This window comes from Ctenopharyngodon idella, chromosome 5, assembly GCF_019924925.1.
Source record: "Ctenopharyngodon idella isolate HZGC_01 chromosome 5, HZGC01, whole genome shotgun sequence".
Lineage (NCBI taxonomy): Eukaryota > Metazoa > Chordata > Actinopteri > Cypriniformes > Xenocyprididae > Ctenopharyngodon > Ctenopharyngodon idella.
The window spans coordinates 27,006,533-27,129,152 of NC_067224.1; the positions used below are offsets into that span (position 1 = coordinate 27,006,533).

At 36.7% G+C, this 122,620-nt stretch overlaps 7 protein-coding genes across 9 annotated transcripts; 2 read left to right on the plus strand and 5 right to left on the minus strand.

Moving 5' to 3' along the window:
• Window positions 1–25,764: 25,764 nt before the first annotated feature.
• mfsd3 (major facilitator superfamily domain containing 3) lies at window positions 25,765–51,832 on the minus strand. 2 transcript variants are annotated; one of them, XM_051893468.1, is made up of 6 exons: window positions 51,663–51,832; window positions 50,533–51,265; window positions 43,850–43,997; window positions 36,485–36,585; window positions 32,835–32,944; window positions 25,765–28,896 (listed from the first exon to the last, which is right to left on the minus strand). In XM_051893468.1, exons 2-6 carry the CDS (start codon window positions 51,221–51,223, stop codon window positions 28,693–28,695), a joined length of 1,254 nt encoding a protein of 417 aa, XP_051749428.1. In that variant the 5' UTR covers window positions 51,224–51,265; window positions 51,663–51,832; the 3' UTR covers window positions 25,765–28,692. The 2 variants fall into 2 exon arrangements, with proteins under 2 accessions (XP_051749428.1, XP_051749427.1); XM_051893467.1 differs by having other exon boundaries at window positions 51,654–51,823.
• A 629-nt stretch (window positions 51,833–52,461) lies between these two features.
• Window positions 52,462–56,092, minus strand: anxa1a (annexin A1a). The gene is made up of 13 exons (XM_051893469.1): window positions 55,851–56,092; window positions 55,311–55,413; window positions 54,989–55,073; window positions 54,807–54,901; window positions 54,608–54,721; window positions 54,347–54,437; window positions 53,967–54,046; window positions 53,716–53,772; window positions 53,546–53,639; window positions 53,342–53,437; window positions 53,018–53,076; window positions 52,782–52,904; window positions 52,462–52,628 (listed from the first exon to the last, which is right to left on the minus strand). The coding sequence occupies exons 2-13, from the start codon at window positions 55,383–55,385 to the stop codon at window positions 52,575–52,577; spliced, it is 1,023 nt and encodes a 340-aa protein (XP_051749429.1). The 5' UTR covers window positions 55,386–55,413; window positions 55,851–56,092; the 3' UTR covers window positions 52,462–52,574.
• A 3,785-nt stretch (window positions 56,093–59,877) lies between these two features.
• On the plus strand, window positions 59,878–70,582 carry si:dkey-96l17.6 (uncharacterized). The gene is made up of 23 exons (XM_051893465.1): window positions 59,878–60,054; window positions 60,503–60,649; window positions 60,989–61,174; window positions 62,117–62,227; window positions 62,308–62,417; window positions 63,121–63,213; window positions 63,299–63,421; window positions 63,642–63,734; window positions 64,448–64,508; window positions 64,608–64,711; window positions 64,875–65,051; window positions 65,218–65,381; window positions 65,480–65,586; window positions 65,675–65,724; window positions 65,843–65,932; window positions 66,070–66,169; window positions 66,904–67,096; window positions 67,508–67,688; window positions 67,762–67,972; window positions 68,354–68,514; window positions 69,102–69,304; window positions 70,152–70,230; window positions 70,317–70,582. Exons 2-23 carry the CDS (start codon window positions 60,553–60,555, stop codon window positions 70,362–70,364), a joined length of 2,742 nt encoding a protein of 913 aa, XP_051749425.1. The 5' UTR covers window positions 59,878–60,054; window positions 60,503–60,552; the 3' UTR covers window positions 70,365–70,582.
• A 1,592-nt stretch (window positions 70,583–72,174) lies between these two features.
• Window positions 72,175–79,376, minus strand: LOC127512503 (cytochrome P450 1A1). Its single transcript, XM_051893470.1, has 7 exons — window positions 78,990–79,376; window positions 76,342–77,180; window positions 75,256–75,379; window positions 74,717–74,806; window positions 73,825–73,948; window positions 73,621–73,707; window positions 72,175–73,522 (listed from the first exon to the last, which is right to left on the minus strand). The coding sequence occupies exons 2-7, from the start codon at window positions 77,170–77,172 to the stop codon at window positions 73,240–73,242; spliced, it is 1,539 nt and encodes a 512-aa protein (XP_051749430.1). The 5' UTR covers window positions 77,173–77,180; window positions 78,990–79,376; the 3' UTR covers window positions 72,175–73,239.
• A 635-nt stretch (window positions 79,377–80,011) lies between these two features.
• tmc2b (transmembrane channel-like 2b) lies at window positions 80,012–92,923 on the minus strand. The gene is made up of 20 exons (XM_051893473.1): window positions 90,753–92,923; window positions 90,328–90,369; window positions 89,674–90,094; window positions 88,878–89,027; window positions 87,187–87,277; window positions 87,025–87,106; window positions 86,803–86,909; window positions 86,038–86,136; window positions 85,813–85,955; window positions 85,531–85,678; window positions 85,223–85,417; window positions 84,960–85,139; window positions 84,670–84,831; window positions 82,804–82,932; window positions 82,223–82,290; window positions 81,905–82,144; window positions 80,973–81,098; window positions 80,803–80,881; window positions 80,593–80,713; window positions 80,012–80,419 (listed from the first exon to the last, which is right to left on the minus strand). The coding sequence occupies exons 1-20, from the start codon at window positions 90,793–90,795 to the stop codon at window positions 80,181–80,183; spliced, it is 2,865 nt and encodes a 954-aa protein (XP_051749433.1). The 5' UTR covers window positions 90,796–92,923; the 3' UTR covers window positions 80,012–80,180.
• A 212-nt stretch (window positions 92,924–93,135) lies between these two features.
• On the minus strand, window positions 93,136–102,680 carry tmc1 (transmembrane channel-like 1). Of its 2 annotated transcripts, XM_051893472.1 has the most exons (20): window positions 102,363–102,680; window positions 101,687–101,707; window positions 101,123–101,603; window positions 100,468–100,671; window positions 100,307–100,397; window positions 100,114–100,195; window positions 99,910–100,016; window positions 99,684–99,782; window positions 99,077–99,219; window positions 98,775–98,919; window positions 97,737–97,931; window positions 97,473–97,652; window positions 97,148–97,300; window positions 95,626–95,754; window positions 95,479–95,546; window positions 95,139–95,378; window positions 94,557–94,682; window positions 94,379–94,457; window positions 93,946–94,051; window positions 93,136–93,731 (listed from the first exon to the last, which is right to left on the minus strand). In XM_051893472.1, exons 1-20 carry the CDS (start codon window positions 102,397–102,399, stop codon window positions 93,499–93,501), a joined length of 2,919 nt encoding a protein of 972 aa, XP_051749432.1. In that variant the 5' UTR covers window positions 102,400–102,680; the 3' UTR covers window positions 93,136–93,498. The 2 variants fall into 2 exon arrangements, with proteins under 2 accessions (XP_051749432.1, XP_051749431.1); XM_051893471.1 differs by lacking the exon at window positions 102,363–102,680 and having other exon boundaries at window positions 101,687–101,825.
• A 7,018-nt stretch (window positions 102,681–109,698) lies between these two features.
• On the plus strand, window positions 109,699–116,498 carry zfand5a (zinc finger, AN1-type domain 5a). Its single transcript, XM_051893983.1, has 6 exons — window positions 109,699–109,906; window positions 111,967–112,125; window positions 112,529–112,628; window positions 112,768–112,871; window positions 114,858–114,989; window positions 115,077–116,498. The coding sequence occupies exons 2-6, from the start codon at window positions 111,969–111,971 to the stop codon at window positions 115,223–115,225; spliced, it is 642 nt and encodes a 213-aa protein (XP_051749943.1). The 5' UTR covers window positions 109,699–109,906; window positions 111,967–111,968; the 3' UTR covers window positions 115,226–116,498.
• The last annotated feature ends 6,122 nt before the right edge of the window (window positions 116,499–122,620 follow it).

Consider the following 122,620-nt stretch of genomic DNA (forward strand, 5'->3'; position numbering starts at 1 on the left):
TGCGCATGTAACATGTTAATGAAAAGGAAATATTCATATTAGGGGAAAACAAACTATTGAGAAAGTGCTCATTAGACCTTATTAATAAATGCAAGTGCTGGTAATTAGCGAAAGGACCTTGGAGCCTCTGTTTCTTCTTTTCTTTTTTCTGCTTCTTTTTGTGTTTGTTTATTTGTTTTTTCCTTGTTGTTTTTTGAAGTTGGTTCCACGCCGTTCCCTCGCTTTGAGTGCTGACCTGATCTCTCCGCCCCTCTACTTCCTCTATGGACGCAGCCCCATCCTTTCATCAACACACTTCCCTAATCCCAGTGCCCAGAGGAGGGCTGTTAGTCCAGTCGCTCTCCCGCTGCAGAGAGTCCTGGCTCTGGCTCTCTTGCTGTTCTTCTACCAGAGCATCTCTCCATCCACCCTTCTCAATCAAAGGCCCAAAGGCTTAGACCCACTTCCTACTAAACTTGCGCCTTCAGTGTGTAGTTGACTTACTCCATATGCCCTGAAACTTCTGCAGGCTTATAGAGCTTCATAAACAATTCATGTTTGGCAAGATGATATAATTTGTGCTTTGTAAACAAATTGAGATTTTCTATTTTTTTTATGTTTTGTTTTGTTTTTTGTTTTTCAGTGAAATAATGTTTCAGGAAATTGGATAATACAATTTTGAAGAAATAATGAAGTGCTGTTATTATAAAACATTTAATTATAAATTATGTTGTTTTTTATCAATTATTAAATGAAGAGTAAAAACTATTAATAATAATAATAATTTAATACATTTTTTTTATAATAAAAAAATGGATTTTGATATAAATTGCTGACTAATTTATAATCAGGCTTCTGACTATAATTCTGATGTTCACAATTACAACTGACTCATTCATCTGATTTCTATGCTTTAAACTATATTTATCTGTTTATTTTTGTTATGCTGGGCTCCTTTAAAGGGACAGTTCACCCAAAAATGAAAATTCTGTCATCATTTACTTCCCCTCAAATTGTTCCAAACTTGTATACATTTCTTTGTTCTGCTGTACAACCAAGCAGATCTCGCCCCCCATTGACTGCCATATTTTTTTTTTCCTACTGTTGTAGTCAATGGGGGGGCGAGATCTGCTTGGTTACAAACATTCTTCCAAATATCTTCCTTTGTGTTCAGCAGAACAAATACATTTATACAGGTTTGGAACAACTTGAGGGGGAGTAAATGATGACAGAATTTTAATTTTTGGGTGAACTATCCCTTTAAAGTGTCCCCTTCTGCATATCTTCTTAAAGTAATGATTCACTTTCCTCAGGTGATTAGGTTACAAGTGATAAACGATCAACATAAACACTGCTGGCTGAATCAAAACAAAAACAAATATTAATCCAACCCAGAATATGCCTATGATTATTTCAGTGCTGCAAAATACCCTCCGGTTGACCAATTAAGATAAACAACAAATAAAATGAATTTATGATCCCTGGTTTATGTCCACAAATAGGAATTTACTGGCACAAACTTCACTTGTATTTCTTCCTTACATCTCTGGCCATTTAATTATTCACTATATGCCTGAATAAATGAACATGAAAAACACTCTCAGATGACTTTAAAAAAGTATTAGCTAATTGCAGCTTAAAGAAAGTTTTTTTTCCTCTTCCTTTCTACTTTTTTGCATTGTACCATCTGACTTGTTCTGCTTTCATGTCACTTCATTACATTTAATTTATTAATGTCCAATACTTAATGTGCCAAAAATGTCAGATTCAAAGCTGTGAAAATGGGGCACTTTTTTCTGTTGATAAGGAGAGGCTCAAGCTGTTTGGAGCCTGTTGTTTTGGCTCATGGGGCTGAGAGAGAGAAGAGAGGGGAACAGAGGAGGGTGCAGTATCTGTCACACACACACACACACACATACACACACACATAAAGACGAACCCATCATGCCAAAGGACACAACTTTATACCAACTCACTTAAAAACGCAGCACATCTCTGGCTCCAGATGCTCAACCAAAAGTTGGTTGGTTTCAGAGTGACCAGACTAGGACTTCGCCAATCACTCGTCAGTCACTTTGTACTGAGAATAGCACAATGTTTTCAATGTATAAACATAAATCAAGCAAAAAACAATCATCTAACTGAACTGTGAAGAAGGGTTGGGTACATTTCCACTAACACACATTCAACTGCAGTCATTATGCAATAAATCAACACTAACAAATACCCTCCATGGAACCCAGCTGAAACTCCCCCTCATTAATCGATTGGCTCTCAGGGTTTGTCCTTGACATCTGTCCATCTCTCATCGCCACTAATTGATCTTCTATCGATTATCTTTTGTTACTAACACATCACAAAATGAGAGTTTCTCCACTACAGCTGAGATAATAACAGGCAAGGGCTTCAATATTGCAGCTCTTTTCAGGTATTGTAAAAAATATCTTTTTTTGTTGTTGTTGTTGTTGTTGCTTGGTTGACTCATGGAGTAGTTAATTAAAGGCCTGCTTTACATCCCTTTGATGCTGTCCTCTAAAACCCATTTATGCACATCAACAGCCATCAGATGAGAAGAACTCCACTGTATAAATGAACATTATCTGATTCATTTAACATGCTCAGAGACAGAGAGCACATAAAACTTGTGTTTTTGTTTTCTTGTACAGTTCAATCCATTTCTTTACATGTGCTTTGAGCCTAGTGTTATGTCATTAAAATTAATTAAAATACAAATTAATGTGTGCTAGCAATAGGAAGTGAAGAGGCTATAATCAATGTTAATTGCAGGGCAAAGAGCTCTCTCAGGGACATTGAAAACACAACGTTCAGCTCTCAGCTCCAGATATTAAGCATTTCAGGTAATAAAGAAGTGTGTTTGTATGAATGAGAAAGAGAGAGAGAGAGAGATCATGTGTGTGTGTGAGAATGTCAAATTTTCAACTAGATATAGCATATGCTATATAACAGTAAAATAGCCCTATATTCTGGTGTGAACTCTGTAATGCATTTGTATAATCTGTTAAATTTTGCTTCACTTGTTCTGTTAATTACTTTTGTAGAGGGTCATTTAACAAACTATTTTATAATCCAAAATTAGCTTTCAATAACACTTCAAAGTGGAATCATATTACCTCTTACTTCAATTACAGCAATGATGTTATTATGAATGTAGTACTAAAATCCACTAAAAAAAGCCTCAAATTTAACCATAAATGAACCAAAACTCTTTGTCAAAATTACAGATTTGGAAGCATTAGTAAAAATGCATTGGAAATACAAAACGGTAATGTTTTGCATTGTATGTCCATCGCTTTCCAGAAAATGTGAATTTAAAATGATACTATCTCTCTGTCTCACACACACACAGAAGCATAAAGACAAATCCATCACGTCAAAGGACACAACTTTACACCAACTCACTTAAAAACACAACACATCTCTGGCTCCAGAGGCTCGTCCAAAAGTTTGTTGAAATTCCAAAATTTTTCAGAAATATCTTCTTTTGTGTTCATCAGAACGAAGAAAGTCATACAGATTTAGAACAACTTGAGGTTGAGCAAATTATGACAATTTTTATTTTTGGGTGAACTAACCATTAATGAAATATAAATATTTTAGCATATATAAGAATACATTGCAAAAAAAAATGTTCTTTTGTGGAAGAGCAAGTAAAATCAGAAGCACCAATTGGACAAGTAGAAAAAGTCATTTTTGTTAAGCTGATACTGTTATCTCCTACTATGTAAATCCTGCAAAACATCAACACTAGTTTGAAATTATATAATATCTATAATGTTTTTGTACATTTGCTGAGAGTATGACCTATAAAATTCTGAACTAATTATGACAGCGAGACAACAGCTGGGCCCAGAATTCATACCAGCTGAATAAATCAAAATAAAGATTCTTTGCTAAAGTTTTTCTGGTTTCATATTTTCCTTCTTTTCCCCAAGTTATCCACTAGAGTTGTCTGTCTTTGTAAAGACAAATACTTATAAAAACAGAGTCACTCAGCCGTCTCTAACATCTCATGCACACGGACACACACAAAAAATATCGTTTCTATAGTAACGTCAGTGAAGCACTGAATGTTCAAGAGCCAATTTTTCGTACCATTTGCCCATTTCATTAATTATATCTTTGTGCAGGAGAGTACAGAACAGCCCCCCTAAACAGACACACACTCACTCAAACAACCACTCCCCTTCACCCCCAACACTCCCCCTTTTCCTCTGACCAAATCCTAAACTATGGATGTAAGGTTGTCCTGTCTCGGACAAACAGTAGCATTGTTTGGGGCAGCCGGTCCCAGCCTAGCCCCTCCCTTCAGCAGAGTCCCAGGGCGCTGGCGGACAGAGAAACAAAATGAGCGTCTTCTCTAATGAGCTGCTGCCTGTCAGCTACAGTTAGGCACTCAGAACAGAAACAGAGAGAGAGAGAGAGGCGGGTAAGGCCTCTTGTTGGGGGATGTTACACTGGCACACGTGTTGATACGTAGACATGCTTTCTCATGAATTTTGCATCAGCCTATTTGGAGACACTCACACATACTCAGGGTCCAAAATTAACTTTTTGTTACACCAGCCAATGGTGAATGTACCAGTCATGAAACTGTCTATGTAAATGCAAACAATTTCATCATTACAGACAGTCACTCTAGTAGAGCACTTGTACGCAATAAAGAATACTACAGTTCTTGCAATTAAACTTACCAGCAAAATTCCCAAAAGTGGATCAAATCAACTGTATTTACACCAAACTGTACTCACATTTGGTACTTGAACCCCGCACGCGCTGCTGATGGAGGCCTTGGTAAAGGCTGGAATTCAGTACACGACTTATAAAATATGAACAGATTTTAAAAGTCTAGGCATCATACACATGCCGACTTTGTAAAAGGTTACAGAAATAAAACTGCATTATAAACTAAACAACTATATCAGACGCTACCAGACTTTTAAGTCATTCCGAACACAACAAATTAAGGCAGAAACATGTGCCTAGTTGCTAGAAGACGCTTGACAAATGAAAACAATGTGTTCTAAAATCAGCTCAAAATACATGTTTGATATCCTCCGACCATGCCTCCGACTGGATGGAATCATTGTCTGAAACTAAAAAAATCAGATGTGTCCATCATACACTTCATGATTTTCTCTGAAAGCTGCCAACTCTGACTGCCCATTATCTGAAGACTGGCTCTAACTTTTGGCAACTAGCATCGACTCGTCCAGACTGAAAAAAAAAATCTGGTCAAAATTTGTGTAGTGTATTCCAGCCTTAAGTTACAACCACAAGACCTTTCGTCTTCAGGCTGATCCCACGTAGAAGGCAACATTCTCAGGACCTTGCGCAACGTTCCCTAAAAGTTCTCTAAAGGTGAAGAAAATTCTGAAACTTTACAAGACATTCGGGATATTCCTAAAACATCTTCTTTTGGTAATGAAAGTGCTGCAGTTTAAGGTTCCTTATATGACTTTAGGGGAATGTTCCATTTTGGTTATTTTATGGTCAAAAAAGAATGTTACAAAGAGGACATTTGGGACATTAACAGAACGTTCCCACATGGTCCTCTGTTGGTCATTTAATAACGTTCCCGATACGAGTTTAAGGGGACGTTCTATTTTGGTTATTTTATGGTCGCGCGAGAACATTACAAAGAGGACATTTGGGAAGTTACCAGAACGTCCTATAGTAATAGTCCCCTAAACATTCCCAGAACGTCCTAAATGTTCCCTGAAGGTCCACCAAATAACGTCCCCTAACCCTTAAAAGAACTCCACATTGTGACCGTCTCTGAACGTTCTGGGAGCGTTACCAGGTGACAGATTACCCCGCTAGAAATTTTACGTTCCCAGAACATTCTCAGAATGTCCCCACTGGTGTTAAGGAAGTTTTCTAGTAATGTTTGTTTAGGGGACTATTATTATAGGACGTTCTGTTAACTTCCCAAATGTCCTCTTTGTAACGCTCTTGCGCGACCATAAATAACCAAAATAGAACGTCCCCCTAAACTCATATCAGGAACGTCATTAAATGACCAACAGAGGACCATGTGGGAACGTTCAGTTTATGTCCCAAATATCCTCTTTGTAATGTTCTTATGTGACCATTAAATGAACAAAAATAAAGTCATATAAAGAACCTTGAACTGCAGCACTTTCACTACCAAAAGAGGAAGTTTTAGGAATGTCCCTAATGTTCTGTAAAGGTTTATAATTTTCGGCACCTTTAGAGAACTTTTAGGGAACGTTGCGCAAGGTCACGAGAATGTCGCCTTCTACGTGGGTGTTTTATAGAAAATAATAAAGTTTGAAGTCACCGTTATGGAGGTGAGCGTTTGCTTTAGATGGGCTCTTAACTCTTGATATTTTAACAGTAGATTTTCTCTGTCTGTTTTAACTGTTTCCAAAACATGCTTGTTATAGCAAAAGTTGCAGGAGAAATTCTGATCAGGTGAATCTGGTTATTTAATGATGGTGACTCAATCATCATGGAGCGTTTTGATTCACTGATCATCTCCAAAGTCTAAACTCTGAGTGTGTTAACAGTTTTTTTTTTTGGATTCATTATACAGAGAGTTTTGAGCGTTGTCTTTTAGACTCGCACAGACATCATAAATCAGCATACGAACCTCAGCAATGGTGACAATAAACAAAAATCTTTTTTGTGACTTTAGTAGCTTGTTTTGTGATGCTCAGAGTTAATCTGTTTATCTGAAAATTTTGTCACCATTGTTGAGGTTCATAGGCAGAATCTTGATGTCTGTGTAAATCTACATTATCCTGTCTGAATAATTTCTGCACAATGATAAAAACTTTCAAAAGCTGAGATTTAGAGCGATCTGTTAGTGTTTAATGTTATGTTTCTGTCATTTGAGTTTTGTGAGGTTACCATCGTGCTGGAGAGTAGAGCCTGTGCTTCAGTCAGTGATGATCCAGAAACACTGATGTTATGCTGCATGTTACTTTATTTTAAGGCAGTAACCGTGTAGATGTTGATGCAGTGATACAATAGTTCTGCATTCTGCATTCTAAAGGAAAGGTTTCATAATAATAACCCAGAAAATACCTGCAAAGAGCTTTTTTTTTTTTTTTTAAGACATTTAAGAAAAATTTGTTTTTGTTTGAACAGCCACTTTTGTTAGTCAATTTAGCTCTAATTTTCAATTAAATTTTTTGACAAGGGCAGCAGGGACGTTCTGAGAACATTTCCAAATAAAATATGGTTCCCTAAATGTTCAGAGAACGCCCTGAACGTTACTTGAAACCTTAAAAGAACTCCACATTGTCTCTGAACGTACTGGGAACGTTACTAGGCAACGTCCTTAATATCAGTGAGGACGTTCTGAGAATGTTCTGGGAACGTAAAATTTGTAGCGGGGATACTGTAAATTCAATGTTGGGGAAGGCACTTTTAAACTGTCGCTTGTCAAGCTACAAGCTATTCATAAGTAGTCAAACTATTGTCAAGCTGAAAAACTAGCAGGTTGTAATTTGTGTACTGACACATTTACCTTTAAATGTAATAAATTATAATGAAATTGAATTAAAGCTCTACAGTATGTATTGAGAAATTTGCACCCTACACTATACTAGCCAAAATAGCCATAATACCATAATGCACCCTACATTACACATAGCACAATAGCCGAAGCATACCAACAAACAACAGCATTTAATAAAATAATTTACTATTAAATGAAATGCAATGCAGGGCTGTGATTTTTTTTTTTTTAATTTTTAATTTCATAAACCATCCAAAACAAACCATTTCACAATGAATCGAATTTCCAACATGATAGAGTAAAAAGTATGTGGTTTAGAAAAAAGCAATAAAACTAGCTTGTTACTTGTAAAAATGAAAACAAATAAACTGTTGTACAGTCAAGTTAGCAGCATCACTACTTCTAGTATAATTACTCCTCAACGCTGTATCCTTACCTATATAGTATTTAACATTGCATTGTTGGACCTCAACTATGTGAAACATTGCAAAATTGTTGCATCAGTAACTGTTGCATGACTGAAGTTCATGTGCTTTCAGTGGCAAAACTATAAAAGATATCAGATGCTGACATACAACCTGCTTCTTCATTCACAAGCGAGTAGACGTTGTAATCCTAGGGGAGCATTTAACTGAGGCACTATAGGCTTCATAAATATCTTATGAAGGAAACTTTAATGCCATCAAGAACAATAGCTCAAGGTACTGTAGGAGAAAATCAGTTTCAGTGTCACAGTCTGAAGAACTAACGAATACAAAATGTGCCTGAAATAAAAGCTGTAGCTTTCATCATCAGTGTCTGCAAATGTTCATGTTCTACAGCTTCTCAGAAAATGAGATGTGCAGATCAAGGCTGTGCCGGTCTTTATATATTCAATCACAGGAATATGCTCTATCAAAAGACTAGGTGATTAATGTTGGGTTAAAAATATCATCTACTGAATCTGAATCCAAACACGTTCTCTTGTCTCAGGAGGCCGTCTAATTTGTTGAGCATGTGTACGTTGAGTGTGTATCCTCACACGTGTGTGTGTGCTGGGGGTTCAGATGTATGGACATTACTTACAGTGGCTGCGTCCTGCTGGGCAGTGCATATGTTTGTTACGTTTCATTCCCGCCATTATGAGAATGTGCAAAACGGCGCTCACACAATGACAGCCATCTGTCTGTCTTTGCTCTCGGATGACAAGAGATGGTCAGTCACTGAAACAATCCATCTCTAAACCGATCAATATTTCAATATCATGATAAATAAGCTCATAAAGCATGCCTTGACCAATCATCTCTCCAACTGATAACTTTCACATTTACTGCTGAAACAGACAGAATAATCTTAAATATCTGGTGCGGCTGAAAGGCTGGAAAAGCCCTGATCATACAACCTTTAGGGTGTTAAAGGTGACCTGCCATTGTTCAGTAATTGTGTTAAATAATTCTGAGGCCAGACGATAAATATGAGAAATATAAAGACATATGAGCACAGATGTTTCATTAAAAAAGGCTGCCAGTCATACTGTATCTCTCGTACACTCATCATCCGCAATGCATACACAGAAATACATCTAAACCTTCTGTTCACATTCTGGAGGTTAGACATTACATTTTGAAGAAGACCTGCATAAATAGGGGAGACCAGGGATGGTTGTAACATGGTGTGAGCTGTAACTTTCCAACCACTTAGAACTAACGAAAAACTAATAATTTAGACAAAAAAAAATTTACTTCTGGGTTGTAATATGATGACCAAATAGATAGATAGACTTTTTCAGTAATGATTTCGGAAGCATTAGTAAAAATGTGTTGGAAACTACAAAACCAATCAGTAATGTTTTTCATTGTATGTCCATCGCTTTCCAGAAAAAGTGTTTATATATTAGAAATGATAGCTGTATCACTTACAGATAATTGTTTGGAAATGTGTTTTTTTTTTTTTTTTTGTGTAAAGAATTTTGTAAAGTATACCTAAAGGATTAGTTCACTTTCAAATGAAAATTACCCCAAGCTTTACTCACCCTCAAGCCATCTTAGGTGTATATGACTTTCTTCTTTCTGATGAACACAATCAGAGATGCATTAATAAATATCCTGACGCATCCAAGCTAATGGCAGTGAACGGGTCCAACGAGTTTGAAGCTGAAGAAAGTGCTTCCCTCTACATCCATCCATCATAAACGTGTACTCTATATGGCTCCGGGGAGTTAATCAAGGCCTTCTGAAGCGAAGTGATGCATTTGTGTAAAAAATATCCATATTTAACAAGTTATGAAGTAAAATATCTAGCTTCCACCAGACTGCCTTCCGTATTCAACTTACAAAGAAAGTGTAAAACTCTTGCAGTTCAAAACGCTTACGCTACGTCCTACGCCTTTCCTATTCAACTTACGGAAAAAGCTTAACTGATGGAAGGCAGTCATTATAAAGCTCGGATGCATTAGGATATTTATTAATATAACTCTGATTGTGTTCATCTGAAAGAAGAAAGTCACATACACCTAGGATGGCTTGAGGGTGAGTAAAGCTTGGGGTCATTTTCATTTGAAAGTGAACTAATCCTTTAATGAAAAACATAAATAGGTAAATAATAAATATTCTAGCAAATATAAAAATACATTTCTAAAAAAAAATGTACACTGTAAAAAAAAAAAAAATCCTAATTATACAGAAAATAACTGATTTTTTTTACGGTCGTTTTCTTTTATTTTAAATTATACTCAAAACTCTGTAAAATTACAATGTATAAATGAACAACTCGGCTGTTATTTTATGTATTATGACATTAATGAAAAAATACAGTAATTCCAATATTTTTTACAGAAAATTTACTGTATTTTTTATACAGTATTTTTTCTGTTTTCTTAAATTACAAACAAATGTATGTAAAATTACAAAAATAATCAGTAATTAAACAGTAACAAAACAGTTAAATGATAAAACGGTCAAATGAATGGAAGCCAAAAAACCCTGTAGAATTAAAGTAAAATATTCTAATTTAAATAAACCAAAAAACACTGTTATTTTACAGGTATTTCCTAAATTATTACGATCAAATACCTTCACTTTAAAAAAAATCGTAAAAAAAAAACGGTCAATGACTGGCAGCAGCGGCTGCCAAACAAAGGCCGTAAAATTAAAATATCCTAATTTAAAAAAAAAAAAAGAAAAACATTGTAATAATTCAGGAAATACCTGTAAAATAACAATCAAATATCTTCACTTTAAAAAAATCGTAAAAAAACAGTCAATGACTGGCAGCAGCGGCTGCCAAACAAAGGCCGTAAAATTAAAGTAAAATATCCTAATTTAAATAAACCGAAAAACACTGTTATTTTACAAGTATTTCCTGAATTATTATGATCAAATACCTTCACAGTAAAAAAATCCTAAAAAAATGGTCAATGACTGGCAGCTATGGCTCCCAAACAAAGACCATAAAATTAAAGTAAAATATCCTAATTTAAATAAGCCGAAAAACACTGTTATTTTACAGGTATTTCCTGAATTATTACCTTCACTTAAAAAAAAAAAATCCTAAAAAAAAATGGTCAATGACTGGCAGCTACGGCTGCCAAACAAAAACCATAAAATTAAAGTAAAATATTCTAATTTAAATAAAGTCCAAAAAACTTTAACAAAAATTTTCTTTAAATGTTAAAAAATACTTTTATTTTACAGGTATTTCCTGATTTGATTCAAATGACTGACAGCACCAGAACATTAAACACTAACAGATCTCTCAAGATCTCAGCATCTTCACTTATTACAGACTTTATTTATTTTATACAAAGGTTTTTATTGAGAATTAACAGAGGTTTAGATGTTGATGTTTTATTGAAAAATTTTTTTTGATGTCACCATTAGTTTTTCTTTGGTTGTTTTAACTGTGTGTTTCTAATGCGTGTTTGTTATAGCAAAAAGTGCAGGAGAAACGCTGATCAGATGATTTTGGCTGCTTATTAATGATGTAGTTATTATTAAGTGGCCTGATTTGCTGCTATCATTTAGTGTCAAATTTCTGAGTACACTACCTGTTAATTTCATACGATTTACTGTGATATTGTGGAATCATATTATGATAACCTGGTATTCTGATTTTTAAAGCATTATGCAGAAAATGTTTTCAGCCATTTTTTTTTTTTTTTTTTTTTTTTTTTTTTTTGGGGAGACATCAATAATCAACATATGAATCTCAACAATGGTGACAATCAACAAAGCTTTTTTGTGACTTTAGCAGCTTGTTTTGTGATGTTGTGAGTTGATCTGAATTTTTTTTTTTTTTTTTTTGTCACCATTGTTGAGATTCATACGCTGATTCTTGACATCTGTGTGAGTCTGCATGACCTTGACAATACATTTTCTGCATAATGATTAAATAAAAATTTGTATAATATTATAGCATTGCAGTAGAATTGCCATGTGAAATTACAACTAACATTAAACAATTTAGTCAGAGACCAGACTCTGGTATCAGTGAATCAGACTACTTTCTGATGACTATACCATCACTTAAAAAGTGACCAACATCATCTGATCTGAGTTTTTCTTGCTTTTTTCTTTTCCTATAATAAACATGTATCAGAAACACACAGTTAAAGCAGTCAGAGAAACACTAATGTCAAAGAGTAAAGGGTCAAGACCCCAACTAAAGCAAGCACTGACCACCAGAACGGTGACTTCAAACTTTATTATTTTATTCAATAAAACATCAACATCTAAACCTCTGTTAATTCTCAATAAGAACTTTAATATGAAATAAAGTCTGGATTGTAATGAGTGAAGATGCTGAGATCTTGAGAGATCTGTTAGTGTTTAATGTTCTGTTGGGATTTAAAGGGTTTCTGTATCGTCTGTTTTGTGGGTCACCATTGTGCTGGAGAGTAGAGCCTGTGCTTCAGTCCAGGATGAGCCAGAAAACATTGGTGTTATGCTGCATGTTGCTTTATTTCAGAGGCAGTAATGTACAGTTACATTCATTCATTCATTCATTCATGCGTGTGCTTTTCCTGGTTAAATACAAGAGATTCACATTTTACAATGAATGTGTTTTGTTAGTAACAATTTTATACATATAAAACGAGCGTTTTTTTCTGTAAGTGTTTTGCACTTTATTTAAAATAGGATATTTTACATTTATTTTACAGACTTTGATTGGCAGCTGTTGCTAAAAGTCATCTGACCCTTTTTTTTTTTTTTTTTTTTTTTTTTTAAGATTGTTTTGCAGTGAAGGTGTTTTATTGTAATAATTCAGGGAATACCTGTAAAATAATGGTGTTTTTCTGTAGAAAAATTTTAATGAAAATTTCTGTTAAAGTTTTTTACACTATATTTAAATTAGAATATTTTACTTTAATTTTAAGGTTTTTGTTTGGCAGCCGTAGCTGACAGTCATTGACCATTTTTTTTTACAATTTATTTTTTTTTACAGTGTATTAAACATGTATTTTTATTTTTATCGTTCTTTTGTGAGTGGGCAAGTAAATCCGGAAGCACTTGGCCCAATTGGACAAGTAGAAAAACCTTCCTAATATTGTTGGTCCCCATTTGCTGCCAAAACAACCCTGACCCGTCGAGGCATGGACTCCACCAGACCCCTGAAGGTGTGCTGTGGTATCTGGCACCAAGATGTTAGCAGCAGATCCTTTAAAGGGTTAGTTCACCCAAAAATGACAATTCTGTCATTTATTACTCACCCTCATGTCATTCCACACCCGTAAGACCTTCGTTAATCTTCGGAACACAAATTAAGATATTTTTGTTTAAATCCGATGGCTCAGTGAGGCCTCCATAGCCAGCAATGACATTTCCTCTCTTAAGATCCATTAATGCACTAAAAACATATTTAAATCAGTTCATGTGAGTACAGTGGTTCAATATTAATATTATAAAGCGATGAGAATATTTTTGGTGTACCAAAAAAAAAACAAAATAACGACTTATATAGTGATGGCCGTTTTTAAAATACTGCTTCAGGAAGCTTCGGAGCATTATGAATCAGCGTATCGAATCAAGATTCAGATCGCGTGTCAAACCGCCAAACTGCTGAAATCACGTGACTTTGGCGCTCCGAACCGCTGATTCGACATGCTGATTCATAATGCTCCGAAGCTTCAAAAACTCACTCAAATCCTTACGCTTGCACATTTTTACTGCTTCTAACACATCAACTTTGAGGACAAAATGTTCACTTGCTGCCTAATATATCCCACCCACTAACAGGTGCCGTGATGAAGAGATAATCAGTGGTATTCACTTCACCTGTCAGTGGTCATAATGTTATCTATATACTCCGATCAGGCATGAGTTCAACATTAAATCTGTGAGTTTGTAAATATCACAAAAAAAAAACTGAGTGACAGACTTAAAAAGTACTATAACCATCCTCTGTTTCCCCTAGTAATGAGCTGCTATAACGTGTGTGAGTTAATGAAGCGTCTGAGTGACAAGGAGGATTTGGACAGGAACATACATCTTAATCCCGACCCTTAACATTTCACAACCCCCTCATCAACAACAGACAGCTCAGTAAACAAGAGCTGCTGATGGCTCAGTTTGAGATCATTTCAGTCATGATCAGTGCTGAATCAGAGTAGATTATTTATCATGAGTTATTAGAAGTAAAAAAGCACCTATACCTGAAGTGAAAGCTGTCTGTGTGAAAAGCTCCATCAAAAGAAACAGAGGCAGATGATGGACAGACATATAGACTCTAATGGCTTGAGGATCAGTGTAGAGTACAAAGAAACAATATAGTGAAACCTGAGAGTGATAGACAGCTTGCCAAAGAAAGACCAGATGAGGCTGTCACATCCTCCACTCGCATTTGAGGGATATGCAGTAATAGTTGTCACAGTGACAGACTGAAAAATAGAAAGGGCAAAGTTCAGAGCAATTAAAAAGAGGATGCTGTTATTATTTTGACTAATAGACTTACCAGTTTAGGCATCATGGGTAATCTACAGAATGTGTGTGGATCGAAACAAATTCATCCTAATGGTTTTTCAGGAGAAATAGCAAGCTGAAAATTGCTGCGTAATATTCACGATTGCCATAACTGAACATTTAAAATCATAAACAAGTTTGTATGCAGTTTGTTTGCGTGCCTTCAGAAAACACGCTAGCAAACAAAGGTTTATTAACATTCATTTGCATTTTGTCTAGACGCGACATCACATTTATCCTTTTGTTTTACATAAACAATGTATTGACCTAGTACCAGCAGGGGTAACATCCCCAACTACAGTGCAAGAACATGAAACACTCTTTTGTCTTCGGGAAAACGACACACGTGGGAATTCTGAAAACTGCTTCCTGAGTCTTTCACGTTTGCAACCACAAAAATGTACAGTAAATGCTTGTTGTCGGAAGGATGCTGTTTGCTATGACTGCTGCACTGACCAGAGAAGTCAACAGGCTAATGATGTCAATGAGGGGGAGTGGCCAAATAAATTCATTCTGACTGTTAATTAACAAACAACACTGCATTATTAGTGACACAACAGAATTGTATCCACTTCAACTGCAAATTAAAAAATGAGGAATCTACTTATTTGGTAACAATTTGCAATACTTTTTTTTATTGTTCTTGAAATAAGCATCGTATGCTCAACAAGGCTACATTTATTTGATCAAAAATACAGTAAAACAGTAATACTGTAAAATATTATTGCAATTTAAAATAACTGTTTTCTATTTTAATATATATAATAAAATGTAATTTATTCCTGTGATGGCAAAGCTAAATTTTCAGCATCATTACTCCAGTCTTCAGTGTCACATGATCCTTCAGAAATCATTTTAATATACTGATTTAGTGCTGGAGAAACATTTATTATTATCAATGATGAAAACAGTTCTGCTCAACATTTTTGTGGAAACTTTGATACATTTTTCAAGATTCTTTGATGAATAGAAAGTTTTTTTTTTTTAAATAGAAATTTTTATAACAATGTAAAAAATATTTACTGCCACAACTAATCAGTTTACTGCATCTTTGGTGAATAAATGTATTAATATATATATATTATATATCTTACTGACCCCAAACTTTTAAGTGGTAGTGTATTATGAACTGACATGAATAAAGAAACTGTGAACATTTTATTGTATAACTTAACATAGATTAATAAATACTGTAAAAATGTCCGTTGTTAGATCATCATGCACAAATTGAAACTTTGTAAACATTGTAAAATATCATATTTTCTTTCAATTAATTATTTTCAATGAATCCAAATGGACAAGGCGATCAGTCCAAGTGCTACGGTTAGAGCTCTTTAAACTCAACACTTTACAGAAACACAGAGCAATTAGGGCCCTAATGAGAGTGGGTAGATGGGGGAGGGGACTGTTGGCGCTGGGATGGAGGTGAGAGGAGGACAGAGAGAGACAGAAATCTGTAGATACACTTTCTCTCTCATTACCAGACAAAAAGGCTGCCTTATTCAACACCAATAGCCTGTTGCGTCATAACGATGCTCACATCGCGAGTCACCGTAATCTCGATAAAATGCTTTACGGTGCGCTAATGTGCTTTTGCTTTTCTCACCAGTTACCTGGATTGGAGTGAAAGAGCTTTCTTATCTAATGACTAGGCCCAGATGGCATCAATGCTGAATTTAGGGAAAAAATCTGTGGAATAGATTCAAAAGTGATAAAATATACCGAGATTAAATTATTATTGGTATCTAAAGGAAAAAATAGCCAAAATATTTAATAAATGAACAAGTACAGGGAGGGGCACATGTAAAACATTAAATTGTGAATGAAATGTTGCTTTCCACCTTATTATTATATTTTTGCTTTCATTTTTTTCTGTAATGAGATTGCAACAAATAGTAAATGCATTGTAGGAAAGTTACACTGATGTTATCGGCTGCAATCAAAGCTTTTCTTTTCAAATGAAGCTTTTCTATTCAAAAGTTTGGGGTCGGTAAGAATTTAAGAATTTTTAAAAAGACATAATGTTAAAAGATTTCTATTGCAAATTGAACTTTTGATTCATCAAAGAATCCTTAAAAATATATGTGACCATGGACCACAAAACCAGTCATAAGGGTCAATTTTTTGAAATTGAGATTTATACATCATCTGAAAGCTGAATAAATAAGCTTTCCATTGATGTATTGATATATTTGTTAGGATAGGACAATATTTGGCCGAGATACAACTATTTGAAAATCTGGAATCTGAGGGTGCAAAAAAAAACAAAATACTGAGAAAATCGTCTTTAAAGTTGTCCAAATGAAGTCCTTAGCAATGCATATCCACTCACAAAAATACATTTTTGATATATTTACAAAATATCTTCATTGAACATGATCTTTACTTAATATCCTAATTATTTTTGGCATAAAAGTAAAATCGATAATTTTGACCCATACAATGTATTGTTGGCTATTGCTACAAATATACCCGTGCTACTTATGACTGGTTTTGTGGTCCAGGGTCACATATCACAAAAACATTAAGCAGCACAACTGTTTTCAACATTGATAACAATAAGAAAGCTTTGCCTTCACAGGAATGTTATAATTTTTTTAATTTATTAAAACAGAAACGTTATTTGAAATTCTAATATTTCCAACAGTAGTGTAATTAAACAATTTCTTTAAAGAAAAACAGCTGATAAAAATGCTTTGTCACAGTTTATTCCAGTCAATGTGAGAGTATCATCAAATCAATTTTTACCACTTTATGAGCACATTAAAAAAAATCCCCTATTAGGAGCTTAGTGGAGGCTCAGTTCTGTGGAAATCTGCAGGCAACGATTCCATGTGGGCCTGCTGACAACCCATAACACCACCCAAACCTGTGACACTTTCTCAAATGGAGAAATGACACAGATGACAAAAGACTGACCACACAGTCTAATGTTTGAATTTCACGACTGGCCTTTTCTCATGGGCTCCTGTTGGGTCCAGTGATGCAGTTGAGTGATTCATGTTTATAGTTTTGGCAGGCTATTTACTGGCATTAAGAGCAGGAAGACACCCTCTCTTAACGAGCAGGTCCCTGAAAACCCTCTGATTAGCCCAATTAAGGCTCCTTCCCATCACTGAGGAGTGCCACTGTCCAAATCAGTTTGTTTAAGCAGCACATCTCTTCAGTACCAGCCCCCTATACAGCTATATCATACTTAACAGGGTCATTAAATTAATAATATGGTCAAATAATTGTTTTCTTTTACTTGGCTTTGCTCATCTGGAACTTCTCACAGTACAAATTATTCCATATAAAGCACTAGAAAACAAAAGAAACCGCAAACATCTCAGAAACGTATTGAACGCAAATAGAGAGACAAATGTTTCTCTCATCTTCTGGGTGAGTGGACATGGTTTGTCGTTTCGCGCAGACCTCCACTCCTCACACCTCCAGTCACAGTGAGACAGTTCTCTGTGTTCTTGCAGCCTGACCGTATCAGTGAGACAGCTCACTGCCAGAGCTCTGAGCCTCTTCACAAGTTAAGCCACGTTTGCCCAATAATGTTATGATTTGAGGAAACAAAGGCCTGTGTAAGCCTGGTCTTAACCTGTACTGGTTCATCCTAACACAGTTATACAAAAAAATTCACTTAATCTTAAATGTTGTTAATTGCTACACTTTTTAAAGATCAGCAGTGAAAAAAAACAGACAAAGCAGAGGGAGCTTTTTAGTGCGTTTTGCAAAACATTTTAAAATTATTAATGAATTAAAAATAAATTATATAAATAATAAAAAAAAGAAAAATAAATAAATAAAAACCATATACTCTAAATACATGTAAGACACTGGGCCCTATCATACACCCGGTGCAATGCAAGAGTTTTTTGCTAGTTTCAGCTCAACGCATTTATTATTTTCACGTCCTGCGCCACGTTGTTTAAATAGCAAATGCATTTGTGCCTACTTGTGCGCCCATGGGCGTGCTGGTCTGAAAACGAGGTGCGTTCAGGCACATTGTTGGCGCGTTACTATTTTGAGGCAACTGAAATAGACTGCGCCACTGGCCAACTGAAACCTGGCCTAAAGTCAATGGAGTAATATTTGTTTTGTTATTTAAAGAGCGCGTTAGTAATATGTGCCTATATGCGGGTGCACAACGCGCGTGTATTCTGCTTATTACACACACAGGGACACAAACATGCCAAATATAAAAAAATAAAAGGATTACAATGTAAAAGATTATTATTGTGTGCATAAAGATAAAAATGCTTTGGTGGAATCCGGCTTGTCCCGTAGATGGTCTGCTCATACACTTTAACCTCACGCACGAGCAGATCCGTTTCCTCGCTAGAGAATCGTTTAGTTTTTCCGCTTGCAAATTCCCCCATGTAAATAGCGAATCCGCCATGGTGCGAACACAACTGGCTTTTAAAGGGAATGGGAGACGAGACTCTGATTGGTTTATTTCATGTTACACCCAAAACACACCCATTACTCATTAAGAGAATAGGGACAACCCTTTTAGACCATGTGCCGGGCACGCCGGCCATTTTTCCCGTCGTTAAACAAGCAAAAGTGGATTTGGACACACCCTAAGTGCACTTGCGTCGTGCGCTTTAGACCATGTGCTTAGATCGTTAAAATAGGGCCCTAAAATTTAATTCTCTAAATTCATTAAAAATCTTGTTGGCATGATCACAAGTTCATGAGAGAAGAATCAAGGATGGAGGATATAAGGCTTGGAATATAGTGCATAAGTATGGACTAGTAGGCTATAATATTTTATGCTGATTGTGCATCCTTTTTGAAGCTTGAAAGCTCCCCATTATTTGTAATTATATGGAAAAAAAGAAAGAGTTGCATTATTCAAAATGTATCCTTTTGTGCTCCACAGAAGAAAATCATAGGGGTTTGGAACAAAATGACAGGACTTTTATTTTTGGGTGAACTGTCCCTTTAAGGCTCAACTTAATTGTCAGTGTCTCTCTTGACCCTCATATTTTTATTTACAATCATACATTTTTAAGCATGGAACAAAATTAAATTCATAAATTCAGCAATGAAGGATAAGCATAAGTCATGCAGCACTGTTTTGATTTATCATTGCCTTTTGACTTTGGAAGGAATTATGCCAATGAAATAAAACCAGCGACTTTGGCAAGGCCATCCTATAATCACTGAGACACAGCTCATGATTCCTCCATCTCATCATCCAAACACGTCTGTGGATCAGTATCCAATTAAATCCCAGGATACACCTCCACATTCACTGGTACGTCCTTTGGGTCATCACTTTAGAAAGTCAAGCACTGCATTCCTCTCACATACCCACAATCTGGCTGTTAAAGAAACAGACAATGAGGTCCATTTATGTCTTCAGAAAAGGACATTGTAGCAGGATAAAATGTTTTGTGCTGTTAGAAAGGTCAATCCCTTTAAAGAAGTTGTAAACAATTTTGGAATACTAATTCAAAACTGCAGTAATCTATACACAGTGTTTTATGACAGGAGATAAAATTCAGGCCATTCACTGATTCGGTACGCAATAATGGAGGTTTAAATGACACATTATTGTGACTAATTGAGCTGTATTGTTAAACGGGTAATACCTAACCTTTTCTACAGATGTTATTAGAAGATTAGAAGAAACCTGAGCAGCTTTAGCCCACTAGCACAGCAATCCCTATGGCCCAGTGAAAAAACACATTCTCTCAGTGTCACAAGATTCTGCTCATTTAATGACACTGAATATGACAACAGATTACATTGCTTCAAAGGATAGCTCAACCAGTAATGAAAATTCATCATTTACTCAATATAACGTTGTTCAAAAGAATGATTTGTCCTCAAATTGGACATCACTACGTTTTTGCACTCTTTATAAACTTCACTCCATATTTACTGTATTTACTGGAAAATAAGAAAGAACAATAAAATAAAATATATAATCTTTCAACATTACAAATTTACTTTAAAATGAACAATAATTACATTTCTGTGAAATGTCACATCTAGTTTGCAGCAGTTACATTTAATGAACACGCCATTGAAAAGCATTTCCCGAGCCGGACTCGCCACAATGGCCGGCCCGACGAAGCGAACAGAAATAGTATTTTGAATCACGCTGCTGTGGTCCGATGAACATCCCGCTCCACACTCTGAGCAAAGAATGTGCAGTGATGTCACCGGGAGGCAGGGGTAAGTGAGAAACGCTGTGATTTAGGGACAGGACATGGCGGAGGGAGGGAGGAAGGGGATGAACAGTGGGAGCAGTGAGGGGGAAAGAGAGGGGGATGAGATGGGGATGAGAGAGGTCTGCGGGCTTCTGCTGCCACCGCCGTAATGGCCCAAACGAGGTGGAGGGGAGAGCAGTGGAGTGAAGCCAGGGGTGAGGCGGTGGTGACTCTGCTTCAACGCCATATGAGCTGGCAGCTTGTCACAACTCAACCCATCAGACAAAGGCAGACACAGACACATTCCTATTATCCTACACATCAGATCGGACCTGCTTCCACAGCCCCTACACGTTACCAGCACAAGTGTGATAAACACATCAGAATCAACCAGCATTCCTTGTCCACACCAAGTGCCATCATCAGGCCAAAGATAATCAGTTACACGTTCTCTAAAATGCTTGTTACAGCAATATTCATCATCATCATCATCATCCTGACATCTCTTACAATCACAGAAGCTTCCAGAAATATCCAAGTGTCTTGCAGTCCATCCAACCATCCATCTATCCATCTATCATCTGCTGTAACCTTCCACCCTCCCATCCATCCATCCATCTACTGTATCCTTCCACCTATCATCCACCCATCTATCTACTGTACCCATCCATCCATCCATCCATCCGGATCTAACCATCTATCTATCTATCCATCCATCCACTGTATCCATCCATCCATCCATCCAACCAACCATCCATCCACCCATCCACTGTATCTATCTATCATCTATCCACTGTATCCATCCATCCATCCATCCATCCATCCATCCATCCAACCAACCAACCACCCATCCATCCACCCATCCACTCTATCTATCTATCTATCTATCTATCTATCTATCTACTGTGTCCATCCATCTATCCATACACTCTATCCATCTATCTATCTATCTATCTATCTATCTATCTACTGTATCCATCCATCCATCATCCATCCATCGTATCTATATCCATCTATCTACTGTGTCCATCCATCCATCCATCCATCCACCCATCTATCTACTGTATCCATCCATCCATCCACCGTATCTATCTATCATCTACTGTATCCATCCATCCTCTGCATCCATCCATCCATCATATCTATATCCATCTATCTACTGTATCCATCCATCTATCTATCTATCTATCTATCTATCTATCTATCTATCTATCTATCTATCTATCTATCCTGTACCCATCCATCCATACATACACTATCTATCTATCTATCTATCTATCTATCTATCTACCTATCTATCTACCTATCTATCTATCTATCTATCTATCTATCTATCTATCTATCTACTGTATCCATCCATCCATCCATCCATCGTATCTATCCATCTATCTACTGTATACATCCATCCTCTGTATCCATCCATCCATCATCCATCCATCCATCGTATCTATATCCATCCATCTACTGTGTCCATCCATCCATCCATCTATCTACTGTATCCATCCATCCATCCATCCATCCATCCATCCACCATATCTATCTATCATCTACTGTATCCATCCATCCTCTGCATCCATCCATCCATCATATCTATATCCATCTATCTACTGTATCCATCCATCCATCCATCCATCCATCCACCGTATCTATCTATCATCTACTGTATCCATCCATCCTCTGCATCCATCCATCCATCATCCATCCATCATATCTATATCCATCTATCTACTGTATCCATCCATCTATCTATCTATCTATCTATCTATCTATCTATCTATCTATCTATCTATCTATCTATCCATCTACTGTATCCATCCATCCTCTGTATCCATCCATCCATCATCCATCCATCGTATCTATATCCATCTATCTACTGTGTCCATCCATCCCTCCATCCACCCATCTATCTACTGTATCCATCCATCCATCCATCCATCCATCCATCCATCCATCCATCCATCCACCGTATCTATCTATCATCTACTGTATCCATCCATCCTCTGCATCCATCCATCCATCATCCATCCATCATATCTATATCCATCTATCTACTGTATCCATCCATCCATCCATCCATCCACCCATCTATCTACTGTATCCATCCATCCATCCATCCACTGTATCTATCTATCATCTACTGTATCCATCCATCCTCTGCATCCATCCATCCATCATCCATCCATCATATCTATATCCATCTATCTACTGTATCCATCCATCCTCTGCATCTATCTATCTATCTATCTATCTATCTATCTATCTATCTATCTATCTATCTATCCATCCACCCATCTATCTACTGTATCCATCCATCCATCCATCCATCTATCTACTGTATCCATCCATCCATCCTTCCATCCATCCATCCATCCATCCATCCATCCATCCATCTACTGTACCCATCCATCCATCCAGCTTATAAACCTTAAACATTCATAGTTGGTCTGGACCAACTTTTCTATTTAAGACTACAGTTATATTTCTATTCATTTTAATATTTTCTTACATTAAAATTCATATTGCATTTCTACATCTTGTTTGCTGTCACAATTCAAATTCAGAGTTGAATGGAATGGAATGGAATTGAAATGGAATCAAAAATGTTAATTCTGAATGGCGGTTGACAGACTAAGCCTTTACTCATGTATTTCCCTTGTCTTCCCTATTAATATTTATGCAGATTAAAGTCAGGTTGGTAAAAATAGCTGAATATGATTATTGTGTGGGCACATAGTTAAAGAAGGAACAAAATTATCTCCATTTACTATGGAAATAAGATGAGTCTGAAGTGATTATTCATCTTTTTAAGCACATACATATTTAAAGTACAGGATGATTTGAAATATCGGATATATACAAATATTACTCTATTTCAAGAAAACAACAATTTGAAATGGTAAAATGGTTGTGATGGGTGTACAAAACCAATCTAAGACATTATAGCTTTTTCTTGTAAAAGGACCGAGCTATAGAAAACAGATTGCAATCAATTAGCGGAGATTTTCAAACCCCAGCTGTACTGTATAGTTCAGTTAGCAGTGAGAAAATATTTTAGGAATCAAAATATTGATCTCAAAACTGCTATTGTTCAACATATTGACTGTCCCATGTGCTGAAGAGTGGCAACATGACCTTTAGGTCATCTCAAGCTTACCCATCTCCCTTCATCACAAACAAACAACAACACCTTTTCTTTGATGTTGGCACACAAATGCAAGTGTTATACCTCCTCAATAATAGACCGCATTATGTAAATGATATATGAACAGTTCTGAGAGGGTTATCAAATTCACTCAGAAATATTCAAGAACAGGCACACAGACTTTTGACAGTGCATGAAGAGTTTGCAAAGGCAGAGGAGAAAGAGGAGGAGAAGAGGAGGAGGATGATGAATAAAAAACTAAACAAAGAGAGGGGCAACGTGTGGAAAGCAGATCTGATCTGGCGACATGTATATATTTCGCATTCGGCAAACAAACAAAAGGCCGGTAAATAGCAGGAGAGGAAATGCGTGGTTATCCGATGCCGCCGCTCCGCACTCAGCCCGCACCTCCCGGCTAGGGTTTCCCTGGCAGACAAAGAGCCACCAGCGCATTCTGCCGGCCTGCCCACAGAAAGCTGCACTGAAAAAGCCAACACCTCTTCCCTTCGGGGACTCCACAAAACACTTTTGTTAGTCGATATTAAAACATGTTGCAATATCAGCCCTTGTCTCACAAAGGAAACTTAATCACGCACATGATGAGGAAGCTAGCCGGCTGGTTTTTTATACGGGGACTAGGCACATCATCGGGGAGAGGGTTAGTCAATTTATGATAGTAGGGTTAGTTTAAAGTTAACTTGGAAGAAGCGGAGCTGTAATGGGACTGTTAAGGGATAGTTCACCCAAAAATGAAAATTCTGTCATCATTTACTCACCCTCATGGCATTCCAAACCTGTACAACTTTCTTTCTTAATTTCATTGAATGGACAAAAATCCTTGGAGATTAAAAAAAAAAAAAAGAATTAAAAAAAAAAAAAATAAAAGTCATACAGATATGAAACAATATAAGGTAATATGAGTAAATGATCAAAGCATTTTCATTTTTGGATGAACTATCCATTTGACACAAAACAGTGCATCCTTTAATAATGGAACACAAAGAAATATTAAATTACTGATAAGAGGTTTTTAGTCACAACCATTATAGTTTACTAAAACAATAAAAATATTTTTGTTACTTGGATTAAAATAAACATAAACATTAACTGAAATGAAATAAAATATAAAAGACCTTTTTATTTTTATTTATTTATTTAGCATACACTTTCAAAAGCAACTTACAAATGAGGAATACAACAAGCGAATCATCTATTTTTTTTTTTTTTTTTTTTTGCAGCTAGTTGCCAAGAAAACATGTCTCATTTTCATTTAGTTTAACTTGATATACTAATATAACTAAAAATTAATAAAAACTATACAGACTTATTATATACTTAAAAACTATGCAGACTAAATTACTAAAACTAACTAAAATGAAAATGAAAACAAAATATAAAAATAAAAACTAATTCAAAATATTAATTAAAACTATAATAGTATCTCAAAGATACTAAAATTCTACTGCTCACAAGATGCACATTTAGGGACTCAGTTTAAGTTAAAAATATTGTGTAAGGTTTGATTGAGACATGCAAAGACAGGCTGAAACAGAAAGTTGCAGAATGGGATTTGGTGACTGTACAGTTTCTGGACTCACTCACTCAGCTGGACAACTCCTCCCAATTTCTCGGACCCAGTCGGGGGTCTGTCTCCAATCGACACCACGAGACAAACTGTCCCTTTACTTCTCACTCTACACAGTGTCCTTTCTTCTCTTCTCAGCTTATTTCCCAAAGACCTGAGGCTCTAATGCTTCTTTCTGCTCCCAGAAAATGGAAACTCAATGCCTGGGAAAAGCACAAGAAACAACTTGAGGTCTGTTTCATGTCATACCTATTGTTTGTTGCTATTAGGTAAGACAAGTCAATTTACAACAGCTTTGCTACCTTAAAAACAGTTGGTGGTCACGTTCAGCTGTCTTTAAATGGGAATCCAGGAGACATTTAATGCCCTGCGCTAATTGGAGGTTAACTGGAGAAAACAGCATAAAAAAACAAAACAACAACCCTGTATATGGCTACCAATTTAAGAAATTGTAGACAGAATTCTTTAAAATAATCAATACTTTTTATTTTCGTACCAACAGAAAATCTTACCACAACACCATAACAGGCAGAGATAGATTCAGCAGACTTTTAAACATTTTTTTACAAGTATGTGTTGATTTTGAAGAGGAAAAAAAATCAGCAGAATGCACCCTTCACATTTCTGGGGTTCTCAAGATGCAGAAAATGTAAAAATGAAAATAAAAAAATAGATTTATGATGTTAAAAAACATCACAGACTGAGTTGGATTTACTGTATACATTTTGAAAACATGCTAAACAGTTGAGAATACTATACTTTTTCATAACTGAAAGCATGGACAATTTAATAACATGACACGTGAGTGACATACATTCCAATCTTGCTAAAACATGTGGACCCAGATTTAACATCTTCCACCGCAATGTGCTTTAAAGCAAACAACATCTGTATCTTGCTAAGAACTGAAGAAACTATACACTACATCCTGTGAAATAATGAATAGTTAATCTATATTTCTGAATATACTTTTGACGACGATGCAAAAACCTGCTGTGGCTCAATCATAACTGCGCATGTAAACACACACTCTCTGTTTGACCAGTTCTTGGTCTCTTGTGCTTTTGCGAAGGTGAAGTGTGAAGAAGACGCTGCCTTCCTTTCTTCCCTGTCCTTTCTTTCTGTCTAAACCACCCAGGAAATAATGTCTCAGTGAAAAGGTGAAGAGCGGTCTATTTATGAATTGCGTAAGGACTCCTAATCCCTTTGACAGCTCAGGAAGAATCACCTCTGTCATGATGAGGGAGAGTATAGAATGTCACGGTAAAAGCTGGGGATATGGTTCAGTCCCATCAACAACATACGGTTCTACAGTTATTACGTCATCTCATAGGAAAACGTCTCCAGGCTCCATCAGGGGAAATACTTGAGTTGTTAGCGTTTCACTGTGCTTTATATCTTTAGAGCAGTGTATAAACCACAAATGTGCACAACACAATATTGGATTTTCTAAAGACTAAGGTTAAGTGGTATGGCCAAGCTCTCTTAATAACACAGACGAATGGCTTTTAATTCTTGTCTGATAAGCTCATAAAAGCACAGGCACATTCTGGATTCAGTAATAGCTTTTATTTTTGAGTCACCTACATGTATAGTTAGGGCTAATATCCCCCAAAAAATGGTTCTTTTTTGGAAAGGCCTTTGCTTATCAGAGGATTTAATGATAACCATTAATTGGCCATACCTTATAGTGTATTATATATATTTAAATATTTTTTCTGCAGAATGGAAAACATATACATGTATAGCTGCATTTCCATTTTCTGCTTCTTTTTTTTTGCAATTGAAATTCCCCTCAAAAATTTGTATAAATAATTATAGTACATTATAGGTTCAAGGTATCTTAAACACATTAGTTATGGCAAAACCCACACGTATGCCTATGTAGGCTCAACAATATCTCCACATGTTTTGGCTCTGCAATAAATTATATTAAAAAGTAAGGCAATTCAAACATATTCAAAAATAAAAGGTAGTGACTCAGAGAATTACCCAGTCCTTCATAAGAACTTCAGGATTAATATTTGTATATCAATTAATGATGATAGTCTATATTTCACTAACTCGAGAACCTCAAAAAGAAAAAAAAATTTTTTTTTTTTTTTTTTTTAGGTACCATGAGAAGCAAAGTTGTATTGAACAATCATGAATAATTTGTGTTATTGCATAGGAAATGCAGACAACTCATTATACAAAAAATAATCATTTTAAACAATATAGTACTGGCTCAAAAAATGAGCTTGATGAGTTTCAATGTACAGTATTTAACAGACATTAAAGGGGTCATATCATACTTTTTTAAAATATTTTTTTCCCTGAGGTCCACTTACAACGTTAGTCAAGTTTTCTGCATCAAAACTAATTTAGTTTGTCATGACTGCTTTCCACCCTCTCTCTGACTTGCTGAATGAAACAGCAAATCTAGGTAAGTAAAATGAGAAACAGTTTGGTCACTTTGCTGCAGGGCTACTCTTTCCTTACATTTCCTAACAATCCAAGCAGATGTCTCAGGTGCTATGCACAACCAGGAGCAGCACAAGGTTTTTAACTCATTTAACTCTCATTATTAATTCTTGAGGAGTTAGGTAATATGTTTTGGCCGAGTTGCTGAACTACAAATATGAATCAATGTATAACATTGTCAAAAGGTACAGTGTAGTACATTGTGTACACTGAACTTTTATTTTCCCATGATATGACCCCTTTAATAAAAGTATTGCATTGAGAATACAAAAGCACTCCACTAACCATAGAACCATAATTCAATGTTTATACTGCTTATAAATTTGCATGACTCTAAAGTCAAGCGGTTCTTAAAATGCAGCATGTTGCTGAATGGTCATTAAGCTGAATTTGCTGCAAGTGTTTCCAAAGGTGTCAGAGAGCATCCGGTTAAAAACTAAAGGCATTTCTAAGGTGAATACATGCTGCATATAAGGAAATGTGTAAATGACTAGGGTGTGTATAACTACAGTAATCCAAACTAGACCCTTAAACAAGCTGTTAACCTTTTATAACCAGTAAAATTCTGTTGAATTATACATTTGGCATTGTCCATTATAGCAAACATAATGGATTAACCATATTTTGTTTTTTTAATGATTGACTGTTGTCCTTCAGGCAGACTAGATAATATGTTCACAGTGTTGCCATAGCTCAGTCTGCTTGCCATTGTTGTATAAAAGCAAGTACCTTTAAATCTAGTTGACTATATGTAGCTGTTAAACATTTGCAGTGTTTTTCAGAGAGGTACTGGCTTTCAGTGCGAGTGCTCATGTGGCTCTTGTCACGGAAAATGCTGGTTGTGTCACAAATAAATACAAATAAAAACAACATATTTGCATCTCTGGTTACTTGGTCACCAGACATAAACACACGGCTCTCACTGGTCACTTTGGCTGCTCTTTAAGCTGCTCCTTCAGTACGCCAGTCTCTGTGGCTCTCCACACGTGCAGGGCACTGCTGGAGGTGAGGAAAAGGAAGAGGATGAAGGCTATGGGAAAGCCCACAGTGTCCACCATACCTCCAGCCAAAGCACTGAAACTCAGTTTCCCCAGGACCTCCAGAGTGGCCAGAAAACTGTAGTGGGTAGCCTAAAGATAGACAGAGAAAGAGAGAAATATAGAAAGCATTAACTTTTGACAATTTTTGGGATTTACTCAATAGTGAAAAAGGGACAGTAAATTATAAAGGGGAATGCGTTTTGCTGTTAGGCATGCCATGTGTGCAACATGCCATTCACTCACTGATCTCTACTTTTTAAAAATGTTTTTACTTCCTGCAAAGGTCCTGCACTTAATTACACAAGTGATCTTTACATTAAGGATGCACCGATTTTTTAAAAATTGGCCAACAGCCCAATGGCCGAAAACCAATAAATTACTTATATAACAATTCTACACTATATTGCCTTAATAACTTAAAAAGAAAACACTAACTAGAATCTTGCATGTTAAATAATAAGTGCATTTAGACATCACAACATGTAATGTTTATCACAACATGGGATCATTTTCAGTTTTGTTGTTGTTTACTAAACTGAAACTAAAACTATAAAGAAAAGTTTCCGTTGACTGAAATAAAGCTGTAATAAAAAATATATATATATATAAATATTAGATGAAAAACTGAAACAAAAATAAAAATGTTGCCTTAGCAACTAAAAATAAAATAAGTTGAAGTACTAAAATTACTAAGATTAACACTATAATGTACATATGAAAATGGATATTTAATTTGAGATTATTCATGTATTAGTATTTTTAAAGAAACTTTAAGTAGATGATGGCAAAGGTAATCTAAATGTAAAAATAGGTGAAATGAGCAGGCACAATTGAATATGCATAATTAAATATACAATATCACAATGAAATATACAATATTACAACAAATTAAAAATAACTCCAATTTCGTATGATAACTAATATACTTTGTGCTTCGTTAATTTAAATATCATGGCCCTAATTGTCTTCATAGGACAGGACAGTCCGAGATAGTACAGGAAACATCAGGGAGATGAGGCAAAGATGGCATTTAGAGAAAAAAAGAAAAAAAACTGAGCCGGATTCAAACTCAGGTCGGCGCCATAAGTGCCAAAGCGTAACACTCCAGATTACGTGCACAACAGAAATGCTTTTTGCTTTTGACCTTTCTGACGTGTGATATTCTTCAAAATAACTTATGACTTTTTAACTTGATTCTTCTTTATCAATTTTTTACTTTGCCTCACATCAAAACAATTCCAATATGAGGATCAAAGAGCAGTCTGAATCAGTCTGAATCCATCTCCTCTGTCTGTCTACATACTCTAGTCCTTCGAGTTAGCACACAGAATGGGAAAGCAAAGCCAAGTCCATTCCTTCACATGGCCCCGCCACTAAAGTTAAGTGAAGTACCTTTATTCCTACAAACTTGTTTAAGGTGTTCAGTTTCTCCCTCCAGGGCCTTTTCACAAACATTCACAGTATCAGTTTTCGGTCATCTAAAACCACCTTAAAACAAACACACACAAACACACACAAGCTGCTCTCGCTACAGTATGTAAGTCATAAGAACATTTCGAATTAACCTACAGTTTACAATCCTCCTCCTGGTTATGTTCTTCCGAATGTGAATCTGATGTTTTTAATTGCTTAGAGACTGAGGGAAAACATACCAACACTTGTTTAAGCTTATTGTTTAATGAGTTTCGTTAGTGCCATTAATTCAGCACATACTAAGTTGATGGAGTGACAAATAGCTGAGAGAGCAGTGAAAGATCACATGCAAGCAGCGCAGGCCCATTTAAACAGGACAATACAGTCATGTCAAAGATGAACAAGGGGACGAAACGAGAGAACATGGGAGGGGAGAGATATCTATGAACAGTGAGAACTACCGTTTATCATCTAGGGGACACATAAATAAACAAATAGAGAGAATGAACAACTGAACTAACAAAGAGAGAAATTAGACAACACAAGTTTAGTGGGACATAATAGGGAGCTGATGAACAGAGCTGGTATAGATGGACTGTTTTTCGATAGACATGTAAGCTGTCTTTACACTGTAAAAGTGACACAGAAGCAGTATCTGAAGAAAAATACAATGACATGGTGCATTAGGTGTGTTTTACAAACTAAAAAAAAACTATTTGTTAGCTCTATCTGCCACCTATTCATCTTATGCACATATTCAGAACAAAACGTGCACTGATTGTCACAAGAGCAAACTTTTGCACTGTATGCCATCTGTTTATACTGTAGATTTACAGAATGGATTTCCTAAACATCACAACTATATAAACAGCAACTTTTTACTGTAAATACTAAACTTTAATTTTTGAAGAACAAATTAATATATTATCTCACATTAATGGGTTAGTTCACACAAAAATGAAAATTATGTTATTAATTACTCACCCTCATGTCGTTCCAAACCCGTGAGACTTTTGTTCATCTTCGGAATGCAAATGAAGATCTTTTTGATGAAATCTGAGAGCTTTCTGTCACTCCACAGACAGCAACACAACTTTGACGCTTCAAAAAGTTCATAACCTGAATGACGCACGAGAACAAACCTCTACCGGAAGCTCAAACATGCTGCATAACCAATGAGGTTCATTCTCGTGTGTTATGCAGCACATTTGAGCTTCCCGAAGAGGTTTGTTCTTGTGCGTCATTCAGGTTTGGTTGAGCTTCTGTTCGTTTTCTGATCAGTGTTTATATGCGAGTAAAAGCCTAAATTAGATGTTCATCATAAAAAGTGATCGAGTCTCTTCATTAAATTTGGACTAAACCACTCAATTCATATGGATTAGTTTTACGATCTCTTTATGAACATTTTGAAGAGTCAAAGTTTCAATTGTGTAGGCTGTCTATGGAGGGACAGAAAGCTCTCAGATTTCATCAAAAAGATCTTCATTTGCATTTCGAAGATGAACGAAAGTCTTATGGGTTTGGAACGACATGAGGGTGAGTAATTAATGACAATTTTCATTTTTGGGTGAACTGACCCTTTAATAGAAAAAAATGCATAATTGTTGGCAGAACAAGTACAACTACAAGACCACAGCATCTTATAAACCAAAGTACAAAAATCTGCTCCTGCAATGAAACCCTATAATCACTCCTGCAATTAATATTCCTGGAATAAAAAAGGCTTCATTCATTTACAGCCATACTACACTACCATATAAAAGTTTGGAGTTTCTGAAGGATCATGTGACACTGAAGACTGGCGCAATGATGCTGGAGATTTAGCTTTGCCATCACAGGAATAAATTATATTATTTACTGAACTTTCTATCAAATAAATGCAGGCTTGGCGAGCATAAGCGTATCTGACACCATAAAATCTGAAATCAAACTTTTGAACGGTTGTATATATACAAATTGCAAGTGCAAGATGTGACTTTTGAGACCTTTGCTAGGAAGAAAGTTTTGAAACCGTAGAGAAGATTGGGGAACAGAGACTGGAAATAACTCAAATCAATCTTAAACTTGCATTGCTCGCATAAGCACTAAGGTTCAATGTTAAGAGCATGCAAACTAACCACTGGGCTACTGCTACCAAAGATATAATCTTGACAAATTAAAAATAAATAAATAAATCAAAATGTCAAGTCTGTGAATGTGAATATACTTTCTGATGAGTATGCTTTGTAGGTGATTGATGAGTTGAAATGGGTTGACGTGCAGAGCTAAAGAGAGTGTTAAAACTGCTCAGTTCTCTGAGTGGAGATATTGACTGACAGATAAATAAGCTTTTGACTGCTGTGATGTGCTCACACATGTGGCAGACAGGAAACACTCTCAGGCGTTCTGCAGCTCACGACCTGTTGTGAGACTCTACCTGTCAACAACTATCAAAAACTGTAAGATGCGTGTTTTGTTGTCTTCAGAGCTTGGCGGCTGAAACTTAAGAGAAAACACAACAGATTTGTCCTGCTGTTGACCTCAGGTGAACACATGTGATGCCTTTAAGCAGTCTGTTCTGATCCGTCAGGGAACATGAAGAGCTGCGGTCAGTTGAAGAGGCTGGCGTGTGATACCTGTATGCTTTCCTCGGCTCTCTGTGTGCAGTTCATCATTGTGGTGAAAGTGAGAGTAGTGATGAGACCCGCTATGAAATGCTGCAAACTCAGACTCAGCACTGCCATACCTGAGGAAGAACGGACGCAATAAACATTAATACAACATACTTTTTAAGTCTGCAACAATAGCCTCAGATCATAGGAAACTCACAGCATGTGTCAGTCACAGACACACCTCAAGTTTGAATGTGACTTTGAATTTTCATATAAATATATACATATATTTCATTTAAACAAAATGGTGTTTCTGATGTCATGTCTTGTAACCAATCATGTCAACGTGCCGGCAGGCTTTAGCATTATCATTAACCATGACCGCTCTGAAGCAGGAAAGTCTCTAGAGAATATATCCCGATATACGTTTTTCTGTTGATATAAATATTTGGGTATATTTGGCAATATAGCGGGTGTATGATATATATAGCGATGTTATGATGAACTATATGCCTTTCTCCATTGTCGTTCTAAAGTGTTCAAAGCATTTAGCAACACATTAGTAGCTGTTTGATAACGTAGTTAAGCAAACGGCTAATCAAAATCATTACTGTTATGTGTCTGGCGTTGTAAAGAGCGATACTATAGTGCAGCGTTTACCTCATTAAGTTCACCGTGTGGATCTCTTGAGCTCGTGAGTGAGTGGAGGCGGGGCTAATTAGCATATTCATATATTCGCGTATAATAAATTAGGCAAGGGTGTAGAGTTACATTCAAGCTATTTTAAGGCATGAAGAATTTTTTTTTCACCAGAAAATATTTTTAAATTTGTCATTTTGGTGATCAAAAATGAGTTTTAAGGGATACAATTATTGACTACAGGAGGACTTCAACAACCTCATAGCTGACAGTAGGTCTGTCTTTAAATTTTTATAAGTTATTGTTAAAAATCAATTTCCCTATGGAGAAACTGAAAGTTTTTACTTTTGGAACCTGGCTGTTACACTCTATAGGTGTATTGCTTGTTTGCAGAGGTTACCAGAAAAACGCCACCTACTGGAACCCGACTGCTGCACTCTACAGGTGCAGCGCTGCTTTGTTTACAGAGGTTACCGAGAAAACAAAATCGGACTGAATTTTTGTTGTAAATTTTAACTGGTAGATGGAAAATAAGCTAATGTGCATTCTAAAAAACCTCAACCACAATTTAGATAATAAGGTAGCCTATTTAGAAATGTTCATGGAGCATATGAAATACCGATAATTTATCATTTTGACATCCTTTTCATAAAAATAATTAAAGGCTGAAATGTGAGGTTTATCTTTTTTTTTTTTTTTTTTTTGCCAAAACTTTATTTAAACATTAACGTATTTTTATGCAAATGAAAAGTGCATAGTGCTGCTACTTTTATTTTTTGTTTGTTGGTTTTCGACATAAAACTCGTCAGCATATTTTAACAATACCACTAAAATATTGATAATCATGATCATTTTGGTTAATATGCCATGATATGAAACTTATACCATTTCATCTCTACTCAGACTCAACATTGTCATGCCTGTGTTAGCAGGAACAGTACTGTACATGCTTGTTATAACACTGAGCTCTCCCAGACTATCATTCATGCAGACAGAACCATGTCAAACTACTAGCAGTTTAACTTGAGACACTCAAAATCTGACTCTATATGTTGCCCTGACGCTTAGAAATTGGTGTCTTTTTGGCCTTTTTGAAGTTGATTAGTTAAATCACCTGAGTAACATCCACCCAGAGCATGAGACAGACCATCTACCATTAAAGCCTCTAAAAATCATGAATCTCAAATCAATCATTACCAGAAGCCCATTTGCCAAAAAAAAAAAAAAAAAAAAAAAAATCATGAAGCTTTCACATCCAGCTCCATCTGAATTATTCACTGGAAATGTTTAGTTCTGCCTAACAAGACTTCTCCATTACTTATCCAGGAACCACAGGAAGGAAAATCAGCTCTTCTGAGGCATCCAGTCTCATACAATATTGAAAAATATTTTCTGCAGAACTTTATCATTCTTTTTTCTTTTTTTTTTCTTTTTGGAGGGGGGTTAGACGGGGTGCAGAGTTACTTTGTTCCGTTTCGTTTGGGAGAGTGGAAAAAAAAGAGACAGAGAGAAAGAATAAGAAAGACAGAGAGATGAGGGAGTTGTCAAACAGAAGCTCGCTGACAAAAACATCTTGACTAAAAAGCATCGACATCCTGGGGAAGAAGTAATACAGTGGCAAAAAATACAGAGTAAAACAGCTAAAACGAAAGAGTTTCCCCATTTCCTTTTTTTCATTGTCATTAAATAAACATTCAAAGCACCTGTGAGAGAAAGAGACAGCACAAGAAGAAAAGAGGAACAGGCAGAGGGTATGAATATGGGTTTATTCATTTATCAAAGTGAGCCGTGAGAATACTCAAGGTAAAATAGCGTTAGCTTCCGCAGACAGAAACAGAAACGCAAATCCACTTAAGCAAGTTGAACCGGGAGAGAGTATGTTTGACATAACTTCTGTATGATCACTTCTATACAGTTCATGCATAAAATTTTGCTTGCATTATGCTGAATCCAAGCACTAGGACTATGAAGATGGTTATCAGAACAGGTCTACAGGAGTCTTACAGAAGATTTATGGAACAAAAGTTCAATATAATTTCTCAGAAAAGAGAGCACACTGATCTAAGGTTGGATCAATACTGAAAGTTTGGCTTCGGTAAGATATCAGCCTCTGGTACTTCAGTTTTTAATATTAAAACAGATACCTAAGGCAACAAATAAACAAAACTGAGCAAGTGATGAAATGAAACCAAGTCTGTGAACAGACTCAATAACTGTCAATTCGGGATTAATCTGAAAAAGTGTATTTTTCTTTTGTAATTCTCCAGACGTCACTTAAGCACCAAAGAAGTTTTTGCCGTTATCATGTGATGGTCGTATTAATGTTTGCAAAATAACATTTTTCATACATGTTGAACTTTGATGATATTTAAAATCTGCCATATAAAGAGTGCAAATATCTTCATTATCCTAAAATAAATACTAAATGAAACCATTTTAAAACAACACAATATTTTTAATCACACACGTCAACTTTTGATTTTAACTTTTCTATTCTGATCTCACCATACAGCAAGATGAACTCTATGCTGGTCTGTATGACATTCATGTTAATACTCTCCCTTTTTTTAATCAGATGATGTTTAATGCAGCGTTGAGAGCTTTATTCAGACACACTCTGCCTGAACACCTGTTTACTCTGTGCAAGGTGCTGAAATGGACACTTTAGCCTGTCAGTGGAAAACGTGGGAAACCGGAGATGGCCCTATGGATTCTTAAATGCAGGGGAACAGTAGAAAGCTCAGCGGAGAACAGGTCAATTTCACTTCTATATATACACATACGTACAGGTAAGCTATTTGGCTCTTAAGAACAAACTGTATCCACAAAATGTACATGGCAGTAATAAACATGTTTTGAATGCATTGAAAAACTTAAAGAACAGAGAAAAACTCAGTACACTGTAACTTATAAAGCAGTGTACTATTGAAAATAAAATAAAATAAAATAAAATAAAATAAAATAAAATAAAATAAAATAAAATAAAATGGTCCTATAGAATGTTCATGTATTGAGTGTGTATGTGAAATTCTCACCTTTCATCAAGGGAGAGGGCTCCAGCACTACGAGAAGTGAGCTCTGGAAGACCATGCTGATAGTCCGTATCATAAACACACGTCTCATCAGCAGGCCAATACTAAAGACATAAAAGAGAAAAAGTTCAGTTCATATCATCTCATACTCCACAAATATGTATAATATAATATACTGTACATTACAGTTAAAAATATTTAAAGAAATTAATTTAATTTGTCAAGGGCACAATCAATTGATTTTGACAAGTGACAGTAAAGACATTTATTATGTTACAAAAAAAATGTAATTTTCAAATAAATGCTGCTCTTTCAAACTTTCTATTTATTATCACAGGTACAGGGTCCATAAAAATATTGAGCAGAACAGTGTTTCTTAAGCGCTAAAACAACATATTAGAATGATTTCTGAAGGATCATGTGACACTGAAGAACAGATATTTTCAACTGTAATAATATTTCACAATATTATTACTGTTTTTGGTAACACTTTATTTCAGGGTCCAATTTTCACTATTAACTAGTTAGCATGCATATTACTAGGATATTGACTGTTTATTAGTACTTATAAAGGCACATATTAAAAGGTTAGTTCATGAAAATTCTGTCATTAATTACTCACCCTCACCCTCATAGGATTAAGGGATGTAGAATATGGTCATGCAGAATAAGGCATTATAGTGTTAGTTCACCCAAAAATGAAAATTCTGTCATTTATTCTGTCACCCTCATGCCGTTCCACACCCGTAAGACCTTCGTTAATCTTCGGAACACAAATTAAGATATTTTTGTTGAAATCCGATGGCTCAGTGAGGCCTCTATAGCCAGCAATGACATTTCCTCTCTCAAGATCCAATAATGTACTAAAAACATATTTAAATCAGTTCATGTGAGTACAGTGGTTCAATATTAATATTATAAAGCGACGAGAATATTTTTGGTGCGCCAAAAAAACAAAATAACGACTTATATAGTGATGGCCGATTTCAAAACACTGCTTCAGGAAGCTTCGGAGCATTATGAATCAGCGTGTTGAATCAGCGGTTCAGAGCGCCAAAGTCATGTGATTTCAGCAGTTTGGCGGTTTGACATGCGATCCAAATCATGATTTGACACGCTGATTCATAACGCTCCGAAGCTTCCTGAAGCAGTGTTTTGAAATCAGCCATCACTAAATAAGTCGTTATTTTGTTTTTTTGGCGCACCAAAAATATTCTCGTCACTTTATAATATTAATATTGAACCACTGTACTCACATGAACTGATTTAAATATGTTTTTAGAACATTAATGGATCTTGAGAGAGGAAATGTCATTGCTGGCTATGGAGGCCTCACTGAGCCATTGGATTTCAACAAAAATATCTTAATTTGTGTTCCGAAGATTAACGAAGGTCTTACGGGTGTGGAACGGCATGAGGGTGACAGAATAAATGACAGAATTTTCATTTTTGGGTGAACTAACACTATAATGCCTTATTCTGCATGACCATATTCTACATCCCTTAATCCTACCCAACTTAACAACTACCTTACTAACTATTAATAAGCAGTAGTTAGGAGTCTATTGAGGCAAAAGTCGTAGTTAATAGTTAGTTAATAGTGAGAATTGGACCCTAATCCAAGAAGTGTGACCCTGTTTTTAATCAAATAAATGAAGTCTTGTTAAGCAAAAGAAAAAAAAAAAAACTCTAAACTTTTGAATGGTAGTGCAATATAATACAACATTAAAAAGACAAAAAATAAACAAAATACATACCACAACAAACTAAAGGCTAATTTTTACAGATCAGTCATTGTAGGTAGGGATGCACCAATACCGATACCAGTATCGGTATCGGGCCCTGCCTGGGGTGAATTAAGGTCTACACAGGCTCCTAGGCTCAGGGAGCTCTAGAAAGTTTGTAGTTTGGTCAGTTTACTTATGTGAATGTAAACACATGGGAAATAAAACGTATGTGTAACAATATTGGATCCGTGCATTCGGTCTTAAAGGGACAGCAGCTTAATAAACCGGCTGCTGTGTTTGTAGTGTTAATCAAACGACAAAGGACAAAGAAAGCCCTGCTGAAGTAGCTCTAAATATGTGCTGTGCTATTAAAAGAAAAACAAAATATGATAGAGCAATAGAATGAACAGTGAAAGTAACAGAAGCTTGTATTTTTTGCTAATATTCTTTTGGTTTCTCTACCTAATATATTCTAAAATTACAAATGCAGTAAAAATACATGTATCTGTATCGGTATTGGTGAGTACCAAAAATGAAAGTATCGGTATCGGCCTCGTTCTGGAAAAAGTGATATCAGTGCATCTCTAATTGTAGGACATTAATGAGAGTCAACCACACATTTACTGCCACAATGAAACAGAGAAGCACTCCTGTATATATGCTTACATGCATTGTGCTTGCACACTCAAATTGATTCTCTATTAGCAGTTAAGAATCCCCCTGGGTGAACTTCCTTAACGACATAATCAATAACGCGACAAGATCCATAGACACGGGCTGATTAACCCCCCGCTAATTAGTGACCATCACACACCTCAATTTCTACCAGCTCCAATCAGAACACCCGTCGGGCCCTGTCAATCACACACAGGGTCTGGAGTCATGGCTTCTACAGTGTTAATATTTCCAATTATCAGTACAGTTAACATAATTTTACATCATGTTCTCTAAAATGAACACATGCATTAATGCTTAAAGAGGTCAGGCAGAATGATTAAGAACCAGGCTTGAGTTAAGCTCTGGTGACAGCATCTGTTGCATGAAAATTAGTTTGACTAGTCCCTATGGTTATAAAAAGAAGTATAAAATTGCATCATCAATTAAATGTCCTTTCCATGTGAATAAACTCTGTCTGAGGCCTCTGACAGAGAAAGCAAGATGAGAAAGAGAGAAGGAGATGTGGGTAAAGGTCAACTGAACTTTAAGAGAAGAGTAAGGAATCGTCTGTCATCTTAAACCAGCCTTTTAGATCTAGATGAACCCAGTCAACAACAGCAGCCGGTCAGACAGAAAGCCAATCTGCCATCATTCTCATGCAAACACCCTCCCTGCATCCACTCAATAACACTCTTTCATATTTCACTCCGATGAGAGGAGAGAGAGAGAGAGAGAAAGAGCTGTAAGAAAGACAGAGAAAGTCTTAAAGAGGAAAACAAGCAAGTTAGAGAGAGAGAGAGAGAGAGAAGGGTGCGAGAGATCGAAAGCAAGTCTAAAACAGGCGTATCACACGAGCAGTTAGGCCCGATAAGATTCGTACTCTCAGATTGCTGATGGCGATCAGTGTATGGGGGTCAGTTTTTGGCCACTCAAGCGTTTCAGATGGGGCCGGGATAAGTGTCCAAATTAGCTTTTAGTGGCCCTGAACAGACAACGACAGAAACCCAATCTGTGGGAAGCAAGGCCTGAATGCACGACTGTGTCGAATGAACAAGCCCCCTGCGTGTGAAACTTTACATTCCTCTCCATTCACTAACACTGCCTTTAGCATAGAGACGGAGAGAGAGACCAAAAGAGAGAAAGGAAGGGAGAAAGGTAAAACAGAAAAAAAGACAAAGGGACCAAGAGAAATGGAGAGGTTAGAGAGAAAGAGAGAGAAGGAAAGGTAAGAAAATTAGAGAGAATAGATATTTAACTCGTACATTTTTTCGCATATTTTGGGACTGCACATCTGTTCCACTCACCTGGGGCCTGGCATATAAACATTGCACAAAATGGGCATTGAAATATGTGTACACAATTTTCCACACACATATCAGGATTTATAAAAAAATAAACTTGCCGTAAATACACGCACAGCATCTGTACAGACCACGCATATGCACTTGTTAACTTGTGTGAGCAAAATAATGAAGTAAATTATTTTAAACTCGTTTTTCCATTTAATATACAAATTTATATGAAATATGCCATCCTCATTAATCGAGTTAAGCACTTAAATTACATTAAATCATTATCCAGAAGTTAAAGAGTTATTTATCAATTTAAATATGAATATTTGTAATGGATGTGCTGCTTTTTACCAATTTTTCTGTGGAATGCTACATTTTAATGTTTTAACGACAGTGAGAGAATTGCTTGATGTATGATAATTCTGTGATAAATCTCTTTAAATTGTATTCTAAATAGCAGAAATATTTTCACACGAATAATGATCATTGATGCACACTTGACTCTGACGGTATAATGACAGACACTCATAGACTCTTTGGGTGGTCAAACGGTCCATAGGTCTGATGACACAATACTGTACAACTGCTGCCACATCACACACAGGTGTGCTGTTTATCCTGTGCAGACAGACAGCAGCCTAATGATAACACCTTACGCAGTCTTCCAAGCATCATGAAAATGCCTATTTGAAGTAAACATGATTTATTTGATTACATGATTTATTTTTAAAATGTTTTGTGAAGCACTGATGTGTGTATATATATATATATATATTTATTTATTTATTTATTTATTTATTTTTTTCTGATGTCAGAAAATTGTTACACTGAAAAATGAGTATCTGTTCATTTTCCAATAAAAATTATCTAAACATTTTAAAATATATGTTTATTTTATGCGTAAAACTGCACAAATTAGTTTTGTTTAAAACAATTGAAATTTGTCTGTTTTGCCAAGAGGAATGAATGAGAATAATTCTTCTCTGAAAAGTATTTTATAGCTACAATTTTGGTGTTTTTTTTTTTTTTTTTTTTTTTTTACTGCATATTTTATTTGAATATTTTTATTTCAAACAAGACAAGGATACTGAATGATTTTTAGCAATGTAATGTGATGGCAGAAACAGCATTTACAGTCCGCCTATCTCATATTGTCCTAGTGTCTTGTACCTTTAAAAGCAGTAGTAGGCTATTACATGGATGGAAAAATACATATAGAAATGATTTGCAGGTGAGGATATGCATAGTAAAACTAGGCATTGTAAGCTTTTTAAATGGTTATTTTGGCTAGGGGTGGGGATGCATGCACACACAATCTTTCACTGATTAGGATTTCTAAAGGGAATTTTGTGCAGGTTCTGGCATACATATGGTTTTACAAATCTAAAAAGTTTTGTGCCTTTTTTTGTGTACGCACACTTTTTAGGATGAAATCTATTCAAAGTTTTATACATGAGGCCCCTGGTATTTTGAAGGCATGTTCATTTACAGTATCCATCTATAATTACATTTCTTAGAGACCACATCATCTCAAAGCCCCTGAAATTTATTTTCCCCATAATCACTCTTGCAAATAATATTACACTGAAATGCACATTTAATTTCATATCCATACAACATATTGGCTGGTTACCCAGTACAAGTTATGATTGTTTGGATAGGGAAGGGAATTTAGAGACTGGACCTACTGAAGTGTTAATTAAATACTAGGCTAGTGACTATTTACAATAAATATACACTACTGTTCAAACATTTGGGGTCAGTAAGATTTTTTTTTTTAAAGAAAGAAAGAAAGAAATGCTTTAATTCAGGAAGGATGCATTTAAGGTAGGGTAGGCAATTTGGGAAAGGCTAGCAATAGCAAGCTAGCTTTGAAAACACAAGATCCCACCATCCCTTCAGAGCGCTCCCCAAAGCTATGCCTCCTTCAAAACACATGAACACACACAGCCAGAGCACAGTCTGCAAACAGTCAAGAGAGAAGGTGTTAAATTACTTCAAGTCTCAAAGCACAAAACTTTACAATAATAATGAATGTACACAATTTAGAGAGCTCCGACTTGTACCACCTGACTGCTGCAGGTTCATTTTGCCATTGACACAGTGACTGTGTGTCTACAACTCACAGCATCATGTAACTCGCTGATGATGTGTGATGTCTGGGCACGCAGGGTACACGAAGATATGCAAATACAGGAAGGTAAGACATCCCATCATTACATTCAGACCGAAGGCAATGATTGGACGAACATTTTTTGGTCCCGAGACATCCACAGAAGTTATATGTACATTTTTTAGTATTTAAAACACTTCTATTAACGATTGCTATCAGGATGTGAAGAGGTTCAACCAGTATAACAAAACATGTTTATGAAAAACATTGGCTACCATACCTTGAAATTGCTCAAACATGACAGTGAAAAATGCTTATTATGATAAAAAATTCTATTTTTTAAATAAATGCTGTTCTTTGAACTTTGTATTTATTAAAAATCCTGAAAAATTTATCAATTTCCACAAAGATTTTAAGCAGCACAACTACTGTTAACATTGATAATAATAAGAAATGTTTCCATATTAACAGGTGTGTTTTAACAGATAAATGCAGCCATGGTGAGAGACTTCTTTCAACAACATCTTACTGACTTTAAACGTTATGGTCTGGATTTTGGTGACCTCTGATCTAGCCAATGTTTGCATCACCTCAGTGACTAATACCTGTTTAGATGGTTAGGGAATTGCAGCTCCCAGAGACAGTAGACTAAGGGTGATGTTACTCTCAGGCTATTAATAGACCAACATTACATCATTTTAACTAAAGTACACACCAACAGTCAAGTGCAGAAGATAATGTAATGCATTCCAGGGGTGTGTAAAACTGCATTAAAATGTTTCTTGATGCCATAATGTAAAGCAAATCAGCCTGGAAAAAAATGGCACATGTCCAGTATGAAGAGTATCATTTCACTTTAAACTCTGATACATGACTGGATGTCTGCCCTCAAGTCTGGAAGGAACAAAATAAACACAGAACCACAGAACCTGTGTTTCTCCAAAATCCTCTTCCTCATGCCTTTCTCTGAGCACACTAACAGGTGTGTGGGCTTATGAGTCAATATCGCTTGAGGAAGATAAGCGACTTCAGCTGCTCTTGGAACGGTTTAGGCAACCAAACTCATATCTTAACTTTTGCAAGACATAACTGGCAAAAACCGGTCTCAGTTCAGTAGACAAGGGCAACGTATCAGCAACAAGTATATCTCTATTCACGCAGTCCAACCTTATGCATCCTGGAGGCCTTTCAGCTCACACCTGAGCCTTCTTTACTCTCAGCTCCCACAAAAGGCTGTGTTTACTTCCATTACTATCACTCCTTCTATCTCTCACACACACTCTCTATCTCTTTCTCTCTCCTTCTTTCACGCCTGGGGCTGAGATGGGTGGAGAGATATAGTGAGAAAACACTGAGAAAAAGAAAAGGGCCATGTTTCTTTCACAGAGAGATGGTGGGCTACAGAAACCGATAAAGCAAGAGGGGGCTTAGAAAAACATGTAAGGTGAAATCAAAAAGAACAAAGTCTTCCAACACCATTCCTGCAACATTAATAGCAAAGCGTGACTTGGCTGAAAGGGTGTTGCAGCTAGAATTGAGTCAGTTTCACCATCGTTTTATTACAAAACACACTCCCTACCTGTACTGAGAGAGCAAGAAGCCCCCGATTGATGAGCCGCAGATGGAAAACGCCATGGCAACCACACCGTTCCACACCCCCAGTTCTCTGGCCGTCATGTGGTGGTCCAGCAGGAAGAGAGGAAACATGGTGATAGCACCCTGTTCACCTGTACAGAAAACATAGGATTACATCAGCACACACACACACACACACACACACACACACATAGTTCAATGATTGTAAATGCTCTTTTCTTGGAAAACTCTGGACTTTAGATAGAGAGAACGAAAAGACCAAGATAATTGACATGATTACTGAAAATGTGCTGGATTCTTAACATTGCATCAGACTTTTCTCAAACCTGGTGTTAAACTCATGATATTAACTGCATATTACAGCACAAACTTAGTCAAAATAAAACACTTATCTGAGAATGGAAAAAAGTGATAACCTGAGCAGAGGCCATGGTTTTGTTTCTTTACTCCTCAAAGGATCAGTGCCTGGATTGCCTTCCAGTCAGAGTTTGTCACTTAAACTCAGACAAATGTGACAAAAACAAAAGCTGCCAGTGAAAGCGTTGCCGTTACATTGCGCTGAGTCCTGCCTCGCTGCATGATAGTGGGTGCGCAGAGGCCTTGGTAACCCGCCGCCGTGTATTATTTAACGCCATTGTCATTATTTATGGAGTCTGCCTTCAGTTTGACAGCGAGACAGCCCGCTGACTGACAGCTCTGAGACCGCCGTCAAACAGAAACTGCGCTTCCGGGGACCCCGGGATGAAACCGGTGAGAAACAAAAACAGAAAATCAAATCAAAAATCAGACGCTTCTGCCTGAGTTCTGCTACGGTCGCTGACAGCGCCACGTGAGTGCTTTGACATCGCTTTCTTTGTGGGGGATTGAGTCTGACAGTAGAACTAAATTTGTAAAGGATGTTGTAAAGTTTGTAATGTGGTGGCAACAATGAACAATGGGACTCATTTTTCACATTCAGCACATCTTTTTTCATATAAGGCAGCTATGCCACCCAGGTCCAATGCGTTCAAGGAATAAGGATGCAATTTTACATAAGGATGAGCACATTCAAGCCAGTCACATTCACTTTGCACACAGGGCATTGCGTGTTACTTTGCTTATATTGTGTGTTGACTAATGTCAAAATACTCATTTATCACCTAACCCTTGAAACTCTAGCACAGATCCTGCATTTGCATAACCATAATTTACTTGTTTTAGAGTATAGTAACCACAGATAGCACTACGGAGGCCATTACCATTGTCAAAACCACAGTAAAAATGTCTTTGCAAGTCGGACTTGTAACCCGAAGGTCACGGGTTCAAGTCTCAGTACCAGCAGGAAATGTAGGTGGGGAAAGTAAATGAAGAGCTCTCTCTTCCACTCTCATTACCCACAACTGAGGTGCCTTTGAGCAAGGCACCAACCCCCCAATCGCTCCCCGGGTGCCGCAGAAAAAAAATGGCTGCCCACTGCTCCGGGTGTGTGTTCACTAAAATATTACAATTAATATAGTTGAAAATTTATCTAGGGAACACTGTAAAACAAACAGTGATCAGTGTCAACATGGTAATGTAAATGTATACAAAATGCCAATTAATTGTATCTTTTAAACCCCTCTTAAAAACTCTCTGGCTTTTTTTGTCTAACCCAACTTTATGATATGTTAGTAGCTTGTTGTTTTTATGTGAGTAGTTAGATGTATATGTTCTATAATATTAGTGTATTATGTGTGTTTGCTCTTTGTATATGTTTACAAATTGTACAGCACATTGGTCAACTAAAAGTTGTTTTTAAAAGTGCTTTATAAATAAATTGCAAAAAAAAGATGATGATTGAACAGTTCAGATGCTGTAAATCATCTCATATGTGAAGTCTGGACATGCGTTCAGCGTTCTGTCTCAGTCTTTTTTTTTCTCCTACGCTGCTTCAAACTAATTATTTCTTAAGCAGGGATTGAAAACAAACAACAAGGCTGCTTATTTATGTCTATAAATAATCTCAGAGCAACAATTGTCCATTTCACATGGGATTTCATTAGACATCCACAAAAACACAGCGAAGGAAAGCAGAAGAGGGGAGGCACTGGGAGGAGAAAGGGGGGAGTTAGAGAGAGAGTGGGGAGAGATGCTTTATCAGTTCACCTCAGTTAACAACGATAGATAATGGGGAACAGATGAAGACAAAAACGGCCAACAGATTCAGGATGAGACTGAACAATTATGACAGCAAATAGGTAAAGAACTGTACTACAATTGCATGATACTGATACATCTGACTGAAACTTGATGAAAGATCTAAAGCTCCTTTTTAAAGGTTTTCTGCCACTGCATTTCATAAAAAAGAAAATCTGTTAAAGGATTACAATTAAAGCGATAGTTCAAGCTAAAAAGAAAATTATCATCTTTTACTCACCCTCATAGTGGTCCAAACTTAAAGGTGCAATGTGTAAAAGGGCATTTAGTGGTGAGGTTGCGAACTGCAACTAACAGCGCACACCCCTCCCTTTCGGAGAAGCTATGGTGGCCGTCTGGCCGACACGACAAAGATGTCATCGTCTGAGACAGCAGAGAGTACATTAAAGCAATAATTTTTCTTCTTACTTCTAACAAAGAATGGTCTCTGCTTCTAATAAACCAGACGACGACTACTACTACTACTACTTTGTGCATATTCAACGTAGTGACGATGCAAGCTGCCTCTGAACATAGTGACGAAACGTGATCTGTAGAGCAGGTTTGTCCGTTTAGAGTTACTGTAGAAACATGCCGGTGCATAATGGTGACTTGACATGGAGGGGGGACCCGTGGTGTACGAGACAGAAATGGCTCATTCTAAGTATTAAATACACAGCGGTTCATTGTGTAAGGTCTTTATGCACCACTGAAAACATAGTTATGTATATTATATTGCATTTCTGTCAATATATCCTCCCACATTTTACACACTGCACTTTTAATTTCTTCAATGGAACCAAAACGAGATATTTTAAGGATATACTGGTTAATTACACGCAATTAAAATGAATAAGGACTGGAGCTTTCAAGTCTCAGACAGGACACAAAAGCACCATAAAGTATCAATATTTTGCATGATTTACAGCTTTGTGTAATGAAAAGACTGAAATGTATTTGATTATTAACAGAGATCTTCCCATCCAGTGCCTTGTTAACTGATACAATCAGATCGAGCCAGCGAGTTGAATTTGACAAACAAATCAGTCTGATTCATGAACAAATCACTGAGACAGGTTTTGTGAATTGGATCACCTGATTCATTGGAAATTTCACTCAAAACCAAAAATATATCAGATATCTCTATTTTCATGACATACCAAACTGCAATACAGATGTAAGGAATCTCAGTGAATAATGATTTACATTTTAGTTTGTTCCTCACACAAGGCTATCATGTCTTCAGAAGACTTGAAATATAGTGGATAAATCATTTTAATCATGTTAAACTTGATAGCTCCAGTCCTCTGTTATTTTTATTGCACAGAAAAGAAAGGCCAGGATATTTTTCAAGTATTCACCTTTTGTGTTCCACAGAATATAGAAAGCCATACAGGTTTGGAGCAACATGAGCATGCATTTCAATGAAATGCCATCATAGTCAACTAGATGCTGACTAAAACCAGCTCTATGATTTAAAGTCCCCATAGTCTTCAGCATGGGAACAGCCTGAGGAACCTGGGTCCCTCCCAGTTCATGTAGGTCACTGTGCCGTGTGTATCTGCATCTGTGTGTACTTGAGCAGGTCACACAACTCCATTATAAATGCTCCTCAACCAACAACAAGCTCCGTACCAAGTCTCTACGGACCTCTGAGGTTAGAATACGCAAAGGTCTAGGTTATTCCCTTTACATTCTGGGACACAATGACATAATTGTTTGGCTGAAACAAAAGCATAGAGAACTATCACTTGCACCGTTAGCTATGTGAATGTGAGCGAAGATACTTGGTATGGATAGGGAACGGAGACGCATCCTATTCAAAATGTTATGTAAGCTCACATATCTAAACAGAATGCTTTTTAATGTTCACACCCGAGTTACACAATGGTCCAGACAATGGGAAAACAATGTAGGTCAACTTAAAGACATCACATACTTTACTCATCTTCTTCCTTGGAATTCTGTCTTTTCTCCATCAGCCTCCACTCGCACGCTTTCTCACCATAAGAAATGCCCCCTGCACCCCACCATCTCTCTTGCTCTCTCACTCTCTCTCATAGCTGACCATGTGGTGGGTGTTCATTAATTCATCCCCCCTGCAGTCCTCCGCGTTCCCTCTAGAAAATATTTGCCTCCTGTTCGCGTCACCCCTCCATCCCCCCTGCGAGCCCCTCCTTTCCCTAGCCCCTGCTGTGCGGGACAGAGGGAGGGCAGCATCAGGCGATATACATGCAATGTACGTGTGTATGAGTGTGTGTTATGTGTATATAGTTAGAGAAAGAGAGTGAAAGACAGACAGACACAGAGCAAAAGTGGCTTTTTACTCCCATACAGAGTCCGAAATTAACCCCCCACAAGTACACTCCCACCTCCAGCCGGACACTTCCCAGGGAAGCATGTCTGGCCTGATCCCAGCCCCCTCCATCCCATCACTGTCCCTCCATCACCCTTTATCAACGCTTGGGATGAACACATTTTAGTAACAACCTGTGATGCAATTGAGGCGCTAGATGACAAGCAACGCCGTAAAGCGTGATTGATTTGTAATCTTAGTAAGACACATTATTCTACAATCCAATAAACATCTTATTAAATCCTGAAGTATATAACAGAGAACTTTAGTTTGTGAATTCCTATGTACTGTAATATATGATCATATAAAGCTTTTGAGAAATAAGCAATAATTAATTGCAAATGACCATTTAATGCATGGTGGATTCTAAGACTTTGCATCTTCACTCACCATCAATATGCGTTAATAGTTTTAATGTGATTTCTAATGTCTTTTAGTGATTTTTTAGGGATAAACAATGCAAAACAATTTTCTTAATCAAAAATTGTCTTGTTTTCTAAAAAAAAATCCATACTAACGTTTATACAATCTTAAAAATAAATAATTGAGATGCAAAACTCCATGTTTTCAGAGAATTAAGTTGAATTTTTCTTATCCCGCTGGCAGATTTGTTTGTTGTTGTTTGCTTTAAACACAAACTGCACAAAATTGGACAATTTGTGCTAAAAAAAACCTAATTAGTAAGATTTTCTATTAAAAAATAAAAAAATTGTCAATGGAAAACAAAAAATAAACTTAATTCATGACATATTCTCTAAAACAAATCTTATCTTATGCTAATTTGTTTCAAGTAAATGCATATTATTTTATAGACATATTTACTGAAAAATAAGACAATAAAAATAATGTTCTGCAGTGTACTTGGCTAGCACACTTGTAAACAAAAGATGTTATTGAATTAGTAAAGTAGTTTGTGTCATCTGAAGTGCTGTTTAATAATGATTATGATGATGATCAGGGGGAGAAACCTTATAAGACGGATTAACAGGGGGGTTGCCGCTTGTCCTGTCTGATTTTGTCTGCTGGAGCTCATCTGATTACAATGCCACCTCTCTCTCTTTGCCAGAGACACATATCCATATACTGTACATACACAAGCCACACAAAGCTTGGTTTTCTGATTAAATTGCTCAAATTTTACAAAAAATATTGCACTCAAATGAAGCGACATAAACAAAACACATTCATATAAACATATTCAGTTTTCAATGAAAATACCACAGACACAAAGAGACTCTAATCTGGACATAATCCCCTTCTGGTGCCAAACACCACATTCAGCTCATTGAAAGTGATTCATTAGCTGCTATTTATACCTATATTCTTGATTTAAATCATGACACAGGAGTTAGGCTTGTGGTGAAATGCTAGCTTAAAGTTAAACGAAAGATTTCAATATCAGTTTCAGTACAGACATTCTGAACAACTGGATGGCTCAACTGTGTATGGTTTCCTGATGTTTAGCGGCTTCAAAGCCATGGAGAATAATGTGACAGTAAGAATGGAAAAGGGCAAGGCTGCCATCTTGTGGCAAAACAACACATTACCATGACTGTCCATGAACTAAAAAATATATATTTTTGTATATATTCTGCTCAGTTTTAAGTTTGTGATCAGTCACAGTAAAGCGTTGTTGTTGTTTTTGATTTATAACTTATATAACTTATAACTATAATTTTCACTCCGTCCCACCATTCTGACATAAATTAGTCACTTTCCTGCTAAATAACTTAAGAAATCGCTTACTTATAGCTGTATAGTTATCACAGCACATAAATAATATTTAACATTTACAAATAATTCTATTAAAATGTGTATGTATGTATATATATATATATATATATATATTATATATATTATATACACACACACACACAAATATATATTTTTAAAATAATAATACATTTCAATAAAATTATTTGTAAATGTTAAACGTGAAAATGACTAGTAAATCTATAGAATGTGAGAATAGTGGGGCAGAAGGGAAAGTTATAAATGTTTGGAAAACCTGCAATTTTTTTTCTGGTGATGTAGAAATTACACACCTTTACATATTAAACTGTCTGAATACAATTTTTTCAGTACAATAGGTGTGTGTCACCTTATTCAACAAATGTAAATGATGTAAATGATGTTGAATTTAACAAATATCTTACCTAGCTTGTAAGTGAGGACGTAGAACATCGTCCATGGCGTTCCTGGCACAGACAAGAGCTTCCTCCACACCTTCCATGGCTGCATCACATCCTTTGGCCCTCTTCGTCCTTCTCCCTGTCCCCGCGCTGACTCTCCATCCAACACCGGGGCGCCCCACACGAACAGAGCAACACCACCGTACACGCAGGCCAGCAGTGTGAACATCCAGCCCCAGCCTGCAACATCAATCACAGCCAGGAGCCCCCCTCCAGCAAACACAGACCCAGCTTTATACCCCACCACCTGTACAGTGTTCCCCAGACCCAGCTCCCCCTGCCCCCTGAGCAGTCGCACAGCCGCCCCATCTGCCGCAATGTCCTGCACGGATACCAGCATGTTCATGGCGAGCAGGGAGCCCGCTACACTCATGTACTGAACATCAGGTGAAATAGTAGCGCTCACCAAACAGGTAAGGGCCAGTCCAGCCACAGTGCCCACCAACCAGCAGCGCTTGGTAGCTGTCCGGTCCACCAGAGGGGCCCAAAGTACCTTGAGCACCCAGGGGAAGTAGAGGATTTTGGTGAGGCTGATGCGGGTGAGGGAGTGACCGGCACCGCGCAGGTACACTGGGAGCAGGGATGACTGCAGGCCATATGGAATCCCCTGGATGAAGTAAAGGAGACCCAGGAACACCAGCTTGTCGTTTATCATTGAGAAAGGTGGGTTTGGGGAGCCTCAGCTCATGGCTGTATTCTGTAACGAACAGAAGTAGAGTGTTTGACATGGACTTGTCAAGTCAACTTATTGGTTTAATGCATTTTTCTATTTAAAAACACAAACCAGCATTGCAAAGAGTGCTGAGCGGTTCATTCATTCATTCAACGACACTAACATAACATCATACCTTGATATAAATGATAGAACATTTGCAAGTGTCATTAGATATCTTTTTATAAACATTCTGCAAACTGCTTTACACTAAAATTAAATATTTGAGCATAAGAACGATTCATTCACAGTCATAAACAGTCCATTACTGTCCACATTTGCTCTACTTGAAGGAGACTTTCAATTAGGACCACGAACATTATACATATATCAATTTACAAATAACACAATTTAAGTAAAGCAAATGTCTTACTGTATTTACAGGTAAATGTCTTCTTCAACTGCTGTGCTCGATGCTGCATAACCTCTATTTTCCAATCCTTGTTACTTCCGCGCGAGCGCGTGACGTAACACACTAATTCAACCAATCAACATATAGCACTCGACAGAGCCTCTGTCTCACAGCCAATAATCCAACAGCGCCACCCGGTACTGCAGCGTAGGGCAGGAATCACAGCAAGATTTGGCGTGTGCTGACACCGATGACATTATAAAGTACTGTATTGTTTCTTTTAAAGACATCACGCCCTTTCTCTTAGTCAATATTTATCCATTTCCCACCACTCCCATTGTTCCAGCCAAACATGTTTCTCACACAGTCTAGTCTTTGTCATCCTCAATCTTTTGTGGTAACAGTTTTCTATACAGCAGGTTAATTTATAAAACCTCTTGAAAAGAAATTTCATTTATTTTTAAATAATGTAGCTATTATTGCAACAGATTTTCTTGATAAATATAAAGATCTAAAAGAAATATGTGAGTTTTACTTGTATCAAATTATTTATAAGCAAATCTATTCATTATAAGTCAGCAAATGGAGGACTGTTTACTAAAAACCTAAGAACTTTTAGGCACATTTTCCCCTCTTTAAATAGTAGGCACTTTGTTTTTATGACAGAGACTCCACAGACTAAAAAGATTTTAATCTTTAATCTTAATTTCTTTGACCATTGAGTCATAAAACCGCCATCATGTGCAGGTTTTTTTTTTTTTTTTTTGTCAACATGACTTTAAATTCAGACACAAACCACATCTGATGTGTACACACACACACAGACAAGTTTTTATTTATCAAAATTGTTTTTAATCCAATATGGCTGTTTATATGGAGTGTATAATTCATATATTGATACATAGTGGGTCTTCATTTGTATACATTTATTGTTGGCATCAATTAATTGCCACACAAGGCTAGCAGGATCGTCTCATAGTCTCCTTTGGTGTCATCCTAAAACAAACAAAACACACAATCTTTAACAATTGAATCTTTACGGGACCACAGTATAAACACTCACTATTTTGTGTTTATGTATTGAAGAGTATAATAATGACAACACAAAATAATGATATTTTTTATAATTTGCTACTGAGATTTATTTACCTGGATGTCCTGGTAGAGACTCTTGCCAAACTTACTCTGATACTCTTGCTTGATTTTGGCCAAGTCAATTTCAGAGCGGCTCACCAATATTCTGGTCAAGATTTTGCCTTTGTAACCAGAGCCCTGTGAAAACACAAAGTCACACTGATGGTTCTTGCTGCAGTTTAAGTTTATTTATTCCAACACATTTAGAAAAGTAGTGATATAAAAAGGTATAAATTATTTGTTACACTTGCCTTCATTGCTAGATTTAGTTTCTCAGCAAAGAATGCAGATTTGTTTCCAGCACATTTCACTGTTGAAAAGATGACAAGTCACAGTGTTATGAAAACATGATTTTTTTTTTTTTCCCGGAAATATCATGCAAAGGCCAGCTTTGGTTTCATTGCTCCAAGCTTGTCAAATTCTTGTCATACTGTAAGAATGCAATTCAAGTCTTGAAAGGTATGGTTCATCTAAGACTGTCTATGGCCATTCAAAGAAAAGTTTGCAGTGACATTGCATGTCATACCATTTTAAAATGCAATATGTAATGCTATAGACAGTCATGAAGGTCTCACCAACAGCAGTCAAGCAGTTCTCAATATCACCCTTCAGCTCCAGATCAATGGCTTTTGCAACATCCACTTTACTGTACTTGGAGTACTGCTGAAAAACTAAAATGTAAAGAAAAAAATATGACATTATTATCATCACCAAAGTGGATTAGAAGACAATTGCTCTACTTATTTTGAAAACAGGGTGGTGGAGGAGGTCAGCCATACCTTTCCTCAGGTGAGGAGCGTTCCGTGTAGTGAGGATGTCAATGAACACGGCACAGTCGGTGCCTTTTCTTTTCTCTCCTGCCTCATACAAGGCCTACAGGTAGAACGAGAGGTCAAGAAACACGCACATACAACACCCCACCCCATGTATACAATACACACTTAATTACCCTGGCATCTTTGTCAGCCAGGTCATCTTGCACAATCTTGTCTTCACTTCTTGTAGCCTGTGAATTCAAATAAAAAGAAAGTTTATTGACAAACCAATTCAAGTCACGAATCACTCTCCTAATGAACTGAGGTGCAGAATCAGATGTTTTCGATCAGACAGACATCCAAGTAATGCGGTACTGGGAGGGGCAGAATTGAAAAACAATACTAGAAAATGTAAGGCGGATCATCTATGTAAAAAAAAGCCAACCTTGCAGAGAGCAAGTAGGGCATTCCTGAAGTCGCCACTCGTCTCAGACTTGATTTCCGCCTCTAGTTCCTTTTTATAATCTATAAATGTAAGCCATACATTAATTTACATGTAATGAACTCAGATGCCATAAATCAGGGGTGTCCAATCCTGCTCCTGGAGGGCCACTATCTTGCGGAGTTTAGCTCTAATTCTAATTAACACACCTGAACAAACCAGCTAAGCAAGATCTTAAGGATAACTAGAAACTTCCAGACAGGTGTGTTGGAGCAGGTTGGGGCCAAACTCAGCAGGACGTTGGCCCTACAGGAGTAAGATTGGACACCCCTGCCATACACGTATTCAAAAGATAACTGGCTGATAATTAGCATTAATGTTACCTTGTTTGAAAACCTGTTTAATTTCTCGGATCTCTTTATTGGTCCTAGAGGCCAGAATCTCAATAAGTGTATCTTCATCTGTGCCCAAACCCTGGAGAGAAAAAGACTTTGAGTTATACAACAACCCATGTCAAATCTTGTGTGTGGGGTTGTGAAATTGAGAAGATATACAAGTCCAGGGGCTGTCTAATTAAAATATTCACCATATTCAGGGTAAAAATGTGAAGTTTATCTATATCTACAGCCCTGAAATAATGTTACCTTCATGGCATTTTTGAGCAGAGAGGCATCATACTGAGCAGGAGTCATCAACAGGCTCAGAACCACATCTTCCAGCTCACCTTTAAGGGCAGCTTTCAGGGCTACATCCAGAGGCTGCACAGAGGAGAAGAGATAATTTAGGTGAGGGAGGATCCAGAGAGTAAGAATGTGTTCACTTCAGGTCTAGTGAATGTAATACCTTGCCAGTGGCTTGCTGGTAAGCAGCCTTAATTTGCTGGCGCTGGGCATTGCTCCTGTGGACCAGTGTATTGATGATTGTGGGCTCATCCACACCTGTGAACAAACATTTGTGTCAATAGAGCAAACAGATGCACAATGCACTGACATACATGGGTTTTATAAATCTTCACATAAACCAACCTTTTGCCTTGATAGCTTTGTCCAAGACTCCTGCATCTGCAGCTGCATTAAACTGAGCAAAGGGCTTCACTGTCCCCTGCCCCTCCTAAAGACATGAGAGACACTTAATAATAGCCTACACATGATAGCAAACTGACTAATAGCATATCAATGTAAGAAGCAAAATTCAAGAAGCAAATTTTAGGAAGGAAAGCAGAAACACTGAAGCTCTTGCCCTTTAACAGGATGGCCATGACTAAAATGGGGAGTGGAGTACATTCCTATTGCTGACTCATTCAGTCTGGAGCTGCTCAAATTTTCCAGAAAGTTAAAGCAAACTTACTGTGATGTCTTGTACTGTGCTGTCTTGCATGCCTTGATAGGCAAGCTGCTCGAGAAAAGCACTGACGAATGACATGTTGACACTTGGAACTGAACAGCCAAACCTACATGTTGGAATATGTTAAAATACATATATCAAAAAGTAGAATCCTTAACAAATTCATCATAGTTTTAAGGAACTAATCATATATTTTAATATACGTTTTCTAGCAGTTTTAATCTTACAGGAACCACATGATTCACCAACAGAACAGAACATTAAAGACTGAGAATGCCAAAACATTTCACAAAACCAGGATGTGGAATTTTAGAGCTCAAAGTGTGCCAAGTTTTTTTTATAGCTACTTTAAGCAACTACACTGCATAACTTTGTTGCATAATTTTCATTAGCATTTTTTTTCTCATTTGCAATTTATCTTTCAGTAAACAAAAACAACGCTGTCATAAATATGCAACAATTGTATCTTTTAAAAAAACTGAAAACACTCTCCGGAGTTAGACGACATATAAGAAATAAAGAAAATCCCAGTTCCCCACTTACCAAGACCAAAAACACAGCAAGCGAGTAGGAGAAGAGTTTCAGCTGTATTTATACTCACAGAGCCACACCTAGTAACATCAGTTTTAACTCTTGCGCTACAGTTGGGCGTTGCCTCTGCAAGTCTACTTTCCTCCTTCCTTGCCTCCTTCCCGTATTAAACACCCGGGGAACGTTCAAGCTCAAACCGGTGCGCAACGTTTTGTTACGGTTTCCGGGTTGAACGACATGTTTCCTGGAAACGGTGTGCAACGGGTCTGAGATACGTTTTCTCTTGTTTGGTGGGTATGTCAAAAAATGTCAGCCCAATCAGTATCAACATGCATATAAACCACGCAGTATTAAAGAAACTGCTCTTAAATGTAATTAACATCAAAGTAAATTCACAAGAGCAAGTATATTGTTTGCACGTTTATTTACATTTATGGCAAAATAAATTAAATAGAGAGCACAAGTATAGATCTGGAACTTCTTTAAGTCTGTCTAAATATCATTTAGTAATTGCAATGTCTTCTGGTCCATATCCTTTCCTTAGGAAGGTGTGCTAGACACTGATTAATGTAACATAAAAATACTATACTTATATATTTTGCTATTGTATTGTGGCGTGATACTTTCATAAACTTAAAGGCAAATGTTGGATCACAATAATTAGGAACCACAGTTTCCACAAATCCCTTCACTCGATTGGGATGTTCTCTTTTATTCTGGACGGCAAGGGGAGTGACTGTAACATCGAGCGTATTTTGCAGTATTAAACATGTATTTATACCGATTTCATCAGGCTCCGAAAATTCTTCAAAAAGAACATATAGAATGGCCTTCTCAGCTGCCATAGTTGCAACTCTTGCGTCATCAGAACGGGGTGTTCCACGCACCACCGTTTTCGTTTAAAAGACGTTTCGCAACGTTCTGTGGTGCGCAAAAATAAAATATGTGGGAAGCATAGTTTTTTATTATTATCATAATTTTTTTAAAAGGTACATTCATTAATTTATTTCCTGATTTTAAAAAATGCACATAAAGAATAGTAGAAAAACTAAAATCAGTTTTAAATTAAATACACTGACATGTCATATCAGTAGCAGTTAAAAAGCTGTTTTATTTTACATGGATTGAGTCGCATCATAGAGACAGAGCGCAACGCGTCATAATCTGAAAACCACGCCCACCGGGGGGGGGCAATCCAACAGTCTCCATTGACTTTGTATTGCGCGAGGCTGCCTCCTTGTCATTTCTGACTTATAACAAAAAACAGAACAATGTCTAAAAGCTGCTATGTGACAAGGTGTACAGAAAACAAGCTAAAAAAAAAACAGAACCAAAAACCCATCAGTGTCTATAAGCTGTCGACCCAAAAAACGAGCGTTTAAGGACTAAAAAGTGGATACAGGCGACTGAGACAAAGCGCGACAGGTCATATGAGAACTACGCCCACTGGAGGGTAACGTAATCAGCGACAGGAAATATAATATATAAAACTGACATTTGTATATTTGACTTAACAGTGACAAAATGTTTACTGCACACGTAGGCTTACTGAGGCATAGGCCTACTGAGTGTCAGGATCCCAAAATTTACCCATTCTTCCTGCTGATGCTTCACGTCTTATGGCCTGTATCCAATTTTGTCTCTTAAAAGGCTGGCTTTTACGGTTCGGTAGCTTATAAAAACTTAGTTCTGGGTTTTTTAGCTTGTTTGCTGTACGCCTTGTCACACAGCAGCTTTAAGGCATTGTTCTGTTTTTTTTTTTTTTTTGTTATAAGTCAGAAATGCCAAGGAGGCAGCCTCAAGCAACACAAAGTCAATGGAGACGGTTGGATTGTTCCCCCCCCCGGTGTGGGCGTGGCTTAAATGCGCTCTGTCTCTATGTGGTAGACATGTGCTGCGTTCGTAATTACCGTAATTACCGAGTTCTACTCGGAGCTGTTCACGTCTTTGGACCGGGAAATATGCAGGCCAGATGGTACAGCGGTCACGTGGAACAAGTCAGAACGCTCAAAAAGTTCCCTGTGTGCAAGTTGTAATATTGTTATTTAGACAGGTTATGATCACATGGGCCAACTCACTTCATATTACTAATTATTTAAGCAACCCAGCAGGCATATTCCTAACTGTATACTGTATTTTCCATTGTCATGGTAGCCAGAATGAGTCGTAAAAATAGCCAGCCATTGTCTTCTTACTTAATGCAACACTTGAACCTGACATTATGGTGCATTGTTGTTGTTGTTGTTGGGAGAGACCAGCAAATTCAAGGCATGTCTGGTGAATTTATTTTCACCAAAGTTATTTCAGAGAACAAATCATTTTACATAGCCTACAGACAGTACTTGGATGAACATGTTTTTAAGTGCTTCCATACTTAGTAGGCTACTTTTCATTTCACATTTTATCGCACTAGGTCAGGTTATTTAAAAAATAGTGCAACATCGTGTAAAACTTTCTATGCGCAGACATGTACGCCTACGCGATACAAAAAAAAAAAAAAAAAATGCTGTCGCTGTTCTAGAGTCAGCTTTTAAATCTCCTAGCACCTTGGTTAAAAAAATAAACAACAACAACAACTGATAATGACCAGCAGTCATGGACAGCTTTATCCTAGACATAGAGCATCAGAAACAGCAATTAAAAAATAAATGGAATAAAAATAACATTTTAAAAATTCTAAAAATCTAAATTCTAAAAATAAAAAAATAATAATAAAGAAATAAAAAAGTAATAATAAAAAAATAATTTCAGGATTCAGATTCAATTTATTTATAAAGGCATTTAGCCCATTCCTTTATTTTCCTTTTATTTTTCATTTCTGCAGGTTTGGGCCTCCATATTAAACACTCTGCGCAGGAATGTACTTGTTCTTAGGAGGAGTACAACTGGAAATGCTGTTGCGAAAAGTATGCAATGTTAATACTCTGGCTACACGCCATCAAACATACAAGATGGAGGCAGTTTGTGCAATTCTTGCAAGCAATTTATGTGAAGGTTTTTACATTTATTTACTGTGTTGCGCAAATGTTTTTTAACCATGGTTCAGTGGCTATAATAACATGTTATGATCACCTTGAACAACTGGTTAATTAACTGAATTTGTGAGAAAAGGGCATTGGTAACAAACAGAGACGAGCAATGCTGTTGAGGTTCTAGTTCTCCTGCATTCCTCAATACACACCAACCAACTGATCGAAATGAGCTATTTTACCTATCTATTCACAAAGGTACAGCCAGTAATTGTTGTTTTGTGAATGCAGACCTGTCGACACACGCATTTATGAACAGGACTGACCACTGCCCAGACAGACTGTGACATGTTCTCATTTTTTCAGTGTTTCCTCACACCTTTTACTTTACCGTGTAAACCTCTAGTGCTCTATACTCTTTTGACATGTATACATGCATCCACTATGGAATTTGTGGTGTTCAAACATTTCTGCCTAACATTCACTAGCACAGCCGGGTGATGTTGATTTACTAGTTGCTAAATGTGATCTCCATAAGATTTGCAACACTTGCACAACTCAGCAAGATCAGCTGGGTTTATTCCAAAAAGTGTAACTCAATTAACAACTCTTGGCAGCTATTTTTTTCCCACTCCACTGAGTAAGCATATTAAATCCCTGTAATATTTGACAGAGGGAAGATAAACTATACTGTATTATATTTTAAATGGAACAGATGACTGCATACACACTGTATAAAATGTTAAACCAAAAAATAATGGGAAAATGCTACAATAAAGAACAAGTAATTGATTAACTGTAGGTTACCTGTCCATAGAGACAGTCTGTATTGTTATACACACACAAACACACAATGGAAGTGCATTATGACAGAAGAACATGATGTCCAATCATATGGTTCTCAGTTCATGAAAAAATATTTAACCCATTATTAAGGGAAGATAGTAATTCACAAAACTGACAGATGACCACAATGCAGGTTTTCCATTAGCACTGTACCAAAGATAGAGACCAGTGTAGATCTAATTACAATCTCTATCTCACACATTGGAAACCTGATGCAGCTTGTGTCGGCCATTCAAGCAAACTAATCCCACCTGAAACCTCATCCACTGAGGTTAATATTTAACAAGTGTTGAGAGTTTGGTTCCTCACAAAAACAAGCATCTTTCCAATTTTCTCTATCATGTTCGCCAGTCAGGTCTTCCTACAGCTTTAACCGCAGTCAAGCATCATCTTGAATTCAGGTAATCCCTCTGATTTAATGATTCATTCATTTCTTTAATCTGATTCGTAAAGTGGATAGTGATGGTTTCACTGATTATGTCAATGTTTATCTCTCAGATTCAACAAAAGCTTTTAAATGCAAGTCTATCTGTCTCTTATAGCCAGAGGTAGCTTTTGTTTATATAACCTGTACTTTCATTAGATGACAAGGTCATTCACACCCTTACTGCTTAATCCTGGTTAACCAGTGGTATAGTAAAATGCTATGAAAGTTTACAATTTTTGACATCAAAGATACACTGGGGGATGCTTTTACTGTTGTATTGAATATACAGTATATTCAAACAGATAGTTCTTAAAAATATATGTTTTGCTCAGTTTGCATGTTTGTGAAGGAATCAGGCTGGTACAGTCAATTCAAACAGTAACAAGCAAACAGTGTAGTGATTTAATGTTTCATTGTGACAGGTTCTTTGTACCATTTCTAAACAAAACAGAGATACGAGCGCTCTGGCATCATGTATGTCAATTCTGGAGCAGAAAATGTGTCCATGTCTTTGAACTTCATGGGCAGGAAGTTACGTAATCACACTGTTGCCCCAGCAGCCAAACAACGTAAGTAAATATCACATTCACACAAGTGCCCACTCCTTCCTTTCATCTAAATACATCATGCGAGTCTTGTGTAATCAGACTTGAGTGTTTATTCTGTGCAATAAAGGGTTTTCCTAAACGACTCAGTAGTCTTTAATAATGTTCTGTTGTTCCTGTTAATGGAGTGATTTTAGAAGAAAATTGGTTCTGCATATTATTGCATGAGAGGATTCATTTCCATACTACAACCTGCTGGCTTTTCATATACCAATAGTCACCTTTTTAAGTATCAAAATATTATACACTTTGTTGAAGAACATGTCTGAGGACAGGCTAAGTGTTTTCTTTAACTATCTCTAGGTGCCTGGGAGACCACTGACCTTTCTCGATATCAGGATGATCCGGTGGTCTCCACCCGAGTGGTACTTTCACATCCCGTGTCATCAGAGGAACTGCCAGGCAGTGTGCCTGATCTGAGAGAAGAGGTTCAGTGGCGTAGACCGTGTAACATCCATAATACGCTCATAGACCAGGATAAAGATAGAGGTGAGTTGAGTGTCCCTGTAACCTCCCAGAATCAAAAAAATCTAACATTTGCATAACATTTAAACTAACACCTAATTAATCCTAACATAATAATCTCAATAATACCTGACTAAAATAACTTGATCTGACTCATTTAGAATTTAAACCTAATTTTAAAACATTAAAACTGACATTCAACCATCTTCTTCAAAAAAGTTTAATTTATTTACATAGTTTTTTTTTTTGTTTGTTTGTTTTTTTCTTTTGTCTTTTAAGCAAGCACATCTGGAACACACGTTTCAACATGATGTTTATGCCACTGAAAATGTTAGAAGAAGAAACTACTTGCATAAAAAATAAGTGAAAGTAATCTGAAAGTAATCTCAATGTATAAATATGGATAATGTGTTGTACAGACATGTTTAAGTAATTTAAAAGGTTTATTCAGTGCTATTGTGGAAATATTATGATAAACAATGAAGTAATAAAGTACATTACAGTAATAACTTTGTGCTCAGCTCTCACTTAATTGCATATTTAATTAAACACCTTAAATCTAATGTAAATTTAAATAAAGGAATAAATAAAGAAAAACTAAAATGAATGTGTTTGTAAAACTGTAACTTTAAGAAATAAATCATAAATTGAATGATAAAATGAATGATAAATTGAATGATAAAATGTATAAATTAAAGATTTAATACATTTGTTTACTTGAATGGTATTGTTTATTCAGATGCATCTGACTATATAAGACGAATACCTTGATGACCTGTTTAGCTGATTTACCTTGTTACATTTACTGCACCCATGTTTGGCATACATCAATACTAGTCAAAAGACTATCACTGATCTAACCCACATCTAGAGGAAGTGCTCTTCAAGGTGTAAAAAAAATCTCCAGACTCCCCAACTGAGTCCAGTGAGTGAAGTGTCGCTGTAACTGCATGTTAATATTTGAAGGTGCAGCTAAATGTGAGTTCTCATGGCTGAGGAAAGGTAGACTCAAATGGAACACATTCAGGCGCTGGATCGGCACAGACCGGCACCGTGATCCAAAGCGAGGTAGCAAAGGTAGGTTCTGCCAGTGGAGATTGGGCATACTTAAGTACCGATAGAAGTTCTTTCATTTTCATTGCATTTTCAAAACACAGCACCCAATGTGTCTTCTATGAGTGCAAGCGTAAGACATCCTGAAGATGAGACTCCAATGGATGTCAAGATGTTTATCCCATACGACTCTGCCAAGCTATGCATAACCCAAGTATGTAGTTATCATCCCTTATGCTTTCCTATATGGACTATTGTGTACTCTGTATTGTTTTCTTTATTCATCAGATGTAACCTAAGCCAAAATATTTTGGTCAAGAAATTGGAACAAGATGTTTTTCAAGAATTTTGGTTTGCTTCTTGCATTAGTCACATGTCTGTCACTCCCTCTGTTGCTCTGAGCCATGGGGTGGGGATGAAACATCTCATCTGATGTCATGTGTTTTAGGTTCTACTGAGAGCAAGGCCCTTTCATAACTACACATTAAACAACTCAAACCCCATAATTCATATAGATTCTCAAAAGGTTCCAGTACATACCTCATGTTATTTTTGTTTAGTTTTGCCAAAAGCATTATGCCATCATATACTGTACCTTATTAAGAAATGTTGTATGCAGACAACTATAATAATGGTTCCCAACCTTGTCATATAGGCTTCAAGTACCAAGAAATATGTTAGTTTCAATTAATGATGATGATATAATTCAGTACTAATTCAGTTTATTAAAGTGCTCACAATTATTCAAGTTTACACAAAAAATAATTGATATTGTGGGTTAAAAAGATTGACCAAGTGGCTTCTTTGAGAGCTTTAATGGTGAACTATTTATATTTTAACAGTTCTGGGGACGGTCATGTAGAATCTTTTTTATTGCCACTATGTATTTTAGTATATGACTGTTACCATACCAACAGATAACAGATGATATGATCGCAATGAAGAGCAGACATCAGGAGATGATTCAAGAACTGGAGGAGAACTTTCTCATTGCATCACGAGAGAATCAGGTGATGAGCTTGTTTACTGATCATTCATTCATTCAAACAAAGTATGTGGTGATTGTATTGATGCTTAATATGTATGTGTGTGTAGGAAAAAACAGCCCTCAAAATAAAAAGGTATTACCAAAATAAACTTAACACCCTGAAGAGAATCCTAGATATTTACCAGCAAAAGGTGGCCAGAAAAAACGCATACTGGGAAGAGAAGGTCAAGGTGAGTCACAAGCATCATCAAATTTGTTTTTACTTCCTCAATTTTCCCAAATTCTCATTGGCTTGATCACAGCACATGTAATTCCCAATTCAGGCCTAAACCTAAACACATTATGTAATGCTATATGATTTGTATTATATGGTTTATTGTCTTAAAGGTTGTGTCACTGCTGTCATCTGTCTATTTTTAACTATGTAATATTTCATTTTCCTGGGATCAGACTCTGGAGGATCTAAATGAAATACTTCAGGGGCAACACAAACTGCTTCAGGAGAAGAACCAAAAAGACTTGGCTTCATGGGATAAAGAAAAGGTATCAAATTTTGGTAAATTATGGTAATATATATATATATATAGTACTGTGCAAAAGTCTTAGGCCACCATTAGATGTTGTTTTAGCAATGATATAATGACAATATTATTTCTCAGTCTCTTTATTAGAATATAAACAGAAAATACAGTAAAATTGTATGCAGTATTAAAAAAAACAGAAAGAAAAACAAAACAGCTTTTATAGGCTAAAGTGGCAAGTATTTAGTGACCTACCCTTACACTTGAGCAATAGCAGGAACCTGGCTCTCTTAAACATAAATGGAATGGAAAAGGACTGGAAGGCCAAGAAAACTTTCAAAATCTGATGAGAAGTTTCTCAGAGTTTCATTTTTGAGAAAATGGAAGAAGTCCAGGAGGTCACACTAAATAGTGATTTTTGCTTAAAGAAACAATTTTGTTCCGATTTTTTTTTTTTTTTTTTTTTTTTACATTTTGTGTACATATTTCCTGTATTTTCTGTTTCGTAATAAAGACTGAAAAACTGAAAAATAAATATGGATGGTCATTAAAACATTGCTAAAACAACAAAGCTGGTGGTGGCCTAAGGCTTTTGCACAGTACTGTATATAATATATATATATATATATATATATATATATATATATATATATATATACATTGTATGTCTCTCTTATATGAGAGACTATATTGAAGATTTTAATAGACTAAAGGCATCAATGGAAACTTTTACAGAACAAGATGATGGAATTGTTCTCCTCCCGATTGGACCTCCTTCACAACCACCAGGCGTCAAGTAAGAGTTGTATAGGTTAATATTGTATGCTTTTTACAAGGTTAAAAAGACATATGTCAAGATGTGACATCTTAGCATATGTCTCCGTCTCTTTAACAGCACTGCAGGAGCTGCATTTGGCCAGGGCAGAGATGGGGAAAGTCCAGGAGATGCTTGAGGCCTTTCAGGAGAAGAAAGAACCAGAAAATACATCTGAAGAACAGGTAGAAAATCAATAAAAAAGTCACTTCCAGCTTTGAAGGCCATTTTCATTCTAAAAGATTCCCTGCAAAGAGTTAGAGAGAAAGACGTGTTGTGGTATTTACCATTCAAGTGGTGTTGTGATGTAACTTGCTTTAACTGTGCTGTACACACCTTTGCCATCAGGACAGTAGTAACTCAGATGCTCCACTAGATGGAGCACAAGCACGTCTGGAGATTTTGAAGGATAATCTGCTGAAGAGGGAGAGAGAGATCTCAATGCTCATGGAAGAACAAGAGCGTGTGACTGATACTGTCAAACAGTCAGAATATTCTCGCCTTCTCAGTGCTGTTATACAACAGGTCATTTTATTTTATTATATAGTTTTCAGTTTATGAGTAAAATAAAATCCTATAAAAAAGTACTATGTGCACTAAAACTGAACATGAATTGCTAACAAAATGCTACTTTGTGCCTTCAAATTGATCATGACTGAACAAAACGACTTTCCTGCATTGTGTATTCCAGGCTCATCATGTTTATGCTGAGCTGACAGAAGCTAAACAGCAGTTTGATCAAATGGCAGAAGACAACCTAAAAATTCTGGCAGAGATTAAAGAAAGTCTTGGCCAAACAGTGGAAGAGTCCAGCCAGAAGAGTCATGAGGAACTAGAGGATGCCCAGCAGAAAATGTAGGATCATGGCATGGTTTCTAAAGTCAGAATATAGCTTAAAACTATCAAACTCAGAACATAAGCATCTGCTAACTGAATAACACATATTAACTCAGTGCAGAGCCACAGGTGGCTGATGAATCACAGGCCAGTTTACTCCATCATCAGGTCATACAGGTGGCATTGGAGTGCATCAGAGCAGGGGCTAAACCCAATGTCATTGGTAAATACGGTAAATTGGTAACTGTGTAAATGATTAATGTCTCTTTTTGGATGGATGTCTACATAAGTTCATTCTGTGTTATTTTTAGAGACTGACATGAATGAGACTTGGGAGGCAGAGCTGGATGAAAGAGTCAGAGTATGGCACAAACTCTCTCTCTCTCACACACACACACACACACACACACACACACACACACACACACACTAAATTTACTCATTCTCACTCCATACAGACATTTCCCCTCTCATTTTAGAAATTTGAGGAGGATTTCCAAAACACTGGATTCTTAAACTCTGAAACTGCTAAAAGTGTGGGGCAGCAGTTGTTATTACTTCAAGCTGAGGTGACCACAGCCAAGAAATATAATTATCTTTCAATGTATAATCTAAACTAATATTAGACTCTCTAAAATGTCATAGTGACATAGTGAGTTTTTTGTTTTGCCATTTATGGCCTTATATTTCTTGTCTGTCTATCTAGTTGAAGCAAATCAAAGATGAAAACAAGAAGATTATTGAAAACTACTCAGCTGAAAGAACCTTGAGGAAGAAGTACTACAACATGGTGGAGGACATGAAAGGCATGCAGAACCTGATTTCACAGAGAGCAACATGTTCCTGGATCAGCATCTTTGCTGATCCTGGAACAACCTTCCAATAAACCAATCAGATTTGTGGGACAAGTTTACAGTTTATGTCAAGTTTAGGCTTACAACCAGGGTTAGGTGCTTCTACATCAGTGTTATTCACCTATCTTTTCCCTCTGATTTTAAGGATATCTTATGCATAGGGTTAGGTTTAGGGGTAGGGATATGGTTAGGATAAAATTTTCGGACAGGAATGCTGTTTCAGGATCAACAAAATATGTTGACCCAGGAATGCGTCTAACTCTGCAAAATCAGGACGTGCTGAAAGGCATAGTATATCACAGTCTTACAGTTTGGCTTAAGAAATGAGTTTATATAGGAACTGTTGCCAACATGGACTGGAAAATCCCTTTTTTGGATATACAATTTCATATCACAAAGACCCTTGACTGGTTTCCCAGACATACTTTTTTCCCCCTATTTTAATCAGTTGTATTCAAATCCAATAGTATTACAGATGAATGCCAAACAAAATTATTTATTATTTTCTTAAAAAAAAAAAAATCTTACTGGCCCCAAATTTTTCAAAGGTACAATGAAGAAAAGTTGTGATGTGAAATTAATAAAACACATGTAAGATAAATACATATTAAAAGTTTCTGCACTACTACCAGGTCACTAATCGAATAAGTAAGGCTGTCTCTGACTTTATGTCTGGTCTTGTACAGGTAAGATCAGAGTATTCTGTCGAATAAGGCCACTGACTCTTGCAGAGCAGGCAAGAAGAGGTCAGACCATTGTTGCTTGTCTTGATGACTACTCTGTGATCCTGGAGACCCCTCGAGGACCTCGTGAGTTTCAGTTTGACAAGATCTTCAACTCAGAGTGTACGCAAGAGGAGGTCTTCATAGAGTCCAGTGGGTAAATGTGATACTGGGACATACTTCTTCCTGAAAATAACGTGCTAAGTTAAAGGAATAGCTCATCCAAAAATGAAAATCCTGTCATCATTTACTCAACCTCATGTCACTCGAAAACTTTTTTTTCTTCTGTTGAACACAAAAGATGAATTTGAGGAAAATCCTGGGTGTTTTATTCAATATAATGAAAATTAATCTTGACTGTGGCTGTCAAGCTGCAAAAATGACAAAAAAGGACTATAAAAATATAATAATGTGTGATGTGTGTGCTATATTCTGAGTTTCATTTGGAATGACATGAGAGTAAGTAAATAATGAATTTTTTTGTGAAATATTCCTTTAAGATATAAGATATGTGACATTTGTGCAGATTTCCTCAAGATGAAGATGCTAAAATGCAAATTTTTCCTAGGCTAATCCAGTGTGCAATTGATGGATTTAACGTATGCATTTTTGCATACGGTCATACGGGTTCAGGGAAAACCTTCACAATGGTTGGAGACAGAGATCGGAGGAGCCCAGGAATCATTCCCAGAACATTCACCAAGATCTTTGAGATCATCCAGGATAATGAGTCTAAATTTGAGTTTAAGGTATGAATTTAGGTACAGTACGTGTTTCTTGAGCTGAGCTGATGTTAAACTTCTTTCTTTTGTCCATTCTCAGGTTTCAGCCTACATGCTGGAGCTGTACAACGACCGCCTACAGGATCTCTTTGTGAGCCCCACTGAAGCTTTCAGCAAGCGAATCGAAATTAAGAGGGACAGAAAGGGGCTTGTGTTTGCCCAGGGAGCAGAGACAAAGGAGGCAGCCAGTGCTGGCGAACTCTTTGCATTATTTGAGCAGGGCTGTGCAAATCGCCACATTGCGGCCACAAGTATGTGCTTAATGAAACTTCAAAAGGCTCTGGTTAAATGGTTTGGATTAATTGCTTTAGATACACTCAGTATGAATTCATGGTAAGAACATAATGACCTGGCACTGATGCCAAACTTCATAACAAAGGAGGAGGTCCTTGAGTTTAACCATGTGATGTATCTGAGAACATCCCTAAATGAGTGATTTAGAGTTATAAAGAGCATTAACATTATATAAGAGAGACAAGTGTGTCTGTCTTGAACAAACACAGATTTAATACAGTCTTTGTGCATCAACTATGAATGCATCCATTCATCAATCTATCCATTACTGTTAATGAGTAATATTTGGTGTCAAATTAATTTTGAAACATTTTCTTTTTTATTATGCCTTCTTGTAGAGATGAACGTAGAGAGTTCCCGCTCTCACCTGATCGTTGGCATCATGATTGAGAGCCGGAATCTGACCAATGGAAGTGTGAGTTTTGGGAAGCTCAGTCTGGTGGACCTTGCAGGGAGTGAACGAGCAGCAAAAACTGGAGCAAAAGATGACCAGCTGAAGGTTTTTTAAAAAAAAAACTGATTTACAGTGGCTCCAGAAAGTATTTGGACACTTCATGTTAGTATTTATGTGCGCCTGAGAAACTTGGACAGTCGTTATTATGACTTGTCACATTTAATTCATAGCTAAACCAAAACAAATGAAAAATAAATAAGAGCAAAACTACTTTTATTTCTGCTGTTCCACTGAATATGTCAAGTCAAGTCACCTTTATTTATATAGTGGTTTATACAATATAATGTTTCAAAGCAGCTTTACAGTGATAAACAGAAAATTAACAGAATTAATAACCAAATTAATGATGCAAACAGAATTCAATTCTGCTGTAAAGCAGCTCTAAAAAAAGACAATAGTGTCATTATTCAGCTGAAGTCAATAACAATGTCAATGTTGCAAAATTCGTCCATATATCCTTTATAAATCCTTTATAAAGCAGCTCTGCTGAAAACAGTGGTGTCATTATCCAGCTTAAGTCAGTGTCAACTTAGAAAAACACAAAGTTTGACAACCCCAAAGTGTCCAAATGCCCCCCCCCCCCCCACCTCTCACGACAACATTTGTCCCACATTGTGTGTGTTTCTTCCCAGGAGGCAAACTCTATTAACAAATCTCTGAGTGCTCTTGGAGATGTAATTTCAGCTTTATCAATGGAGCAGCCTCACGTACCCTACCGTAACAACAAGCTGACCCAGCTCATGCAGGACTCACTGGGGGGCAATGCCAAGACCCTCATGTTCCTCAACATCTCTCCCTCTGACTGCAACCTGGACGAGACTCTCACCTCGCTCATGTGAGAACCAAATACCTTGCATGCACCTTACATGCTCAATCACCTAAATTAATAGCAGCACAAGGCTGCTCCTTGCCATTGTCACATTTGGCTTGCTCAGTTGGGGTTTAAAACAAAATTAATATTTAGTAATATTACCGATTCATCAACTGCAAAATTTAAACTGAATTGAGCTGGATAATGACACTAACTTTGCAGCATTGACACTGTTATTAAACAGAATTGAACTGAATAATTAAATAATGACAATGTTGCCTTCTGTAGAGCTGCGTTTCATATTAATGAACTTTTCAACATCAACACTGTTATTGAACTAAATTGACCTGAATAATGGCACTATTATCTTCTGTAGAGCTGCTTTACAGCTGAAATTGAATTTGTTTCATAATTGATGCATTTCACATCAATAACACTAATATTTTTCTGTTTATTAATCTGAAGCTGCTTTGAAACAATCTATAAATAAATGTCACTTAATGTGAAGTGAGATCTTCTGTGTCCTAAAGTCTTTTGGATATTCTTGCACACCTGAGAAGTCAAAAATTCTCTGGGTTTTTTTCCCCCAGGTTTAAATAAAAATCTTTTTAAAGATTTTTGGACCTCACTTCATATCACTGTAAACTCTATATAGTTAGCAGAACTAAAAAATGAGGTAATCACTTACATACGTTAATAAACTCCAAGATTAATTTGTAACTTTAGATTTTGTACCACACTAGCAAGTTTTCTGCTCTCAACTTGAAGTCTTGAGTAGGCTAATCATACAATTTTATATGCAGTAGTAGCTGTCAGCTGTTATTCAAGAAATATAGTAATATACATTTTAAAATTGGTTTATGTCTTCCAGCTATGCAACTCGAGTGAAAGCCATCACCAACAATGCTCAAAGGAACATAGACAGCAAAGAAATAGCTCAACTGAAAGAGGTATGTACATTATTTATCAAAATCACACCTTTTTATTCTGTGAGCACACATTTATGTCTCATTTACACTATTTGTTTACTTCACAGGTGATTTTAAAATTGAAGTCAGGTCAGCCTGTGGAAGAAGACATCTAAACTATCATATTGTCCTGGAGATATGGCTGTTTTAAATTAGGCCTGTTTGCATTAATGCATGTTATATACCTTTCTAACCATTTCTCATGAACACTGGAAATGTACATGTACATTTAATTAAAAAAAAAAATCAACATAAATTATCAAACCTATCTTTCATTTCAATATACATTTCAGTAATTGCAGCTCCAGTCATGGCCATTTTTGTGTGTAATGTGTTCTTTGTTTGTATAATATATTTCTTTCTGTGAAAAGGAATTTGTACCCAGTGTGTCCCTTTTCACCCCTTATCTAAATGTGCGTGTCAGGCTAATGATGAAGGCAAAGGTCAGCCAGGCCATCGCATGCAACCCAATAAGGCACATATGGTGCCCAGCGGAGGGATCAGAGGAACCACCGCCAATTATGAAGTCACTTGGCCAACTTATGCTGCTAATGTGTGAAAAGGAAATGAGCGTGAATGAAGCCTCACTTGGCAAATACAGGAGGCAAATGAGAGAGAGAGAGAGTTGTGCTGATTGACGCTGTCATGCAGTCAGATCTCAATGCAAAACACAGGGTGGCCCATGAAAGGCCCATGTGATGGTTTGAGGACAATGGCAATCTCCTTAAATTTAGAGTCCAGTTTTACAGCCTGTAAATAGGAAATATAAAGCTACAAGTACACAAAGTGCAAGAGAAACTGAAGAAGATTATACGTGAGCTGTAAGGTATAAAATTTTATCTTAGAGTGAAATGTATTTCAGTTGATCTAAATGCGCATGCACTACCATGGGGTCCATAAGATTTTTTAATGTTTCTAAAAGAAGTCCCTTATGTTTATTAAGGCTGCATTTATTTGATCAAAAATACAAAAAAACAGTAATATTGTGAAGTATTTTTATAATATAAAAGGACCCCCTTTTGCCTTCAGAATTTCCTTTTTTAGATACAACAAGGAGCTGGAAATATTCCGCATAGATTTTTTGGCTGCACATCTATGATGCAAATCTCTTGTTCCACCACATCCCAAAGGTGGTCTATTGGATTGAGATCTGGTGACTGTGGAGGCCATTTGAGTATAGTGAACTCATGTTCAAGAGATGATTGGACAACAATGCTCAATTGGTACTAAATGTCCCAAAGTGTGCCAAGAAAAATATCTCCCACACCATTACACCACCAGCAGCAGCCTGAGCCTTTGAAACAAGGCAGGATGGATCCATGAATTCATATTATGCCAAATTCTGACCCTACCATCTGAATGTCGCAGCAGAAATTGAGACTGAGACAATCTTCTATTGTCCAATTTTGGTGAGCCTGTGCGAATTGTAGACTCAGTTTCCTGTTCTTAGCTGAACAGAGCGGCACCCGGTGTGGTCTTCTGCTGCTGTAGCCCATCTGCTTCAAGGTTTAACATGTTTTGCATTCAGAGATGCTCTTCTGCAGACCTCTGTTCTAACAAGTTGTTATTTGAGTTACTGTTGCCTTTCTATCAATTTGAACCAGTCTGGCCATTCTCCTCTGACCTCTGGCATCAACAAGGCATTTTCGCCCACAGAACTGCCACTCATTGGATATTTTCTCTTTTTTAGATCATTCTTTGTAAGCTGTAGGGATGGTTGTGTGTAATAATCCCAGCAGATCAGCAGTTTCTGAAATACTCAGACTAGCCCATCTGGCACCAACAACCATGCCATGTTCAAAGTCTTTCTTTTCCATTCTGTTTGAACCTTAGCAGATTCTCTTGACCATGTCTACATGCCTAAATGTATTAAGTTGCTGCCATGTGATTGGCTAATTAGTTAGTTGTGTTAACGAGCACCTAATAAAGTGGCCAGTGAGTGTATATTTTAAAATGTAATTTATTCTTGTGATGGCAAAGCTGAATTTTCAGCATCATTACTTTAGTCTTCAGTGTCACATGATCCTTCAGAAATCATTCTAATATGCTGATTTGATGCTCAAGTCACATTTCTTATTATCAGTGTTAAAAAAATATATTCTTTCAGGATTCTTTGATGAATAGAAAGTTCAAAAGAACAGCATTTATTTATAATAGTTTTTTGTAACAATGTAAAAGTCTTAATTTAATACATCCTTGCTAAAAAATGAAAAAAAAAACAAAACAACTTACTGTCCCCAAACTTTTGAACAGTAGCGTACATTAATACAAGCTCATGCTATATTCTGAGACACAAACGGATCTGAATTAGTCATCTCTCTTCACAAACTTTGAAAAAAAAAAGAAAAAAAAAGCAGCAAATGCACATTTTAGGGGTTTTAACTGTCCTTTATTCTATTGAGTTCTGTGATGGTTAACATAGTTTAGTGATTTGATAGAGACTTGACAACTTTAAAGTATTATAAATATATAATTTTGTATAGTCAATATATTATATTAACCTTGATTACATTTTATTAATTATTAACAATATTTGTTCATTAATGCAAAATCATCAGTAAAATAAATTCTGATTCTCTCTCACTGGTTCAATTTATATAACACAAAGCACATTTTCAACAAACAGATCTGTTCAAACCTTCAATGCCACTGAAATACACCTTGTGGTTATCTTTAATGTTTCAGATATCTGCAAAAAACAGTAACCAGACCACTTACAAGCTTAAAACTTCATGCATTAATCACAAATACTGATAATCTCAGAGTACAAAAGTAATCATTCAAGTAACAGTTGAGCTGAATACTCTACTAAAACATTTAAAACAGAGGTAGAGAAAAGACCACATGATAGTTAGTGACGAATTAGCTTAGCAGTCCAGTGATGGCCAGCATTAGCTTTGTGCTGTGACTCCAGCAATGATTCTGAGGTGCATTGTACGTCCATTTGGTGTGCATAAAACATAACATCTGGAACACTGAGAGCATAATAGTTTAGTTACGAGGTGAGATTTTTATTCGGAAGGGCCTGGGCTTCATGGTGAGGCCAAATGTAGAGCTCAGGTCAAGCTCCTGCCCTGGAATATTCTCAATGTGCAGACGGTGCAGCAGGGTGGTTAAGAACACAAACATCTCCAGACGGGCAAAGCTGTCACCGAGACAACGCCGTATTCCCATGCCAAATATCATTACCTTCTCAGTGACATTTTTATTTAGATGGCCGGACAGGGTGAGGAATCGTTCGGGTCGGAAAGCCTCAGGATCACCCCAAATATCCCTTTTTGGCAAATAATGACAAAAATACTATTTATTAAAGTTTGTTAAAGTCTAAGGAAACTAATTATAAAAAGAATGTGGCAGGAATGTGATACTTACATGTCATGATTGACTTGATATTGGTTGATGAACACACATGTGTCTTTGGGGATGAAGTATCCATTCAGTGTAATATTTTCAGTTGTGCTAGATAACATGACGGAGGAAAATATGAGTACATGTTTATGAATGCAGACCTATGATTATAGTATGATACTATAATGCTATGATACTATAAACAAACAGAAAGAAAAATGGACTCACCAGTGAGGTATAGTGAAAGGCATGTAGGACGCATGACGAAACACTTCAAATATAAAAGCTTCTGTGTACGGCATGTTTGGCTTGTCTTTAAACTGTGGAAACCTGTTCATGCCAACGTGGTTATCTAGGAAAGCACATATAGCAAATAATAAACACACAGAACAGAAGATGAAGAAATACTTCATGAATTTTAAACTGAATTATTTTGGACCTCAATAGTCGTTTTAGCACTGGAAGATTTCTTTAAAAGAAAAAAGAAAAACTATAATAAAATGCAGGACGCTTTCATGACAGAACTCATTCGTTTTTTTAGATCAATTCCAGAGGGAATCTGGCGTCAACAGATTACTATGAACAGTTGTGTGAGACCCAAGTGGGCTAAACTCTGAGCCCATTGAGGAAATATGAGCTCATTGTGCTGAGTTGACCCCTGCAATTTAGTGGCAAGATAACACCCACAGACTGCAAAAGAGACTGAATTGTGGGATAAAAAAGTACACAAGCTTCTAAACTTTAGCTTGCAAATTGCAAATTTGATCTAATATACTTTATTACAGAGTTCATCTTTATGAGTTCAACAGATCATACTAAATTGTTTTCAGATGTTTTTGTTTGCAGTTACTTCTGAATAACCCTGTAGATAAAATCAAAATAATTTCCTGTTTATGTTTACATCTTTTAAGCTCCACTTTCAAAATTGTGTATCGAATTGTCTATAATTTTTGGTTTCCTGTGTCTGTCTCAAAACAAACCACAAATCCCAGCTAATGCAGATCCAGTTTCCCCAGGATGCCGCAGCACAACTGAAGAAAGTGACATGCATGATAGAAAATTGTTTTGTTTTTTTCCAGTAAACACAATGTTGTTTTGATCGCCCCTTTCTAGTCTTCACCTATCTCCTGGAGGATTTTAGCCTGGATGTCTGGAAACTTGATCAGGTATAAAAGGCTCCACTGCAAACCGGTGATGATAGTGTCAAAACCTACAAGGAAAAAAGGCATTGGTTATGATAATAATCTGTAAACAGCCTCAAGACACAAGTCACAATTAGCATATGGGCAACCAAATCGGTAGAAGACATGCTGTGGGTTGAAGACCCACAACGTTCTCAGGCTAAAAGAATGCAAATGAGTGGTTTACGCTCCTCATGGGGGTTTGTTAAATACTATTAAATGAACTAGAACTACCAAGATGCATAAACTGAAACAGGAATGAACAGCATGAGCCAAGAGCAGATGAAAAACATACATCTAAAGCAAATTCTCAGAAAAACTCAAGGTCTGTTTCTAGATCAGTCTGCAGTGCCTCCCCTGTGGCAACAAAGAGCCAGGAAAAACATCTGGTTCTGGATGTACATTTTTCTGTTATATTTCTAAAAGTACAATGCTGTTGACATTAGCACATTTAATCTCTTGACTCCTGGTCTCTCACCGGCTCCGAAGATGTCAATGACACTGTGGACAATCTGTGAGTTGCTGAGCATGGCCGTTTCCTCGTCCTCCTGCCTGTCCTCACACATTGCTATTAGAGCATCAGTGATGTCCCGGATACAGTTCTGTACAAAAAAAACATAGAGAATCAGATTGGCAAAATGTTCAAAATGCAGAAAAATAAACTGTGAATGTATATTCTCTTTTATATGACATTTACATCCATCTTGTTCCTGGCAATGTATGCAGGTGCCTTCTCTACTCATGCATACATTGTTTATACCAAATTCCACTGTGCATGTGAATATTTTAGTTCGTATAAACAGAAACATCACTTCACAGGAGCTCTGAAAGAGAAATCTCATATTTTTGGAGTATAGATCGGATCAAATGGTTACTGAGTTACTGACCACAACGTATAAAAAAATACCATTATACCATACTGTTCAAAGTTTGAGGTCAGTAAGATTTTTTTTTTCAGCAAGAATGAATTAAATTGATCAGAAGTAACAGTAAAGACAGTTATTTTCAAAATTGCTAACAATAAGAAATGTTTAGCACTAAATCAGCTTATTAGAATGATTTCTGAAGGATCATGGGACTGAAGACTGGAGTAATGATGCTGAAAATTCAGCGTTGCCATCACAGGAATAAACTACATTTTATATTAAAACAGAAAAAACATTATTTAAAATGTATTCACATTTCACAATGTTACTGTTTTATTGAATTTACTGAATTGTATTTTGATTAAATAAATGTAGCCTTTGTGAGCATAAGAGACTTCTTCCAAAAACTTTAAAAAATCATTCCAACCCTAAACTAATACAAACCTCTGTAAATGCAAGCATGCTGACATTGATTTTTACATGCTAATGAAGCATGTACGTATGTATGAAGTATATTCATAACAGGTCCAGGTCCTGATAACCTCTGTCCGTTCACTCATCTGATCTCATTCTCATCTCAGGAGAAGAGATGTAATTTGAGGCTTCTGAGACTAACAATCTGCCACTTATCTCTGAGATAAAATAATCATGTTCCTGTAGGAATATTTTGTCTTCTCATTTGTTTATTTCAACATTACCCTATCAAAGGAGATGAGATGTTCCCTGATGTTGCGCTCCATGAAGCTGTTCATTCTGCCAATGTACTGGACCATCTTTCGCAGAGACTGACTGGGCAGGTAACGGAAGATAGGAAAAAAATCTGCCAGATTCCCTGCAGCAAAGAGGCGCAGCACTTCATTATTGATGTGGACGATGGTGAGGAACTCTTTATCGTTATGGGCATACCGCTTGCCAAAACACAGAGTGCAAACCACATTGGCAACTGAGGTCACTAGCAACTTAACTGGGTCGAGCCCTGAATCTCCAACCTTATCTCCTTGTTCCTTCAGAGCCTCCACCATCTCCATGGCCTCTGTGCAGATACGTTCCTCCAAAAGACAAGAGGCGTTTGAGTCTCTGGGCTCAGCTTGGGAGAAGGTCCTCAGGGCATTTCTGCAGATCTTTTTGTGAAGCACCCAAGCTTCGCCATACTTCTCACTAAATGTCATACTGGTGCCATTAGCAACTGCAGAGAATGTAAAAAGGTCAGGACGTCCAGCAAATGCCTCTCCTTGCCGTACCAGAGCCTCCTTGATTGTAGAATAGCCGCTCAAAACAACTACCACAAGAGAACCCATTTGCATCTGGAACACATCTCCATACTGAACCCTCAGGTTTGTTAATGACAAATGGATTTGTTCCCCTATCTGGAAAAGGTTGCCCACTAACGGCCAAGGTCTGGGACCTGGGGGAAAGGAGCAGCCTGGTCTTCTCCGTCGACCACGGAGAGCCAGCAAGAGCAGAGCGAAAGCACAGAGCAACAGGGTCACTCCAGATGTAGTTGTGCGGGATATCTCCTCAAGACACATGGCATACACTGCAAAAGAAAAAATAGAAAAAGACTGTGATATACTGAAATAATTGTTATTTAAAAATAGGGCTGTGACGCATAAAGCATAATACACCATTCTATTATATATATATATATATATATATATATACAGGGGTTAAATTGGGATTTGTTATGTGGGGGGCTCTGTGGTTTCAGGCTTTTGAAGTGTGCACATGTGTATGCAAAGCCTACAAAATCTTATCAATTGACAAACTGTAAAATATAAGTCGACAGAGCCCTCTGCTATGAACACTAAAATGCAGATCAAAATCATTCTAGATGCTAGCAGTGTGCAAAGCTACATCTGATGACAAAATATTTCTGTAGGCCTAAAGAAGAGCATATCAATACAAAATACAAGGCTCGACATTAAGCCTTGTCAATAATAATAATAATAATAAAATAAAAATAAAAAAAATTAATGAATTAATTAATCGACATAGACCTCATGTTTAACATGATAGTTTCGTCCTTACATCTGTTAATCCCGAGAGCATTTACATTAGTCAATAAATATGTGGATCCGCAACTTAGATCAGATTGTCCTGGTGGGCGGGGGGTAGAATTTTTTGTTCAGTATGCCAGAGGTTCTGGGTTCTAATCCGCCCTCGTGTAATTTATTTTTTTTTTTTTTTTCTCATTAAAACAAAAGATATTCATCAGTGATTGTACATCAAGAGCATGGACACGTTTATGTGTATTTTGTTTTGTGATTTCACTGGAAAGAATAGAGTCTCCGGCCGCAACAGCGTTAGCGATGGATTGAAGCGCTCGTCCGAGTGAAGACTGCATGCGCAGTGTGCACGAGCGCCAAGAGCACACTGTTGCGCCACTGATAACAACAGCGGCAACGAGCACTCAACATGATTTCAAAAACAACACATCCCAGCGACAGATCGCCTATTATTTAACACAAACGAATGAATTGCTAATCATCTAGAGATGTTTCTTTTGTATATACATCCGTGCCGCGAGATGTTTCAAAAAGTGGTGGAGACAATATCGACCCTGGCAAAAAGTGGTGGGGACATGTCCCACCTGCAAATTACGCCTATGCTGTCAGCACATTATTATACATTATATATTATTATCAATCGCCACTTACACTAAATTTAATAAAATCATGCTTGCTTTTGGTGATTCCCTAGCTATTTTTGTTATTGATGTTTTAAGCAGGACAAGTAAAACTCTCTTTCTCTTGCCCCTTCACTAGTGGGAGCAGGACATTATATTTCATTTATGTAAGTGAGTATAGCAAAATAAAGTAAACTGTGACATATTATACCCAAAAATTATTCATACAGTAGACTACCAGTAAAAATGATAAAGTTTGGAACCAAAAATTATTCAGACACTTTGACCTGACCATGTTTTGCTTAAGTGTTATCTGACATAATTAAGATGATTTTTTTCTGACACAGTTTAACTCTGAGATCTTGTCATATTTTATTACCATTTGTTCAAACTATGGTGAATAAACTGTATTAATGAATGAAATGTTCAAGGTGTCTGAATACATTTTGGTTTGACTTCTATATATATATATATATATATATATATATATATAAAGTATATATGCATTATATAGAAGAAACTTTAGGGAAATTAAAACTTTATAATAGCTGTTATTGTATGAATGTATATTTACGTCATGTATATAGACTACATGTACATTTACGTGAATGTATATTTATGTATATTTCAAATAAAGTCATCCTGAAGATAGAAGCGAAAAACCGACAGAACCAGAAAGGACAAATAGGTAAACTAAATTAAGTAATTTGCATATCATACCTTTGAAACCGCTCCTTGCAGATCCAGCGTTTGCAATCAAATACTTCCAAAGTTACACCAGCTGAAAAATGGCTGCGCACGAGGACTTAAGAGCGCGTCTCCATGACTGCACAAGCCACAGACTAGAAGCAGAGGAGAACACTAGAGGGGCGTCGAGATTATCAGTGTAGAAGGATGAAAGAAAGCCAATGAGATAAAAATGTAGCCTATTGATGAACGGAAGAAAATGTTATTTAAAAAAAAAAAAAATACAGTGCGTGTTTCCACACGATGGCAGTGTTTTAAAACCCACACTTCTAAAAGCTTTATTACAAATCGAGGAGGAAAGAGAAAGCAGACTCGATTAGAATGATCAGAAAATTGCACTCTTGTCAGTGAAAGTACACGAGACTTTTGTAAATAAAGAAGCCTACTGGACCACATATTATGAAACAAAGAAATAATGACTGGACTCTGGGTCAGCTATTCAACATACTGGATTCCCAATGCTTTTCACTGCACATATAATAATTTGATGTATCTTTATACAAAATATCTTTATGAGTGTTTTGTTCTGTGAAACTGAAAGTATCCAAGCATAAAGGCACAGAAAGGGAGATCATAAAAAGGGATTTTTATTTATGAAAACATGTTGGTAACACTTTACAATAAGGTTCATTAGTTAAACATTACTTAATGTATTATGAACTAACCATGAGCAATACATTTGTTACTGTATTTACTAATCTTCGTTAACGTTAGTTAATGAAAATACAGTTGTTCATTGTTTGTTCATGTTAGTTCACAGTGCATTAACTAATGTTAACAAGATTTTAATAATTAGTAAATGTTGAAATTAACAAAAAACAAAGATTAATAAATGCTGTATAAGTGCAGTTCATTATTAGTTTATGTTAACTAATGTTGTTAACTAATGAACCTTATTGTAAAGTGTTACCAACATGTTTATTTCATCCTAGAATCCTGATCTGTTTGCAATAATAATGGAAAGTATTTGATGAATAAACCACCACAGACATGTATATCAATAAACCTTTTATTGCACTTATTTAAATAGCATACAAATTCATTTTACACAAAAAAAAAATATTTACAACTACAGAACCTCCTCACTGTAATAGTATTACAATTTTATTTGGACCCATATTTAGTATGACTGTAAAGTGTGTGTCTATATACATTCTTCAAGCACTATCTTCGTGGTGGTGGTCCACCTCTCCCTCTTCCCCTCCCTTGACCTGGTGGAGGTCCACGGGCATTACCTGGGAGAGGCCCGGGTGGCCTGGGACCTGGAGGGCGAGTTACTGGTGCCCGAGGATTTGCCGCAGCCAAAGACACATCCCTCTGGACGTGTACCCCTTTCCCAGAGGCTGCAGCGCCTGGTTTGCCTGTCACTTTTGGGGACTTGCTGAGATGGTCAGTTGGTTTCTCTGTAATAAAAATGGCAAGTTTTCACAGAAACAGAAACTCTGTGAAATGAAGACTATTCCACACTCAAGTTTTACGATTTTTGAAGTAACTCCTACAATGTCTACACCAGTAGTAGAAACTCGGTAAAAGAAACATGTCATGACTAGTTTAATGAGTTGTTTAGCCCACTGACCAGCCTCTTCAGCAGATGGAGGGGGAATCAGGGACTTGTTGGGCAGAAGATCCTCCAGGTCTTTCATCACCTGGTTGGTGCTGTCCTTGTTGTTCCTCCTGTTCTTCTCCTCATCTCTTTGCTAAATGATGGAGCAGAAAATATGAACCAATAGCTGACACTGCTGATGTCAGACAGTTTTACCATCATTTACAAAAAATGTTTACCAACCATTTGCATTTTGCGTTTTAAGTCCATGTTAGCGTTCTGATATGCTTTGGACACAGCATTCAGGTAATAAATAGCCAACCTGTCAGAGACAACACAGACAGATACTTTTATTAAATGCAAGTAAATCATTTAACATTGACCCTTATACTTGACATTAGGTGACTACTCACACCATGAGCAAGACTGCAGACATTATGAGGCCTGGGTTGGATGCATAACTGAAGATGTCGGCCATAAATGGTGGCAAGTCCTTCTCTATAGTCTCCATGATCACATCATACATCTTATCTTTACCACTGTGGAGAGATGTGGATTTATTTTATTTAATATTTTATATTTTATTTTATTTTTGCTGGTCTAAAAATGTATGACAATTAAAAAAAATATATTATTTTTATTCCATATTAATGGACCAACATGAATCAATCTTGTTATATCTGTTACCAGATGTTTTTGTAACATTTTAAGATATACTTGTTCAAAATTTCCTGCAAATAAATCACATAATCACTGCTTATTTAATCACAGTTTATAACCTCTTAGCTAAGTATTTTATAAGATCTCCAGTAATAATTTGACTAATTATGGAAGCCCATTTCCACCAATTTAAGAAAAAAAATCATGCATAGCTGAGATTAAAAAGAGATTAAAAATTTAAGTAATTATGGGATTAAATATCTTAATTCTTAAATAAAAAGCCAAAATTATGGTATAAAAAGTCAATATGATGACATATTAAATTTTAATATTTTAATATTTTAATTTTAATATTAAAGTAAATTTTTGTCATAATTATGACTAAGTATGTCATAATTTCGACTTTAAATCTCATGACTTAGCATCATAATTTCTGCTTATGCCATAAGTATGACTTAGTACTTTTCGTGTCATAATCATGATTTACTAAAGCATGATTTTCTTTTCTTATGTGGTGTAAATTGTCTTCCATATTTAACAATTAAATAGGGATAACAAATCTATTCCTACAGGAATAATTTGTTGCAGTTCAGGCATCCTGTACTTTTCCCCTTTTTGGCCTTTTTGAACACAGCAAGTCTTTTCAAGGATAATTACATAAATCTTGTTAAGGTTTAAAAGCTACCTGAAGGGTCCACAGTCAAAAGACGGTGGCAGGGTCATAATGGAGTAGATCACAGGCATGAGACTGAGGAAGAGGACGAGGAGAAGCAGTCCCATGTAGAAGTTATTAGAACGCGAGGCTTTAAACACTCTCTCATGGGGAACATTACAGGCCATCACTGCCCAGCACTGGTAATACATGGAGCTCAGCAGACGCAACACGTTTATTCCCACCAGCCCAGGGGCGTAAAATGCACCCATCCTGAAACACACGCATTATGTAAGTCATCACACTGTCCATCACAGAGATGCTGTGTTTTCACTTGCATGATCGACTTACCAGATCATTCCCTGGTTGAATATGAGCCCAAGTACATTACCACTGATGTCAAACTCTGCATAAGATGGCTGCAGAAACACAAACACACACACATATATGCATTAATATCTGTATGCACAACAAGAAATAGAAAGAGATGTCACAGTAAAAGATACCTCTCTCTCTCTCTCTTTCTCTCTCTCTCTGTAATTAAGTGCCCTGAATGGTGTAGTGTGTCTCTCTGTGACTCTGGTTGTAAAGCAGCCCTATCACCTATCCTGCCACCTTCTCATGGTGTTCAGTTGACCTCGGATGAGTGAGTAGTATGTTACCTGTATCGAGTGACAGGAAAATGAGGGTGACATGGCAAAGCCATATAGAGCAGTCATTTCTGAGCACAAAAACTTGACATAATCACCGTCAGTCAGGTTTCTACCATCTGCCCTGCTCTTGATGGGAACGTTCTATCATCGCTAAAATGCTAAGAACTAAACTTAACAACTAAAATGTGCATCCGACAGAGGTCATCCAACTGATGTAGTTTGTTTACACAGTGTTACGTGAGTAACTTGAATAACAGCAGGGTGTGAGGTTGGACTTACAAAGCCAGCTTCGAGATCCCAACACCAGCAATAGTTGAGGAATCTCACAATCACGGCTCGTAGGAAGTCCCCAATCAGAATGGTCAGATATGTCACCTGGATGTCGGACATGGTGAGCTTCACAAACTCCTGTAAGGAATTTAACCATATAATTATTTGATACATTCATTTTTAAGACCTTTAAATTATCAGCATGATCAAAATTGTGCTAAAAAACCTGTTGCACACAATCTACTAGTTGTGGTACATGGTACACTTTTTGCTGTGAAATCCTTAATGAATTTTATAAAGTAAATGTAAGAATAACTTTTATATTGTTAGTAATAGGGATGCACCGATACCAATTTTTAAGGACCGAGTACGAGTACCGATACTTTTTTCTAGTACTCGCCGATACCGATGCCTATACATTTATTAATTTCTCTCTTTTTGGTGATGTTGCAGTTTTCCAAGCACAACACAGTGAGACTAATGAATGTAGGACAGCTTCTTCATTATTACTCTAATGAAAAAAGTAATAATTTTTATTCTACAAAGCATTTTAAAATATAATCTTACTGAGACACATTATTTAGAGAGAGTAACATCTGGTATTTATATGCATTTTATGTGAGTAGTGTATATAAAAAAATCTGTTATAAAAAATCTTATAAAAATCTGATGTTTCTAGCATTGCTAGCTATCAGAATTTCATCTTACTTTTTGGCCATATAAATAACAATATCTGCACCAAATTGTATATTTATGCTTAGTTTGGGCCTCTGAATAAAACTGATGTTTTTTTCCATTAGTGTGAACTTCATATTCTCCCTTCCTGCAGACTTCAGTTACAACCCTGCCTCAACACACCTACCTGTCATTTTCAAGTAACCCTGAACACCTTGGCTGTGTCCAAAAACAGGCAATGACTTTGCAGGCAGCGTAACGGTTTAATGATAGATTATATGGAATAATAGAGCGAGCTTTGGTGAGAACTAAGTGAATATTTAATAACCACAATAATAATTTCACACCAGAAATGACATCAGAAGTGGAAAATGTTGGTAAAAATGTATGTTTACACACAAACTGACCACCAAATGCACCTTTCAGATACCAACTTTATTATAGGTCAACTGGCACAGGATTGTGGGATATCAAAGGCAGCAAAGGACACATCTATGCTGCCTTCAAAAATCAATCAGATGAAGGTATCTCAGGAGACAGGAAGTGAAGCTAACATAGGATTCGGACGTGCCTTGATGACTTCCTACCTTGGAATGCGTCCTCCGAAGGCAGCATTTTTAAGCTTTCAGACGCAGGCCTTGATGAGCTGGTTCAGGTGTGTTTGATTGGGGTTGGAGCTGAACTCTGCAGGACAGCAGCCCTCTATGAGCCATAAAAACCTGATCTATCAAATATTATATGCAAACTTTTTTTTTAGATTACTTTTATATTTTAGGGTTAAACTGTTCAAAAAAACATTGATTTTTTTTGTGACTAATATTTTGTCAGGCTCTACAGGGTCAGTGTTGCCAACTTAGCGAGATGCTAGACTTTTTCTCAAAAAAGCAGCTTGCAACACACCTAGTGACATTTTGCACTGCTTGTTAACATGCAGTCACTATATTATACTTGTTCCGTTTTCTGACAGAAAATATATAAATGAGAAAAGCTTTATTGGACATTTGGTCATATTAAAATACAGTTTGTGAGCATTGATTAAGAGAGAAAACACGTAAAGTGCTGACAACTGCCGCATGTCATGTAGTGACTTTTCGAGCAGGCTTTAGCTACTTTCCATTGAAAATAGTAGGCAAAATTGTGCAGGATTAAACACTGACTGTTACTGACAAGTTTGGCGATGTTGGTGCTGACGGTACTTACAATGCCAACTTCTGTCTCCCAGCATGGCCCCCTGATGACATCAGCTGGGGAGATGTTTGGAGGGGGAATGTTTTCTGTGACGTTGTGATGTAAGGTGTAGTTGGCATAGTACTCTTTAAGAGCCCAGACGGTTTCATTTTTTATCTGTTTCTCGTTTTCAAGCTGTGAACACACAATACCAAAGAAATGGTTCACATAAAATGTAACAGGTATATGTATAAGAGCTCATCCCAAAACTCTTAAGCACAGTAATATCCCCTTTTCATTATGTTTATGATTACTAGCCATACCTTTGCATTGACTTCATCAAACAGCGCAAACAGGAAAGTGTACAGGTTGCCCAGAAAGAGGGCGAAGATTCTGGCCAGCTGCCATTTTAGGGCGATTCGAGGGTGATAGTCTTCCAGCTCCGCTATAACCTCAAACAGAGGTGGACACACCAAGCCCAACAGTGACATCACAATTTCAACCTGACCGAAGAAGAAACAGAGTTTCACAATTTCATTTTTTATGCCATCACATTAAAAAATAAAAGGTAAAAGGAAAGGGGTACCTCGTTTTTTTGAAGCCATGTCAATTCATTCCTGTCCTTTTTGGCAAATTCTTGAGATCTTTTGACCACAGTGTAGATGAGGAATCCGCTCCCACCCAAGCAGCACAGGATGAGAAGGTTGGCTAGGACACGTAGAAAGCGGCGGAGGTGAATGTTCTCATCCTTTAGGTTTTCCTGCTCATCCACTATAGATTCCTTAGGGAACAAGACTGAATTATTGTTTGATTTTATTAGTCTAGCTATATTGACCCAACAATTTTTCACAGCACAGTGCACCATTCTTTGATACTATTGGTGTCATCATTAACCTTGAAGCTTGTGGTGGTGGAGGCAAATTTGTTGTCAGCTGTCTCTGGGTTTCCTATAAGGTAATCCCAGCTAGTAAACAGCTTCCAGCAAAAGGTGAAGGCACCTTCCTCTGCTCCATCTCCTCCTTCATTGGCATTACTTGCCATTCTAGAAGAAAAAGGCAGGACATTTAAAAAAGAAAGAAAGCGTGTGCACATTTTCAGCAAAAAGAGCATTGTCAGTGAGTAAAACCCTATACAGAGTGACACTGTCAATGCTGCAGATGTAGTCATTAGACTCACGTTCTGATAACCACCATAAGACTGTAGCCGAATATCCCAACACCAACCAAAAGATATGACAGAGGTAACCGGAACTGCAGGAATCCAATACTTCGTTGATTATTGTAGTAACCATAAAACAGAATGGAGTACTTGCAATAGCCCTGCCAAAGGTATAATCCAAATAAGACAATAGGAATCTTACAACCTCATTTACACAGAATCCAATAGTAAAGAAATCCTTACGCCAAACTCAAACAGGACAGAGAAGTCCATGGCACTATCCTGTTCCTCTCTTGGGACTGTTTTTCTGGGAAGGGAGCCGTAAGGCATGCCCATCAGTACCTACAAACAGAAAGACACAGATCATAATAGTGTAGCTTTTAAAATATTAATGTAAAAAATATCTTCAGCAGACATTAAGAATCAATCTTTATGTTTATTTAGAATGTACACTGCCATTATAAAGTCTGGGGTCAGAATGATTTTTTTAAAAAAGAAATGATACTTTTATTCAGCAAGGATGCATTAAATTGATCAAATGCAACAGTAAAGACATTTACAGGTATAATGTTACAAAAGATTTCTATTTAATATAAAAGCCATTTGTCTGAATCCTGAATCCTGAAAATTGATCACGGTTTCCACAAAAATATTAAGCAGCACAACTGTTTTCAACATTGATAATAATAAGAAATGTTTCTTGAGCAGCGAATCATCATATTAGAATGATTTCTGAAGGATCGTGTGACACTGAGGACTGGAATATTTGCTGCTGAAAATTCAGCTTTGCCATCACTGGAAAAATGACATTTTAAAATATATGAAAATAGAAATAATATTTCACAACATTACTATATTTACTGTTATTCTGATCCAAAAATACAGCCTTGGTAATCATAATAGACGTCTTTCAAAAACATTAAAACATCTTGCCAACCCCAAACTTTTGAACGGTAGTGTACATTGCCTAAAAGGTGTATAAACAAAGATATTAGCATCACATCTCACCTCTGGAATAACAACAAGCCCAAACACAAAGCCAAAGAGAACCAGGTTTAATCCATACATCCACCGCAGGAAAATGAAGTAGGAGGCAACAGATGACCCAAAGTGACCTGTGACATTAAACAGATGAGAAGAGAATAAGAAACACACTGAACTCTGAAAATGCTGATTTCGATAAAAAAAAAAAAAGAAAGAAAAAAGAAAAATAAACAGAGATGAACAGACTTTCCACTTCTTTTATCCGACTCTCCCAGGGAATGCAGGCCGTCTTGAAGTTTTCAAAGTCTCTATTGAATTTGATTAATTTCTGAGAAACAAACAAATAAAAAATATTCAGTGATTGCATTTAAAATGAAACATGTCAATGTGGAATATGTAATGCTGTACCTTAGTCATCATGACTTTGAATGCATAGAGTCTCCTCCCTTTTCCTTTGCCCAAAGCCCCTTCAAACTTTTCCACAAACCCCTGGGCTTCTCTAACAGGTTATATAAACAGAAATTCGTATTAGCATGTAAATATATATGTATGACACAATATCAAAACATTCTGTTTTAGTTTCAGATTTCAACAGGGCATGAATATTTCTTCCTGTCCTGTTGGGATTGTGATCTTTGCATGCTGCTATACAAGTCCATTTACTTACTGGCTGGTTCTGCTTGTATTATGCAGCATGACCATTCAGCATTGTGTTGTAAGCACCAAAGACAACACTAAGAAAAATATCATGTTTCACTCACAACCTTCACACTCCGTAACCTGAGGCTACAGCCAATTAATTAACTCATCAATGCATAATGAATGTGAATAGTGCAGATGGGATGGACTAACTAGAGATATGTGAGAGCAATAGCCGGCCAAACGGATATTACTTAAAGGGATAATTCACCCAAATGTGAAAATTCCATCATCATTTACAACCTTCTGTTGTGTATGACTTGAAAGCAAAAGAAGATATTTTTTGGGGGCGGGGGTGTCCATAGTGGTCCCATGTTGTTTTAGACCCCTTTGACTTTCATTGAATGGGCAAAAACTGTTGGAACATTCTTCAAAATATCTCCTTTTTTCTGCAGAAATGACATGAGGATGAGTAAATGATGACCTTTTTATTTTTGGGTGAACCAACCCTTTAATGTTTTCACATGAAAATAGTATGGGGACCAGAGTAACTGTAGTTACCTGAACTAAAACACCATAAAAAAACTATTTTCGTTTCTTGAAATACAATATTAGAAGAACTTATTTTATTATACTAGAATTACACTAATAGACACTCAACAATAAATCCATGTAATCCAGAGAAAATAGTAATTAAACTTCAGTGAAAACCTCCAAAGCTCCTCATTATAACCTGTGGTTAACTATATCAACATGTGTGTATTGTTTGGACATGACCATATGACCTTATGGCACTTTGTACATGAGATCTCTGAAGGGAGTTGTACCCAAACATGCATGCAAGGACTGCCCTCAAGAAACATCAGCATGCATAAAACAGCGTCAAGCTCATGAAAATATAACACACCTCTCACCTATTATCTAGAAGCTTTGCCAAGTGAATGTCCCCTTTGTGGCACAGTTACTGATGCTTTCTTGGGCAGTGTGTCAGTCTCTACTAACTTTTGAGGGCACTTGTCCAAACTCTCACTTGTCACCCACACTGGTCAATTCCACTGGGCAGTCTGAGGTAAAGGTTCAGACGGAGGCCACTAGATAATGAATGCATTGGCGTAGTCTCTGTGTCAAGTGTTTTATCTCAAAGTACAATCGAGCGCATTTTGGATGATGGTGATTCTTTACCGAAGCTTTTTGTCACCTTCAAAAGCGCCATGTCTGTTCATAATTCAAAACTACTTTCATGCCAGCAAGAATATGCAGCCAATAAGAGCTCCTTTAAACATAAGCTTAAAGTGCATTAAGAGATGTGAAGATGCAAGAAAGCAGAAGCACAGCAACGTGTAAGCTTTAATGAAGCACATAAACAAACATGAAACTCATGCTAAATAAATGAACTTCAGTTGAGTTAAAGGTGACTGACACAAGAGCACAAACAATGAGTAGAAGGAAATCCGTTTTACTTCAGGCACTTGAGTCTCCTCTTCATGCGCCAGGGTTTGTTCCGAAGTGTTGCTATCAGCTTTTTCTTCTCCTCCACTTCCTCTTTTAGCCGGGCCATCTCTCCCTCAGACAAAGACTCATCTTCTGAATTGTTGTCCGAGGATGAACTGCTGCAGAACAAAGCCGAGACTCAAGAGTCAGCAGTCAGTCCTTAAGTCCAGGTTAACAGTATATTCCACAAGGATATTGTTGCTTTGGTGCATAAAATGAGTTCTAGTCAAGTCAAGTCAAAAGTTCTAGTGAGCAGGATGGCCATGAAAAGCACTTCCAGATCATCAGTTGGAAGGCAAAAGAAAAAAAGAATGAAATGTCCAGCTGAAACCAAAAACGTATAGCCAATGACAACAATACTATTTTACATTGGTTACTGAAAAAAATAAAAATGTCTAGCTCTGTAATACTTTTTTTTGTTGGAAGATTCAATCATATATATATGATATATATGATATAAGATATATATCTTTAAATAAATAAATAATATATATTTATTTCAATACAGTCAATACAATACAATATTATGATAACAACACTTTTGCGGATGTTCAGAGGTTTTAGTTCCTTGGCTGCATTTTATTACAAATTTTGTCATATGAATAGTTGAGAACATTCATAAGTTCTTTTATGGCAATAGATGTGTATGGCTGTGGAGGTAATGAGGAGTGTTGAGACAGAACAGCACCGTGTGTGTGTGTGTGTGTGTGTGTGTGTGTGTGTGTGTGTGTGTGGCGTAGAGAGGGAGGCTAGAGAATACTGCACCTGCTGTGTTTGCCTTTGTTCTTTTTCTTATCCTTATCTTCCTGTTTATCTTTCCCTCCTTTTCCTCCTGCTTTGCCATTCCCCTTCTTCTCTTTGCTATTCTCCTCCTCTTTCTCCTTCTTAGTTGCACCTTTTTTCCCTCCTTTTCTTTTATCTACTTTCTCCTCTTCGCTCTCCTCTTCTGAGTCATCTTTCTTGGCAGCCCTCTTCTTCGCACCCGCTGCTTTCTTCCTTCTTCCTTTCTGCTCTTCCTCACTCTCGTCTTCACTTACTTCCTTCTTCTTTCGGCCTTTTCTCTTCCGTGGAGCCTCCTCATCCTCCTCTTCTTCGCTCTCCTCCACGCTATCTGCTGGCTTGGCTTTCCTTCCTCGAGCTGCAGGCTTAGGTTTATTCCTGCCTCTTGCTCTTCTTTTTGAATCCACTGAAAAGAGAAAATGTGTTTAGTATATATAGTATATATATATATTAAATACATTTTGTAAGATGACTGCATGACATGCACATTATTTAAAATAATAATTGATAAAAATAATAATACAGTAATATTTTTGAATATTATCAAAAGTAATAATATAATAAATAATAATATAATGATAAATAATTAATATTTAAATAAAAATAAAACAAACAAATTCAACCATCTTCAGAACTTACCGTCACTTCCACTATCATATTCTGCATCGATTTCCATCCCAACTGTAGCACACACACATAAACTATATTAATGTTTTGAGAATTTCTTTCATTTTAAATACTTTCACAATAACACAGCTATTTAACATCCTGTAAGATGAGTGCACTTCATGGCATACATGCTATATTGTGTCAATCATTAAAACAATTAACATATATTAGGTAAACTGGCTAAATAAGGGTCAAGCACTCACTCACTCATGCCTACCAGTTTTAAAATCATCAACTGCACTATATCAGAATATAACCACTATATCAGAACAGTAAATAAAAGTTTCAAATAGTTACTTAACCTATTCATATGCGTCTAAACTGAACAGTCTTCTAGTACACACTGAATCAAAATGCTTCAGAATGGTCCTCTTCTGATATTCAAATCTACTTACCATCATCCACAGTTATCGCAATATCATTTTTTCTGCGGGGCATCTTGCCGGTTTGAGTTTAAGTCCTGCTATTCAGTCTTGCGAGGCATCTAGAGCTGATGACACACCTGACTGTCAGGTGGGTCTCTGTTAACAGGCTCTCCACTCCTAAAAAAGGAATCAAATGTCTCCTTGACTACAGTAAATGGTAGTCAAGATCTAAAGCCAAGAGAGCTGTGAGAGCCAGCAAACAAAACGCCAGTAAACAGGACAGATAAAAGATTCAAATAATCAGAGAATAATCAAGGTGTCTCTCATGATACCTAAACACAAACAGGTTGGCTAAATAAAATACTGTAAGTATACAAAAGTTTCAAGATAAATGCCTGAAATTATTTTTTTGTAGAATTAAAATAAGAAAATAATAAGAGTCTAAGAAATAATGTGAAGTTCTGATTTTAAAACAAATTTAGAATTCATTAAACTCATGTTAATTCAACAACATCAACAACAACAAATAAAATTTCAGTACAACAGATTCATATACTGAACTATAGTTCAACTAAGGTAAATTAGTGTCTTTGTTCTTCGATGTGTGTAAATGACAAGGTATTGTGTCAACAGGAAATTTGGGCACATCTAAGGAAACTAACCTTCTTGTTCTGACACAGCACAGCAGCCGAATACCAGTAATTGTTTGGAGTTAATTATGTTCAAGAGGTCTACTACTATAACATCCGGTAACAGAACTACATTCACACAGATCAGATGTCCAGCATATAAAAGTGGTTTCTCTGTGGCAGCTGCAGGTAAGCTACATGATGTCATGAAGACCTCATCATGGTTCACGATAAACGCAAAAACACTGTAAAAAATCTAAACTCATTATATTTTGTTTCTTTTTTTGCATGTGCTTTTTTGAGCTTTACTTAGTTGAGATTTAAGACTTTAATTTTATCAATTCAAATATCAATTTTATCAATTCAAAAAAATCAATTGGATAAACACAATAAATGAAGTTTAGTTTACTAAAAGCAAAAAAGTTCAATTAATGATGTAATTAATAATTCAATGAATTAAATGATGCATTAATACTGTTATGAGCTCACTATTCTTGGTTTCTTACTAAAAGAATTTTAAAAGAGCAGGATCTTCAATTAACAATGACTCCCTAAATGAACAAATAAACAAAATCTCAAATGACTCCTGTTAATACTTAATGAAGTCTACCCATGTATTATGGATGACCATTTGCATTGTTAATGAAACTTATGTGCCAGTTCTTTTATATAAAATTGCCAAGATTTGATACAGGGATATCATAAGGTTCTTAGGATAGTAAGATCTCTTCGATTCATCTTCAAAAAAGGTGCTCAAAGGATATTCTCAATGTTTTTTACTGTCCTCTAGTGGGTTTGTAACAAAGTCCCTCACATAAATGGTACACAACATAACCCCAAACAGAGCAGCATGGGCCGTGGAATGATAAGTGAGTCACATGCATCTTTGCTGCCAAATCTGTGGCTGCAGGAAAATAATCCAAGACATTAGACACCCCTAGAGCTGAGAGCAGATTTGAGAATACAGTACCGCGCATGGAAATGTTGCGGGCCATCTGACACGCTGATCAAGATAAAGCTGCATGGATTTGAGAATAGGGAAACAATGAAATTGAGACGAGAGGCATAATGGTGGGCAAAGCCAAGCCGTCAATCGGTTCAGAAATGATTTACTTTCCAGATCTCTGGGGGCCAGTGTCTTGGCTAATAATGCTACCTATAAGTTTGTGCTACCAACACTTATATTTGCATTGTTTTAATGGTAGGTATGGACGTTAATAAAGCCTCAAACCACGTCACACCACATGAATATTACGCTGGTAGTCTGATAGATAGCAATTTTCGCTAGGCAGGTAGCACAAATCGTCAGAACACCGGATCACACAGAACGCGTTTTTGCTGTTAAAATCATGAGAAAAAGGCCAGTGGAATGGAAAAGTGCAAGGTCTAGAGACACGTGTTGAACTTCATTTAACTTAAAACGCCACATTTTTAGAATGCCATGCCATACACACAATGCTGCAAAAGACGCGAGCACAACGGTTAAAAACGTCCATCTATTGCCTTTACATTGAAAAACAATGAAAAAGTAGCACAGTGGAACGGAAAAACACGTTCTGTTTGAACGGATGCATTTTGGGTTTATTACGGTGCTGTGGTTTTTTTTTTTGAAAACTGTGTTCTTGATATCTTAAATGCCAGTTGGTTTAAAATGTTATATAATGCAATGACACTCATACATTTTTAAGTATGGCGTAGATGTCCAATCACTTTCCACTGTAAATAAGACGCATGTGTTCCACCTCCGTGTAACTCTCAGAAGAACATATTAGTCAAACAAATGCTCACTTTTGCTGCTGCAGTTTAATAACTAGTTGTAATTGGCATGTAAACCAACAATCAAGCATTTTTTTTCTAAAACTAAAAATATATATAAAACATGAGTCAAAATATGAAACAAATCAAGAGATAGTTTGACCCCAGTTTGGCCTGTGTGTAACAAGAGCAGTCATTTCTTTTTCACAGAGATAAGACTTATCAATCTAGAGTTACATAGTCACCTTGAGCTTCATTCGTGACATGTGCTGCAGGCCTGGGCACAGGATTTATACTGTATCACAGTATCAGCAAGAAATAAAAATGGTCATCTACGTGCCAAATGTTGTGCATGCAATATAGAATTTCACATCTATTTACATCTGTGCTGTTTATCTCCTGTTTGAGTGAGAGTTTTTCTGTGACTGATGTGGGTGACCTGGAAGATGTCCAGATGATGTGTGGCCCCGGGATGCAGGGGGTCTGGTAGTTGCGTGGGTCGAGGTGACGGGAGGTCCAGAGTTTTGAGTATGCTGACTCTGTGATGGGTGAATAAAGCGACCGTTCTGCCCAGCTTGTCTGTGATGCCCTGCTTCATCTAGGCTGCTGCTTTCTTCATTCACTCCTGAGAAAGAAGAGGCAGAGGGACCTTTCAACTGCTGTCTCAGAACAATGTTATACAGAAACAAGGGCATGTTGTTTTAAGACTGTGGCCACCTGTTGTCCAAACACAGCACATTAACTCTTCAACATTAATGGAAAGTTTCCCTGCACTGGTTCCAAGATCCTGTCTAGTGCATTGACTGATGGGAGCTGTGACCCGTTCTATGTGCTCTCACCCAAATCGCTGTTGCTGTGCTGTTCTCCTCCTTTCCTCGCCTGCTCCAGTTCATTGGCTGCCTTTAAGGCTGCAAGTTTGTTCTTTTTCTTGTTTTCCTCATTTTGCTGCAAATACAAAATTTGAAAACTGAGAAATTCATTAACATGACAATAAATTACCTACAGATTTTATAACAGTAGAGAGCAGATCTGTGTCCAATGTTAAAAATTAAATTGAAATAATATAAAATATATTTTGGTCTATGTGAAATAATAATAATAATTTTAAATCGTTATTATTAGCATTTTTTTTTGTTTGTTTGTTTTTTTTGTTAGCTCAATGTTAGTGCTTCCACCAAGTGGTAAGTTTACATAATGTCATCTGCTCATGTAACTGTAACATTTGGCTACTGTAGGGAACATTTGAAGAGACATTTGGACTTCCCAACTTACTGTTTGAAGTTTCTTTTTCAGCTCCATGTTTACCCTTTTGTATGTTTTAGAAGTGGACTGCAGATAATATATCGCAAGACTAAAATGACAAAAAAAAAAAACGTCGGCTATCATTACACACATCTTCACAGAAGTACAGGAAAATCATATGGATGTATTTAGAGACATTCCCACTTACACCAACAGCAGAAGAAAGGGCAGCACCAGTCCGGGATTCGAGACATAGCTGAACACTTTACCGAACCAGGCAGGGAAGTCTGTCTCCAAGGTTTCCTGAATCACGTCAAACATGCGGTTTTTCCCACTGCAGAAAAAAAAAAAAAAAATCTCTAGGTTATTCAACGTAACTCTGGTTCCCTGAGAGGAGGATTTATAAATATTTCGATGCTTTTATTTATTTTTATGTTTATTTCTATCTTTTTATTTTTTCTTTCCGACTTTAAAAAAAAACTTCAAGTAATGGTAACCGCAGTTTGTGCGGATTTTAGGGAGGAAAAAAAGGATGTGAGAAAATTGTAGACTTGCACTCTGCTGCACTCTAGTGTTAAAGATCCGCCATTGCAGGACTTGGCTTGTAGGCACACCTCCAATCCAGCCAATATCTCTAAAGTCTAATTTTTTTTTTTTTTTTTTATATATTTATTTTAAGAGATTAAAAGCTTTCACCACACTGACCAATTTCTGAAACACTATTACTCAGTTCTAAACAGACTTCTCCATAATCCCCACCATTCCTGATTCATACATAAATTTTTAGAACCTGAAGGGTCCGCAGTCGAAGGAGGGTGGAATGGAGACAATGGTGTATATAGCAGGCAATGTAGAAAGGAACAGGATGACAAGCAGCATGGCCATATAGAAGTTATTGGAGCCTGAAGCTTTGAAGACCCGTTCCTGAGGCACATTACAGCACATCACCGCCCAACATTGCAGGTACATGGACACATGAAGCCGTAGAAGATTTAATGCTGGAAGACATGGAGCATAGAACGCCCCCATCCTGATACACACATAGACAAAGATTTGATGAGATTTGGAGGTATACTGGTTTCCTTTTGAAAGGAAGAAAACATGTTACATAATATGTTGATATTGCTCACCAGATCATTCCCTGATTGAAGATCAGCCCCAGAACATTCCCACTGACGTCAAACTCTGAGTAGGATGGCTAATGAAGAAAGCACACTTCAGTTATAAATAAGAGGGAATCCCTGATACTGACTTCTGCATGTGTTGTGGATACTCACAAAGCCAAACTCCAAATCCCAGCACCAGCAGTTGTTTAGGAATCGCACCAGTACGGCACGGAGGAAATCCCCAATAAGCAGAGTGATGTAAGTCGTCATTGTGTCAGAAATGATGAGACGAACAAATTCCTGTAGACGCAGAGGATTTTGATAATCTTGATGTAAAGCACCATTAATTTAACACTCTATTTAAAAATTTGGTTATGTATTTCAAAGTTTCAACCTTTGTTCAAACATACACTCAATGTTTGTTCAATATACAAATGCATATATATATATATATATATATATATATATATATATATAATTTAAAATAAAACTTTGTTCTGAGTAGAAAATCAAATTAATGCCAAAGCATATGTATTTGCTTTGCCATATACCAAACTGTATTTATTTATTTATTTATTTATTTTTAATTATATTTTTCAATTATTTTAATGAAATACATATATTTACAAATATTATGCTCGGACTACCATTCAAAGTTTTGGGTTGGCAAGATTATTTTTTAACGTTTATGAAAAAAGTAACTTATGCTCACCAAGACTGCATTTATTTGATCAAAAATACAGTAAAAACAGTAATATTGTGAAATATTATTATAATTTAAAATATAATTAAACAATTTAAATAAATAAGTACTTTAAAATGTAATTTATTCATGTGATGGCAATGCTGAATTTTCAGCTTCATTGTCACATGATTTTATAGAAATAATTCCATAAATCTGATTTTGGTCTGAAGAAACGCATTGATAATAATTAGAAATGTTGAAAACACTTGAAAACAGCTCCTTGATATTTTTGTGGAAACCGTCACAGGATTCTTTGATGAACAGAAAGTTCAAAAGAACAGTATTTATTTGAAACAGAAATCATTTGTAACAGTGCAAAAGTCTTTACTGTCATGTTTGACCAATTTAATGTGTCACTGCTGAATAATTTTTTTTTTTTTTTTAAACTGACTCCAAACTTTTGAACTATAGTTTTAAGTCAATGGAAATTTGTAAAATAATTGAAATGCTTAAATCTTAATAACAAGCTGAAATGTTATTATAATGTATATAAGTCATTAATAGCCACCTCACCAGTGTCTTAAACTAATTTAAGACTGCTGTGTAAAATTTCAATGTTAAAATACCATTTTAATGTGCAGATGCAACGAGGTAAGCTGTTGCAGATTGGTTAAAAGAAAAAAAAAAGTGTAAACACTGTTGGTCTATAGCATTTGAGCAGCCCAAAATAGCAGCATCGGCTCAACAAATGGTGAGATTTTGGGTCAGGATTGCTTAACTTGTACAAACAACTCAAGATGGGGGAGTGTTTGGGAAAACTCTAAAGTTTTTGCAATTTTGCAAGTGTATACCACATTTTGCTCACTGGAGGTTAATTAGGCGTTATACAATACTTTGTAATGCTGCTTTGGAACGTATTGTGTTTCAGTTGTACTGGAATTTGTATTGTGAAAAGAGCCTTACAATTAAATTTGAACTGAACTGAATTGAAGCACTCTTCCCCAGTACCTGTCCCACCATTGTCTCCCAGCAGGGCCCTCTGGGAACATCAGCAGGGTGCACTGTGATCGGAAGAGCAGTCGAATTGTCTGGCACAGTCCCGTTGTACAGGTTAGCCTGCCAGATTGTCATATTCTTCTTCACAATCTCCTCTTCTGCCCTCTTGAAAATATGTGACAGTTAGGAGAATAAACGACCTTCATAAGAAGATGATTTAACACAGATTCTGTGTCTCAAGGGGAGCTGAAATGATGGAAATCATTGCTATTCTGTACAACAGAAATACTGAAGATGAGACTGTGAGGGCTTTAGTCTTTGTTAAATGAAGCTCTACCTTTAGTTGGATGGCATCCATGAGAGCGATGATGAACGTGTAGAGGTTTCCCAGGAAAAGGGCGAATATGCGTCCCAGTTGCCACTGGAGGGCGATGCGTGGATGATAGTTCTCTAAAGTGCTGATGACATCAAACAGCATCGGACAGAACATTCCCAACAGAGACATCACCATGTTAACCTGAAGGTATGTAAAACCATACAAAATTCATTTTTTATTGATTAACAAGAGGATTACCATTGTGCATTGTTACATGAGTCTGACCTCATTTCTCTCCCACCAGCCGTAGTTCTCTAGTCCCTCCAGAGCAAACTTCTGAGACCTGCGTACTACAAAGTAGATCAAATACCCACTCCCTGCCAGACAGCAGAGCACCAGGAAGTTGGCCAGCACTCTAAGGAATCTTGTCAGGTGGATGTTGTCATCTTTTCTGCTCTCTTGCTCCTCCACAATGGTCTCCTGTTAAAGTGCTGAATTTATTATGAAGCCAAGAGAGGCCATATTAAAGGGGTCATATCTTTTTTATTTATTTTCCGCCCCTGAAGAATAAGCCCCCCCACCCCTCCCCTTAAGATGTTATTTGAGGTATTATGGTGGCAAAAACAGACATAATTTATTTTTTCATTAACATTTTCCATCCTCTTTCTGACTCAGAAACAAGCTGTTTTGATGCTGTGCCTTAAGACTTCTGTTGAAATGCTTTCTTTGCATGTGAAGGTATAGAAGTTATAGCATAAGTTTCTAAACACTGAATGGGCATCATTGATGTAAATGTGGCATTTATTTATTAATATACTTGTCTGTCTGATATGAAAGCCCATTTCAGAAAAAAATCATGCTTTTGGTATATCATAATTATGAGATAAAATGTAGAAATTAGGACATACTAAGTCACAATTCAATTAAAATTATTAGATAAAAAGTCAAAGCTATGATAATTATTATTACATATTATGGAATAAAAAGTCAAAATTATGACATAAGTATGACAAGTCACTTTTGATTATAACTATTTCATAATTTCAACCTTATTACATAATTTAACATTTTTATGTCATAGTTATGGCTTATAATTTCAATTTATGTCGTAATTATAACTGTCATATTAGAATTTTTTGTTCCTTATTCTGTTAAATATTTTATATCATAATTATGATTTTTGCAGCTTCTTGTCAGTTCATGGTCTTTTTTGACTGCATAGGATGCTTACAGCTCTGAACTAAATTTTTATGGAGTTTTTATCTTCTTTTTATGGACAAAATGGATTTGGGGCCAGCACAAGGAAAATAAAGAGAAACACACCTTAAAGCTAGTGGTGATGGAGGCAAACTTGTTGTCTGCTGTCTCAGGATTTCCAATGAGGTAATCCCAGCTAGTAAATGTCTTCCAACTGAAATTAAAGCTGGTGTCATCTCCGCCACCTTCTTCATTGGCATTGCGGGCCATACTGTTCGGTAATAGTGAGGAAATCAATAAAGAAATGTTTTGTGTATAAACTAAGTGGCAGAAAGGTGCTTATGGACACACTCAACATAAAGGTTTCTGATATAGACATTAAGACTATAAAGGCTAAACATGCCACTCAGTAGACTGTCATCACTCACGTCCTGATTACCACCATGTAGCTATATGCCACTGTGCCCACTCCCACCAGGAAGTAGGAAAGGGGCATGCGGAACTTGAGCCACCCAATGGCCCGCTGGTTGTTGTAGTAGCCATAGAAGAGGACAGAGTACTTAGCATAGCCCTGAAAAAAAAAATAAAACAAGCGATGGATTAAGATGCAAGATAAATTATGTACTCGGTAAGGTATATACACTGTGTTGTTCAAAAGTTTGAGGCAGTAAGATAAATAAGTAAATATTAATATAATTTAAAATAAATGTTTTCTATTTTAATATATTTTTAATTGTAATTTTTTCCTGTTTTGCCAAAGCTGAATTTTTCAGCATCATCACTCCAGTCTTCAGTGTCACATGATCCTTCAGAAATCATTCTAATATGGTGATTCGGTGCTCAAGAAACATTTCTTATTATTAGAAAGTTTAGAAGAACAGCATTCATTTTTAAATATAATTTTTTGTAACAATGTAAAAGTCTTTAATGTCACTTTTAATCAACTTAATGAATCCTTGCTGACTAAAAGTATTATGTCTTTAAAATATCTTACTGACCACAAACTTTTGAAAGGTAATCATATAGAATCTTTACCCCAAAATCCCATAAGACTGCAAAATTCATGGCACCGGCCTCTTCCGCTCTGGGCACGGTCTTTCTGGGTAAACTGCCATACGGTTTCCCCATAAGAGCCTGGAAAGTGAATGAGATTGTAATACATTTAAAAATGAGCTAGTTACATTGAAGGAAATACTGTAGTGTTCATTACTAATATTTTATATATAATTTTAAACTTTGCCGTATTTAATATATTTCTCACCTCTGGAACCATCACCAGCCCAAACGTCAGTCCAAATAAAATCATATTGATGCCATACATCCACCTTAGAAATATGAAGTAAGAAGCAACCGATGAGCCAAAATGGCCTGTAAGGAAATAAAAAGAAGTTTGTATATTACAAAAGATTGGGGGGGGGGGAAACAGCAGGAGAGACAATGAAGCTCAAACTAAGAAGCATCACACTTTCTATTTCCTTTATCTTCATCTCCCACGGGATGCAGGCAGTCTTGAAGTTCTCAAAGTCACGCTGAAACTTCATCCATTTCTGACAATTAGAGTAAAAAAGAAAAATGATGATCACTCTGAAACTGTAGAAGGAGATATTCAGCTCCATTAGTTTCATAATGACAGTCACACACAGAATTCATCTCCTCACCTTCATCATCATGACCTTGTAGGCATAGAGCTTCCTGCCTTTGCCCTTTCCCAGAGCCCCTTCATACTTCTCCACAAACTCCTGTGACTCCCTGAGACAGAACACAAATTGCTGACATTTTGAAGCTGGTGTACATACACATAAAAACAGCAATGACGTACCTAAGGATAAGTAGTTTTTTCCTCATGGGCCAGGGCTTTCCTCTCAGTGTGGTGATTAGCTTTTTCCTTTCGTCCACTGCTTCTTTTAACTTTTCCAGCTCCTCTGGGGTCAGAGAGCCCAAAACTCCCACTGCCTGATTGTCCTTTGACTCTGAGTCAGAGTCGGATTGAGATTCTGACTCAGATTTAGACTCAGACTCTGAGCTGGGAGGGAGAAATGGATGCAGGTATGCTGAGTGAGACTCAAACGTCTGAGACCACAAATGGGAATGCTTGCTATTTTGTATTTCCATTGCAAATTATATTAATAGCAAAACCATTTCGGAGAAAAGTTGAATTGTAAAATATACATTAATTTCAGAATTTCCTAAATTTTCAATAAATCTTTTTTTTTTAATGCAAAATGTTTCAATGAATATTAAATTATTATTATTTCCTTACTTAACGTCTTTGAAGAAAAAGATATTCTAACAAGCTAAAACATACTTTTTAAAAAATTATTTAAACAAACTTTTCAGGTTTCTATAAAAAAAAAAAAAAAAAATCCTAGACTTTTGGACTCCATTTAGTCCATAGTGTGGTTGTAGTTTGACAGGAGTTATGGCTATACAGTTATTGATTTACTAAAATGAGTCGCAAAATAATACAAACTTACGTAGTTTCTGGTTTATTTCTTTTCTTTTTCTTTTCCTTCAAGGGCATGTCATGACAATCTTTCTGTTTTGTCTTTCCATTATTTGCATCGTCCTCCTCATTTTTAACATGCTTCTTTTTCTTTTTCTTCAAATCTTTTTTCTTCTCATCATCCAGCTTTAATGTCTTATTTCTTTCATTTTTAATGTTCTTTTTCTCCTTGCTGGATTCTTCCTCAGCCTCCTCGGCATCTTCATTCTTTCTTCTTTGCCCTTTTCCATGTTTTTCACCCCCATTCCTTGCTCTTTTGTGCTGTTTATCGTGTTTCTTCTCTGCTCTTTTATTGCCCACCTCAGTTGTTCTCTTCTCTGAAGTTCTTCTCCTGCCAACTTCACCATTTCTCTCTCTCCTACGTTTGCCATCTCGTCTCACCTGCTTCTCTTCACCTCCCTCAGAATTTTCCTCCACTTCTACATAGTAAAGGCTAAATTCATTGTCCTTCCCTACAAAAAAACGTTCGTACATTGTCATTAACATACAGTATAAAATAAAAACAAACCATACAAAAAGCAGTCAACCTTCCTACCTTCATCTACCTCAATGCTCACTGTAAGGGCAAACAAAACAAAAAAATAAATATAAAAAGAGTAAGACATAAGTTCCAGACATTGTTTAGAAGACATTGTTAAGTTCTGAAAGGTCAGACATGGTTCCCAGCAGCTGTTTAGCGTCTGCTGTATTGTTTGTGAGCACAGTGTAACCAGACCGGTAAGTGCTGACCGGGTCATTACATGCTTGGTTGTGTTGTACAATAGACACAATGGTGCTTTTCATCTTCAGCGTCAATGCAAACTGTCCTCTTACAGAGTTCAAAGGGCAAACAAATGAAAGTAATGTTCATAAGTTCACATACACACACTTAATATTTTCTGCATGACGATTAAGTCGATAGGTTTGCATCAAAATGAAAACTGTAAGGCATAAAATATAAATTGCCTTTCAAGTAACTAAACATGTTTTTAGAATCAAAAATCAATATCATATTTTTAAATATTGAGGCAGACTGTAAAAAGGAAAAGTACAGTACTTCTTTGCAAAGCTGCTAATCTTTTAACAAAAATTACATTTAATAAGTAAAAATGGTAAATCAGTTGTGGCTTAACACTGTGAATAAAGTATGATAAACACAAAGTATCAAAATGGCATTAAAAAAAAATGTACACTTAGACACAACACACATAGAAAGTAACAATCATCTTTACCGTCACTTTCAGATGCGATGAGTTTATGCCGTGGCATCCTCCTCCTGAGTGGCCTTCACTCTGTGACCTCACGCGTGTGTCCATGCATACACGAGTGAGTGAGTGTGTGTGTGTGTGTGTGTGTGTGTGCGGTGATGATGATGATGGTGGTGATGATGTTGTAGCAGTGGAGCATGGCCTGACTGAACAGAACCTGGCGGGTGATGAGTACCGTGCATGAAGAGTTCACTTTTTACTAGCATTCAGCGACCTCTCCCAGGAACAATAACCAGTCGAAACTCTAGAGCCTCTCAATTTCACCCCTTTGAATTATTCAACAGAATTATGACTCTTTTTTTCAAAAAGAAAGGGGGTCACACAGTACCAAGACAAAATAGATGATGATGGTCTAATGACTGACTATAGAAAGATCGAAGAGAGAGATAACAGACGATTAGTGCCACAGGGTAACCAGGGTCACCCAAGTACACTTCTATTAAGTACTTAAAGTGCTCTATTTTCACGCACTAATTTTGTACTTAATATACTAAAAATTCTTCTTTAGTACTTCTTAAGATAACTTGAAGTGTATTACAAGTGGTAACTAAATACATTATTTCAATATATAGATAGTATGTTAAAAGCACATTTTAGTTCATATGGTGTCTCAAAATAGCACAGTTGAGTACACTTATATGTTCTTAAGATTATCTTAAGAAGTACTAAAGAAGAATTTTTAGTATATTAAGTGCAAAATTAGTGCGCAAAAATAGGAGCACTTTAAGTACATTATGGAAGTGTACTTTTTTTTTCACCTGGGTAATGTGAGCTGTAGGCTACTTCCACTTATAGTACAAAACTTACCCTGCTGCTTCAGTTTGCAGGAAATAGTACAATCATTGAACAAATCACATACCTAAGTTTTAAGGAATGACTTTTATGTTAGGAAAATAAGATTTTAGAAATTCAGATTTTAAAGGACTTACATACATAATGGACAGCTGAAATGACATCATGTTTTCACTGTCCCTTAATGAAAAGATCCCTCAATATATCTCAATTTCATTATGCAATTTTGAGATTTGTTTGTTTGTTTGTTAAAAATCATAAAAATGCATTTGGCATGAAGTCATAGAGGCCACATCTAATCACATCTAAATGTGATTCATAAATGGTATATTAAAAGATTATATTAAAAATATATATAATGTTGTATAATTAAAAATAATAGTAACACTTTACAATAAGGTTCCATTTGTTAATATTAGCTAACTGCATTAGTTAACATGAATTAACAATACTTAAGCATTTATTATTCTTAGTTAATATTAATTTCAACATTTACAAATACATTATTAAAATAAAAAGTTGTGTGCATGTCATTGCCCTATTCAATGTATGGTGGTTCATAGAGTTAATTGGTCAAAATGTAAGCTTGCACGAATTGATCCAACCATTGACCCAGAGTGTGATAGGTGTCACTTAGGCCAGCTACATTAACCCACATGTTTTGGACCTGTCCAGCTCTTTCTTTGTTTTGGGGGTCAGTGTTTAATTCTCTCTCAGCCATTACATCTGTAGACATACCACCATCACCTATCATAGGCCTTTTTGGAGTGTTGCCTGGTGGCCTTCCACTGCCAACTCACTAACTTTGTCGCTTTTCTCATATTGCTTGCTAGACGTGTAGTCTTATTAAATTGGAAGAGCCCTCAGCCCCCATCTCACACACGTTGGATGAAAGATGCCCTGTTTTTCATGAAACTAGAGAAGATTAGATACTCTTTATGGGGGCCTAACAGTGCTTTTAGTAAAATCTGGAAGCCTTTTCTTGCACGTTAAAACTCTCCAGCTGGATTCGGTCTGATTAACCCTCCCCTTGATAATATACATACTCACTGGTTGTTTAGTTTGTAACCCTCTGGAATCTTTAAGATTTGTTTTGGGATGTAAATATACAGGTATACTTGTCTATCTTTTTCTTTTTTGTATGCCTGCTTGTGTACATTTATATACATCTCATTCTCATTGTATGTATATATGTGTATATATATATATATATATATATATATATATATTGTATGTGTATGTGTATATATATATATATATATATATATATATATATATATATATATATTTGTAAAATGTTTAAAATTAAGAAATAAATCATAAATAAAAAAAATAAATAAATAAATAAATAAAAAGTTGTACCTGTTAATGTTATTTAATGGACCTGAGCTAACATGAACTAACAATGAATAGTTGTACTTTTATTGTTAAGATTAATAAATACTGCAACTAATGTATTGCTCATTGTTAGTTAATGCATTTACACTGTAAAGTGTTACAAATATGATATTTAAAAAAATATGTATATATACGTATTTCTCATTGTTAGTTAATGCATTAGCTAACATTAACTAATGGGGCCTTATTGTAAAGTGCTAAATTATTATATACATATTATATACATATATTAGTTAATCAATGTTTCCTGATTTTGAAACATTTTTTCTGCTACACCTTCTGAATTTGACTTGGGACCAAATGCTAATTGTTAAAATAAAACAGCCCCCAGCTGCAATGTGACATGCTAAACTACTAAACTACTACAGAAAGATGCAGTGCCACGACTGTATAGAACAGCGTACAGTATCTGGCACATAGAGCCAAAGCTGCTATACAATAAAGACTAAAAACAGAAAGTCTGGAAGTGTCTCTGGAGAAATTAATAGGAAGATAGATTTTACTCATATATGCCTGAGGTGTCTTCTGGGATTGTGCTCCACAGAACAGTAGAAGGATGGAAATATTAGAGGTATGGGAAAGGAGAAAAAGAGCTCTATAAATAAATCTTCATATGCTGCCATATTTAACTGAATCTTATTAAGGTTGTCTATTTTTATCTTTCTTATATTGTGCCTAAATGATCCCGACAATATTTAATCATGGGAATTAGACATATGTATAACGGAATATTAATATATTCGAAAATATAACAGAAGATAATATTCATTTGATTGAAAATTAAATAGTAATAATAATAACCATACCACAGTTGATACTGAGACCGGAAGGTAGTGGTAACCTTGTGGTTAAGGCTTTAGGCCGCTAATAGACTATTTCCTGGTGGGGATCGACCAGTAAATTAGATTAGTTACTGATGGAACCTTATCATTATTACATACTTAAAATAGGCATTTAACCTCAGCTTGCTCCAGGAATTCCTATTTCTCTTTGCAATGAATGTAAGGGAGATGTTCAATGCATGTGAAAGCTAACAAAGAAGTGAGGTTAAAGTATCTCCAAAGCACTAAATCAAACACCACCAACAGTAGGCTATTTGTGGATTCCTTCATTGCCGTTACACAGCCTGACCACCTGATGTCACTAAAGATAAACGTTTGAGGCTGTTCTGTTGAAATGAATGAGAATTCTGGGGGAATTCAGATGATGTCAGTCAGGCTACATTGAATTTTCAATGTTTGACCCATTTCTTGAGCACATTACCCACCTAGTCAGCAGGTATTTTTATTTATACAGTGTATTCGTGCATATTGTGTCAATGTCTGCATATGTGATGCCCTGTGCTTTAGTAGGCTATCTATCTCTGTATTTGTGTGCTTGCCCTGCAGAGAGCTAGATTGTTTTCCTCGTCTAAGTTTAGCAGCACCGTTTGGGGATTCCATCTTCGGAGGATTGACACAGGCCCCTCATTCTCTCAGCCACTGGCACACCTTTCAGAAGAGAAACACAAAAACGTTCCGATTTTTTTTTTCGTGTCTTAAAGAAAAAGGTTTTTCAATATACGTTAACAGTAGAATCAAACATATTGACTATTATGATTAAACCTACACCTGTACAGTACAAATAATGCTAATGAGAACATAAAGAGACATTTAGATCCAACAGACGTGACTAAAACTATGAGCTGGCAGCTTTCATTTGTAAAATGTCTCTCCCAATATGTGGCTGTTATGAGTCACATTCTAACAGTAGTGTCTCATCTTTAAATGTTGTCATCAGATTCAGAACCGCCCTCAGGTGATCATGTGAGCAGACGACGAGCTGCATTCCATTACTCTGAAGAATCCTATAGTCATGATATTTAATACACTCTGGGTGGATGAAGGTTTATATTTATAGAAGAGCCGGTGCACTGTTACTCTCGGTCAGTAACGGCTCATTCAGGTTGTATTCTCGGTACTGCATGTGCGGGAAAGGAAAGAAGGAAAGACTTGTTTGACTGGAAAGATGATTCATTTCTATTTTGCACTCTTCTGTGTCCATCTGCTCATTTTTAGTACTGATCCTGTGATTAAATCTGGACTTAACTAGAACATGATGAAAACTTTATAGCATTATAGTTCATGTTTGTTTACATCACATTGGTGATAGAGGACTAAATATCTTCACACTAAATGTATAAAGATGTCAAATTATGCATAGATGTGATTGCTGAAGCCATATTTTGAAATGTCAACAGCTACAAGCAGGGTCACTTTTATGTAAAAGCAGAATAAAAAACATTTATACTGTGAAAAACTGTTGGGTACTTTTGAGCAACTGAGCAAAATCTCCCTTGAGGAAGAAGAGCATAAAGTGAAAGCATACTTGAAATAACTACAAGGGCAGGAAGAAGCTGTCAAAAAAAGTGGAGCAACTTTCAGGTAAATCAAGGCTGGTTTAAACAGCTCATCTTACGGATTTAAATACATTCTGTCATTCTGGAATACTAGTAATGTGGTATTACATAATTTCAGTGTTATTTTAGTATCATTTAGATACTGTTATAGTTTTTATTAACATTGATATATTGAATTTGCTATTTTTATATTCTCCATTTTCATTCAAGTTTTAGTTTTTTGTTATTTTATATATAATCTTTATATATCTAGTTTTTCAAATAAAAATGTTTTTTAATGGTTTTAGTTTTAGTTAACCATCATTACTCTGCATCACTGATAGTTTCATTCCATTGTAAAGTGTTTTGATAAATGTATTGTCTAGTCTAACAGGTTTCATTCATGACACCTCATGAAGAATGAGCAGAGTGTTTGTGTATAAGAGTTTCTGTGGAGATAATGCAATATAAGCTCATCAGGTCATCACTGCCTTAAGGTAAAGTGAAGTGACGTGTAGCCAAGTATGGTGACCCGTACTCGGAATTTGTGTTCTGCATTTCACCCACCCATCCAAGTGCACACACACACAGCAGTGAGTATTGAACAGACACACACCCGGAGCAGCCATTTCTGCTGCGGCGCCCGGGGAGCGATTGGGGATTAGGTGCATTAGGTGCATTGCTCAAGGGCACCTCAATTGTGGGTAATGAGAGTGGAAGGAAGCGCTTGTTCATTCACTCCCCCCACCTACATTTCCTGCCAGTACTGAGACTTGAACCCGCGACCTTCAGGTTACAAGTCCAACTCTTAAGATGAAGATACAATCAGTGTTTTAGAGCGTAATAATGTTCAGAGCATTTATCTGATCCTGATGCTGTTTATGGGCCAACACAAGTGAACCAATGGCACCAGCAGCTGTTGCAACTCAACTTCATGACACGGTTGGCAACCTAATAAACACTTTATGGCACAGGAGGATACTTAAATCGCTGTACACCAAAAAACTAACATGAACTAACCATGAGCAATACATTTGTTACTGTATTTACTAATCTTCGTTAATGTTAGTTAATGAAAATACAGTTGTTCATTGTTTGTTCATGTTAGTTCACAGTGTATTAACTAATGTTAACAAGATTTTAATAATGTATTAGTAAATGTTCGAATTAACATTAACAAAGATTGATAAATGCTGTATAAGTTAAGTTAATGTTAACTAATGTAGTTAACTAATGTTAACTAATGAACCTTATTGTAAAGTGTTACCGTTATTTTTGTGTTTCAACTCTATTCAGTTATTTTGGAGCTTAAATAGAAGGAAGGAAGGAAATTTACCTTACTTTACACCACAGTCCTGGTCTAAAATTATACAATTTTTTTTTTTTGTCCACTATGTTCCACAAAACATATTTCTAACTAATCCATTTCCCACAGCTAGAATGGTATCCAAATGCAAAACATGTAAAACTGCTTCCACTTAACTGGCCCATAAAGAGCAGTTATATGTATATAAGAAAAACATATTATATTATATATAGACAAGATGGATATCTTTAAAGCTTCTGTGAAATGTAAATGCAGTGAGGTTCTGTGTGCTCAAGGATGCATGCAGATAAGGCAACATTTATTGCGCACATTTACTTAGGATTGAAGAGAGTGACCTACTGCCTAATATTATGCACTGTAATAAAAATGCAAAAATCTCATGGTGTTTGTTTGCCTTGTTCTCACGTTTGACATGGGCTGGGATCTTTACTTAGGCACTGACACACCAAAAACAGCAGTTTACAAGTAAAACATGCCATAGATTTGTACAGCATATTTGCACACACAACAAAAGCATGCAAACACACATACAGTGTGACAAACCAAACTTAAACTAGTTCAGGCAGGTTTATTTTCCCTTTATTTGCAGTTTTTAAACTCGTCCCCCTCCTCCACCTCAAACTGTTCTTTTCAAAAAACAACTAGGCGGCTTCTGTGTTTGCTCATGTGCAAAGCCACCCTCAGGACACCGAGTTGGGTTACACTACCAAAAGGAATCTCCCTCACACTAGCTAATGGGTTGTACAGTTCACATGAGTGTTTGCTGACTGACACTATAAGGTATGTGTGTAATGAAAAAGAGCTGTCAACATCTCCAGGCACAGAGGTAACAAAATGAATGAACTTCTTGGAAATTTTGCAAGAGTTCCAGAACGGACAATGTTTACATCTTTTTTTTTACACAGGCTGATCTAGTCTGAACAGGCCTTAAACTTAATTGTTGTCCTAATTCATTGTTAACTGTAATTCCTATGTGAATGCGTTTCTGACACCTCTGTGCAACATTAAACAGTCTGTAAATGCACCACTTGAGATGCAGTTCATGTGCCGCCTTTGCAGTGTTAAGATGGCATCAGAATGTAAACATGCCAAATGTTGTAGTGCCAACAACACAAAGAGCTGTGATACAACAGATTGGGGCAGATAACACAAATTGGTGACTGATAAACGTCTAAAGTACCTAATAGAAATGAAAATATGTAGGTATAACACAACAAATACCTATTAAATTCATTTCATGAGCCTGTTGACTTTGTCGGTGTTTTGTCAGGCTAGGGAGACTCATCAGGAAGCAGATTTCGTCATCAGTGGAGGTGGCAAACCTTAAAGAGGATTGTGCCCCTCTTTGACGTCCACGCCCCGCCCCCAAACGTCGAGTGGCCAATGAATACATGCCTCTCTGTGATGACGCTATCAGACACTCCCCTTTACTAAAGAAGGAAACAAACAGAGTGAAAGAAGAGAGAGCTCGGTCGGGAGGGGAGAGGACAGGAGAGGAATTGACTTATTTACATCACCGACACAAAGCCTCGGGAGGAAGACAAACTCATTTTCGAAGAGTCCCTGTTCTTTAACCGAGGTTCATCGACCGATTAGATTTTAAAATCCACCAAGGTAAGCACTGCAACGTTTGTCTGAATTTTATTTAGGCGATAATCGAGAGAGGTTTTGTCGCTGTGATCACGGAAAGACTGGCTGACCCCGAAAAAGGGAGCGATTAACGATTACCGATTCAGGACGTGTAGCACACCGAGTTAAACCGCTCATTTGGATCTATAAACGGCAGGATTGTTCGAGGTATCGAGCTTTTTTCGTTCTACGAGTGGATCCCTAAAATAACAAAGTGTCCCAAGTTGTCAGCAGCACCTTCATGAACATCACAAGCCACAGAACGTGACTCGCCTGTTCATAAAACACAGACACGGACAATCGCCAACTTTTTTCACCTTGTACATCGATCTATAAGTCGAATTGCGACTGTTTGTTCTTCATTTTTTTTAAATTCAGAATTTCAGCTGTGGGTTTTGAAATAGACCCACAATCCAACTGATTATCTTTATTGTGTGGTGGGTTGTTTATTGTTCGACCGTGCCATTATAAATTCGAGGAAATCTCGTTTAGGTTCGCGTTTTCGTGCTCTATGATACTAGTTACTCAGGCGAACAGCTGGCTAAGCCAGTTAGCTTTTTGTTTCGGGTTTGTTTAAAGGACAGATTGTCTGTCTGGGGAGGAAATCCTGAAGCAAAAGGACAAAGAAGGAAGATTAAACAAAGCCAGTGCTGCTCCACAGTCGCGGTGTTTGTGTTTGGATGACATGATATTTGATGTCTTGCTATTTTGGGCTTTTACCTGCCTTTCTGGTTCCTTTTGTCCTCTCCAATCCACCCAGTTTAGTTTGTCTGTGAGATTCGACAGAAGTAAGCTGCCTACCTAGATAGCCACGCGCTTGATCAACCAAAATGCTGTCTAGATGATCAGCTCGCCAGGTTTTGAGACAGCCACTCTTTTACATCACAGACACAGCTGCCCCGTCATGTGGACTGATAAATGGCCTGTAATTCTCGGTTGAGTGAAGGTTTAAAGTTGTTAACCGCCAGCATTGACTAGCACGAGCGTCCGTGAGCGGTTATTGATCAGTGGTGTCTGTCAGCTGGTGTCGGTACCTTGACTCCCATGATTGAGCACGTGAACACCGTCCTAACAGCTTGTTTGTGTTTAACAATAAGACATTACAGATGTAGCCTTAATGTCTTACCTTTATTGAGTCCTGAAATTGAATATCACGCTTAACACCCACTCGTTTGTTTAGTCATGTTAGGTGGGAGAGTGTCGTGCTGTTTTATGTGTAGACTTTATTTAGGGATACAGACAGACGGATTAGAAGCGAGTTCAGTTCAGTTTAGATGTGGTTAGGAATAGATGCAGCAGAACTCGGTATTAGTCCAGTCAGTCGGTTGACTCCACTGTAATTACTCTGTCCTGATGAGGGTGGTTGAGGAGCTTGTGTCTTTATTTTTGGCTGAGATAAAACAAGGCCTTTTAATTATAGCGGTATTTCCAGTGTATTCACGCTTAGAGACTAGAGAAGTTTAAACCTTAAGCTTTAAAGGTACACACAGGGTGACTTTTGTGCAAATTAAAACTTTTACACATGAAGAAATGAGTCGTACTTTTGTGAAATGTCATTAAAATCACGTACATTTACACAAGGACAAATTTCTAGAAAAAGCTCTTTTATTCGACGTGAAGTGGGTCCCCCTCATGGGTGCTGCCATGTTGAAGTCACATGACCTGTCAGAGTTGTTACTACTAACAGTATGTAATTTGCTTTTGGGAAAAGGGAATATAACTTTTTCATTCTTTCTTTACAGCATATTTTGTGTAGTATGTTAATATTGTTTTGTTTTTTGAAGTAATCTTTACTTGTTATTAACTGAATTATACATACACACAATATGCCTGTTCTTATCATAGTGCGTGTGTGTATGTATAATACAAATATAAAAGAATAAAACAAACAGTTTAACAGCTAGTCATAAAACAAAAACTTGCTGAGTGCACATTGAAAACAGTCATCTCCTACTCATTGCATGTGCATGTAAGTCAAACACAATGCTGTCATTATTAACAAGACCACTCCTGTTCTGTCTCCATTTTCTTTTGTGATATATTAGCAATGGCCCAAGAGACAAACCAGAGTCCTGTGCCTATACTGTGTACCACAGGCTGTGGTTTCTATGGCAACCCAAGGACCAATGGCATGTGCTCGGTGTGCTATAAGGAGCACCTGAACAGACAGCAAAGCAGTGATCGTAGTCCCATGAGCCCCCTGGGTAAGTCACACTGAAACATTAACCTGTTTGTCTAACCTCCTGGAAAGCTCTCTCTATGGTTACAGACCACACAAACAATGTGGTTATACTATGGTATAAGGGCTCTCATTCATTTCACCTCTTGGAGACGATGACATTAAAGTTGTTACAGAAATAACAGACCACCATAGTTACTGCTTGTAAGATGTTTCAGACCCATTTGCCCCCAGTGATAGCTGAGTCGTTTAAGAGTTTAAATTTTTTTTGAGGTCTCTAGCTCAATGTTGGGTCTTCCCTGAGAAACTGTAATAAGCTGCACTTGTTTTGTAGAAAGCACTGCTTTGTTTCACAGGCCTTTTGTACACTGTAGCACAGCTGCACCTGTGCACTGTTTGTGATTTGTCTTTGTGTTCTGTTGGACCAGCTGGCAGCCCCTCAGCAGAGGCCTCCGCTATACAGAGACTAGAAGCCAGCATAAACAAAGCAGAGCCCTCACCTGCACCCAGTGCAGATACCATGAGAGAGTGAGTACTTCACATGTTTGTTTGTTGTTAAACCTCAGAATGAGAAAATGCATTTTACATTCAGCTGCTTGACATTTGAATGATCTCCTGTCTTACAAGAAAAGCCAGGTACTGAAACCCCACCTGTTTGTTTTTGCAGTAGTATTCCTTCAACCTCCTTACCGGTGACACAACAGATGACAGAAATGAGTATTTCTAGAGAGGAAAGGGCCCTGTCTCCTAAAGCTGAGGCTGTTGAACCAGGTAATTGCAATTAAATATGATAAAAATATATTCTGAAGTAGACTTACAAAGCTCCTTGTTTAGACTAACACAGGGCGTTTGAAACCACCAAACATGATGATCCTCTTGTAATGGACTCAATTTCTGAAATATAAAGTATTTATACTTAAAGGATTAGTTTACTTTCAAAAAAAAATTTCCTGATAATTTACTCACCCTCATGTCATCCAAGATGTCCATGTCCTTCTTTCTTCAGTCAAAATGAAATTAAGGTTTTTGATGAAAACATTCCAGGATTATTCTCCTTATAGTGGACTTCAATTGGCCCCAAACGGTTGAAAGTCAAAATTACAGTTTCAGTGCATCTTCAAAAGGCTTTAAATGATACCAGACGAGGAATAAGGGTCTTATCTAGCGAAACGATTGGTCATTTTCTTTAAAAAAATAAAAATGTATATGCTTTGTAAACACAAATGATCGCCTCGCAAGTGCTTCCGCCGCTGTATGTCCTACACCTTCCCTATTCAACTTATGGAATGAATGTGGCGCTAGTTCCGTTTATCCGTAAGTTAAATAGGAAAGGTGTAGGACATACAGCGTAAGATTTTTGATTTCTGGCGGAAGCACTTGCAAGGTGATCATTTGTGTTTATAAAGCATATACTTTTTTTTTTTTTTTTAAAGAAAATGACCAATTGTTTCCTAGATAAGACCCTTATTCTTCGTCTGGTATCGTTTAAAGCCTTTTGAAGCTGCACTGAAACTGTAATTTTGACTTTTAACCATTTGGGGCCAATTGAAGTCCACTATAAAGAAAATAATCCTGGAATGTTTTCATCAAAAACCTTAATTTCTTTACGACTGAAGAAAGAAGGACATGGACATCTTGGATAACATGGGGGTGAGTAAATTATCAGGAAAATTTTATTTGAAAGTGAACTAATCCTTTAATATAAAAAATGTAATGTGATTTCTTGCAAAGACAACTGAATAAAAAATCTGCAGTCCGTAACTTTTGGAGCTCTAGCGGTTAATAAACAAAACTGCATGTGTCTTGCGGAAGAACATTGTAGCCAGAGCTACTTCTCTCTGTTTATGTCTATGACGAGTCCCGCAGGTACTGGGCTACTCCACAGCAGTGGTGACCCGACTGGTCTAAAAATAGTCCGAATATAAACACTTATTATAGGTGTACTATAGCGATTCAGGATAAGACAAAAACACAGTTTGGAAAATCGATTCATGATGTACTCACTTATTATATACATTTTGTAAATTTTTTACACAAAAAAGTTACAGACTGCAGCTTTAAATAATTGTTTCTATTTTCTGGAAAATATTTACTTTTTAAAAAAAAAAAAAAAAAAAAAAAATTTAATTTTTTTTTTTTTTCCACAAAACTACATGTAGATACTGTTAATGTGTGTTGTCATTAGAATAAAATAATTGTATTTGATCTCATGATTTCTCACTAGTCTTTAGAAAGCAGAATGAAATAGTAAACTAACTAAAATTGTTCACAACCCTTATAATAATATGTAAAAAATTGTGAACAGTCTTGCTGCTTCATGTCAGGGTGGAATTTATAATGTTTGTAATGGAATTTTTCAAAAATGAGCTCTATTTTGTCAGTTCCTCTTTATACCAAGAAGAATTTCACTGCTATAAATTGCCAGAAGTATTTTGGGATCATACATACCCATTCTTTAGATATCTACTCCTGTTGTCAGCCCAGACCCAAGAACAAACAAAACCATCTTTGGGCCTGCTCCAGTTTTAATGCGAGTTGTTTAGTGATTATAGTCTTAAGTTCATGCAGTGTTAATAACTTTATTCTGACAGAAATTGGGACTTTGGGGTTTGTGGCAGAGCCTATTTTAGGAAACAGCCCTATAAAATTGCGACCGTACTCATTTTCTTTTAAACCCCACAAACTGCTTCCAGAATCCACCCATGCCACATTGAAACCGCTTAATTTCAATCATTCTTGTCTCTATTCTTCCCACAGTTATAACACAGCCCACCTCCTCCTACTCCCCCGTCGCTGTGACTCAGGGCAGCGATGAGGGCAAGAGCCCAGACTCCATCAAACCTAAGAAAAATAGATGCTTTACCTGCCGTAAGCGAGTCGGCCTAACAGGTGAGGCTCGTGGATTGCTCATTCTGTTATTAGTTTGATATATGTGCATGTCTATGAATGGAGCTTATTTTTCCTCTTGTTTTACAGGTTTTGACTGTCGATGTGGTAATCTGTTCTGTGGAATTCACCGGTACTCAGACAAGCACAACTGCACATATGATTACAAGGCGGAAGCCGCTGCTAAGATCCGTAAGGAGAATCCAGTAGTGGTGGCCGATAAGATCCAGAGAATATAAGCTTTTCCCTCTTTCTCCAAGAACACTGGTGGATAAAATGGACGACTTGAAAAACGGACTTGTGTTTTTCGATCACCTTAAGAAGAAAACGAGAGAACTGTACCGTCTGAAGCTCATGCATGAACGATCTGACAGATTTTGGTTTTCTAATAGGTATTAATTTCTTTCCGTTTTGTTTTTTTTCCTCTCCTCTCTGTGGTGTTTTATGCTAGTTATTCTCGCATATTCTTTTTTCTAAAGCATAGGACACCTTTCAGGAAATTTTAGCTGTTATTATTGTTTTGTTTTTTTTGCTTGTTCCCGCCCTCACGCAATGGGAGTGGCAGATACTCTGTGCCAAAACGTGGCCGTGTAGTTTCTGAGTAATTAGTGTTTAGCCTTTGTCTTATCATGAAAGACGCTGGATTTTCAAGAGATGTGTCAAAGCTCTACCTGATGGTGTGTGCTGCATGTGCTGGTCTGCTAAACTGCAGTGTGTCATTACAGTCTGTTCTAACAAAATCTATTGGAATGTGGGGCCGCCCAGTCGTCAAGGCCATTTATTTACCATTATTTTAGAATGTGAACTTGCTACTGTGACATCATACCTTTTCTTTGTTTTAGAATGAAAGATTGAGATTCATCAGAAGTAATTTGTTTTGTTTTTTTCAGCTGTGTCAACTCTATTCCCACATTCTAGAACCAATAACCTCCAATCTGTCACAACTGCGCTTTAGAGTTTCAGTGGTCTGGGAATTTATATGAGTTTTATTTTTGTTAATTTTGTGTGAAAATGACATAGACTCTTTAATAAGACTGAGGTGGTGCAGTCGGTTTCCGTGTGAGTGTATTTGTGCGCATGGTGGGGAAATTTGCGCACAAGCCCTTCTTCCTGTTGTCAAAGTGAGATGAGCTAAACCTCCTTAGACAGTGAATTTGCAACACCGCAATAGTATAGGCATAAAGTCAGACCTGAGTCTGTGAAACATTGTTCTTTTTGTTTTGAAATGCATCCACAATGCACCTGTCATTTTTGTGTGTCTGCATATGTTAATCTTTTGCGAGTGCATGTGTTGTGTGTGTGTATATAAACGTCTTTTCTTCTGTAGGGAGTGAGGTTTCCTTAAAAAAAAAAAAGATGTATCTGTTGAGAGTATGTTGAATTTCAGCCTTTAGTTATATGCAAATTTGTATGAAAAAAAACAAACATTACTATGTTCATATTTATGTATTGCATTTAATCCTTTTACCTGGCATTAAAAAGTATTGTAAATAAAAATATACAGAGAGAAAATATGCAGTCAAGCTGTTCTGTTCAATTGTTGTATTTTGGGGATAATTCCTCAACGCCATGCAGGTAATTGTTTTTAAATGAGTAATTTTTATGCATTCTTATACTGAATAACACGCTTCATATTTGAAAGCAGAGGCCCCAAACTGTAGATTCCTTGACATCTGAATGGCTTTTCAGATGTCATTTGTTTTGCACACCTGTCCCGTCTGCTGACGCAAAGACATCCTGTTTTCATGGCAGCTGTCCTGACAACCTTTAGCACTTCTGTACTCGCAACCAAAGCAGATTTGACAGTCCTTGCCTGACCTAGTAACAGCTGGAGAGGTGTGTGTCACCCTCTTAAGGAGTGACAACAGGTGGTGTGGACCCTCATTCAAAAATGCAGGATTTTCAGATATACATTTCCTTTCTTGTTTTCGAAGTACATATCTGTGCCTTAAAAGAAAATCTTTTTGTATCATTGTCTGACACCATCCAGTCATTTTGTGTTATTGTCAGACTCTGACCAGTCAGCATCTGTGCATGGCTCTCAGTATTTGTACAGAGGGGGCTGAGCGTTAAGCCGGTCTAGGAGGATGACATCACAGTGACGGGTGGTGACAGATGTTGAGGGCAGATGACTACGCCACTGTGTGTAGACAGGCGTCAGGAGGAGGGGCACAATGACCGAGGGTACAAAGAGTTATTCTGAGTGTATATTAAGGCAATGTTAAACAGGAAAGTGAGTGATCAGAAAAACAGTGTGGCTAAGAACTTTGTATCACAGGCAAAAATAAATGACCTGTGTTACTGAATTAAAAGCAGGATGTTGGAATTGTTCAGCAGGGGAGCAGATGGGTTCTCGCACAGAATTCTGCACTTGCTTCCCACGTTAATCCTTGTGCAAGTCAGAGGATGTAAATTGGTTTCTCAGTCATGAGTTTAACTGAGGAGAAAAGGGCAAGGCTCATGACCATGAGGCAGAGGAGCTTAAAGAAAGAGTTTCATATGAAAGCAAATTACGAAGCTTGTGCTGGAAGGAATTAAAACGTGAATGGGCATTATGGTCATTACAAGGAAAATGTAGGCTTTGGGAAAAAGTTTTAAGAGGTAGGACAAAATAGTGGAGAAGGGAATGGAGTACATTGACCTTTGTTCACTAATATATATATATATATATATATATATATATATATATATATATATATGCACTGCAAAAAGTTATTTTTCCTTTGAATTAATTTTTTTTCTTTCCCCATTGGCAGATATATTTTTTTCTTGTTTCAAGTTTAAAAACAAGAAATGTATGTATGTTAACTTGTCACAATAATTTGTCATTTATGCTCAATTTTATGTTTCCATTGTTTCATACTGAATTTCTCCATCAATAATTAATGATAGAAAGTGTAATGAGAATTTTAAGGTAGCAAACTTTATTTTTCAGTTTGAGGTTGTTGTTTTTTTTTATCTGTGTACAATGAGAAAGGCTGGCCTGTCAACAAAGCCTAACCAGATTATGACAGATGCACTGAACTAGGGCAGTGCCAGCGAGTTCACATTTTAGCAGTCCAGCCCCGGAGGATGAGAGGGTTTGTGAAGTTCACAAACCCTCTCATCCTCCAGGGCTGGACTGCTAATCTGGCATACCGGGCATTTTCCCTTGTATCGCACTTTGGGGCCGGTACAAGTTTTTTATTTTTATTTTTATTTTATTTTATTTTATTTTTTGCCAAGGACTGGCCCATCATGTACTGACAGGCAGAAGCGAGAGAGGCCTCCTCCTCCCCGTATTAGGTGCTTAAAAGAAAAAAAGAAAAAAAAAACTGCAAGAAGGCAAATACTCCAAAATAAGTGACGAAATGGCACTACCCGCAGCGCGAAAGCAGATCAAGATCAGTCTCACCCGCACAGTGCTGCTTCTGTCGTGTGAAAGAAGAACATTACATGTTTTGTGGTAAATTTAGATGTAGCTACATGACCAGTAAATAGGAAAATGCCAATAAGGCTACACTTACACTGCACACAATTAGGCTACAAGACTGTCAATCCAGCACCAACATTATAATAATTTACCTTGCAGCTACTAACACTGAAGAAATATGGTGTTTTGGCAGAAATGTATTAAAAACTTTGCTATTATTAGCATTGTTAACTTTTACCTGTGACAGTGTAAAAAATGAAAATTCTGTCATCATTTACTCACCCTTATGTTGTTCCAAACCCGTAAGACTTTTATTCATCTTCGGAACACAGATATTTTTAATAAAATCTGAGCGATTTCTGTCCCTCCATTGCTCGCTTTATATGATAAACAGATTTAATTTAGCATTGTATTCACATATAAACATTGATCAGTGAACCTAAACAGAAGCTCAACTGAACCTGCTGGAATCGTGAGAATGAACCTCATTGGTTCTCGCACGCGTTGAGCAAACGTGCTTGAGCTTCCATTTACCACAACTGATGTGTGAGTTGATGAATGTTTATATGTGAATAAAAGCCTAAATTAAATCTGTTCAGCATATACAGCGATTGTTTCTCTTCAGAAAATTTAGACTGAACCACTCAGTTCATATGGATTAGTTTTACGATCTTTTTATGAAAATTTTGAAGCGTTAAAGTGCTAGTTGTGTAGCTGTCAATGGAGGGACAGAAATAGCTCAGATTTCATTAAAAAATATCTTCATTTGTGTTCCGAAAATGAACGAAAGTCTTACGGGTTTGAAACAACATGAGGGTGAGTAATTAAAAACATAATTTTCATTTTTGGGTGAACTAACCTTTTAAATAGAACTACAGTTAAACTTTGGATTCATAGCATGAGCTAGTAAGAACTATGGTACATTTCATTATAGGCAATTAAAGGACCATTTAACAAAACAGATACAAAGCCTGGATCCTATGAATTAAGGACAAAGCTTTTTCTTCTCTTTAAATATGTTTTATGAACTTTTTAATAGTTCTAATTGATTTTAATTTAATTCAGTGAGATCCTGATGAAAGAGAGACATCAGTGTCTTACAACGTTATTGTTATTAAAGGGACAATTCACACAAATGTCATTTTTCTTTTTTTTTGTCCATACAAAAGAAGTCAAGGGTAGCCTAACCATAATGGTTTTGTTACCAACATTCTTCAAAATTTTATCTTTTGTATTTCACAGAAAAGAGAAAGTCATACAGGTTTGGAATGACATGAGGATGAGTAAATGATGACAGCATTTAACAGCAGTAAATTTACTTTACGGCATCCTAGCTCCAATCAGTGCTTTACAGTTAAGTGCATTTCAATGTGACAAAAATGCATATGCATATGCTGCAAATTCAATAATATCTATAATTATTTGTTCCTGCCATATTTATTCATTTATTTACTCCAATTTAAGGCCCTAACCCCAGCAAAAACATTTACCGAGGGACTCATGGGCTGGATGAGCTGGATTTGCCTAGGGCTGAATTTTAGCCCCAGTCCAGCTCTGCCTCTCATCCTAATAACCCCACGCTCAAGCAAACACTCCAATCTGACACAATTCTCAGTTCACAGGAAGCTCCAAACTTACATGTTCTCATTTTCTCGACTTTACCGGAACGTTCTCGTGCTGTTCCTTGGTGTGTTTTGTGTGTATCAAGCTTTTGTTCCTTGAGGCGTAGTCAGGAAGATGCTAATCAGTTAACAGTACAGAGTAAAACCACCCTTTAACTTGTGTCTGGGTGTGGCTCACAAAGCTGCTTGTGTTCCTCAGGGTAGATTACGCAGGAAGTTCATTCAATCAGTCAGATTACATGTAGAAAGGGGATTGTGACAGATACGAGAAACCTGTTTGACTCATTGAATGTTACACAAGGAGTCAACCACCTTCCTGCATCATATGAAAAAGCAGCATGAAAAGGAAGTTGTGATAGTATTTTCTACCCTATTGTGAGGTATACAGCTTTTCAAACAAGAAAAAATGTAGGGCAGAACTTGATTTTGTCCATTGGGAATTCGTTGGATCATTGCTATGATCTAATGTGAGTGACAGGCTGTACCGCCGTTACTCTAACATGTCGTCAGGGAAGAAAAGAGATGTTACTGAAAGAGGGAGGGGGAAGTTATTTTGATTAAAGATTTCGAGGGCACGTGAATTAAAAAATAAATATTTCATAAAAAAGAGAATTGTCCATTTTGATTTCATGGTGACTTTAAAGAGATTTTTATGGCCTAAATTCTGTTCTTTATGACATTTCAATAAAGTTTTGTTGTTAAGTGCTTATGTGTGCCTGTAACAAATATTTAATGTACCTTGTGTGGTCTAACCAGGAAACTCTCAGCCAGACTGATCCAGCTCTGACTGATTCAGCACTTCTGTAAAAGAGAGATGGCAGGAAGGGGGCGGGATTTAAATGGGTATTATGACGTCACTGCATATGACACAGGCCGCCTCATTCACATGCTTCCACCGCGTCCGAGTGAGAGGCTCCGCCTACTCACATGCGCTTTACTCATGCCTCTGTCTCATTCTCAGCACTCCTCTCTCTCCCAACTGTGTGCCTCTTTGTCTTTCCCATGTTTATACACTCACCCTCACTTCTGCTTGCGCGGTCTGTCTGGCTTCTCTCTCACGCTATGACACTTACTTTATACTGTTTGCTAGATGTCTGTTTCAAAGCCCTTGGGCCAGAGTGCAAAAGCAGACAGTTTCCCCTCGTCACAGAGAGCTGCATTATACTAAACGTGTTTACTTATCAGACACTGCTATAAACCAGATTCAGCGCACACAACTTGGGCTACAAAATAAATATTTGAGATCTTTAGTGATAATACTGCAAATTAAAAGAAATAAAACATGTTTAGTAGTCATCTGTTCCTGTAGTCATGACTAACAGTGACAAACTGAGCATATTGTATAGAAGGTAAAATGGAGTAAAGATGCCCCTCGGGGTAATTATACCTCTTAACAATAGATGGCACAAAATTTCATCTCAAGTAATGAATTGCTATATGCTATTCTTCATTTTGTAAGATTTACCACTGGTTTTACAGACAAAGCTTAAGCCTAGTCTCAGACTAAAATGCATGTTTGAGCTGTTTTAACTGAAATCAACTTGCACTGACATATTTTAAAATATGTCAGTGCCATTGTTTTGTCTCAAGATACACACCAGTAATGTTTTTTTTTTTCTAAGGCATGTTTATAAAAGCTACTTAAATGCCCTAATTGAACTAAGGCCTAAGCCCTCTCTGTGAAACAGAGCCTTAGTCAGTCAAAACAGTTTTGAGGTTCATTTAAATGTTTTTCTGGAAAAATTTTGGTACTGGAAAATTGTTATTTGTGAGACTGAACTATGTTAAAAATCAAAGGTTTTTGTGTCTGTTTGTTAATGAGATTTGTGGACACACTAAGTAAATATTTTGTTTGACCCTTGGGGTAAGATGGCCCCTTAGAAGGACAGAAGGCCCAGAGTGTCATGTTGTTGGTGGTATTATTTTTATTTAATACATAACATAGTTCATGGGGTTATTATTCAGTGATTTGAAATAAATTTTAGACACCTTTGCTTTTCATTAAACCCTGTAGGCTAATTAAGTAAAATCGTTAAATTTTAATTCATAGTGTTGCTATTAGCCTATGATATCCTTGATTAATATATAAGTAAATAAATATGTATATATTCATAGGCCTGGTCAATGAGGTTTGGCCATTATGAGATCGGGATTTGCTAGATGAGCAGATATTATTTTCCCAACAAGACAGACCTGCCTGACAAAGAGTTCAGAACTGGAATGTTGGCAATGTGGTGCAACAACCCTTAGCTGACTTGCATGGCATGAATAATAATGCAGGCTTTAAATCATTAAATAAACAGCGCAGGTAATCTACGAAACGAAAAAGCATATACTAACAAAAAATTCTATCAAAAGTAAATTACTGATATTTTAATATAAAATTTGTCAAATATAACTATATTATGAAAAAATATGAGTCAAATATGACTCACCCTAACCGAAGCTAATCAGATTTTATGGGGTTTTTTTCTAAAAAATCATTGGTATTTCTAAAATAGGAGTCAAAGCTTCAGTGTAAAACAGTCTCTTAGCGCCTCCATGTGGTTATCAATTATTTTTTGCTAATAAACCAGCAGCTGACAGATAACACGGACATA

What these genes read in the sequence shown, in the direction of transcription:
- LOC127512503 (XM_051893470.1), bottom strand. Translation starts at nt 77,172, where the DNA reads ATGTGTCTTGAGGAGATATCCCGCACAACTACATCTGGAGTGACCCTG. An exon ending in CATTGACATCTTCGGAGCCG is followed by an intron (nt 74,807 to 75,255) that starts GTGAGAGACCAG and finishes TTTTCCTTGTAG; the next exon opens with GTTTTGACACTATCATCACC. An exon ending in TATCAAGTCAATCATGACAT is followed by an intron (nt 73,523 to 73,620) that starts GTAAGTATCACA and finishes TTTGCCAAAAAG; the next exon opens with GGATATTTGGGGTGATCCTG.
- zfand5a (XM_051893983.1), top strand. Translation starts at nt 111,969, where the DNA reads ATGGCCCAAGAGACAAACCAGAGTCCTGTGCCTATACTGTGTACCACA. An exon ending in AGTGCAGATACCATGAGAGA is followed by an intron (nt 112,629 to 112,767) that starts GTGAGTACTTCA and finishes TTGTTTTTGCAG; the next exon opens with TAGTATTCCTTCAACCTCCT. An exon ending in TAAGCGAGTCGGCCTAACAG is followed by an intron (nt 114,990 to 115,076) that starts GTGAGGCTCGTG and finishes CTTGTTTTACAG; the next exon opens with GTTTTGACTGTCGATGTGGT.
- si:dkey-96l17.6 (XM_051893465.1), top strand. Translation starts at nt 60,553, where the DNA reads ATGTATGTCAATTCTGGAGCAGAAAATGTGTCCATGTCTTTGAACTTC. An exon ending in AAAATACATCTGAAGAACAG is followed by an intron (nt 64,712 to 64,874) that starts GTAGAAAATCAA and finishes CTTTGCCATCAG; the next exon opens with GACAGTAGTAACTCAGATGC. An exon ending in GAGGATGCCCAGCAGAAAAT is followed by an intron (nt 65,382 to 65,479) that starts GTAGGATCATGG and finishes ATATTAACTCAG; the next exon opens with TGCAGAGCCACAGGTGGCTG.
- anxa1a (XM_051893469.1), bottom strand. Translation starts at nt 55,385, where the DNA reads ATGTCATTCGTCAGTGCTTTTCTCGAGCAGCTTGCCTATCAAGGCATG. An exon ending in TGCTCAAAAATGCCATGAAG is followed by an intron (nt 54,438 to 54,607) that starts GTAACATTATTT and finishes TTTTCTCTCCAG; the next exon opens with GGTTTGGGCACAGATGAAGA. An exon ending in AACTAAATCTAGCAATGAAG is followed by an intron (nt 52,905 to 53,017) that starts GCAAGTGTAACA and finishes GTGTTTTCACAG; the next exon opens with GGCTCTGGTTACAAAGGCAA.
- tmc1 (XM_051893471.1), bottom strand. Translation starts at nt 101,783, where the DNA reads ATGTCTTCTAAACAATGTCTGGAACTTATGTCTTACTCTTTTTATATT. An exon ending in TGGATGCCATCCAACTAAAG is followed by an intron (nt 97,301 to 97,472) that starts GTAGAGCTTCAT and finishes CATATTTTCAAG; the next exon opens with AGGGCAGAAGAGGAGATTGT. An exon ending in CCCTTTCTTCTGCTGTTGGT is followed by an intron (nt 94,458 to 94,556) that starts GTAAGTGGGAAT and finishes TTGTCATTTTAG; the next exon opens with TCTTGCGATATATTATCTGC.
- mfsd3 (XM_051893468.1), bottom strand. Translation starts at nt 51,223, where the DNA reads ATGATAAACGACAAGCTGGTGTTCCTGGGTCTCCTTTACTTCATCCAG. An exon ending in TTCTTGCTCTCTCAGTACAG is followed by an intron (nt 36,586 to 43,849) that starts GTAGGGAGTGTG and finishes TTATGTCTTTAG; the next exon opens with TATTGGCCTGCTGATGAGAC. An exon ending in GCCCTCTCCCTTGATGAAAG is followed by an intron (nt 32,945 to 36,484) that starts GTGAGAATTTCA and finishes GTTCTTCCTCAG; the next exon opens with GTATGGCAGTGCTGAGTCTG.
- tmc2b (XM_051893473.1), bottom strand. Translation starts at nt 90,795, where the DNA reads ATGCCCCGCAGAAAAAATGATATTGCGATAACTGTGGATGATG. An exon ending in TGCGATAACTGTGGATGATG is followed by an intron (nt 90,370 to 90,752) that starts GTAAGTAGATTT and finishes TGTGTGCTACAG; the next exon opens with TTGGGATGGAAATCGATGCA. An exon ending in TCTGCAGTCTTGCTCATGGT is followed by an intron (nt 80,882 to 80,972) that starts GTGAGTAGTCAC and finishes TGTCTCTGACAG; the next exon opens with GTTGGCTATTTATTACCTGA.